This window comes from Mya arenaria, chromosome 10, assembly GCF_026914265.1.
Source record: "Mya arenaria isolate MELC-2E11 chromosome 10, ASM2691426v1".
NCBI lineage: Eukaryota > Metazoa > Mollusca > Bivalvia > Myida > Myidae > Mya > Mya arenaria.
Genome location: NC_069131.1, coordinates 66,129,365 through 66,259,167, shown reverse-complemented (window position 1 = coordinate 66,259,167; position 129,803 = coordinate 66,129,365). Strand labels below are relative to the sequence as shown.

The following is a 129,803-nucleotide window of genomic DNA, read 5'->3' as shown; positions in this document are numbered from 1 at the left end:
ATGGCGATAGGTATTCAATGGCTCAATGGCGATGGGTATTCAGTGGCTCAATGGCGATGGGTATTCAATGGCGATGGGTATTCAGTGGCTCATAGGCGATGGGTATTCAGTGGCTCAATGGCGATGGGTATTCAGGGGCTCGATGGCGATGGGTATTCAATGGCTCAATGGCGAGGGGTATTCAATGGCGATGGGTATTCAATGGCTCAATGGCGATGTGTATTCAATGGCGATGTGTATTCAATGGCGATGAGTATTTAATGGCGATGGGTATTCAGTGGCTCAATGGCGATGGTTATTCAGTGGCTCAATGGCAATGGGTGTTCAGTGGCTCAATGGCGATGGGTATTCAATGCCTCAATCGCGATGGATATGCAATGGCGATGGGTATTCAGTGGCTCAATGACGATGGGTATTTAATGGCTCAGTGGTGATGGGTATTCAATTGCGATGGGTATTCAATGGCTCAATGGCGATGGTTATTCAATGGCGATGTGTGTCATCGAAGATCAAACGAGAACGCGTATTCATTGACGGATTGTATTTACTATCCATGTATATTGAAAGAAGGTGTGTATTTACTAACGATGCGTTTTCAATTACGATAATGTGTATGCAACTACTTAAAGTATTTACTGATGAAGCGTGACCAATAACAATGTGTATTCAATGACGAAATACATTCAGTGACGAAATACATTCAGTGACGAAATACATTCAGTGACGAAATACATTCAGTGACGAAATGCATTCAATGAGAAAAATACATTCAATGAAGAAACACATTCAGTGACGAGATACATTAAATGAGGATATACATTCAATGAGGAACTACATTCAATGACGAAATACATTCAATGACGAATTGCATTCAATGACGAAATACATTCAGTGACGAAATACATTCAGTGACGAAATGCATTCAATGAGAAAAATACATTCAATGACGAAATACATTCAATGAAGAAACACATTCAGTGACGAGATACATTAAATGAGGATATACATTCAATGAGGAACTACATTCAATGACGAAATACATTCAGTGACGAAATACATTCAGTGACGAAATACATTCAGTGACGAAAAACATTCAGTGACGAAATGCATTCAATGAGAAAAATACATTCAATGAAGAAACACATTCAATGACGAGATACATTAAATGAGGATATACATTCAATGAGGAACTACATTCAATGACGAAATACATTCAATGACGAATTGCATTCAATGACGAAATACATTCAGTGACGAAATACATTCAGTGACGAAATGCATTCAATGAGAAAAATACATTCAATGACGAAATACATTCAATGACGAGATACATTAAATGAGGATATACATTCATTGAGGAACTACATTCAATGACGAAATACATTCAATGACGAATTGCATTCAATGACGAAATACTTTCAATGACGAGATACATTCAATGAGGAGTTGCATTCATTTACTATGCGCAATCACTTACGATGACTACACAATGAATAGTCAATCGGAACTCCTCGGCTAGTATCGAGATATGGCTATCTCGAAGCTTGCCGGAGATGGCCGAGTTGTTACGATTGAATGAATAGTGTACGCATTTATCAACGATGCGTATTCAATGACGATGAAAAACTTTTTAACGCTTATACGTCACGGTATTTTTTCAACTTAGTTTATTCTTAATGCCCATCTGTATTTGTTGTCATATAGTGACGATGCATCTTACCAGAAAATAAACACCTGGGTCCTTCTTTTCAAGATTTAATATAAACTAAACCTGGACCGTGCTGATCTCAATTGTGAGTGGTCAGTAGTGTGGTATTGTCAAATATTTGAGGATTTCATGAATGAAACATGGTCAATTCACTGCCGCTAAACTGATGTTTGTTTAAAGAACCCAATGAATCCAATGGCCCAATGGTCCACATACGATCACACAATCTTTGTAGACAAACTGTTTCCTTATTAAATACCACAATTGTGCGGCAATTTATTAAATATATTAGCGTTGGTAAATTAAATTACTACGCGATCTACTTGCAGCGGACTTAAAGACACGATTTCTGACATTGTAAACCGTCCATATACATCCGAGGTTGTTTTCGATAAAAAATGGCCGAGGATTTCCGTATGACAAACTCTCAGACATTAGTATAATATCGACGACTTCCTCTGGCAAAATATTTTCCTCGTTTAAAGCCTTTGTTGACGATCAAGTTACAGATAAGGTGCTATATATTCATGATTTCATGTTTTTTTGCAAAATTAATTTTGTCATGAGAATCGAGCTGTCATTGATGAGCAGTAGTTCCAAACATCGCGGGAGGTGCTAGTAGATGAGAAATCATTAACTGCACACTCTAATGTACTGATAAATCACTTAATTCACACTCTCATGTCATGATACTCCGGAGGTTCAGACAGCTATACTTTTTTACAACAGTTTTATACTTATTTATTTCATTTTAACTCATCCTCAAAGACAGTCATAAGCTGACATGAGTCACTGACATGTCTGTCTCTTAGGTAGAAACCAATATTTCTATTCCGTATCTAATTTTTTTTCTCGATTGTTTGGGACTGAATATATTTATGTCGCCATATTTTATTATCTTCATTCACGTTTTTATTCGAAACATCCATGTAGAAGCCGGCGATATGTCTGTTGAAGCAGTTTTATCAGAAAGAAATAACTCAGCTCGTTCACTAGTGGTATCATGTGACCATATTCAAAGCTGCACTCTCACAGAAAAAAGAGCTGAAGTTGGCATCGTTGCCTTCAATTCAGTCGAAACTTAAAATTCATTTTTCTTAAAGCGTTAGTAACGCTTTTGGTCATAAAATTTATGAACGCAAGTATGAAAATCTGCGATCTGCTCCTTTGTCAGCAGTCTAGTTTCACTGGTTTCCAGACTTTTACGCAAAAATCAATTCATTTCAAGACAAAAAATAAATTAAAAGAACGCTGTCAAAATGGTCAACCTGTCACGAGAGTGCAGCTTTAATAGAGAGGTTGCGAGACGCAACGTGTACGTGTACGTGTACTTATGTTTAAAGCGACTCATCCATGGTTTGTAAAATGCACTTTTTACGGTTTTCTTCTATTACGAAAATAAGTGTGGCAAATCATAAGGAGTGTTAAAACTATTGAAAAGATATTGACTGCTGGAGCCCGGTAACAAATGTTGATATAATTCTATGTTCAAATTTTAAAGCCCATAACGTTGAAAAGGATAAAACATATAATACATACTGGCTTTAGGTGTGGAGTGTTTAATGAAATATATGGACCAAATATTATACTTCAATATCGCAAACTAAGGCGTATCCCATGGTAAGAATAAGTCCCATTGTTAACGAGACACCATCAGCCAGAAATAAATACAAATATTGCCCAAACAAAATTACGAGAATTCGCTCAATTCAAAAAATGGGAAAAACATTGAATTTGACATTAAGTTTGATGAAGATAATACTATATATTCGAAGAATATTTTCAGTTGGATCCATTTTGTATCTGTAATTATAGCCGAATGGCGGTCATCTTGGAAAATTGCGGCCAAATTGCATATTACCTCCTCCTGGGTCGATTTTCCTTCTTTTAGGTCCAATTTTATGCATAGAAATGAGTTATACATTTAAACTTAATTTCGTTTGTATCATTTTGCCAAGTTAAATGCTTTCTTTATTTCCTGAAGTTTTTCTATGACGATTTGACTGTGATATATAGTGACTTCTACGACAAGTTGTGGAGGCTTATGTAAACTACCTAATACATGTACTAGTAAACTCAATAGCTTGCCCCCACACACTTAACTACAGCATTTCAAAAGTATAACTTTTATTATTTCCCAAATAAGCAACTTCAGGTCAGTCGCCTGAGTGTCATGTTTATGTACGAGAGCTATTTCATTGACGGCAAACCAATGTGAAAGACAAACACTTACTGCCATATGACCCTAAATTAACTCTACCATATTTACTATAAACGTAATTGGATTAGTTTGGAAATTTATTTTCTCAACTAACCATGGATACTGCATAACATTTTTCTATATGCAATACAAACAAGTTTAAACGCTCTCTTCTAGTTTTTATTCATAAGGTATCTTTGCATTATGTATGGCGGCTGATTTCTGCCCTTTCGTGTTTAAGCTTTTTTTTCGAGGAAAATATGCCGGGTGGTGGGGCATGCGGGGGTGGGGTGGCGATAGTTCAACAAACCTTGTCGACTTAATTGGTCTGAAGTCGACATAGCGTGTTTAATCGTTAGTGTCGACAAATCTAAGTTGCCATGTTTCATTAATAACTCAACAATTGGAGTCTACACAAAAATAACAAACTACATGTTCACATACGGTATACGCTTCCATGCTTTAATACCATCTGTAAAAACTTCAAAGGAACTCGCAGTGATATATCTACATAAACTATACTATCAAGTTAACAAAGTGTTCAAGATTTTAAAAATAAGATTTAATATACAATAAATCATGATAGCACTTTTTACGATAATTTTCCGATGTGTTTTTTTGCCAATGGCTTATCATGCCTCACTGCTTTGATACCAAACATATCAGGCCTTCGATCTGAAAATTAAAATTCCTTCGCTCTCAATATTTATCTAAGTTATTATCAGTTTGGATATATTGTAATATGTCTAACAAGATAGGGTCATACCTTCTGTTTGTTCCAAGGTCTACTTTTGTGGGCGCATGCATTCCAGTTTTGTATGTGGTGATAAGTAAGCGTTAATTAGGGGAGGAACTCTATACCATGTTTGCACATTAAAACACTTTCTTCTACAGGTGATCGTCACATAGCTTGGCCACTAAAATATGGCCCTTCAGTTCTTTGATTGCGTTCATTTTTTTTAAATGTGGCCCTTCAGCAGTCCATTAATATTGTTTAAATTAACAAACAAAAAAAAACCACTAAAATTGATATATATATATAATGATATTTTTTCGAGTTATATATATATATAAAACAGACGAGGTTCCCATTTCTCTACGAGTTTTTCATCACAGAGAAGTTTTTTATTCATATTCGCATGCATTCCAATTTGTATGTGGTGAGGTGCTATAAACCTTGTTTGGAATTAAAACGCTCTGTAGGACCTTATTATTCCCAGATCATATTCATCACAGGTCTGGGAAAAATAGGATCCTATTCTTCACAGTTTCAAACTGTGACATGATTGACCAAAATGGTGGTAAGCAAGAAAATCATACTCTTCATAGGTTTTGTCGATGACATTGCTGTTTTATAAATTTTATATTAATAATGTAATACTAAAAATAAATAAAAAAAGTAAATAATAATAATAATAACATTAACATGATAAAAGAAATAATAATAATAATAATAATAATAATAATAATAATAATAATAATAATAATAATAATAATAATAATAATAATTATAATAATAATAATAAGAAGAAGAAGAAGAAGAAGAAGAAGAAGAAGAAGAAGAAGAAGAAGAAGAAGAAGAAGAAGAAGAAGAAGAAGAACAGCAACAACAACAACAAATCATCAACAACAACAACAATGATGATAAGTAGTGGTGGTAGTAGTAGTAGTATGAGGAGGTTCAGCAGTAGATGGTGGTGGTGCTGGTGGCGGTGTGTCATTGACCTTTGACCTGGTGACCGAAAACCATGCCACTTTTGAGCATCATTAGCCCAAGCGTTCTTTAGTTATCAATCGGACAAGCTTTGGTATACCGACTGACCGACCGACGGGTAGACCTACCGACCGACTGATATGTACAAAACAATTAAAAACTATATGTACTTCTTTGAAAGGGGCGTACTTAATGTAATGAGTCATTTGACTTATATTTGTTATACGGTATAATTTGGCAATCCCCCAACGCCGAACACCTACAATAACCACTTCTACGCCATTGAAACAAACAACAACAACAACAACAATAACAGCAACAACAAAAACAACACATACTCTTAAAACTACGCCTATACAAAAAATATATATAACATATTCTTACAACAACAATAACAACAACACCACCTCCAATTCTTAAAACTAAAATTTTCTCTGTAGTTATCTTGGTCGGATTGTGTCCCCGATAGTGAATTGTTACACTATCGTAAATGCTCGACCGCGTATCAGATAAGCTCGGAACAGAACTATCTTCAAACCAAAGCTCTTCTAGCACTGGGTATTCACTGCTTGTTCGAAATTTAACCGTTGAAAGCGTTGGGAATACTTTTTCCAGTACATCTGTCTATGCCAACACAACTCATGACAACAAACACAATGCCATCTACCTTTATTAGACATTCACTAACTATTACGGTGCCAACTAGAATCAGTACTATTCCTACTTATACCACTAATACTCGTACAGCAACAACATAACACAATAAAAAGAATAACTCAACTATCTCTACAACAACCGCCACTGCGCCTACAACTGCAGCCAACTAACAGCATCAACAATGACAGAAACGACAACAACATAATCAACGTTTCTTTATGTCTGACTAGAATATATACGCCTACATGTATATCAACAAAATATATCTGCAATACTGAAAAAAGCAATCTGTGACAAATGTGACTCAACTGTAAAATTTACTTTTTTTTGTTGAAAATATGATGCAATTTTTGACCTGAGGAATGTGATTTACATAAAAACCGGCTTCGATCACAAATTTCCCAGAAGATGTGACATATAATTATGTTCGAAATGTGTGACAAATGAGATCTTATTTTTCCCAGCTGTGAAGAATAGGATCCTATTTTCCCAGGTGGGAAGAATATGATCTGGGGAAAATAAGGTCTTACAACGCTCTCTTCGAGTTTTTCCACAGAGAAGTTGTGTTTTTATTCAAATTCGGTTGCCTTCAACTATGAACGTTTAAAGAGGGGAGACACTCTATACAATGAATGCAAATTAAAACGCTCTCTACTTGTTTTTTTCATCACAGAGAAGTTTTTTATCCATGTTCGCTGCATTCCACTATGTTGGTGCTTATATGCTAGGTCACGATCGCTAGATTCGTCTGAAACTAAAGCGATAAAATAAGTTAAAACGTTCATAATCTCTGGGGCAAACGGACTGAGTGACGGGCGTTTGAACTGTCGAAAAATAAAGCGACGTGTAAACAGTTAATAATGGCGGACGGACGCACGAATGAACGGCCAAGAAGGTATGACACCTTATTAGGCTAAATCAAAATAATGTTTTGGTTAGGGTTACCATATTTTTCAGTCCTGGTCCTTATTTTTTGCTTGATAAAATATAGATGATTTTTTATTTTTTTATTTTTGGAAATGTAAACCTTGTGGCACTGTATGCTTTATATATTATGTATGCTAATGCTGTCCCTATGTGGTGACCTTATGCTTTTGTGAAAATAAAAGTTGTAATTTGTTAAAACGGATTCAGTTTACTAAATGTGAAAATCAGTGTATGTATTTTAACAAGACAACTTTACACATACTTTGTACACTAAAAAATAATTGTCCAAAATGAAAAGTTTTTCCTACCATCCAGCGTGTTACAGTAAACACAACATTTCTTTTTTGGCCTTATTAATGTAAATACTATCTTAGATTTTGAAACTAAATTAAAAAAAATCACTGGTAACAATTTCTTCTATAACTTTATGTACAACCATTATGTAGAGAATATTGATTTTTAGTGTATGCCTGAAATGGGCGTTAAAAGTCATTTACTTACATTGTTTAAGAAACATGTATCAATTTGTATGCGCATGTGACGTCATTTCCGAAATGACGTCGTTGAAATTGTGTCCCAGCCCTGTACGCACTGACATTTGATTTGGAACTAAGAGCGTGTTTGAATTTACTGCTAAATCTCTCTAAACCACCGGAAAGCATATACAGTCGAAACCGCGTTGGCTCGATATCCCAGGGACCGGCCAAAATACTTCGAGCCTCGCGAATATCGAGCCAAGCGGGAATGGTTATAAAGAGTACAAAAGAACGGTCCTTGACATCCAGTTCGAGCCAACGAGGAAATCGAGCCAAGCGATATCGAGCCAACGGGTTTCGACTGTAATATATAATAAATATAAGTTTTTTTGTTTGTTTTGAATCTGGAAGATTATTCTCTTCAATTTTATAAATCACGGCCAATTAAAAGATTAAATTATCCCAAATTTAAAACACTATCCGTTAATGGTGATTTTTGTGGCATAATGATATAGATTAAAGTAATGAATCGGTCAACCATTATAATGTATAAAGAAAGAAATGTAATTATATAAAAACTATCCGTGAATAGCAATTTTTGTGATATAATTAGATATATTCAAATAATGAAATGGCTAAGCCATCAGGTTTCAATTAAGATTTCTTTTTAAAAAGTTCAATGTTTTACTACTTATGCAAATTTTCGCATAATAATCATCACTGCCTTATAGACCAATGTGTTGTGCAGACAGATTTTATGGTTTGGATACTTATATGTATAATGAATTAAATTACTATTTCCTATAATGTTACAGATTTTCACTATAAGGGAAGCCGGATCAAAAACATTTGCAAACACCGCTACCGTATCTATGGCATAATCTGACCCCCGCGATTCATGAATCATTAACCATTAAATTGATTTTAAAATATCATTATAGACTATAGTTAAATGATTTTCACCATGTCTGTCTTCCAGTGTTGGAATTCTCTCTCAACAGTAATGATGGACAACTGTCGTGACACAAAATTATTGATTAAAAATACAAATAAATAAAAAAAATAGTCATTTTTATATGTGTATATTTATAGAGAGTTTTTAAATAAGAATGAATTGGGGTTGACCATGTATACAAGGTAAGTGAATAGATTTTATTTATCTAGAGAAACATACTATAATTTCTGTGTCATGCTGGTATTATCATTATCATTAGTATTATTATTATTATTATTATTATTATTATTATTATTATTATTATTATTATTATTATTATTATTATCATGATTATTATTATTATGATGATTTTTAATTATGTTTATTATTATTATTATTATTATTATTATTATTATTATTATGATGATTTTTAATTATGTTTATTATTATTATTATTATTATTATTTTTATCATTATTATTATTATTATTATTATTATTATTATTATTATTATTATTATTATTATTACTACTACTATTATACGTGTACATGTATTTTTGGTTCTCATTTGTTTAAAATATATGCTTTGTTTAAGTGTATCGTTTTTATAGTGTGTGCACCAATAAAAAAATAGAGTAAATGCAACACTTGGCTCTTATTGGCTTATTGTATCATAATCGTGATTAGGGTGTTTCTTTATTTTAAATATAGTTTTGAGCGGTAAGTAAAAGTTATTGGACCGACTGTTCAGAACTTTGTCCAAGTTAACCACGTTGTTAACGTTGTTAACGTCACCATTGTTAACTTTCAACTCTTTCAAATAATCATCAAATAAATCAAGCTAAAAAGTTAACAATGATCTCGTTTATCACGTTGTTAACTTTAAAAAAAGTTCTGAACAATCAGCCCATTGTTTATGTTATCTTTTCAATAATAAATGACAACTCACTTAGTTTGATCGCGAATGTCTCAATTATAGCCAGCGCGCATGCGCGAGCTTCGAATTACCCACTTAAATCAAACCGTAAAATTAATAATTAAAGCAAATGATGGTTGTTTTCGTCGAAGGATTTCTAAACGATTAGATGGAAATCAAATAGGCTGTGACATGAGCGTAAACACCACTCATATTTAGAGTGTTTAGTTTTTGAAATGCATTAATATCTTATTTTAACACTTAGAAGTTTTCATGGTTATTTTGTCATGTATACATTTGTTTGTAAAAAAATGTATTTAATGAAAAAATATACACTGGTATAACAATAAACTGAACGTTTGTTAGGCCACACATTTCACAAGAAAACGAGTGGGATGGTGAACCAAATAGTATCAATATGCCTAAAAAAAGTTTTCGTCCATTTCCGATCGATAGACCCGGGCCACCTATGGGTGTAGTGAGGTTGTTTAATGTAAAAAGAATTACATTTAATATAACAAAGTGATCTTTGTATGGCTTTTATTCGAGCTACAGGGGCAAGGTGCGTTATTATACAATACCCATATCACCATTACCGCTCTCCCCCTCCCAACTCTTGTTAGTTATTACGAGTAACAGTTCCCCCATCATTAGTAAAAAGTACGGATATATTAATTTATTTGTGTGTGTGTGTGTGTGTGTGTGTGTGTGTGTTTTGTTTTTTTGGGGGGTGGGGGGAGTACTGAACTGACTGCCCCTAGTCTCGCTCCCAAACATGCACGCCCTCTAACGCCAGATCCTGAAATCCACGCCGCCCAATGTACTCTACTGACTGCCCTTAGTCGCGCTCCCAAACGTGCACGCCCTCTAACGCCAGATCCTAGATCCGCGCCGCCAAATGTACTCTACTGACTGCCCTTAGTCTCGCTCCCAAACGAGCACACCCTCTAACGCCAGATCCTGGATCCGCACCGCCCAATGTACTCTACTGACTGCCCTTAGTCTCGCTCCCAAACATGCACGCCCTCTAACGCCAGATCCTGGATCCACACCGCCAAATGAACCCTACTGATTGCCCTTAGTTTCTCCCCCAAACATGCACGCCCTCTAACGCCAGATCCTGGATCCACACAGCCCAATGTACTCTACTGACTGCCCTTAGGCTCGCTCCCAAACGTGCACGCCCTCTAACGCCAGATCCTGGATCCGCGCCGCCAAATGTACTCTACTGACTGCCCTTAGTCTCGCTCCCAAACGAGCACGCTCTCTAACGCCAAATCCTGAATCCACGCCGCCAAATGTACTCTACTGACTGCCCTTAGTCGCGCTCACAAACGTGCACGCCCTCTAACGCCAGATCCTTGATCCTCACCGCCCAAAGTACTCTACTGACTGCCCTTAGTCGCTCTCCCAAACATGCACGCCCTCTAACGCCAGATTCTGGATCCACACCGCCAAATAAACCCTACTGATTGCCCTTAGTACGCCCTCTGACGCCAGATCCTGGATTCACACCGCCAAATGAACTCTACTGACTGCCTTTAGTCGCTCGCCCGAACATGCACGCCCTCTAACGCCAGATCCTGGACCCACACCGCCAAATGTACCCTACTGACTGCCCTTAGTCGCTCTCCCCAACATGCACGCCCTTTAACATCAGATCCTGGACCCACACCGCCAAATGTACCTTACTGACTGCCCTTAGTCGCTCCCCCAAACATGCACGCTCTCTAACACCAGATTCTGGACCCACACCGCCCAATTTACTCTACTGACTGCCCTTAGTCGCGCTCACAAACATGCACGCCCTTTAACACCAGATTCTGGACCCACACCGCCCAATGTACTCTACTGACTGCCCTTAGTCGCGCTCACAAACATGCACGCCCTTTAACGCCAGATCCTGGACCCACACCGCCCAATGTACTCTACTGACTGCCCTTAGTCGCGCTCACAAACATGCACACCCTCTAACACCAGATTCTGGACCCACACCGCCCAATGTACTCTACTGACTGCCCTTAGTCGCGCTCACAAACATGCACGCCCTCTAACACCAGATTCTGGACCCACACCGCCCAATGTACTCTACTGACTGCCCTTAGTCTCGCTCCCAAACATGCACGCCCTCTAACACCAGATTCTGGACCCACACCGCCCAATGTACTCTACTGACTGCCCTTAGTCGCGCTCACAAACATGCACGCCCTTTAACACCAGATCCTGGACCGACACCGCCCAATGTACTCTACTGACTGCCCTTAGTCTCGCTCCCAAACATGCACGCCCTCTAACACCAGATTCTGGACCCACACCGCCAAATGTACCTTACTGACTGCCCTTAGTCGCTCCCCCAAACATGCACGCTCTCTAACACCAGATTCTGGACCCACACCGCCCAATGTACTCTACTGACTGCCCTTAGTCGGGCTCACAAACATGCACGCCCTCTTACACCAGATTCTGGACCCACACCACCCAATGTACTCTACTGACTGCCCTTAGTCGCGCTCACAAACATGCACGCCCTCTGTCGCCAGATCCTGGACCCACACCGCTAAATGCACTTTACCGACTGACTGAACTTTGTCAAACATTGAGGTAGACTGTTTTTGTTTTGGCAAGATCAGCGAACAGAACAAATTGTGATACAAAAAACCCTCACACATTAATGTGTGTATAATGCATGTGTGTGTGTGGTAAGGACGTATTCAATCGAACTTCGCTTATCTGCGCTAGTCGGTTGTAAACTTCGCTTATAGAACTCCGAATGATAAATTAGGTTTAAACAAATACAGCCATGGCCACTGGAGAATTGTAATGTTTTTTCCTCATCTCAAGTAAATTTAAGGATTAAATAACACGACAAATGCAGTTTTTTGTCCGAATTAGCGAACACGCAAGACTTGATTTGCTTTGAATGTTTTTATTTATTCATTTAATTTATAGTTGGTTTTGTGAGAGAAGGTTTCAAACTGGAGATTTCTATCATGTATGTATTTTAACTTGTTATTTTATATATTAAGTTATTATAGTATAATACATTTGAAATTAGATTTTCTGATGAGGTAAGTTTGTTCCTTGAAAAGCAAATTGATTATAAATGAAGTAGCATCAAATTATCTTTAGCGGTGATACAGGCATATTATTTGTAAACATGAATCGCTTTTTATATTTAAAGGTGATAAATTATCAATTTAAAACTCATTAAAATGTGTAAGCTTATATTGGCGTTTTAGTACGCAGTGGAACTACCTGTTTCTTATTGGAAACTATAAATGAAAATAATTTCTATTTTTGCCCTCTTACATAGCCTTTCTTTCTTAATGTGACATATATATCTGGCGTTAATTTCGAAAAATGATAAAAGACTTGTGAGTCTAACAAATCTAATGTCAACAAAGATGCGCGCGAGTATTTGTCATCTTAAATTAATTTCGCCGTTGGTTTCATAACTATTGATTAATGATTTAACAGAATACGATTTTAATAGATCGAAATCTGTTCAAGCAATTTGATACTGTCATATTAAAATTGCAATGTTATCCACGGTATTATGTTTCTAAAATTTCCATAAACGGGAAAGTACCATGAATTTCTTATAATGATTAATATTCACATAATTTTTAACAGAAAACTATAAATAGAGTCCAGTGTCCCCCCCCCCAGGACTAAAAATATACTATTTATTACTTCATGATAATGAAAAGCGGAACTTATATTAAATCATCATGACATCAGTGTGCATAATTATATCACATTTCATTACATTTAGAACATATATCATTATTATTACAAAGCATATCAGTAGTTATTTTAGAACAAACATTATTCAAGGACCAACCTTAAATAATGTATAATTATTATTATCATAATAATCGTTAATTCAAATAGAGTAGAATAATCAAACAATACAAAATGTATGAGCTATCAAAATAAATATAGCAAATACGTAAGAACACTAACAGCTCACAGAAACTGTAATATTATAGTTAAGGTAAGGAAAACACTAGTTGAACATAGCGTGGATAATCCGCCACTGATTGATTATTATCTATCATCTTTAGCTACGGACGGATGTTAATGCGCTTCTGTAATAGTTTGCCCAACTGGATTGTGGTCGGGTTGGTAATCTCGTCGACGAAACGAGATGTATAACTAGACATTTCTTTAATTACATGTCTATTCGTTCACGTTTTAACTGAAAATGTCGGCTTGAGTTTATCATGGTGCATAATGGAATCGTACACAGAAATACTGGTGGTCTAATCAAGTAGTCGTGTCGACTGGTTTTATGTCCATATGACGATTAATAACACGACATTTTATAAAATCTATGATGGTAGAGATAAATATTTTTTATATATTTCTTTCTTCACTCCTTCCTTTCTCTCCTTTCTTTCTTCTCTCCTTCCTTTCTGCCATTTCTTTCACCACTCCTTCATTTCCCCCGTTCTTTTACCACATCTACCTTTGTCCCCTTTCTTTCACCACTCCTTCCTTTGTCCCCTTTCTTTCACCAATCCATCCTTTCTACCCTTTCTTTCACCACTCATTCCTTTGTCCCCTTTCTTTCACCACCCATTCCTTTGTCCCCTTTCTTTCACCACTTCTTCCTTTCTCCCCTTTCTTTCAGCACTCATTCCTTTTTCCCCATTCTTTCACCACTCATTCCTTTCTCCCCTTTTTTTCACCACTTTAACCTTTCTCCCCTTTCTTTCACCACTCATTCCTTTCTCCCCTTTCTATCACCACTCATTCCTTTCTCCCCTTTCTTTCACCACTGATTCCTTTCACCCCTTTCTTTCACCACTTCGACCTTCCCCCATTTCTTTCACCACTTCTTCCTTTCTCCCCATTTGTTCACCACTCCTTTCTTTCTCCCCTTTCTTTCTTAAATTCTTCCTTTCTCCACTTTCTTTCTTCACCCCTTCCTTTCTCCCCCTTCTTTTCTTCATTCCTTCCTTTCTCCCCATTGTCTTCACTCCTTCTTTTCTTCCCTTACTTCTTCTCCCTTCCGACTTCCTTTCCAACCTTTCCTTTTGGAGATGTGCCTTAAACGAGTAGCAATGTAGCAACATAAGGTCGATTTGTTATTTGGAATTGTTATTTCGTCACTGGCGTGTGTTCGTGTGAGTCAAGATTCTTACTCACTTTTAATGGTTAAGGTGGTGAACTCTTTAGCAGCTTTCAGACGGATCATTGCAAACATTCAAAGCTTTTATGCAATCAAAGTGGGGATTTTACGTTTGATATGAAGTTCATATATCAATTGAATGGTACAGGTGTGTGAAATCTGAAGTCGATTTTTCTCTTTTGTACATTCAATTATTTAACACTCATACATTAAAATAAGTACTTTCGTACTATGCACTTAAACTAGAGCCAAAATAGGAAACACAAGGGACAGGGTGCGGTGTATCAAAAGGGCACATTCTATCGAGCTGTGAATATTTATAAAATCACACATTTTACAGAATATGTTAGGAATTGTGCTTAAGTGAAGTAATACTAGTATTAGGTTTCAACTGCCAAATATGTAAAGTGTGTATAAGTTTATAATGCATTATTTACTTAAATTGAAAACAAAATGAACAGTTGATCACCAAGCAATTAATTATAAGCAGGCATGAGGGTGTACAAGCTGGTTTCATAAGGGCAGAAAGGTGCTACTAAAAGGAACAGAGTGCAGCACCCTTCCACAACTAAAACTTCTTAAACTGAGACCTATAAAGCGTGGGAAAATGAACAACACCAAGAAAATGTTGACAGGGAAATCTCGGTACGTAGGTTTCAATGCGGGCGACAAGTGGGATTCCTCCGAGTACTCCGGTTTTCCCACAAAATAAAACTACACTCTCGCGTAACATCGTGCCAACGAGAGTGGATAATATAATGTTGTAATAACTTGTTTGAACAATAAATACGTTTTAACTAATGTGATTAACAATTGAAATTTTTGCATTGTACATGATTTATATGACAATACTTCAGAACAAGTTTCGTCGCAAGTTGGTGTTTAAATTTTAAATCAAACAGATGGGTGTTTTAAGACGGTAGGATAATTAGCCACCAGCTGTCCGTTTATGTATATGTCCGTATGTAAGGTACCAGGGTATGGTTGAGACTCAAACTTCTTCTGTTGGCTAAGATTTTCAATTCATATTCGGTATCCATACTATTATAGTTGCGCTAGTAACATCATACGGAGTTGCACGTAATAATTCGATTACCTTGACCTTCCTAGATGAGATCATATTCATAATCTCTGTGCATGCCCACTTTGTGATCAGAACACTTGTAGACTATGTAATGTTGGCTTGGAGCTTCACGGAATGTTGTTACACGATTTGTAGCCGTGAATTTGTTTTCAATGACCTTGACCTTGTTTAAACCGAAAGAATTACCTTATGTTTGATAATTGTATATTTACTTATGTTTAAAGCAGTATTTTGATGTACTCTTGCCTATTCAACGAATATTTTTTCATTGTAATCGTTCAATAGATTTCATATAACATGAACAATTTAAATCGATTTTCACTGAATTAATTATCATTACAAGGCAGAAATACACAATGTGAAGCAATTAATGGAATTATATCTCTCCAGAATGCTGTGCATGAACTCAAGACTTAAGTACAATATCAACAGTGAACTCATCAAAAGAGGGCGTACCTATCTGTCGTACTTATGAGACACCTCAAATAAACAGGCGTAACCCATATATGTTTTTATAAGAACTCCAGGAGTACGTCCATAATGTGCAAATGAAACATGTTCCTATATTAAGCCTGAAAGACTCCGTCTCTTTTCGCGTTTTTTACATTGACGTCATCAAACTGTATTTTTGACAAGTTATATTTGAATGCATTAAAGAAAGTTTACAAATAGAGATGTTTGCACTAAGTGCATCTTTTATAAAATAGCTACGTTCAATACTGGCGCAATATTGAGAACTAAAGACGTGTGGGATCGAAACCGTCTGAAAACTTTCCGGATATTAATTGACTTTGCTACGCATGCGCACTCGGGCCTAAGTACAGTACAAAATGCGGCATAAACGGTATCCTTTAAATCAGCTATATACCGTAGCTGAAAGCATTTATTGTTGATTTGCTTATTTACTTACGACAGAAGCTAACAAGGCGAGAGACCCTTACTTGATACGAACGTCTCTGTATACAGGTTGTCTGAATATTCAATCGTTTCATCTTTTAAGGTCAAGATGCATTTTATTCGAAACTCAATTACTTACTTTTGATAACGAATCTCCTTGTACCTTATATATAGCATGCTGTGCACACACAGGTTTTTTCATCATTGATAGCCATAAATGGAAGAAGGAAGGCAAAAAATCTATAAAAATACCTTGTTTAGACCTTATTAGACGAGAGGTTCATGGTAATTAATTAATGTCAACCCATTGTTTCTGCGGCCAACGCTGGTGTTCATTCCCCACCACGTATAATTCGTGCTAAAAGTGACGGTATGGGATACAAAGTCAGACGTTAATTATAAGGAAAATCGTTTAATAACTTTGATTCTTTGTTTGTGTATTAGGGGAACGTTGTCGTTTTAAATTCAGACATACATAAACTGTCATACTCATGCAAGTCATATGTATGTGGACAGACACAACTTCCCAACTGTTACTGCTTAATACAACTACATGTATTTGAAATGTTACTTAACTTAATAATGCAGCTACTTTTAAGGCTGCATGCTTTGTGCTTAAGACAACTATTTGAATTGTTACTTAAGTTAAGGCAGCTGCTTTTAAGCTTGCATGTAGTCTGGGTTCCAAGGCTTAGTGCTTAAGACAGCAACTTGAAATGTTACTTAAGACAGCTATTTTTAAGACTGCTTGCTTAGTGCTTAAGACAGCAACTTGAAATGTTACTTAAGACAGCTTTTTTTAAGACTGATTGCTTAGTGTTTAAGACAGCAACTTAAAATGTTACTTAAGACAGCTTTTTTAAGACTGCTTGCTGAGTGCTTAAGACAGCTTCTCGGAATGTTACTTAAAACAGTTTTTTTTAAGACTGCTTGCTTAGTGCTTAAGACAGCTACTCGGAATGTTACTTAAGACAGCTTTTTTTAAGACTGCTTGCTTAGTGTTTAAGACAGCAACTTGAAATGTTACTTAAGACAGCTTTTTTAAGACTGCTTGCTTAGTGCTTAAGACAGCTACTCGGAATGTTACTTAAGACAGCTTTTTTTAAGACTGCTTGCTGAGTGATTAAGACAGCTACTCGGAATGTTACTTAAAACAGTTTGTTTTATGACTGCTTGCTTAGTGCATAAGACAGCTACTCGGAATGCTACTTAAAACAGTTTTTTTAAGACTGCTTGCTGAGTGCTTAAGACAGCTTCTCGGAATGTTACTTAAGACAGCGACTTGAATACTGTTTAGTACAATTAATTTAAAGGCTACCTAAGACAGCTTCTTGAAATGCTACTCTGGTCAGTTAAGGGCAGCTTAGGGCAGCTTCTTAAATGGCTGCTTAAGACAGCTACTTGAAATGGCTGCTTAATACACCCACATACGACAACTGCCTGAAAGGCATTTAAACAGCTACGATAAAAATCTTCTGAATACAGCTTCTTGAAAAATATAACCCGAACTGGGATGAAAATAAAACTTGAAACGGATACTTAAAACATTTTATAAGCGAAGGACCTACGCTACATTTATTATTAGTAATTTAAAATTGCTACATTTAGTGATTACTTAATAAAGAACAATTTTCTACAATGGAAATAATTTCCAAATATAGGCTACAGTAGGTCAAAAATGGATACTAAACTGAAGTGTTTACATTTAAATGGGCTTGTCAATAGATCGACGTTAGACACATTGCTCATTCAACGATTTTGGTATCAAAGAACTGTTTAAACACATGTCATGGCGATCACATATATAAATATATATTTACCAACGGACAAACACAAGCACACATCATATGAAATGATCATATTATACAAGCTCACATCATATGAAATGATCATATTATACAAGCTCACATCACATGAAATGATCATATTATACACGCTCACATCACATGAAATGATCATATTATGCACGCTCACATCACATGAAATGATCATTTTATGCACGCTCACATCACATGAAATGATCATAATATACAAGCTCACATCACATGAAATGATCATATTATACACGCTCACATCACATGAAATGATCATATTATACACGTTCACATCACATGAAATGATCATAATATACAAGCTCACATCACATGAAATGATCATTTTATACAAGCTCACATCACATGAAATGATCATATTATACAAGCTCACATCACATGAAATGATCATATTATACACGCTCACATCACATGAAATGATCATATTATACAAGCTCACATCACATGAAATGATCATTTTATACAAGCTCACATCACATGAAATGATCATATTATACAAGCTCACATCACATGAAATGATCATATTATACAAGCTCACGTCACATGAAATGATCATTTTATACAAGCTCACGTCACATGAAATGATCATATTATACAAGCTCACGTCATATGAAATGATCATTTTATCAAACCCAAAGGTGCATTGGTCATTATGTATTTTGTATACGTATTTAGAATTAAAGGGTGTCCGTTGTAGAAACAAATAGGGCATTTGGCCAACACACATACGAAAGACCCCATATTATTTCGGTATAATTTGAAGGGGTTTTGTAAGCAGAAAATGAAAATGTAAAGATTTTAACAGAGGATATGAAACAAGCCCTTCTTGCTCTTAAATATTGCATAGATCGTCAATTCCCGTAGGAGTTCAATTGAAATACAAAGCTTGCATACAAATGTAAGGACTTTTTGTTCGATGTTCTTTATGTAATTCAGTTTATATATAAGTAATCAGCCCTCAAATACCTTTCAAATAATACCAATATGATATTTGGACACCAGGCACCACAATTTAACATTTTCAGAGGGGGTCGGAAAATGGTTTAAGGTACTAAAGAAGCAATGCGCACAATTTGTAACCATAGAAGTTCGCGTGCAAGTGTGAAATGGTGTCAAGTTCTTCAGAGGGTATGCACAGAATTTTACTACAGAAGTTCGCATGCATTTATGAAATAATATTACCACAAAGCATAATGCACTCACGTTCGGTTGGAATCAAAGGATGTGTTGTAAAAACAAATAACTAAAGCAATTGACTTTACATATATTTTTACCAACGGACGTTCACACGCGCATTATGATCTGCCCACATAGTATAGGTGAATACGTAAAAGAGACTCGTTCACCTTTTATATGGTGAGAACTCGAAAAAAAATCTGTAACATGCAAAGGAAATTAGAGGTATATTGTTAAAATGGATGTAAATTGGCACGAAACGTTAAATATACAGGCGCGAAACGTTCACTATAAAGTCTTGAAACGTTAAACGTTAAATATACACGCGTGAAACTTTAAATATTCACGCGTGAAACGTTAAATATACGCGCGTGAAACGTTATATATGTGAAACGTTTAATATATGCGCGTGAAACGTTAAATGTACACTCGTGAAACGTTAAATATACACGCGTGAAACGTTAAATATACCCGCGTGAAACGTTAAAAATACACGCGTTAAACGTTAAATATACGTGAAACGTTAAATATACACGCGTGAAACGTTAAATATACCCGCGTGAAACGTTAAATATACCTGCGTGAAACGTTAAATATACCCGAGTGAAACGTTAAATATACACGCGTAAAACGTTAAATATACACGCGTGAAACGTTATATATACATTCTTGAAGTTTGTTGTACAACACTCACAGAACTTTGGTCGAAAAAAGGCACAAACCCATAACTCACTGTGGACGTTTGTGTGAATATACATAACATTTATATAATCGGCTTACCCACTGAGCACGTTACACTTCTAAGAAAAGCATTGATATAACAAACGTTTTACCTCAAAGACGTTCACAGGCGAGCGAGAAATAATATTACCACTGTATGCACGATAGTCATAACAGGGTCTTATTCAATATTGAATCTGTGAAAGAGACACTTTGTCAGTGGATATAACCTAAAGAATGCTTATTATCGCTAGCATTTACAAAGGAGTTGTTCAGTACTCGAAGACTGATTATAAGCACTAACATTATTTGCAAGTCTGTGTCGCCGAAGGTTAAAGGACTCTTATTAGAACTAACATTTGCCATGTCTAATGCTTCCAAATTTAGTTAATTTACCCCTTGAAGCGAAGTTCACAGAGAACTAAGAACAATTATTTCCGTGCATATAAACTTGCCTCTGCAATTACAGCTTTACCATTTTGCTATTTTGATTTAATGTTCCCACTTTAAAATAAAAATAACTGAGGCCAAGTAATTTTGACTGTCAATATTTCATGAAAGGATTATGATTTTTGTATCGACTTCGATGACTCTTCGATTAAGTTTAGGAATGTTTAATCAGACAGGTGCTCGGATACTACTAGTATAATGAAACCTCATTCAGGTCAGTGGCCACTAGTCTTTTGTAGGTGATCGATTTAATGATATAATCAAAATTAGTGAAGTCATTTCACTCAGTCAATGCATGTAACTGAATATGTAATAGTTAGAATATATTGCTTTAAATCATTAGCTGGTCTTCCCTCAAGAAAATGGATAATATTATTCTATGAAATAGTACATTCTATGCATGTGTTTTAAACTATATAGACATGAAACGTTATTTAGGCCATTTTAAGCTGCACTCTAATAAATTGTCACTTTTGACATTTTTTGTCTCAGAATCTGCTGATTTGGGCACCAATGCCTTCAATTCAGTCATATTAGATAATTCACAATGACACAAATCTCAAATGTTTGTTAAAAATGCCGAAAAGTTCATTTTTCTTAAAGCGTTAGAAACGCTTTTAGACGTAAAACATCAGTTTGAGAAAGTAAATATGCTCAGCTGCTATGTGGTTTTTATCAGCAGTCTGTATATCCAGACATTTACGTAAAAATCTACTCATTCAAAATACAAACAATAACAAAAATTGTCAAAACGATCAATTTTTGAGAGTGCAGCTTTAAGGAATGGGGAACGGGTACATCCCCACTCCATTGTGTCCGTAAGTGGACAGTGTAAAGCCACATAGCCACTGTCAAACAGCATGGACAGTGGTCAGAAAGAATGGTCAGTGGTCTAACAGTCCTCAACCTTGAGGTCATATGTAAAAGGCTTTATAACTCTTATAAACTCTTTATAACAATATTAGTTTACATGCGGTTCAAGCATTTTCAGTGTTTTGGGTAGAAACCTTGCTTTTTGAGGTCAAGTATTACAGCGGAATTCGGCCGTTTAAATATTTTCCTTTTTCTAAAAAAGAAGTAGCATTAATATATTATTACCCTGTTGGTCGGTTAGGTTCATTCTGAACCGGCGTGCCCCGCAATTCAATTATGATCATTACCGCCCGGTTGTACATAGTTACAGCGTAACAGCTATGTAAAAACAGTTATCATACTGAAACGATATAATTGCAACGATCACAAAATGCTCTTATACTATCAATGCCTTTGATGATCTGCTAAAGAATTGGATGTGAATAAACGTGCAGCGAAATATTTTGCACCGTAGTTTCCAACGCCTATTTTGGTAGCAACTAGTGTTAATAGTCACTTTGTCAATAATGATTCGAAGTGTCAACAAGAAATTTGTAGTAGAATGACCGACTGAATGAATGAGTGCATTTCTTATGGCGGTGAACTGACAAAATATATTGATAGTGACGTGCATGCATTTACAGTCGAAACCCGTTGGCTCGAATTCACGGGGACCGGCGAAAATACTTCGAGCCTCGAAAAATTCGAGCCACGCGAGAAGGCCTACCTTCAGTAAAAAGAAATCGGTCCTTTACATTCAGTTCGAGCCAACGAAGAATTCGAGCCAAGCGCGTTCGAGCCAACGGGGTTCGACTGTATTTGACTTCACCGAATGATGTAAACATACATGTTTTGTTTCTCTTAAAATTTCAGTAAAATAGCGGTCATTAATTTCTGGACAAATTGCATGTATACTATGAAATTTCTATTGCGCTCGCGAAAGGAAATAAGTTTTCGATTGGTGGACCATTACAAACCTGCTCTATCAATGAAAGATGTCCAAGCTTGCCCCAATATGGGATAAACCTCTAAATCTTCTATTCTCACATCTTGTAGAGTCATCCGAGGGGATTTACGGCTTATTTGTAATCCTTGTATCAGTAATAAAGGCCTGTGAATAAACAAAATAACGACTTTATTTGACCGAAAGGTGAAACACCGATGGTAGTGTCTTCTTTGGGCTCAAACGGTTCGTCCATACGTACCCACGACTGGCAACGGCCACACCATGCGGGGAACCACTCGAACTCCACGATAAATTCTCATTGAACCAACATGACATGAACACCCGGAGCAGGTTTTGTTTTACAGAGGTCAAGGATGAACTTGAAGGTCTTAATGTTCCAATTTAAAGCTATATAAACAAGAATGTTTCAAATTTGAATAGCCTTTTATGAGGAAAACGCAGACGCTTAGTTTAAGAAACAGACCGTCGGTGTGCAATGATTGGGCTCCTGAGCGTTGGTTGGTATGATTTTAAATAATTAAGAAGTTTCAAACAAAATCAAAGCATACACCATAAAATACGTTACTTAGTAAATATGTTGATATGAAGATTTCGAAGTTTCACTTTTGATAACATTTGCAGTTGGCTGGACGGCTTATAACAGACGGTTACAATGAAATTCTCCTTGGTCCTTATTCCATCAAACAAACACACAAACAAACAAACAAACAAGCAAAAAATAATTAAATAAGATAAAAAAAAATCGATAAACAAATCAATCAATCAATCAATCAATAAACAAATAAATAAATAAATAAATAAATAAATAAATAAATAAATAAATAAATAAATAAATAAATAAATAAATAAATAAATACAATAAATAAATAAATAAATACAATAAATAAATAAATAGATAAATTAATTAATTATACATAATAAGATTCTGAAGGAGGGATGTATTATACATCAACCAAAGATGCTCCCCCATTTCGCGCTCCCACACACAAACCCCCTCCCCCAAAGGCAAATCCTTGACAGTTGCTGGCACTATCAACTCAATATTGATATTTCATCTTGACCTATCGAGGACATTGATGAGTGCGTTATTTGATAGTTCAGAAAACTTATCAATAATACAACAGAAAAAATCCCCTACTTAAAAAATGAATAAAATAGTATTTCACTACTATAAGCGAAACTTGCGGTTGTAATATAAATGCGAAACTGGACTAACTCCGCATTCAAATAAAACTGTTTGAAACAGTTTAGTCAACAAACCAAAGTTCGCCACCTCATAAACCTATTCCGAGCCTTCTTACGTATCAACTATCAACAATCAGCCGGCCTGTAGAAATCTGAACTATCTCATTGTTAATGCATGGAAATGAATTGTTGATGATTGCTGATAATTAGACAGCCTTTTAAGGACTTTTTGTATTGACCGTAAGAGATAGCAATGGTTAAAATTGATCCAGAGGCTGCGGTAATTAGCAATTGTCAACATTTGCTTTGTGTGTAATTATATGGTAGCATTTTTAACAAAAAGTATGACGTGTTGGATAAATTAGCTGAACGAAACCGGTACTGTAATTTATTATATTCAATAATTTTAATTGTTATATTACGATTTCATGTTTTGATGATTTATAAACATTATACTATTATTATATACTCAATACAGTTTAAATCGCAAATATTTACATTGGAATAAAAGTTTCAAAGATGAAATACCAAAGTTTTGTAAAGTCTGGGGTTAGCAGTGTATACAAATCAATCTGACATAATTTTAGGTTCACTTATTACATTATGTCTGCAAAATTTCAACCTAGTGTTCGAAATTATATTTTGTCCAATGGGACGACAGTAATTTTCGAAACCGCTGTACATTTATTTGCTGAATCAACAAACAACCTTTACATAAATCAAGCAAAAACATTTCGATTTTTTTTAGATTTTTTACCAAAATCTCATTTTTCATTTCAATGAGAAAATTTACAATGTATATTTATCATTTAATAATTTCATCAATTCCTGTGATTGTTTCGAGCATTGAAAGCCTTGTTAATTGCAAAGTTGTTCTTCTTCTTCTTCTTCTTCTTCTTCTTCTTCTTCTTCTTCTTCTTCTTCTTCTTCTTCAGCTAAACATAGAAACGATAGATTTACGAGAACAATAGAACACATTGAGGTTCTTCAACTTCATTCATCCAGTTAAGACAACATAAAACAAGGCTTTTAGAATGACATGCATTCATTCTTTAATTAATTTGTTCAAAAGATTTTTTTTAGATAATTGTTAACATTTCCACTTTTTTTTAATATGACGTCAAGAACTTCAAGTTCGCCTGGTGCGTCAAAATGAATTTAAAAGTACAATTCATTATTGAAAAGTGCTAAAGAAAATATTTGACATGTCAAATTATTGTCTGAATACAGTTGTATGTGCAAAAATCGTCAACTTCTTGTGAAAGTGTTTCATTTGATATTTGGTCAGCATTTACAATGACTTATTATTCTTAATTTTCAAGTGCAAAACAATAAAATGACGCACTATTTCACAGAGGTGTTTACATCTCCATTTTTCTTTAGGTATAACGTCACAAAATTGAGGGTCGTCTGGTCTGTCAAAATGAATTCAAAAGTACAATTCATAAATGAATTGTGCGAATGAAAATATTTGAAATGTCCAGTTATTGCCTCGATTCATTAGTATGTACAAAAGTCACCAACATATTGTGAAAGTGTTTCATTTTATATTTGATCAGCTAATAAAATGGCTTCTTATTCCTTAAGTGCAAAACTATAAAATGACGCACTATTTTACAGACGCTATTTTTTTTCTAACAGTGGTACATTTAGATTATTCTTTTTCAAGTTTTGTTTTATCAATCAAAACAGCTTCATTGGAAATCAGAAAAAGTTCAATTAGCGTTTCATGCTTTGAGCATAATTGTGTTTATTTTGTCCGTTTATGTTTGAATTAATTTAATATACTTCAATATTGGCAGGTTTAATAATTTGGTTTATTTTTTGTAACTTATTATTCAATTTGCATGTCAAAGAAATTGTCATGTCTGCATTAACATATTATATTTCTATTTTTTCATGATGCTTTCTTCAGCTGCTAGTGTATTTGTTTATATTTCATAATATCTTAATGATGTTTGCACATTATTTATTTATTTGTATATACGTTAATCTCTTCATACGGAGGAATAAAAAAATCTGTCTATATTTCAGCTGTAAAGTGGATTTATCTTTTGATATTTGTTGTGGGGTTTTTTGACACAAAAAATCTTAGTGCGTCATTAGTCAGTGCTAAAAAAATCTGGCAAAACGAAGGTGAAAAGCCTTTTTCTTATTTTGTATATCTGACTTAGTAAACAAATGAATATATAATCTACCTTTTGGTAAAATATCAAATGAGTATCTAAATAATAATTTTCTCTAACTAGACCTTATTTTACTATGCAAGTGTCAACAACCACGGCCACCATTACACTTGCAACAACCGCCGCCGCCACCACCACCATCATCATCATCATCATCATCATCATCATCATCATCATCATCATCATCATCATCATCATCATCATCATCATCATCATCATCATCATCATCATCATCATCATCATCATCATCATATCATCATCATCATCATCATCAATATCATTATAATCTCCACCACCAGCATCGTCAACATCATCAACATCATCATCATCAATATCATTATAATCTCCACCACCAGCATCATCAACAGCATCATCATCATCACCATCAATATCATTGTAATCTCCACCACCAGCATCGTCAACATCATCAACATCATCATCATCAATATCATTATAATCTCCACCACCAGCATCATCAACAGCATCATCATCATCATCATCAATATCATTATAATCTCCACCACCAGCATCGTCAACATCATCAACATCATCATCATCAATATCATTATAATCTCCACCACCAGCATCGTCAACATCATCAACATCATCATCATCAATATCATTATAATCTCCACCACCAGCATCGTCAACATCATCAACATCATCATCATCAACATCATCATCATCTCCACCACCAGCATCATCAACAGCATCATCATCGTGGAAATAGGTTTCACGGATCTCTTTGTTCTAGTTCTGTGTTGGTTACTGACCAGTATAATAGAATTATAACACGGTCACTTGATAAGGTGAAGTAATGGAACTTGAAGTTAAACCCGACTTTCAAGGTTCGTAGAGAAGCAATGTCCTCTTAAAACTTAAATCTAACTTTAAAATCTGCAGTTTGACCTTAATTTCGATCATTAGAACAGTTAAATGGATCAATAGCCGTTAGCCCGATAATTATTTAAATGTCTTTAATTGCCTCGCTCAATAGTCGCCCTGAAAGCTGTATATGGACATTAGACTTCTATATTTACCATGTATTACTGAAAACCATATCGCTTATCACTGCGCTTATTTGCAGCTAGATACGGCAGGGGTTATTTCAGGAGGGAAATAAGTGCGCGGTCCTAAAATTCAACCACCATGCGTTGCAGCTATAGAAAGTAGGCCCTCTTTGATAAATTGATCGGAATCCGCTGATGTGGTGTTTACTTTTGTATGTTTTGTTTATTTTCAGGTGAAACAGTCCACAAAACGACCAAATTATCAACAGAAGCTTTATAAAGCGTTCATTGATTTTGAAGGGTGATCGAACAATCATCACAAACCCTCGTGCCTATCTGACGTCACTTCTTTTGAAAAGGACATAAAAGCAAAATTGCAACCATATTCATAACATTTTAAAAGATATAACTTTAAACATAAATGCCACAAATAATTGAACAATACGTGAGATCCAAGCTATTGGAAATCTCGCCGCTCTATAATTTAAACCGATTAGAGTTTAAGAATGAAAGAACCAATGAGCATGCGTAAAGCACTTGTAAAAGAGTCGTCTGCTTTTGAACTGGATTCGATCTTGTCAGACGATATTGAAGCGTTGAGAAGGCGACTACCGGGTAGTAGGATCTTGGTATCAGCAAAATACAACCGACGAACTAATGTCAAGAACCATTCAGTTAAATTTATCATACCTGAAACAAATAAGCAGACGACAAGTGCATTAGGCAGACGAGATTCTGGAAACTGGCTTACGAATAGTGACAATAGTGTGGAAGCGAATGGAACTGATTTTTACCGCCGGAACTCAGAATCTGGAAGTGCTGGAAACTCGAGTGGACCATCCGAAGATGTCCATGACAGGTGGCCGGACTATTTTTCCGGGTCAAGAAGAATGAGTGCGCCGGAACTGCCGCCAATCATTACTAACTCTGCGAGGAAAAACGGAATACTAATAAACGGAATTTCTCGCGCTGGTACTTTTCATAATTACAAATTTAATTCGGAATCACGGAATAAACGGAAGAGTATTCACAGTGATTCGTCTATACTTGGGTACGGACTAGCAGCCCCGAGTAGGACATCCTCCTCGTCGTCCCAAAAAAGTCGAGGCCGAGTTCTGTCGGCCGGTGCCCACCGACAAATCTCGGTAGATTTTCCCCGGGAACAGACATCCAGTAAGTACAAAAAGTAATTTAATGTTTTACCTATAGATTAAGTCTTCAGTCATAACTGAGTGGAACATTTCGTTATATATCAGATGCAAATCAGATATCATTCTTCCCGTGTATAAATTTCACATTAGTTCAGTTCATATTTGTGATAAATGAGCTTAAATTCAAACGAAAGGTTCTGTGTAGATTTGAAAATATGACTGTAGGTATGGGCAGATCTGACACTATGGCCGAATGTATGTGTATATTTGACAGTATGACTGTAGGTATGGGCAGATCTGACACTATGGCCGAATGTATGTGTATATTTGACAGTATGACTGTAGGTATGGGCAGATCTGACACTATGGCCGAATGTATGTGTATATTTGACAGTATGACTGTAGGTATGGGCAGATCTGACACTATGGCCGAATGTATGTGTATATTTGACAGTATGACTGTAGGTATATGGAGATATGACACTATGGCCGAATGTATGTGTATATTTGACAATATGACTGTAGGTATGTGGAGATATGGCAATATGGTCGTAGGTATGTGGAGATATGACAATGTGGCCGTAGGTATGTGTAGACATGAAACTTAACAATATGGCTGAATGGATTGTAGATATGACAATATGGTCGTAGGTATGTGTAAATATGACAGTATGGCCGAATGGATGTGTAGATGTGACAATATGGTCGTAGGTATGTGTAGATATGACAATATGGTCGTAGGTATGTGTAGATATGCCAATATGACTGTAGGTATGTGTAGATATGACAATGTGGTCGTATGTAAGTGTTGATAGGACAATATGGCCGTAGGTATGTGTTGATAATGACAATATGGCCGTAGGTATGTGTAGATATGTCAATATGGCCGTAGGTATGTGTAGATATGTCAATATGGCCGTAGGTATGTGTAGATATGTTAATATGGCCGTAGGTATGTGTAGATATGTCAATATGGCCGTAGGTATGTGTAGATATGTCAATATGGCCGTAGGTATGTGTAGATATGTCAATATGACTGTAGGTATGTGTAGATATGTCAATATGACCGTAGGTATGTGTAGATATGACAATGTGGTCGTATGTAAGTGTTGATAGGACAATATGGCCGTTGGTATGTGTTGATAATGACAATATGGCCGTAGGTATGTGTAGATATGACAATATGGTCGTAGGTATGTGAAGATATGACAATATGACTGTAGGTAAGTGAAGATATGGCTATATGGTATAAGCAGGTTTATGGAATTTTGGCCAAGTAAAACAACCTAATATACGTCAGGTCGAGGTAGCAATCAGATATGATGAAAAAAGGTTTTGATGTTATTTTACACATAATAAGCTTAGTACACGGTTGTATATAATTACATAAAAGAACACACATTCTCTGACTGGTACTGCTTCCTTTCACAAGTACCGGTCTGTTAGTTAAACCGTAAAATAAATCATTATGTTTCAGTACTGAAATAATTTGCTTGCTATTGTTTACTTGGAACAAAGGCGCATATATATATATATATATATATATATATATATATGTATCGGTGCCGACGCACCCTGATTGTATGGGACGGATTTGGGAGAGTAAAAACACACCTATATTGCTTTGTTTATTTGTTTATTTATTTATTCGTTTATGTATCAATTGAAAACAATTAATAACTTCACTATTATTTCATTATTTCACTCTAATTTCATTATTTCACTATAATTTCACAATTAAGATTTATGAGATCATCTGGATTAAATTAAGATAATCTTTATTGGGATTGTCGCTGGTCAAGATGACCATGACGTCATGTTATCTTATTAATGACGATTTAAGCGGTGGATAAACAGTATTAGTACTTGTAATAATAAAACAAATTATATCATTTATAAATATGTTTTTTTACTATTAATTTTTTACAATGACGATGATCATTACCCGATAAAGCTTACCATGAGCGGGGATTTTCTTTTTGTTCTTGGTGACATTTCTAAATACCATAAACAACAAAATAATAGGCGATTATAAATTAATTGCTAGATTTTCGTTAACACTGCTCTCTTGTTTTCCGCCGCCCCTTAAATCGTTTTTTTTCTCGAATAAAAAAGTTGAACTAGGGTCTGTATTTGCGTATCGGTCCGGGAATGTCCGGTACTGTCCGGGAATGTCCGGTACTGTCCGGGAATGTCCGGGAATGTCCGGTACTGTCCGTGAACGGCGTTTATTCATACCTTCGGTGTCGATGTATAACATTTACATGTAAGACAGAGATTTTTTACGATCGTATTCTTGGTTCGTCCCGAAACACATGTATATGGTACATTATGCAAGAAAGAGCATGAACTCATATTCGACGAAGAACAAGTCATCTACGAAAAAAAATAGAAAAAAGGATAAAATGTCACCCGCCGCCTCCCCACCCCCCTTTAGTAAAAAAAGAAAAAGAAAATCTAGCAATGAATTTATATCGGTCATAAAAACAAAATAGGACACTCAATGCCTTCCGTCATTTAATACAGTTATAACGCCCATATCACAAGGTGTACAAGACAAACTTTTCATTAGTGAGATATTGTCATTACAGTCGAAACTCGCTATGTCGAACTCTATTATCTCGATGTTAGAGTTATGTCGAACTTCTTTTGAGTATTTTGGGTTTAGTAATACATGGTTTGTGTTCCGGTTATTTCGAATGTTCGAAGTATTGACCGCGGCCCCAATGACGTCCATATAGCCAGTTTTGACTTTATATCATATTTTCGTCATTTATGGAATTATTTTCACAAAAGTGAGACAAATTCTGAAAATATGGCATGGAACAAACGTGTACAAATATCGAATCCTACTTTGTGCCATTAATACATTTATAGTTATCAAAGATGGAGGAGTACAATATGATAAGTGTTACTTTACGAGGCCTCTGATCCATTTAGAAGTATTTCTTTATTCTCTTGTATTGCATTCTGCGGCAATAAAATGTCTAGTGCACATCAAATGGCCAAAACCATTTCAAGAGATGGGAATTACAGCTGTTTCTTTTCTATAACTTAAAAGCACACAGATTTCCCAGCAAATAGGCGATTTTTTAATGACCGTAATGAACACATCGATTGACCAGTAAGATTAGCGCATAACACAATTGCAACATATTTTTTATCATTTATTTCAAGTCAGTATTAAACACAAGGATGTAATATACGACAGAAGCCACCTCTGCCCCTGCCCCTCCACCATCCCCTTGAAATGATCGGAATGTCCTTAGACACACTTAAAATCTAAAACGTTATTTATTATTTTATAGATTAGCATCGGGATGTTAGGTGCATTTCTTTTATAGTGCCACTAAAGTCTTCAATCCAGAGCTTATGTAAATGCTGTCGGTAACGTCATACCAGTAGCTGTAAAGGTCAAGTCCAAAAACGCAAATGTTTACCTTTTATTTATTATCAAAGCGTACCCGCCTAAGTTAAGTGATGCTTTAAATATTCCATTAAAAATACAATGTTGAATCTTCACCAGAATCCTCGTTCGCTTTGAGACCAGACCAAAGATCATTCTTTTTTAGCCATAGATTAAAAAAAAACAAGAAAAGAGTGCAGTATCCTGTTTAATTTTTTATCTATTTATTCGAATCCGGCAATGTTAAGATTTATAAAAGCTCTTGCAGGTTCATTTTTTAAAGCAAACTATTTTTATGGTAAGTTAATCACTTCGTAACTTTATCACCAATACAAACCTGCTTTATAAATGCAGTTTTGTAGCTTTATTTTGATTTTTGAGAACTGCTGTATTTTCGGTTTCCAATGCTCGACGATGACGCTAAACATAGAATGAACTTGATATAGCCTTATGGTCAAGGCCATTATCGGGGACAGCATGGTGGCCGCGGTTGTTTACCATATATTTATTTATTGCCGGTGTCTTCGATCTATTCCTGTACTAAACGAGTACGAATTTTATTAGTGTTTAATGTCAAAGCTATAATGGATGAACTGGTGACTTATTGGATCTGTCTTTTAATATCTGTTTTCTATCGTCTGATCGTCTTTTTTTAAGTTTTATTAGTTGCTGACAATGGTTTCATAAGCCGAGACGCTGTTGTCCTTACGGTGTTTTCACCTTTCGCTGTTTTACAAGGGCAGCCTCATTGTTCATGACTCCAAACAGTGACACTTTTGTCCATACGGTTTTCGTACTTTTCTCTGTTTTACAAAGATAACCTGAAAGGTCATGGCTTCAAACAGTGACACTTTTGTCCATACGGTGTTCGTACTTTTCGCTGTTTTACAAAGACAACCTGAAAGGTCATGGCTTCAAACAGTGACACTTTTGTCCATACGGTGTCCGTACTTTTCACTGTTTTACAAAGACAACCTCATAGGTCATGGCTTGAAGCAACGCCGCTATTTTCCATACGGTGTTCGTACTTTTCGCTGTTTTACAAAGACAACCTGAAAGGTCATGGCTTGAAGCAACGCCGCTATTGTCCATACGGTGTCCGTACTTTTCGCTGTTTTACAAAGACAACCTCATAGGTCATGGCTTGAAGCAACGTCGCTATTGTCCATACGGTGTCCGTACTTTTCTCTGTTTTACAAAGACAACCTCATAGGTCATGGCTTGAAGCAACGCCGCTATTGTCCATACGGTGTCCGTACTTTTCGCTGTTTTACAAAGACAACCTCATAGGTCATGGCTTGAAGCAACGCCGCTATTTTCCATACGGTGTTCGTACTTTTCGCTGTTTTACAAAGACGACCTGAAAGGTCATGGCTTCAAACAGTGACACTTTTGTCCATACGGTGTTCGTACTTTTCTCTGTTTTACAAAGACAACCTGAAAGGTCATGGCTTGAAGCAACGACGCTATTGTCCATACGGTGTCCGTACTTTTCGCTGTTTTACAAAGACAACCTGAAAGGTCATGGCTTCAAACAGTGACACTATTGTCCAAGGGCAACCTCATACGTCATGGCTTGAAGGAGCGCAGCTGTTGTCCATACGGTGTCCGTACCTTGTGTTGTTAAACGCGGGCATCCCCATAAATCATGGCTTCAAACAGCGATCCTGGTGTCCACACGGTGTCCGTACCTGTTTGACTAGAGCATACAGATTTGCTAAATTAGGTCATGAGTTCATACTTCAAGTCCATTTCCTTAAGTAAATGTTAATACTTCGATCGTTTTGTGCGTTTTGACCTCATCCTTTTTATTGTCAATTCATTCACATTCTGTTCATTTATACTTCTTTTTATTCCAAAAAATGTGTAGGCAGTTTGTATTAACATACTGGCTTTTTTAAAGGTGTTCTCAAAAGACTTCAGGTATTTGAAATAAGGATTATTTTCGTCTGAAAAGCTACTTTTAGCAATATAGGTTTCAATGAGTATATAACAAATGCCATGTTCCATTATGTAAAACAACATGAGGCTATTCAAAATAGGGTGTTATATTTGCAAGTCATTTAGTGATTCACTTTGCCTGTCCTATTTTAACAATGTTTTTTTTTTGTAAAAATATGTAACCCATAGTCCGTTTGACTGGTAATGGATTCTCTGTATTTTTAGTTCATGCTTTCATTATTCAAGTATTTGCAAAAATGATTATTTTCGCGGTTTAATCCAAAACGCTCTGCTATTTTCGTATTTATCGCATCGGAGCTAATCGCAACATCTCGGCATTTTCCGTATTGGTTCGGATTACTTCCGAGCTTGCCGGAGATGGCCAAGTTGTTACGATTATTTCCGTGTCATGTAGCGTAACATAGTATCCAAGAATATCCATTTGAACCGGCGTGTTTCGCAAACATGGAAGTATTTTAGGCTTACCAGACTTTAAAAAGCAAACACTGATAAACTAGGCTCTTGAAGAATCCGATAATACGGTTCAATGTCTGGTTCCGTCCTGAGAAAATAAATGAGGCATTGTCGATATTTGTTCAATGTTTAATCCACGCTTTTTGGAAATTGTGCACGCCATTAAGTATGTAACAATGTTTGTTTCTACGATATAATGTAAAATGCTTATCAGAAACACATCAATTTGAGACATGCTTGTTTGAAATTTGCCGTGTATAAAGAATTTCGTTTCTAATGACTAATAATGCACTTAAGTTTGGGTATTTTCTCCGTGAAATGTTTTACAGGTTCAAAAGGTGACACTCTTTGAGCATTATATTTCAATTTCTTTTGATGGATGCAAAATCTGATTAGAATTTTACTTAAAGTGTAACTAATTCTAACATTTCGGGTCACAAATGTCTGTATGAGCGGGGCGTTTTCCTGTTATTATTAGGCTTTTTATAATGCATGTCAATGCTATGATGTTGTCGGTTTTCATTGCATACAAAATAGTATTTCGTTAAAGAGACACTCTTATTCAAAATCAATACATACACTTGTATAACAAACATAAATTTTGAGTGACTGATAAACCTTTAATTGCTTATCGAATAATGCATTAATGGAAAATATTAATAACTGATAATACAATTGTAACAGTGAAAACACACACATATTAAATGACTGGTGAGTGGTAAAAGATTTACAGTGATCGACTATCATCCCATAAGGTAGAAATATCGTGTTTTCAGTACCTTCATTTCAAATGAAACAAGGTATCCTTTGATTTCGATATTTAATCATCTTATTCGATAAATTAAAACATTTGCCAGTATTAATTGTGGTACATCTTATTTGGGAGTAAGGCTGCACCTTTAAATGAATTCATACTTATATAATGGGTAACATAAATATGAATTTTTGGCAAGTATGAACTTTTGACATACTATTTAGTTTAATGTTTCGGTTAAAAAATGAGGAAGTGATGTAAAATGTTGACATGTTTTGCCATATATATGACATCTCATGATAGTAGCCAGCGCTATCTTTCAATATGCCTGGTCAAATGGTCCTCCACTGTAGTTCAAGAGTCGCTTGATAGGATATTCTCAAAACCGACTTTACCCCCCTGCAAGAAAACACTTCAGAGATTAGTGAATGAGATTATTGTTTTAGCTATCCTCAGATGATCACAGAAGCATACACATCGGTAAAATAATCAGTTTTATTTGTTGTATTTGATTGACCTCTGTGGAATGTTTATGGCTATAGTTTATAGCAAACCTTTTACCAAAATCATTGAACGTTTTCCAGCGATGATCGTGTTCTTCTTTTTTCATAAAACAGGAGTTTATTTGGTTTGAAACACTAAATCACTTGAAGATTTCAAGTGGATTTCGTAGCTACTTTCTTTTAAGTAACCCAGCTTTTCGATTAGATTTGGGAAATATATATGGTACTCAAACATTACAATTGAACACAACTTTAAAATGTAAAACAGTCGTGCTTTGTTTTACACCGACTGCCTTTTACTTTAAACCAGGAGAAGAGTTTTTATATCATTTCTAGGACCACTTCATCAATTTTTCTAGGGGCAATATTATACCAAAGATATATTTTAAGACACGGTGAAGTTAGTGTCGAAATATTTCGATTTGGGAAATTATTTATTGTTCTCAAACATTACAATTGAATACCACTTTGAACTGTAAAACAGTTGTACATGTTCTTGGTTTTGCACTGACTGCCTTTTAATAGATATATCAGGAGAAGATTATTAATAGTACTGTACTCATTGGGTCATTTCATGACTTATTATAGAAGTAATGTTGAAGGCGATATTTTAAAAGTGGAGTACTAATGTCGAAATCTTTCGGCCTATGGGTCTTGATGAAACGATTGTCTGGTGTTTTCAACTCACTGTGCTATTGTGATTTTCTTCCCCAAAAGATACAATCAAAATCGTCGGCCATGAATAATATAAAAAGTGATAACAATAGTTTACCTTTCGGTTAAAAAGATAGGACAAGAGATGTGGTATATGCTTTGAACCTCTTTTTTCACCAGATTTATTAATGAACGATCTCAAATCTTGGTGAGTTTTGACTATTATAAAGAGTCTTCTTTATAGCAGTAGGGCATACCTCTACAGTAAATTTCAATACTGACCATGAAACACATACGTCGGTATTACCTCTCAACATGCTCAATAGCGTGTACATCAGATATGTTTCGAAAATCCGAAACCGTGATAATCGAAACTCCATCACTATATTAGACAACAAGAGTTTTGTAAAAATGCCCTTGATTCATCCAACATTTAGCAATACAATATTGCTAACAATGCATTTCTAGAATCAAACCTGATTCTAAAATCTAAAACAGTGCTAACAGCCTTGATTTTTTTTTATTAAAGATACATCAGCACCTTCTTGTTCCGGAAGTACCTTTTCGGGTTACATTCAACCATTACTAATTATAATCGATGGTGAAATCTTTTCCTAATGCAGGGTTGTTCTGGAAATATATATATAAAGCTATAATTCTTACACTGTCACGTAAGTGTTAGATAGTACCTACATGGGAATGGGAATGGGACAGCCAGTCAATCAGAGTGAATACCCTGTACCCTGTACTGTATATCCAGTATGCACGGTCATGTCACGCGGTACAAACATGGTTTTAAGATTAACCTTTGTGGACATGACATATAAGTTCAGTATAATGAATAGATTGCATAAAATTGCATTGAAAATGCGAGAACATGGCTCGCCGGAGGTCACATGTACATATAACCAGTATTCGTGGGCATGTCACGTGATATAAACATGATATGAAATAAACTTCTTCGCAAATAAAACATTAGTCTATTATCAAGAATAGGGCAGTACATGGTCGGTGACTAGTGCATACGGGAATGAGTCAGAAAGTCACTCTGGTTAGATCTGAGTATTCATTGGAATATCACATGATGTAACCATGATTTATATCAACTTTACAATTGATACATAAGATCAGTATCATGAATGGCGAAATACATGGTCCCAAATAATGTATCACGGTATTGCGAATGGATAAAAATATCACACTTCTTAGATGATGACACGTCAGCTTTCGGTTCCCCCGCTTGCTGGAAACAAGTTACGATCTAAGACATTTAGAACAAATTGAATACAATCTTAATGATTAAGAAGGTCTCAACAGCTTCGCTCGCCCGTCCTTTTATAAGCATAAATATTGTACGTAATAATTATGTTCTTACTATTACTTAAACATGATGTTTAATAAACATTTCCACAACATATTTATTAGATCATATTCAGAATCCTTGCAGGAGTATACACCGTCTCTGTAATGCACATATTCATGCATCCAATAACTACCATGTCTTTAAAGACATGACGTAATTTGGTACCCTGCCTGCAGAAAAAAAACTGCAGAAAACACGTCACTCGCTCGACCCCCCTTATTCATTAAGATTTGCCAAAATATAATAAACAATTAACCAATGCATAAGTTAATTTACACATGACTGCACATAAACCATGGCACTGGAGTACACTGTGACATGAGCATGATACAAACTTTGTGACCCACTAACCACATCGCAAGGGCAAACAAATTGGTCCGTCTAAATCGCTTGTTTCATTGTTGGCAATGGCGCAGATTATAATAAGTATGTTAATACACTGTATTACATGTATTTAATGATATGGAAATATTTTGGGTATGGTTTAAGTATTCTAATCGCTTTGTATTAGCTTTGATTTTGACCCTCGCGACAATTTGACCACGAGCTACAACAATGACTCAATTTGCGAATTTCACAAGAGAGAATATATCAGTATTTTTTTAGGATAGTTTAAATTAACGTTAAATGCCTAAACTTTGACTAGCTGGTTTCGCAACTACAAACACGATTTATAAAATAAGAAAATCACAGGAAATAACTCAAAGTCATTCATAGTCCTCATGATTTCGTATGTACGGGAAATTTCCCCCAATAATTTTTTGAGTGCATGCCAAGTGGTTCAAAGTCAGACCACCTTATGGTATCTATTGTCTTTGGTAATTTAGTTGCAATGCGCCAATTAATGTCTTTTGACTTCTTACATTCTCCTAGTGGATGGCATAATGGCGTATCTTTGTGGGAATGAGATACGAGTTAGTTGAGTTTGCAGCGGGGTAGATATTTTTTGTTAAATACGGGTTTGGTCTTTTGAAATCACTCATCAAGACAGTGCGTTTGTTCTAGTTTTCAAACATAAACCTCAGTTCAGTATGACATTCGTGCAGATTGTGGTTTAAAAGTATCGATGACGCGGACTAGTCGGGACGCCCAAATCAGACAAAGATTTTTTTTCAAAAAATATTCCGAAACCTTACAAAGCTGGACTAAGGATGTAGAGGACTTAAAATAGAGCTGATTAATAAGTATCAATTTGTTAAAGTAAATGGAACTTTACTACACAGTGATAAGTTGTTTTGATATTCAATAAGGGTGATTATATTGAGGACATACTTATTACACAAAATAACATTGACGAGAACCTGCGAAATTCAAATGTCCGATGGTACGCTCGGTGCACTGTAAGTACATGTACTAAAGTCAAGAATTTAAACAAAACTGTTAATAATATATAATTATAATTTATGAAATTTGGCTTAACATAATATTATAATTCCTTCCATGGTTGATTTTCTTCTTGATTTATAAATGTGTTTACATAAAGCTCTCATCAAAGACAAAACACAATAGCATAGTCTATCAGATAGAAACAATACTTATAAATATATTATGTGTATCTGATGCACTGATGATTTTGTAGGAGTGGTCATTCTATACAGAATTTGTGAAACAAGTTGAATGAATTTGGTGTTGAATGACCACGAGTTTTATGCCATAAATACAAGATTGGTCACTTAACACGTCGCTATATAGCACGCACATTTTTCAAAGCTATTCATGTTTTTTTCTTATCAAACATATATAATGACGTCTCATATGATATAAAATATAAAACATATGCGAATTTTGTGAAATTACAGTTTGGTTCAATACTTTTCCAAGTGTTATAGAAATATCATTTTCGGTTCAATATTCTGACATTCTCCAGCTTAAGTCAAACTTTGTGTAATAGTTATTGTTTATGTTTGTCTAACTTAACTATTTAATCCGCTTAAGCCTGGGGTGTCTATTTAATTATTTCGTAAAACAACGATTAATAATAACAATAAAGCTTAGTGTTGGCGCGAATGTCACTGGGCTAGTCAGTCGCAGTAAACCCCGGTCCATAAAACCAGGTACTGACTGAATGAAACATTAGCGGTCATTTTCGTCAGAAGCTTTCTAGAATCTGTCCGCCTGTCCACTTGGCAGAAACATGAGCGTAAAAACTTATAGAAAAACTGGAAAATCATAAACTCATAACTTAAATTCAATATCATCTACATCGATGTAATAAATTCATAAGTGATATCTAGAGCATTCAACTGTCCAAATTCAGGTTCATATTTATGTTTACGTTTTCCAATTTAAATCTAAGACTAGTCTTTGATAACAGCGATGATATTCCCATGTCCTTGCTCCAAGACTTCAAAAAGCCTTTTCATCCTCTCACAATGCTCAAATAACACCCCCTGAATACATGCATAAAAACGCTATTTGCAGTTTTGCGGACATTACATTAGTAAATACCCACCCTCATTGTGTTAAATAGAAATGTACACAATTAAATAAAAAAAATGTAACTATTTTTTTGGAATTTAATATGATTTCATCGCAAGAAGATTACAGGGAACGAAACAATCGAATTTTCTAAATACGTGTGATCATGCGGGTTAAATATTACCCAAGGTCTATCAAAGAAGCATTAAAGTAGTAATAAAAATGTGACAATAGGATAGCATGTAAATGAAAGAGTCCTTTTATCGTTGATTGTATCCAAGGTCGGTCAAATCGGTTCAGAAGGACACAAAGACTCGAATAAGATAAATCAACATTAATATTTATTGAAATAAATCCCTTAACGAGGTTTTAATGACCTTTAATTAGTCGCACAGTGTTATAATCGTCTGCAGTCTCGTAATTGAAAAAAAGAAAAATAGTCCTGCAATGTTACAGTGTCCCTGCGTAACAGAGTCTTATGATGTAAGAGATATTACCCAGTATATGCAAGCAATTGTAAGACAGTGCGAAATATCAAAGAGCCAATAGTATATCGTAAGATTATGTGGATATAATTTACCCATCTCTGTCATAGTGTTAAGTCTAATTTTATTTTCACACACCATTGCATTTGATAACAATCATTTCCTTGTCTGCTTGCAGCGAAACAAGTCAAGACGGACCAACCCGCCATGAGAAACGGACCCACGATCCTCGCCACTCCTAGAACGAACGGCGGCCAACGGAAGTCGAACGATAAAGACGTCATGTCTACGCCGCGTAAAATACCAGCAAGCAAGAGCGATGCGCAGCTTACGTTACCTGCTGGTTTGACCTTCGGTCACATGCGGAGAAATAGCTCGGACAGAAGTTTTATAGACACTGCAAAGAAATTTTCAAAAGATGTTCAAAATAATAATTATAATATCAAGTCGAACTTGAATAACAACAACAATCATAAAACACCATCAAAAGCGAGAAGTCAAGTTAATACAGTGAATGGACTTCGGAAGTATTCGTCAACACTCGGACTTGACACGAAGGCTGACGTACGATCCGACGGAAGTGTTCCGGAAAATGCCGACGGCTATGATTCGGACAGTGACAATGATAAGAGTCATCGAGTGATTCAATGGATTATCGGCGTGAACGAGGTTGCCGAGCCTCCGGAAGAGCCGCTCATCGAGCACGTGGACGAGCCACCACAGAGGGACACGGCAATACGCATTGTGTACAGTGGGGACTCTTGAAACCAGGTCGTCCGTAGTAACCATGGTGAAGCGACAACTGTTTGCAGAGCGACTTTTGTTCGTTAAACCCCGTTCAACTGCAGTTCACGACGTGTATGGACGCCATATTTATTTAAAGTGCATTACGTCACATATTTTTTTAGTGACGCAATTGACTGAATGCCTCGATCAGAACTCTGACGTCATAATGAACGTCTCTACACAATTTGTCGAGCAGAGAGCTCTGCTCTAAAAATTAACTATGTTTTATTTGTATAAAAATGTTGTTCTTGCGATGTTTGTCAAGTGTGAGAGTTATTTAGACATTGATACAATTCAGTATTTATTAAACTAACCATAGTTCACATATTTTCTTTACAGAATATCGAGGGCTTAGTGCAAGACTGTTGAAATGACGTCAATATCTTTATTGAGGTAAAGCATCTTGCACTAAGCCCGCGACTGCTGTTATCACCGCAATTTTCAAAACAAATTATTTTTAGTTCCATATTATATAGATGCAAAACTTTCTTACAACTATTTACCTATTTAAACCCTACATCTTCAAGTATAAGGCTAGCTGTATCCGCGTTAACTTTTATCTTTAAGCATATAAACATGTCACTTTCAATATGCCTCATAATGTTTTAAACAGGAAATCGGCAATTTGTTCGGCCATTTTTTTTATTTTACATATTAGTAAAAAGAAAGAAATACGCTTTCTTGCGGTACTGACGCTATTATAAATAAGTTAGATGGGGTCACAATGCATTAGCATTTATCTAATTAGTAAGAAATAGCCTTTCAGGCCAACACTAAAAAAAAATATTATTTTTTATCGACACTCAAAGAATAAGGACGGATTTAGAACTTCTTTCTTTTAAAGATATATTTTTTTCCTATCAAAAGATTCGCAAGGGTATACAGTTTTAACAGTTTATTTCCAAATACATCTAGACAGAAATGCCCATGCGTATACATAATATATTAACATATGGTAACGTTTTTAGCTTTTTTCTAGCAGTGAAATGTTGAAATATTTAGCACAAGCGCGAAACTGGATTTTAAATATAGTGTATCGGAGAATTTCGAAAGTTTGTTAAATTCGCGGTGATGTTTACATGTTGTTACGAGCACAATATTACAAATATCTTCAACAAATATTGACCAAGGGAAGAAAAAGAATGTCAATCGACGTCAGCGACATGTATAATGGAAATTTGAGTGACTATTACTTTTTCAGTGTTGTGCAGTTTAAGGTCGCTTTATAGGTGACAACACTGGCGCAGCTTGCGTTTTCTTAACTTTATTTGTAATGTCAGTGTCACTGTGTCACACGTGAACACAAATAACGCACCGAACACAAAAAAAACCGTCCATTGTTCCTATGATAAGATGTTAAAAATAGACAGTACTTGACATTCGACCCGTAAATTGAGAACCGGGTGCATTATATTCATACATGGATCAGCAGTTAATTTCAATATTATTTTTATCAAAACCATTGAATTTTTTGGATAATGGTAATTTGGTTTTTTGTTCATGCCAACTTAACCATTCTAATTGCCGACAATGACCCGCAGACTGGGACTTTTCATGCCAGCGCAACCAAGGACATTCGAACCCTGAATCTTTTCAAAATTGTCTCGGTTATTTAGATCGGAACAATTTGAAGAGAAAAGCAATCAGTCGCCACTAATGAGGTGTCACACTCTGCTATATTTAAATATTTGTAAAAGTCATAAGGATACAATTACATTTTAAGGACACACCGTTCCAATATGTGGAAGGAATCGCGTGTTTAGAAGTTCTTAAGTCGAGGGTGAATTGAACACTTAAGAAATGGCACCACAAGTGCACGAGTTCTCAGAATCGCACTCAAAATCTTAATTAAAATCCCTCGCCCTTGTGTTTTCATTTTAAAAGCTTTACAAATCAAAATCTTTATCGATTGCTTGTTTCAATGACAGGTCACTGGTGCAGCTACTATCAAATAAATACATTTTTTGACAATATTTACATGTTATATTATACGTTTCTGAAACTGTTCTATTTATTTATCAATGATTATTAAATTTAACATGAACCAGCTCTATCGAAATGGGACGCTTACAACTTAAAAAAGTTACGCATTTTTCTACGGTGGTTTAAGACGCCCTTTGGTTTAAGACACAACACTTGTATTATTTTATAGAAATTAAACGAAAGTAAAAAAAGGTCAACGTATACTAATAGTTGCTTACATTATAGTTATTTAGAACTAACAATTAGAAAAACTTTTGCTAGAAATGATGATAGGGGTATCTTTTAAGAAAATTTATAAACTGTTTTCTTAATAAAGGCCCTTTGAATTAAATGATCTTATCTATCACAACTCTGAAAATTTTCTAAGATATCTTCAAAACTATGTTATGTTTTGTTGTAAACAATTCTTTGACACGTGTATGTGTTTATAATGTCACATGATAGATGGTTATTCTATGATTGTGATTCTTGTAGAACCATTTTCAGGATAACCAAGCCTTTTAGTATGGACAAACAATTTCAAATCGTATCCAAAATTTTACACATCTTATAGTATTAGCTTCACCATTTTCTACCTAACCATAAGATTATTCGACGTGCCAAGAGTGGGTATGAACTTAGATGTCTGTTCTGTTTATGTTTTTTCCTTATTGTTTCCATGCTTAGTTTATTCCATTGGTTTATTGACTATTTTTATTTCCATGCTATAAAATTTACAAACCATAGGCGATAGTATCTGTCTGAGATTATGAGAGTCTTGTTTTTATAGATTTGTATAGATATCGTAAGCTAATGCATTTCAATTAAATATATAGCGGGTCAGGGTCACAGAATGAATTAAAATGTTAACAAACAAATTCAAATAAACTTTGACTTAACTGACAAATCCCATAAAAGTTATAAGTTGCAAAATAGACTTTACATCTAATCAGAAATATCGCTTCCAAAAAGCGATCGTATAAAAGTGTGTTGGTGACATGACCTCATAAAATATTTAAGAATAATTAATTATGCAAACTTTTTTATACACCATCTCGGACCGATACTGCCATGTACGATAAAAACAAAATAAATACAAACTTTCAAATTGTCAATATATATCTGAGATATTTCAGATTAATCTTTGTTTGAACAAAACTCATTTGTTTTAAAGAAACGTATACAAAAAGCTGTACTTTAAGGATCATGGATAAGTTTAGTGACATACATGTATTATTTGTATAAGTGTAAATATTGGTTGAAAATGTCTGTACAAATACTGTTTTAAGCGATTTCAGCAGACAGCATGTGATTCATTTGTCTTTCAAACTCTTGTGTAAGTGTTTAGAAATCTGCAGGTGCAAATCTTCGAGTGGATTTTGCAGACATATTCGTAAAATTAAGCATCTCCCTTGAAGGCTCACTGGGGCTGTATTGTGTATATTATTGACAAACGGAACATCATAATGAGAAAATATAATTAAGTCAATACTCTATTTTCAAATGATGTTAATTTATTTAATCATTATTGGAATGTTACACGTTTTCCACATGCAAAGCTCGGGTCAATCTCGGACAGGTATTCATAAAAAATCTTATGCCATGTGATACAATTACACGATTATTTCTTAAAGCCTTTATTTGTATTGACTTTATTACAAACATACAATTTTATGTTAACAACACCGTATATTAATACACTTTTCAATACACTTTTCTTATTTGACGATATAAATTCAAATAATTGACTTAAATCAGTTCAGAAATGACTTACGATGTTTTATGAATACCGGCCACTGTTTTTTTACGTTTGATGAAGGCCGAATGTTGTTATTTATTTCTATATTTATTTTATCTGGTCAAATGCATGCTATTGTTGTTGAGATGCTATTATTGATGGAAGTAACTTTAATTGCAAACTCAAATTCTATTTATTGATGAATCTTCAATAAAGATTCTCAAATTATGTTTGTGTTATTGTTTTCTTTGACGACATTGGGGTGCGGAAGCTGCGACTTAAGATGTATTTAGTGTTTGCGCCAATGTCTAAGCGATTCAATTCAGCCTTTAACAAACACAACTGCCAACTTTCCAGTATACTTTAATGAGTACGGCCAATGAGCGCATTTACTCTGGCTAGTATAGAGACATTCGCGCCAAACACTAAGAAAAGATCTTGTGGATAGATGATAATGAACGAATTATATTGAATTATATTCTATTGAAGTGTTTCCATTTCCATGGTAATGCGAATGATAATACCATGTCATTAAAATAAGAATTCTAGTATATATCAAATACAATGGTAAAAAATCTGATAATATATTTTAGAATATAGATTAATAGATTATTAAAACATGTAATCAGTGAATTTGGCGAGCATTGTTAAGTACACAAGAGTTCAACAACACAATGGCGAACATTTTAATATGTATACGGTAAACATCTCCACATACTCTTATTTCTTAAATAGAACAAATCATGTTTGTCTTAAGTCTTTTACAGAGACTTCTGTGTTTACAAAGTCTTTTTTATAAGCCAAACGGTAACACTATATATCTAAATATAGTTAGTTGCCAATATCTCCACTTCTACAAAAATTGCCGGAGTGCCTGTCAGTCCTAGATACCAGACGCCGACTAGTATACATAGGAAATATCGACCCAGTGTAGCACCGAATATGGCTGACACAGTGCCAAAACACGAGGTTACCGGAACACTGGTGCAGCCTCGAATTAAAGGGTTAAACTGAGATTAAGACATTTAGTTAATGATTGCATTAACTTCGATAAGCGATAAGCTAATGAGAAAATTCCATATTTGCCGCACGTATAACATTTGAATGCAGTGTCCTATCTTCGCTGTTGCAAGAGAAATTGGCAAAATAAATTGAATGCATTTAATCTGTGATTTATTAAAAAAGATCTTTTGAATAATATCATGGTTTTTGCTTCTTAAATGATTACCTACAATTACAGCCAATTAATTCGTCTATTACCACGCGTAATGGTTAAGTATCGCAGTTTTACAAATTAACAGACATGACGTCATAATTTGGTTCCCCGCCTGCAAAAAGACACACTCTAAGTAAAAGTTGACATGATCTTAATTATTTTGAATGGGCAGAGTGAGCGTGAAATGACATCTTCTTAATCACTAAGATGATATTATTCAAAAGATTTTCTTTAACAAATCACAGATTAAATGCATTCAATTTATTTTGGCAATTTCTCTTCTCGGGTCACCTGACTGACTTAGAATACAGCCTCAGTAATATACTGTGTAAAATTTCCTAACTTCTAGTATTTCACAGCAGTGCATTTATTCCATATTAACCAGGGATGGCTTCCGGATTTTACGATAGAGGTGGCACAACTTATGGAGCTCAACATTGAACCTGCTCTTTCGCCCTACGAATCTGTGGTAAAGATGTTTGTATGGAGTTTGGGGGGTCCTCTCCCAAGAACATCAGAACATTAGGAGTATGTTTAGTCTAAAATTGTGCATTTTGATGTTGTTGATTTTTTTCTTTTGAAGTAAATTTTGACAATTGGTCTCTACTCGGTACGAAATTGTCACTAGGGTTCTTGATAAAACGGAACCCTGGGTACTCTTTCACCATTAATTCTAGGAGCGATTACATACCTAGGATATATTTCATCATTAATTATAGGAGCGGTTACATACCTAGGATATATTTCATCATTAATTCTAGGAGCGATTACATACCTAGGATATATTTCATCATTAATTCTAGGAGCGATTACATACCTAGGATATATTTCATCATTAATTCTAGGAGCGATTACATACCTAGGATATATTTCATCATTAATTCTAGGAGCGATTACATACCTAGGATATATTTCATCATTAATTCTAGGAGCGATTACATACCTAGGATATATTTCATCATTAATGAATTCTAAGAGCGATTGCATACCTAAAATATATTTCATTATGAATTCTAAGAGCGATTGCATACCTAAAATATATTTCATTATGAATTCTAGGAGCGATTGCATACCTAAAATATATTTCATTATGAATTCTAGGAGCGATTGCATACCTAAAATATATTTCATTATGAATTCTAGGAGCGATTGCATACCTAAAATATATTATATTATGAATTCTAGGAGCGATTGCATACCTAAAATATATTTCATTATGAATTCTAGGAGCGATTGCATACCTAAAATATATTATATTATGAATTCTAAGAGCGATTGCATACCTAAAATATATTTCATTATGAATTCTAGGAGCGATTGCATACCTAAAATATATTTCATTATGAATTCTAGGAGCGATTTCATACCTAAAATATATTTCATTATGAATTCTAGGAGCGATTACATACCTTAAATACGTTTCATCATGAATTCTAGGGGCGATTACATAACTAGGATATATTTCACCATTAATCCTAGGAGCGATAACATAACTATGATATATTTCATCAATAGTTCTAAGAGCGATTACATACCTAAGAAAAAAATCATGAATAATTCAAAATCTATCATTCATCATAGATACATAGTATTATAGCTGTATGCTTTAATCCTAGATCTATTATAAATATCAGGAGCGTTGAAAATGTATTTGTTTTCAAAGTTTGATATCGGAAATACATGTACAAGTATAAATGTCTTATAAGGCGTTTAAATTTACGCCCAAAATAAATTAATGAATTATTCCATAAAACTATCTAGGTATTTTAGAACGACCCCACCGTAGATATATCGTATGAACATTATATACAAAGAAGGGGTCGAATTATAGGGATTGATTTCCAATTTGGTGATATTTTAACTATTAAATGAGCAAAGAGCTTAATATCTATCAAAATCCAGACACTTTCATAAAGGAGGTTGAATACTCAGCATAAAGGGCAAGCTATAAGTTGGGGTATTTACATTTAAATTTATGTTTTGTCATTGTCATAATGAACGCTGTCAAATACTTTACATATATTAGCATGTTTGTAAAAATCGGCTGACTGAAAAACTATAATATTATATATATTAAAGACATCTAGGGTGAGAGACGACTGTGCTATTATGGACATTGCCCTGGTGGGGATCGAACCAATGACCTATAGGTATGAGACGACTGTGCTATTATGGACATTACCGTGTTGGGGAGCGAACCAATGACCTCTAGGGTGAGAGACGACTGTGCTATAATGGACATAACCCTGGTGGGGAGCGAACCAATGACCTATAGGTATGAGACGACTGTGCAATAATGGACATTGCCCTGGTGGGGATCGAACCAATGACCTATAGGTATGAGACGACTGTGCTATAATGGACATTGCCCTGGTGGGGATCGAACCAATGACCTATAGGTATGAGACGACTGTGCAATAATGGACATTACCCTGGTGGGGATCGAACCAATGACCTATAGGTATGAGACGACTGTGCTATAATGGACACTACCCTGGTGGGGATCGAACCAATGACCTATAGGTATGAGACGACTGTGCTATTATGGACATTGCCCTGGTGGGGATCGAACCAATGAACGATAGGTATGAGACGACTGTGCTATAATGGACATTGCCCTGGTGGGGATCGAACCAATGACCTCTAGGGTGAGAGACGACTGTGCTATTATGGACATTACCCTGGTGGGGAGCGAACCAATGACGTAAAGGGTGAGGGTGAGTGTGCTATAATGGACATTACCCTGGTGGGGATCGAACCAATGACCTATAGGTATGAGACGACTGTGCAATAATGGACATTACCCTGGTGGGGATCGAACCAATGACCTATAGGTATGAGACGACTGTGCTATAATGGACATTACCCTGGTGGGGATCGAACCAATGACCTATAGGTATGAGACGACTGTGCTATTATGGACATTGCCCTGGTGGGGATCGAACCAATGACCTATAGGTATGAGACGACTGTGCTATAATGGACATTGCCCTGGTGGGGATCGAACCAATGACCTCTAGGGTGAGAGACGACTGTGCTATTATGGACATTACCCTGGTGGGGAGCGAACCAATGACGTAAAGGGTGAGGGTGAGTGTGCTATAATGGACATTACCCTGGTGGGGATCGAACCAATGTCCTATAGGTATGAGGCGACTGTGCTATTATGGACATTCCCCTGGTGGGGATCGAACCAATGACCTATAGGTATGAGACGACTGTGCTATAATGGACATTACCCTGGTGTGGATCGAACCAATGACCTATAGGTATGAGACGACTGTGCTATTATGGACATTACCCTGGTGGGGAGCGAACCATTGACCTGTAGGGTGAGAGACGACTGTGCTATTATGGACATTACCCTGGTGGGGATCGAACCATTGACCTCTTGGGTGAGAGACGACTATGCTATTATGGACATTGCACTGGTGGGGATCGAACCAATGACCTATAGGTATGAGACGACTGTGCTTTAATGGACATTGCCCTGGTGGGGATCGAACCAATGACCTATAGGTATGAGACGACTGTGCTATTATGGACATTACACTGGTGGGGATCGAACCAATGGCCTATAGGTATGAGACGACTGTGCTATAATGGACATTACCCTGGTGGGGATCGAACCAATGACCTATAGGTATGAGACGACTGTGCTATTATGAACATTACCCTGGTGGGGAGCGAACCAATGACCTCTAGGGTGAGAGACGACTGTGCTATAATGGACATTACCCTGGTGGGGATCGAACCAATGACCTATAGGTATGAGACGACTGTGCTATTATGGACATTACCCTGGTGGGGAGCGAACCATTGACCTCTAGGGTGAGAGACGACTGTGCTATTATGGACATTACCCTGGTGGGGATCGAACCAATGACCTATAGGTATGAGACGACTGTGCTATTATGGACATTCCCCTGGTGGGGATCGAACCAATGACCTATAGGTATTAGACGACTGTGCTATTATGGACATTACCCTGGTGGGGATCGAACCAATGACCTCTAGGGTGAGAGGGGACTGTGCTATAATGGACATTACCCTGGTGGGGAGCGAACCATTGACCTATAGGTATGAGACGACTGTGCTATAATGGACAATACCCTGGCGGGGAGCGAACCATTGACCTATAGGTATGAGACGACTGTGCTATTATGGACATTACCCTGGTGGGGAGCGAACCATTGACCTCTAGGGTGAGAGACGACTGTGCTATAATGGACATTACCCTGGTGGGGATCGAACCAATGACCTATAGGTATGAGACGACTGTGCTATAATGGACATTACCCTGGTGGGGATCGAACCAATGATCAATAGGTATGAGACGACTGTGCTATAATGGACATTACCCTGGTGGGGATCGAACCAATGACCTATAGGTATGAGACGACTGTGCTATAATGGACATTACCCTGGTGGGGATCGAACCAATGATCAATAGGTATGAGACGACTGTGCTATAATGGACATTACCCTGGTGGGGATCGAACCAATGATCAATAGGTATGAGACGACTGTGCTATTATGGACATTACCCTGGTGGGGAGCGAACCATTGACCTCTAGGGTGAGAGACGACTGTGCTATAATGGACATTACCCTGGTGGGGATCGAACCAATGACCTATAGGTATGAGACGACTGTGCTATAATGGACATTACCCTGGTGGGGATCGAACCAATGACCTATATGTATGAGACGACTGTGCTATAATGGACATTACCCTGGTGGGGATCGAACCAATGACCTATAGGTATGAGACGACTGTGCAATAATGGACATCACCCTGGTGAGGAGCGAACCATTGACCTCTAGGGTGAGAGACGACTGTGCTATTATGGACATTACCCTGGTGGGGAGCGAACCATTGACCTCTAGGGTGAGAGACGACTGTGCCATTATGGACATTGCACTGGTGGGGATCGAACCAATGACCTATAGGTATGAGACGACTGTGCTTTAATGGACATTGCACTGGTGGGGATCGAACCAATGACCTATAGGTATGAGACGACTGTGCTATTATGAACATTACCCTGGTGGGGAGCGAACCAATGACCTCTAGGGTGAGAGACGACTGTGCTATAATGGACATTACCCTGGTGGGGATCGAACCAATGACTTATAGGTATGAGACGACTGTGCTATTATGGACATTACCCTGGTGGGGAGCGAACCATTGACCTCTAGGGTGAGAGACGACTGTGCTATAATGGACATTTCCCTGGTGGGGATCGAACCAATGACCTATAGGTATGAGACGACTGTGCTATTATGAACATTACCCTGATGGGGAGCGAACCAATGACCTCTAGGGTGAGAGACGACTGTGCTATAATGGACATTACCCTGGTGGGGATCGAACCAATGACCTATAGGTATGAGACGACTGTGCTATTATGGACATTACCCTGGTGGGGAGCGAACCAATGACCTGTAGGGTGAGAGGGGACTGTGCAATTATGGACATTACCCTGGTGGGGAGCGAACCATTGACCTCTAGGGTGAGAGACGACTGTGCTATAATGGACATTACCCTGGTGGGGATCGAACCAATGACCTATAGGTATGAGACGACTGTGCAATAATGGACATTACCCTGATGGGGATCGAACCAATGACCTATAGGTATGAGACGACTGTGCTATAATGGACATTGCCCTGGTGGGGATCGAACCAATGACCTATAGGTATGAGACGACTGTGCTATTATGGACATTGCCCTGGTGGGGATCGAACCAATGACCTATAGGTATGAGACGACTGTGCTATAATGGACATTGCCCTGGTGGGGATCGAACCAATGACCTCTAGGGTGAGAGACGACTGTGCTATTATGGACATTACCCTGGTGGGGAGCGAACCAATGACGTAAAGGGTGAGGGTGAGTGTGCTATAATGGACATTACCCTGGTGGGGATCGAACCAATGACCTATAGGTATGAGACGACTGTGCTATTATGAACATTCCCCTGGTGGGGATCGAACCAATGACCTATAGGTATGAGACGACTGTGCTATAATGGACATTACCCTGGTGGGGATCGAACCAATGACCTATAGGTATGAGACGACTGTGCTATAATGGACATTACCCTGGTGGGGAGTGAACCAATGGCCTATAGGTATGAGACGACTGTGCTATTATGGACATTACCCTGGTGGGGAGCGAACCATTGACCTCTAGGGTGAGAGACGACTGTGCTATAATGGACATTACCCTGGTGGGGAGCGAACCATTGACCTCTAGGGTGAGAGACGACTGTGCTATTATGGACATTACCCTGGTGGGGAGCGAACCATTGACCTCTAGGGTGAGAGACGACTGTGCTATTATGGACATTACCCTGGTGGGGAGCGAACCATTGGCCTCTAGGGTGAGAGACGACTGTGCTATTATGGACATTGCACTGGTGGGGATCGAACCAATGACCTATAGGTATGAGACGACAGTGCTTTAATGGACATTGCCCTGGTGGGGATCGAACCAATGACCTATAGGTATGAGACGACTGTGCTATTATGGACATTACCCTGGTGGGGATCGAACCAATGACCTATAGGTATGAGACGACTGTGCTATTATGGACATTACCCTGGTGGGGATCGAACCAATGACCTATAGTTATGAGACGACTGTGCTATTATGAACATTACCCTGGTGGGGAGCGAACCAATGACTTCTAGGGTGAGAGACGACTGTGCTATAATGGACATTACCCTGGTGGGGATCGAACCAATGACCAATAGGTATGAGACGACTGTGCTATTATGGACATTACCCTGGTGGGGAGCGAACCATTGCCCTCTAGGGTGAGAGACGACTGTGCTATAATGGACATTACCCTGGTGGGGATCGAACCAATGACCTATAGGTATGAGACGACTGTGCTATTATGGACATTACCCTGGTGGGGATCGAACCAATGACCTCTAGGGTGAGAGGGGACTGTTCTATTATGGACATTACCCTGGTGGGGATCGAACCAATGACCTGTAGGGTGAGAGGGGACTGTGCAATTATGGACATTACTCTGGTGGGGAGCGAACCATTGACCTGTAGGGTGAGAGACGACTGTGCTATAATGGACATTACCCTGGTGGGGATCGAACCAATGACCTATAGGTATGAGACTACTGTGCTATTATGGACATTCCCCTGGTGGGGATCGAACCAATGACCTATAGGTATGAGACGACTGTGCTATAATGGACATTACCCTGGTGGGGATCGAACCAATGACCTATAGGTATGAGACGACTGTGCTATAATGGACATTACCCTGGTGGGGATCGAACCAATGACCTCTAGGGTGAGAGGGGACTGTACTATAATGGACATTACCCTGGTGGGGATCGAACCAATGACCTATAGGTATGAGACGACTGTGCTATAATGGACATTCCCCTGGTGGGGATCGAACCAATGACCTATAGGTATGAGACGACTGTGCCATTATGGACATTACCCTGGTGGGGAGCGAACCAATGACCTCTAGGGTGAGAGACGACTGTGCTATAATGGACATTACCCTGGTGGGGATCGAACCAATGACCTATAGGTATGAGACGACTGTGCTATTATGGACATTGCCCTGGTTGGGAGCGAACCAATGACCTCTAGGGTGAGAGGGGACTGTACTATAATGGACATTACCCTGGTGGGGGATCGAACTAATGACCTATAGGTATGAGACGACTGTGCTATTATGGACATTACCCTAGTGGGGATCGAACCAATGACGTAAAGGGTGAGGGTGAGTGTGCTATTATGGATATTGCCCTGGTGGGGTTCGAACCAATGACCTCTTGGATGAGAGGCGATTGTGCTATAATGGACATTACCCTGGCGGGGTTCGAACCAATGACTTCTAGGGTGAGAGGCCACTGTGCTATTAAGGACATTACCCTGGCGGGGATCGAGCCAATGACCTCTAGGGTGAGAGACGACTGTGCTATAATGGACATTACCCTGGTGGGGATCGAACCAATGACCTCTAGGGTGAGAGACGACTGTGCTATTATGGACATTACCCTGGTGGGGATCGAACCAATGACCTCTAGGGTGAGAGACGACTGTGTTGTTATGGACATTACCCTTGTTGGGATCGAACCAATGACTTCTAGGGTGAGAGGGGACTGTGCAATAATGGGGCATTACCCTTCTTTGGATCGAACCAATAACATCTTGGGTGAGAGGCGACTGTGCTATAATGGAAATTACCCTTGTTGGGATCGAACCAATGACCTCTAGGGTGAGAGGGGACTGTGCAATAATGGGCATTACCCTTTTTGGATCGAACCAATGACCTCTTGGGTAAGGGCGACTGTGCTATTATGGACATTACTCTGGTGGGGTTCGAACCAATGACCTCTTGAGTGAGGGGCGACTGTGCTATTATGGACATTCCCTGGTTGTGATCGAACCATTGACCTCTTTAGTGAGAGGGGACTGTGCTATTATGGACATTACCCTGGTGTGGTTCGAACCAATGACCTCTTGGGTGAGGGGCGACTGTGCTATTATGTACATTACTCTGGTGGTGATCGAACCAATGCCCTCTTGGGTGAGGGGCGACTGTGCTATTATGGACATTGCCCTGTTGGGGATCGAACCAATGACCTCTTGGGTGAGAGACGACTGTGCTATAATGGACATTACCCTGGTGGGGATCGAACCAATGACCTATAGATATGAGACGACTGTGCTATTATGGACATTCCCCTGGTGGGGATCGAACCAATGACCTCTTGGGTGAGGGGCGACTGTGCTATTATGGACATTACTCTGGTGGGGATGGAACCAATGCCCTCTTGGGTGAGGCGCGACTGTGCTATTATGGACATTACCCTGGTGGTGATCGAACCAATGACCCCTAGGGTGAGAGGCGACTGTGCTATTATGGACATTACCCTGGTGGGGTTCGAACCAATGACCTCTTGAGTGAGGGGCGACTGTGCTATAATGGACATTACCCTGGTGGGGTTCGAACCAATGACCTCTTGAGTGAGAGACAATTGAGCTATTATGGAAGGCGACTGTGCTATTATGGACGTTACCTTGGTGGTGATCGAACCAATGGCCTCTAGAGTGGGAGTCGACTGTGCTATTATGGACGTTACCCTGGTGGGGTTCGAACCAATGACATCTTGAGTGAGGGGCGACTGTGCTATTATGGACATTACCCTGGTGGTGATCGAACCAATGACATCTTGAGTGAGAGGGGACTGTGCTATTATGGACATTGCCCTGGTGGGGATCGAACCAATGACCTCTTGAGTGAGGGGCGACTGTACTATTATGGACATTACCCTGGTGGGGTTCGAACCAATGACTTCTTGAGTGAGGGGCGACTGTACTATTATGTACATTACCCTGGTGGTGATCGAACCAATGGCCTCTAGAGTTAGTGGCTACTGTGCTATTATGGACGTTACCCTGGTGGGGATCGAACCAATGACCTCTTGAGTGAGGGGCGACTGTACTTTTATGGACATTACCCTGTTGGGTTCGAACCAATGACCTCTTGAGTGAGGGACGACTGTACTATTATGGACATTACCCTGGTGGGGTTCGAACCAATGACCTCTTGAGTGAAGGGCGACTGTGCTTTTATGGACATTACCCTGGTGGGGTTCGAACCAATGACCTCTTGGGTGAATGACGACTGTACTATTATGGACATTACCCTGGTGGGGATCGAACCAATGACCCCTAGGGTGGGAGTCGACTGTGCTATTATGGACGTTACCCTGGTGGGGTTCGAACCAATGACATCTTGAGTGAGGGGCGACTGTGCTATTATGGACATTACCCTGGTGGGGTTCGAACCAATGACCTCTTGAGTGAAGGGCGACTGTGCTTTTATGGACATTACCCTGGTGGGGTTCGAACCAATGACCTCTTGGGTGAATGACGACTGTACTATTATGGACATTACCCTGGTGGGGTTCGAACCAATGACTTCTTGAGTGAGGGGCGACTGTACTATTATGTACATTACCCTGGTGGTGATCGAACCAATGGCCTCTAGAGTTAGTGGCTACTGTGCTATTATGGACGTTACCCTGGTGGGGATCGAACCAATGACCTCTTGAGTGAGGGGCGACTGTACTATTATGGACATTACCCTGTTGGGTTCGAACCAATGACCTCTTGAGTGAGGGACGACTGTACTATTATGGACATTACCCTGGTGGGGTTCGAACCAATGACCTCTTGAGTGAAGGGCGACTGTGCTTTTATGGACATTACCCTGGTGGGGTTCGAACCAATGACCTCTTGGGTGAATGACGACTGTACTATTATGGACATTACCCTGGTGGGGATCGAACCAATGACCCCTAGGGTGGGAGTCGACTGTGCTATTATGGACGTTACCCTGGTGGGGTTCGAACCAATGACATCTTGAGTGAGGGGCGACTGTGCTATTATGGACATTACCCTGGTGGGGTTCGAACCAATGACCTCTTGTGTGAAGGGCGACTGTGCTTTTATGGACATTACCCTGGTGGGGTTCGAACCAATGACCTCTTGGGTGAATGACGACTGTACTATTATGGACATTACCCTGGTGGGGTTCGAACCAATGACTTCTTGAGTGAGGGGCGACTGTACTATTATGTACATTACCCTGGTGGTGATCGAACCAATGGCCTCTAGAGTTAGTGGCTACTGTGCTATTATGGACGTTACCCTGGTGAGGATCGAACCAATGACCTCTTGAGTGAGGGGCGACTGTACTATTATGGACATTACCCTGTTGGGTTCGAACCAATGACCTCTTGAGTGAGGGACGACTGTACTATTATGGACATTACCCTGGTGGGGTTCGAACCAATGACCTCTTGAGTGAAGGGCGACTGTGCTTTTATGGACATTACCCTGGTGGGGTTCGAACCAATGACCTCTTGGGTGAATGACGACTGTACTATTATGGACATTACCCTGGTGGGGATCGAACCAATGACCTCTTGAGTGAGGGGCGACTGTACTATTATGGACTTTACCCTGGTGAGGATCGAACCAATGATCTCTCGATTGAAAGGCGACTGTGTTATTATGGACAAGTGTTTAAAAATTCAACATACCTTTTTTTTTCTTTGAGGATATACTAGCCTAGTTATGCTATAAACATGGAGAAAGTTGCAGTGCATGGCCGGTAGTCATAAAATATCTTATATCAAGGTTACCTTTATAATTTAAGTATCTCACTGGTCATATGATATAATAACTTAATTATTTCTAGAATACTTTATCTGTGTTGACTTTATCGAAAATACATACCCTTTAACCCCTGATATGTTTCTTATAAGTTGACTTCGATAGTTTAATAATTGGCTAAAGATGTCACTGGCCCCAGTAATGTTGAACACCTCTTGTTTCGGAAACTGCTCACCGGGGTATATTTCTCGAATAAACTGAAATCCCCTTATTACAGGTAGTGCACCAGTCAATTGTAACCACGGCCCCCAGGTCCGGGGGTATACCGGGGATAGCCGGGGAAATGGGCCGTGTTTTTACCTTTCAGGTGGCCCTGCAGTTCCGGGTGAATGCGGTGGTTTTGTCTTCGCTTTAAATATGGCGGGGAATGGGCCTTACCTAGGGTCCCTGGGGTGCGGGGGTGTTTTGCGGGGATTTTACCATCTGTTCGTCCCAGCAGGGCGGGGATTTTAGCCGGGGTTGGCTAGACCGAAAGTCAAAGTCCCAGCTATTCCCCGGACCTGGGGGCCGTGGTTACAATTGACTGGTGCATAACAAGCTCCGCAAAACATGTTTTATTCAAATTGTCTATTTCTCTCCTATTGTAAAGACTTTAAACTGTTAATTATTTCTGATATAATTACCTTAAACTGTTTTTTTGAATTGTTAAATCAAGTGTATGTAATAAATTTGGCAAATTGAAATCAGATATTTAAACATTAAGGCAAAGCGTTTTTTTTTTTTGAGAAATTGGGGCCAGATTTAAGATGAAATTACTTTTGAATGTCAGATTTTTTATAAATGTTTCTGAAGATATTAAACAAGATTTTTCACTCTACCAAGACCTACTGTCAAAGATAAACATGATATTTACTTTACATCTACTTAATATCAAATATCTTTTCCAACTCATGTCACAAATTTATCATGTTATAATATCGATAGACATCGAACATTAACGCTGAATGCAAACTGGCTAATATTTATGACAAGCGCTTCTTGAAGATCAATTCATACCCATTAAAATGAAAGGTAAGATTTCATTTTTTTGCTAATTTTATCTTTTGATGTGTTAGGTTTCCAATGAAAATGCCAATAGAGATAAGAAAATTTCAAGATGCCTTGACAAATTTATGTCTCAATTTCACCCCCCGGTGTTAGGACTGAAATAGACATCCCCGGGCCATAGACACCATGACTTACCACTTTTTGACATTGATGTCAGAAGCATTATATTCTTTAGTTTTTTTGTAACTTAAATATCGAGCGGTTAGCGCCAGAAGGTTGTGACTCGGTAAAACTATATTGCAGGAGTTACGTTGTTTTACGGTCAGTCCCCGAAATGTTTTCGTTAGGTGTGATACAAGTCTCCCATTAAAATATGATGGTCATTAACACGAAACTTTCTTTTCATTCAAAGCAATTCAAATAATAATAAAAAAATGTTGTGTTTTTTTTTGTTTTTTTATAGCCACAGCAACCTTGACACAAGGGTATCCAAATACACGACAAAGCCTTATGCTCGAGTAACCTTCTTCAACAGTTGTTATCATTATCAACGTACATAAGTAAGAATAAGAGAGAAAAATGTGCCAGCTTTTGAAAAAATAACCTTGACCACAAAATTGCTTATGTATGATCATCATTAGCAAGGTACATGTAGCAACATATTGCGAAAATAAACCAATATATGCTGGAAAGTGTTTTATTTGTGTTCGTCTATACATTAACGCCCATATCGAAAAAGAAGGCGGAGCTTAGCCGTGCTATAACTGTCAAGTGGATACATTACAGCGCTTTATTTAGTTATACGCGGTACACTACCCTCGTGATAAAAATGAAACATTCGCTAGTTATTGAACGTTGCTATTGACACCACGGTACACTTTCCTCGTGATTAAAATGAAACATTCGCTAGTTATAGAACGCTGTCATTGACACCATATTACACTACCCTCGTGATCAAAACGAAACATTCGCTAGTTATTGAACGTTGTCATTGACACCATGGTACACTACCCTCGTGATAAAAATGAAACATTCGCTAGTTATTGGACGTTGTCATTGACACCATATTACACTACCCTCGTGATCAAAACGAAATATTCGCTAGGTATTGAACGTTGTCCTTGACACCATATTACACTTTCCTCGTGATCAAAACGAAACATTCGCTAGTTATTGAACGTTGTCCTTGACACCATATTACACTACCCTCGTGATCAAAACGAAACATTCGCTAGGTATTGAACGTTGTCCTTGACACCATATTATACTACCCTCGTGATCAAAACGAAACATTCGCTAGGTATTGAACGTTGTCCTTGACACCATATTACACTACCCTCGTGATCAAAACGAAACATTCGCTAGGTATTGAACGTTGTCCTTGACACCATATTACACTACCCTCGTGATCAAAACGAAACATTCGCTAGGTATTGAACGTTGTCCTTGACACCATATTACACTACCCTCGTGATCAAAACGAAACATTCGCTAGTTATTGAACGTTGTCCTTGACACCATATTACACTACCCTCGTGATCAAAACGAAACATTCGCTAGGTATTGAACGTTGTCATTGACACCATATTACACTACCCTCGTGATCAAAACGAAACATTCGCTAGGTATTGAACGTTGTCCTTGACACCATATTACACTACCCTCGTGATCAAAACGAAACATTCGCTAGGTATTGAACGTTGTCATTGACACCATATTACACTACCCTCGTGATCAAAACGAAACATTCGCTAGGTATTGAACGTTGTCCTTGACACCATATTACACTACCCTCGTGATCAAAACGAAACATTCGCTAGTTATTGAACGTTGTCCTTGACACCATATTACACTACCCTCGTGATCAAAACGAAACATTCGCTAGTTATTGAACATTGTCATTGACAACATATTACACTACCCTCGTGATCAAAACGAAACATTCGCTAGTTATTGAACGTTGTCCTTGACACCATATTACACTACCCTCGTGATCAAAACGAAACATTCGCTAGGTATTGAACGTTGTCATTGACACCATATTACACTTTCCTCGTGATCAAAACGAAACATTCGCTAGGTATTGAACATTGTCATTGACAACATATTACACTACCCTCGTGATCAAAACGAAACATTCGCTAGGTATTGAACGTTGTCATTGACAACATATTACACTTTCCTCGTGATCAAAACGAAACATTCGCTAGGTATTGAACATTGTCATTGACAACATATTACACTACCCTCGTGATCAAAACGAAACATTCGCTAGGTATTGAACATTGTCATTGACAACATATTACACTACCCTCGTGATCAAAACGAAACATTCGCTAGGTATTGAACGTTGTCATTGACACCATATTACACTTTCCTCGTGATCAAAACGAAACATTCGCTAGGTATTGAACATTGTCATTGACAACATATTACACTACCCTCGTGATCAAAACGAAACATTCGCTAGTTATTGAACGTTGTCCTTGACACCATATTACACTTTCCTCGTGATCAAAACGAAACATTCGCTAGTTATTGAACGTTGTCATTGACACCATATTACACTACCCTCGTGATCAAAACGAAACATTCGCTAGTTATTGAACGTTGTCCTTGACACCATATTACACTTTCCTCGTGATCAAAACGAAACATTCGCTAGTTATTGAACATTGTCATTGACAACATGGTACACTACCCTTCTGATAAAAACGAAACATTCGCACTGAAGCGCTCGTGTATAATTTCAATCACTCGGGCTGTGAATACAGTAACTATTACATATAACTATTCAAACTGGAAACAAGACATGGGTTGTAAGCGGCGTTGAGCTTGGTTCACGGGATCTCATGGAAAAACAAACAACAAGTCATTGACAACTAAGGGTTGTTTACCATGTACGTCAATGCAACAATGATTTGCCGTGGCTACGCTTATGCATGACATACAGCTTGAACTACGATAACAAGTAAATAAGTTGTTGTTATTGTTGTTTTTGCTGTTGTTGTTGTTGTTGCTCCTGCTACTGTTGTTGTTGTTGTTGTTGTTGTTGTCTCAAATGCAACACCATGTAAGATTAGCAGCAGGATAGCGACAACGTGCGTAGCAAGTGGAATTGTGCAAGAAATCCAGATATAGAATTGATAGCATTTCCATCTTATACATGTATGTCACTACAATAATAAATGACCTTCAATTAGGCCATAATAGAAACTATTAGTTTGGTGTTACCCGACCCATAATTCCATCTGTTGGTAGAAAGCATGCTATTGTTGTTTTTGGTTGTTGTATTTTTACTTACTTTATTACGTAATGAGAAAGGAAAACATAATATGACCATAAGCAAATTCTTGGGTTGCTGGTAAATTTGTGAATCGGTCGGGTAACGCTTAACAAACACTTTATTCGCTTTGGCCTCATTCAATAATGACCAGCATTTTAGGACAGTTGTCTATTCCCACACAGGAAAGTGGACCGGTAAGGGTTGAGCGGGGTGCATTATCATCTCGCAAAAATGCATGTCATAATCGAATATACCCTCGTTCGGCCTAGATCTCGCGATAAAACCAAAAGCATTTCAAATTAATACTAATTTAAGGCCGATAAAACAGGGATTATTGAATCATCTGGGCTTTTGGTGGCCTTCAATTGACAGTTCACACAAAAAACACCCCGCAAGATCGTATCACTAGGTAGGGGAACCCTTCACCGCTATTGAAAACATATTGACTCTTTTATTAATGCCCGGAGATCGAACGAGTAAAATTCTGGGCCAAGATTTCATAATAATCTTAAATTAAACATCCTTTGATATTTGTCAATACATTTATTCAATAAATTAGGCCCTATTAATCGACGTGAATTATATTTTAATAATAAAAACCTAGATCTATGAAATATGCAAATAATGAGATATGCCCCAGAAAACATTGAATCTAGACCTTTTCATAAGAGTTTATTATACCAGTATTATTCTTTTTTTATTGAATAGTCAGTAAATAATTACAGCCTGATTAACGTAATAATTGAAATATGCTCAAGCCTCAGGGAATTGTTAAACAATTTTCAACGGGAATTAGTCACAGATTTTTAGTTGGCAACGATTTTATGTAATTTATGAACAAACAACAACAGTTTTTCGGCAAAATAGAGCACTTTCTTTCACATTTTTAAATACTTAATATTAAAAGAAGCCTAAATTATGCACCATTCAATTGTAACCACGCCCCCCTCCCCCCCAGGTCCGGGGGTATACCGAGGATAGCCGGAGAAATGGGCCTTGTTTTTACCTTCAGGTGGCCCCGTAGTACTGGGTGAATGCGTTAGTTTTATTTTCACGCTAAAACTAGCTGGGAATGGGCCTTACCTAGGGTGCCTGGTGTGTGGGGGCATTTGACGGTGATTTTACTATCAGTTCGTCCCCGCAGGGCGGGAATTTTACCCGGGCTTGGCCGGACCGAAAGTCAAAGTCCCCGCTATTCCCCGGACCTGGCGGCGGCGTGGTTGCAATTGACTGGTGCATTATGATGTTTTACCATTAAAACAAGCATTTTGTCAACATTTCACACGAATGGAAACATCGTTTTCAAAACGTTTAAAACATGAATTAGTCCCTTTAAAGCTTAGTCGTATCACCATGCCCGCTGAATTCCATTTTCACTGGTTCATTTTATTTCTATCAGTTTCACACATATGGAATGTGGTTAATTATTTGAGACGTAACCGCGTCCATCTCCTGGGTGGAACGTTAAACGGGGGTCACCTGTGACAGTGTTATTCGCTGGCGCACTGTTCTGAACTATGGTAGCTTTCTATCTGTGCATTATACCCAACAACCTAAGACGACCTAAACGCTCACGAGGGCCGACGCCTATTGATAGTCCGCTGGCGACGTTGAATACAAATATCCCCCAAACTCCTCCCCCTAACAAGCGCGTGTATTTCTGTATTCACTGTATGGACACATAGTGTCTAACATGGCAACGCACATGGAACTATTACACATTCTGTAGGATGATTTGATGAAAGCAGTCTCGGATCGGCAGTCCTGATATGAAGCAATGTTTCATAATAAACATGCTTAGATCTAGAAAATGTCCAATAACAGTCAGAACATGACCGCTATTGTTCCTATGTCTATTTATATTGTAATGCAGAGTGTTGTGTAAAATAAATACAAATGTAATAAGAAGAAAAGGGGTATTTAATGCTTATCTAATTGATTCGTTGTGGGAAGGTTGTGTTTAGGTTGTGTTAACGTTGTGAAAACAGCGTTGTCGCAACAATAAGAAAACCATACATTTTAACATTGTAACAACGTTGTACACAACGATATGGCAACGCTGTAACAAGGTTGTTGCGTTGTTGTCAGAACGTTATTGAATGGTGTCTTCGCAGAGTTGTTATTACATGTTCATTAATTTAAATATTGTAAATAACTGCTCAGGAGCAAACTTAGCAACGAGTACGTTTTAAACTGTTCAAATGACGTCAATGTTTTTTGACGAATTGATCCGGAGCGGTAAAAGTCAAAACGCTTCAAGTCATATTTATGATCACTTAAAGGGAATGATCATGCTGAGAGAGCATATATGAAAAACAACAACAGGAACACGGACGTGCATTTACAGAAAATATATTAAAGGGAAATGGGCCATTCCTTGTGCTTCAACAAATACACTCATATTGACGGTAGCCGGAAACTTCTAGACACAATCTATATTTCTGAATGAAGATTATTGAGTGAAAGTTGTGCCATTCATTCCAGTTATTACAACAGTGTACATAAAGGACATTGTTTACATAACTGTAGCCTTGGACGATAACGGAAAATGGCAGGGGACCCAGATGCGAGACATAAACGAGCATTCTGATGTTCTCAGCACGATTTTTCTTTCAGACAGATAATACGGTTTTTTTCCATAAATATCTTGGATAAAACAACATGAGCATGTAGATTGCCATCTTTTACACATATAAGAAAAACAGCTACAGTAACTATTGTTTTATTTTACATTTTTTCTGGAAGTAAACCGAAGTATTTCGTAGAACGCCGCTCCAAATTGACGGTTTTAAAGATAACCGTAGTCAAAATTTGACAAAAAAGTGAAAACATATTTAAAAATCCTGCAATATGAAATGAATAGTTTGTATTAGCTACCTATAAGTGCAGGCTCGAGTGAAGGATTAGTTTCTAAAAAATGCTGAGGGCCACTTTAGTTCACCCCTGAGTACTTAAAGTTTTATTGAAGTAGTCAGTTGACACTCCTACATCGTGACGTCAGTGCAACACAAACTTAACTCAATATAGGAATAGAACGGGCTACGTCTGCTTTGCAAGATGGCCTCGACATGTCAAATATGTCCACGGTTTTTGTTTCAATAATATAATGGAAACTACCCTGTTCCAAGTTTGATTTTCTATCAGCCCAGTTTATAACTCCATTAATGTAAAACAATATACAAAAAGTTACATGGATATTAACAAGAAACCAGGTCTTATCTGTTTAATGGGTTCTTCCTTGATGTTAGATAACAGTCTGTGAATTCCAATGGGAAAGTGCAATATCTTCGCAACTAACAAACAAGTGCAAACACATTTCACGGGCGATTATTAGAAACCTGCCCATGGTGTGGTTTACACGGTCTTAATATGATCATTTGTACAAACTTGCCACTTTACCAAGCCGTAATGTAAGAGAACATGACGAATTTAACAAATTGGCTAAAGATAGTTAATAATAAATTCAAGTAGGAATATTTTGTCTAGACCATCGCCTACAATTGATATAAACGTCAGACTTCCGTTTCCGTTTCCTCCTCCTTCGCTTCCCCTTCCCCTCCTCCACCTCTCCTTCACCTCCACCGCCTCCTCCTCCCCACTTCTCCTTCTCCACCTCCTCATCCACCTTCTCCTTCTCCCGTTCCTCTCCACCTCTTCTATTCCTCCTCCACCTCCTCTTCCCACCTCCACCGCTTGATCCTCCCCACCTCACCTCCCCCTCTTCTTCCCCTCCCCCTTCACCCCCACCACCTCTTCCTCCTCCTCCACCTCTCCTTTACCTCTTCCTCCACCTTCCCTTTTTCCTTCATCTCTTCCCCTCCATCTCCTCTTCACCCTCCACCTCCTCCTCCACTCCCCTTCCCCCTATACATCGTATTCCTCCTCCTCCTCCTTCTCCACATCCCCTCCACCTCCTCCTCCACATCCACATCCCCTTCCTCCTCCACCTCTTCCTCCTCATCCACCATCTCTCCTTCCCCATTTACCCCTTCCTTCACATCCCCTCCACCTCCTTCTCCACATCCCCTTCCCCCTCCTCCTCCTTTACCCCCCCCCCTTCACCTTTATCCTCCTCCACCCCAGTTGACATCATCACCATCGCCATGTATTGATGAAGTACCTTATTATTATTATTATTCAAATTTCATTTATTTATTTTTGATTTGACGCCCATTTTTGAGGAGCTTGAATTCATGTTCCCTAACGTTACCACTAAACGAATGTAAATGCACCTATGTGTTTTGTTTTTATTTAATTGTAAATAAAAGAGTGATAATGCGACTTATGATTGTTTCTTTTCATTGATATCAGTTATTACAATGTCTTTTATGGGGATTTTGATATTAATGTGTTTTTTTTTTTCAAAACTAACAGACGCACCCATACTGTCGGCACGACGCAGCAATACTGGACCTCGATGTGTTTGACGACATCGTCAGCATCGTCGGATATTCACCTGCCATCAACACCTGCCACCCACACGTGTCACCCATTCCGATACTCTTCATTTGAGGGTTACTGTATGGGTCAGTCGTGGGTATCTATCAATGACTTCACCGCAAATTTCGTCCAGCTGTCTGTACGCCTGTACGCCCATGCAGTTTTGTTTGACAACGAATGTCATACATTATATTTTCAGTGATTGATTATGCGAATCCATTTTTCACAAATTCCTGTGGTCGAAGCACGGATGTTTAGTCTCTAAAAATAAATGTCTTTGGAGCACGTCCGTGGCGTGTGCTGCTATAATGGCATCGGCGTGTACAGTGCACAAGTATCATGTTACAAATGGTTACCTAATCCATGTGGGCGGTAAAATAATCAACGCATGAAAGGCATTCAAACTGATATACATATATATATAAACAGTTTTTTTTCAGTTTATCAATACTATATTGTGAGTTTATCGTTTGCTATTTTTTTATTCTATTTTGATCCTTTGCAGGTGTACTTTCGTCATCATTTTTGTAACCGTCACAATTTTTGCACCGCAATTAAAACATTTCAATTTATATAATACAATTATAGACTAATTCAAATATTTAGAAACCCATCACGGTATTACCCGCACTCTACAGGGTTAAACACACGTGACTACCCACAGCATAACGCATGCAATGTTCCGACGCGATGAAGGTCAGGCCATAGTCAACCACTCCGTACCAGATAAAAGTATACTATTCATTAATCTCCAATCAATACATTGTATAGTTGTGTTGATCAATACCAAACTTTTGAGCATTGATCATTACTGTAAACCATTTATATTAGAAGTACAGTTACTTTCGAGTTTATAGTTTTATGCCGTTCAGTCTATTAAACAAGTACTACCACAACTACTATCGGTCAATAGCCGTATATTGGTAACTACTACTTATATTACTACTACTACTTCTGCTGCTACTGTTGCTGCTGCCGCCGCAGCCACCAATTACAACGCCACCATCGCAACTGCCAATACCACCGCAACCACAACCGCCACTACCACCACAACCCCAACCGCTAAAACCACAATTACAACCACCGTCGACACCGCCGCCACCACCACCAAAACCACAACCGCCACTACCACCACCACCACCGCCGCCGCCACCACCACAACAATAGCCACAACCACCGCCACTACCACTAACACCACAGCCACTACCACCATCACAACAACCACTGCCACTACCACCACCACCACCGCCGCCGTCGCCACTCCCGACACTGCCGCTGCCACTGCATAACGCTTCCACTACGACTACCGCTACCACAACGACAACCACACCACCACAATCACCAGCACCACAACAACCAAAACCACAACAATCTGATGTTGGCTCTCTCAAAGTTGAAGCAATTGGAAGTTAATATGAATTGAAATCTGCTGGCCCCAATTTCTCGAAACTTCTTAAGCTTAACAGGCTTAAGTCGCTTATTTCAATTAGCCAAAATACATACTTAAAATCGATTTTGGTAAATGAAAAATAGTTAATTGTGATTATTATACAAATATTTACTTCATAACGTATAAAAACTCTCGCAGGAGTAAATGTTACGCATAATATAGAAAAACAAAAATAGTGAGATTAGCTTAATCCTGTTATAAGGGACTTAAAAAGTTTCGAGAAATTGGAGCCACAGATGCAATCTTTTTCTACTTAACTGTATCACTAACGCTGCTCGAAATAATCGTACACGCTAAATATCAGTTTTACGGTATAAAAATTCCCCTGATTTAAATTATGTCAGAAAACAGTGTCGGTATTAAGTATTTAAGCTACTGACCTACTCATGTTTAAGGTGGCGTGTCTCTGTACAATATCTTGCATAATAAGGCATTAAGTTTGTAGTAGTATCAAACAGATTATTCCGGCTTTACGATGTATTTCGACACACATTTATACATTCACTTAATAACATTTCAATTAAAGAATTTGCATTCTATTATCATGCACATTAAAGATTATCTCAAAGTTATTGCATCACCGAAAAAACAAGTAATGCAAAGTTATATTTTGGCTAAAGTTACTGAAACATACATTTCAGTATCACCATGTCTGTCTGTCTGTCTGTCTGTCTGCCCTGCCCTGCCCTGCCCTGCCCTGCCCTGCCCTGCCCTGCCCTGCCCTGCCCTGCCCTGCCCTGCCCTGCCCTGCCCTGCCCTGCCCTGCCCTGCCCTGCCCTGCCCTGCCCTGCCCTGCCCTGCCCTGCCCTGCCCTGCCCTGCCCTGCCCGCTCGACGACAGCCCACTTTCCTGCCTGCCTGCCTGTCTGCCTGCCTGTCTGTATATCTTACACGTAAAACCTAAAGATATTTTCCAAATGGCATTATCCTACATTTTTGTTCTGTGCATGCAATACATACCAGTATATATACTTAACGGACCGGCACAATCTTCACCTTTTTGAGATATATACATATATAAACTATAACTGCTACTACGGGACTTCTACCTCGGCTGCCGCTGCTACCGCTGCTGCCGCTGCTGCCGCTGCTACTATATACATGTACGCAGAGTCATTGTTCCCATAGGTTATGATTCACCCAGGGCATAAGGTTTCGAAGTGTCAATCGTTCTATACGAGGAGTATATTGAACTTATAATTAATGAAGATTAAAAAATCTAATAGAATTATAAGGTGTTAATTAGTGGTTAAATATAGCTTAAAAATGTCTATATATGGAACATTAATCCACTTGTATGCCTATTTTTGGCAAATGATTAAAAGAAAATGGTTACATATTAAGGTACCAGTCACGTGTGATTTTTCTAATGCATTGATGATATTATAATCCTACCTTTTTGTCGTATAAATGGAACACTTTCAATATATCAAATACAAATGTAGTTCTAAAAATATAAAAGGCATAAACTGATCGTTTATTTTTTATATTTTTAACAATATGGGCGTATTTTAAAAAGTCTTCTTTTAAGTGGTTTTCTATTTGTTTACTTTTATTTATTTTCTTCTTTATTTAAATGTCGCCAATGATATTGTGATTGATTTAAAAAAAAAACTAAAATTTCTTTCCAAATCCAGCTGGCCTTTATGATTCATTAAATGAAATCCCGTCAAAGTTTTATTCAAACAAACGAGAATCTTATCACTATAAATTGTTGGTAAGAAATTCCCCTAATGTTATTAATATGTTTATTTTACAATTACGAATACCACTCAAAAAATGAATCAGTTGATCAATTAAAATATTTGTATAAAAAGAAAACTTGTCCTCCTTAGTTATGCTAATAACTGATGAATCAATGTAAGAAAAAACAGAAAAGAAAAATATTTTTGTAAACAACACTTTAAAGCTAAAAATGTTTAATTTTCATTATTTCTTATTCTTGTATTCATTTTACTTCGCAAAATTATGGTTAATAAATAATAAGTCATTTTAACGGTAGCATGGAATGTCGAGCTTAGTGACGAGCCAACTTTACAACGAGGCATTTTAATACAGAATTGAACGTTGAGCTGAACAATCAATTAGCTCAACATTTTTATGCAGAATCGAACGTTGAGCTGAGCAATGAGCAAGATCGACATTTTAATGCACACTTGAACGTTGAGTTAAACAAGTAGCAAGCTCGACATTTCTAATGCAGAATTGAACGTTTAGCTGAGCAATGAGCAAGCTCGACATTTTTTATACATAATTGAACGTTGAGCTGAGCAATGAGCAAGATCGACATTTTAATGCACACTTGAACGTTGAGTTAAACAAGTAGCAAGCTCGACATTTCTAATGCAGAATTGAACGTTCAGCTGAGCAATGAGCAAGCTCGACATTTTTAATGCAGAATTGAACGTTGAGCTTAACAAGGAGCAAGCTCGACATTACTAATGCAGAATTTCCGGTTCAGCTGAGCAATGAGCAAGCTCGACATTTTTAATGCAAAATTGAACGTTGAGCTGAACGAGGAGCAAGCTCGACATTTTTAAAGCTGAATAGAGCGTTGTTCTGAACAAAGAGCAAGCTCGACATTTTTAATGCAGAATTGAACGTTGTTCTGAACAATGAGCAAGCTCGACATTTTTAATGCAGAATTGAACGTTGAGGTGAATGAGGAGCAAGCTCGTCATTTTAATGCATAAATGAAGGTTGAGGTGAATGAGGAGCAAGCTCGACATTTTTAATGCAGAATTGGACTTTGAGCTGAACGATGCGCAAGCTCGTCATTTTTAATGTAGAATTGGACTTTGAGCTGAACGATGAGCAAGCTCGACATTTTAAATGTATAATTAAACGTTGAGCTGATCAAGGAGCATGCTCGACATTTTTTAATGAATAATTGAGCGTTGAGCTGAAAAAGGAGCAAGCTCGACATTTTAAAATGCATAATTGAGTGTTGAGCTGAACGATGAGCAAGCTCGCCGTTTTATTGCGATCTGTATTTAAACTTGGCCAAGGGCTTGAGTGAATATGTGCACCACATCAGAATAAGACCTATTACACATCTTAAGTTCATGATTTCAATCATATGAGTGACAACGGTGAAACGATGAGGTCAAAAAAGTTACTAATAAGTTGTTTTAATATGCATGTTTGCCAGGATGTAATACCTAAAAACTGCGATGAAAACTTACGTATAATAACATACCCTTATGTATTTTTGTCAGGGTGGAACCTCTTAAAGCAGCGATGGAAACTTACGTATCATTATATACCCTTATGCATTTTTGTCAGGATGTAATACCTTAAAGCAGCAATGGAAACTTACGTATCATTTAATACATACCCTCATGCATGTTTGTCAGGGTGGAACACCTTAGAGCAGCGATGGAAACTTACGTTTCATAATATACCCTCATGCATGTTTGTCAGGGTGGAACCTCTTAAAGCAGCGATGGAAACTTACGTTTCATTATATACACCCATGCATTTTTGTCAGGGTGGAGCACCTTAAAGCAGCGATGGAAACTAACGTATCATTACATACTCGTCAAGGTGGAATACTTTAATGCGGCGTATCATTACATATACCCTAATGCATTTTTGTCAATATAAATGCACTGGAAATGCGATAAGAGAGGTGGTTTTATCCTCCAAGATTAAGGCCAAATCAGCCCACAAGTGAGTCATTGAAATGCAATGCTAATATTGCTGAAGTTATCCTTATTATCTTACGCTTGCGGTAAGCGGCCTTTCGGTGTGAAGTTGGAGGCCTTGGAACTTAGCAGCCTAGAGGCCTAAATTTCTGTTCTATTTTAAAGCATTGTATGTGTTTTCTTAGAAAACCTTAATAAATTAACGTTTTTACGTGCTGCTATTCAAACAAAAAATTCCTAACGAAGGTTTCAAATTGTGGTACGCATTCATAGACTACCAAAAAGCTTTTGACAACGTTAAAAAAATGTATTTTGGGTGAAATTTGTGAGAAATTGATTCAATCGGGTATCAACTGAATGAGGATCAACATGATAAAGTGTTTATAATATGTTATAGTGATATCCAATCTTGTATAAAGATCGCTAGAGATAACAGCTATTTGCAAATGTTTGATGTAACCGTCGGTCTGAAACTGGGGGAGCCATTATCCCCTTTTTTGTTTATATTATTTATAAATGACATATATGCAAATATTGACTTCAACTCGTTATGTACTAAAGACCTTGAATTTTATTTTTATTTATGATTTTATTTGCTGATGATATTGCGTTATTTTACTACAGATGCAGCCAGTCTGCAATCAAGGTTGATTCTATTTATCATTATTCTATTAAATGGGGTCTGAAAATTAATGTTTTCAAGACTAAAGTTTGAGTATTTGAAAAGAGGAAGCAAAAACGAAATGTTGAGGTCTATATAAATAATGAACTTATTGAAACTGTTGACATTTATACATACTTAGGTGTTAATTGTGTGTACTCAGGCAATATATCTAGTCAAATGAGATGTTAAGACCAAAGTATCGCTGGTCAATTCTATGATTGTACCGGTTCGTTGGAATTATGTGAGCAAAAGAACAATTAAGACAGCACACTACCCGCGATTAAAGAAGTCATGGATTTCAGAAATACTTTGCTTAAAATACAATATTTACACCTCAACTTCTATTCTATAAATGAACTGCCTTTCGGCAATTGCGCCCATCAATCGATGAACGCAACATCTTCGGATATGTTCGGATCGCAATTCATCGCATAACAATATACATGAAAACTATTGATTTTGTTATTATTTGTATTGTGTCAGCAGGTCCCGTAAAATATAAATCAACATTTTAGAAAGTGCTAAGTTAATATATTTTAAACGTTTTGTTCCTAAAAAGTGTTTCAATTTTACGTTTAAAAGTGATTTCAAGTGGTTGATCTTTGCCCGCGTTATTGTGACGGCATTTGAAAAAACGTTTCCGGTAACAGTCGGGTCGTCCTATTTACAGAATGGGAAAGAAAGGATTACTGAAAGGTAATCCGAAATGAAATTAAGTAGTTTTTTAACGTTTCTTGAATAAAATAATGAACTATTGGTGTAAATATAAAGAATGAATTCGGACTCCACATACTTAGACCAGCCCAATTGCGTTCATACCCCGATAATGACATCAGCCCCGCAATTCATTCCTTAAATACATATATGCTCTCTTTCATAACAATGTGAATCTTTGTTTATTTTTTTCTATTTGTTTACACTGACTTAATTGTTATTTATAATTATTCTTAAATTCTTTATAGATATTATTATGTCTTTGCCATATGTCTGTTGTTAATGGCCAAAGGCTATTTAATGCTGATTTGCCATACACTTGGATTGATTGATTGGTTGATTGAACGTTTTTCATGCACAAATTAACACCCCTGTAGCATTATAAGCATTTCCCCAAATAGTCGATCTAGCAGCCTAGTGGCGTTCAGGTAGCGGCCTGGCGGCCTAGAAACAATCATGCTTGCAAAAAGATTTAGGCCGCTAACTCCACGTCGCTAGGCCGCCAGGCCGCTTGATTGCTAGCAATTTTTTTCTTGCAAAATTTTGAAATGAAAATATATAATTCCCGCTAACTTTACTCCGCTAGGCCGCTAACTTCACACCGCTAGGATGCCAGACCCTTTACTTCACGTCGCTAGGATGCTAGGCCCCTTACTTCACACCGCTAGGACGCTAGGCCCCTTACTTCACACCACAAGGGCACTAGGCCCCTTACTTCACGCCGCTCGACCACCAGACCGCTATCTTCACTCCTGTCTACTTGGCGATGTATAACATATGGAAGCGTATATCGTTTATGCTGATGCTGTGATCAATTAGTCGAGATTAACAGGAAGCGTATATGTGATCATGCGACGACGTGATGTATATATGCTGATATTAGGTAGTACCTCTCTGAAGAATATTTGATGCAAAGAAGGCTGATACATATTCATGTCATACAAAAATAGTATGCGAAATTGCTCCAGAATGACGGAATTACATGCTGATATATAGTTTGGTCAGATCTTTATAATTCATGATGTCAGATGAGTAAAATCATGATGATCCCAGAGGCTTAACGATTATTTATGGTAAACTATTTCATCATGTTATACAAAAAATATTTTACGAAATTGTTTCAGAATGACGGAATTACATGCTGATATATAGTTTGGTCAGATCTTTATGATTTATGATATCGGATGAGTAAAATCGTATGATCCTAGGGGCTTCAATGATTGTTTATGGTGAACCAAGTACTGGTGATGGAAGCTTTTTGTGCCATCGGCGGTGGATAAACCCCGTCCAAAACTTCTTTAGCCCGCATTTCCACGCATACCCCCAAAACATTAACCCCAGATAAGCAAGAAACCATTTATATCACCTATCACTCACACATTGAGAACATACAATGAAGACGCGTGTCGAATGTTTGATACAGCGAGATAGGCAGGACGGTTTTGGCACCTTTTTGGACGCTAGAACGCAGGACGGACACCCCACGATGATCGTTAGGTGATAGCCCATGTAACCGGACGGCCGTTTATGGGCACACTTTGTACATGTACATCATTAATTAAGTGTGTAATCGTTGACAAGCTTGCATAGTTGGAATAGACCTTGAAATTCCACCCTCAGCTTAAGCTTGTGTTTTTATGAAGAACTTATATATAGACAGTTTAGACAGTTTATTAACAATGCATTTAGACATTATGTCCATGAGTACACATATATCAAAGTTTATATACATTTATATATTAAACATTCACAAGTGGACGAGAAATCAAACCAAAAATCATAATACATAAATAAGAGAAAAACTATTGGACAGATTACAAAATATTTGTAAAGACAGATAAATATACTTATCAATAATAATAAAGTTTGCGATAACGAGAAGACAGTGTGTTTAAAATTTTCTTTTGTGGGTGTACATATTTTAGTTTATTCATAATAGTAATTGAAATATTAGTAACTTTATTGAACAATATTGTCAAGGACAGCGTTCAATGTGTAACTTTATTGAACCATGTTGCCAAGGACAGCGTTCAATGTGTAACTTTATTGAACAATATTGTCAAGGACAGCGTTCAACGTGTAACTTTATTGAACCATGTTGCCAAGGACAGCGTTCAATGTGTAACTTTATTGAACAATATTGTCAAGGACAGCGTTCAATGTGTAACTTTATTGAACAATATTGTCAAGGACAGCGTTCAATGTGTAACTTTATTGAACAATATTGTCAAGGACAGCGTTCGTATTTTGCGTGTAAGTGAATATCGTTATATTTTTTCTTTTCCTACTGATTGCATCGAAAGAGCTATGTCCATTTAAATACTGTTATTCTATGCAAATTAATGAATACACGAAAACAATGAAAACGCTTTAAATGGACTCTCTCATGTATTTGGTACCATTTTCATTTCACAGGTTATGCATCTGAAAACACTTATATTATAACTATTTTATTCTTTGATACCAAAGTTGCATAAAAAAAACATACACTTGAAGTATAAAAAGTAGTCTGGGTTTAGTTGGGTGCGAACCTATGCTGGTACATTCAAGCCCGTAAACATAGAAAAATGACAACAAAAACTCATACCCACAAGGACCCATACATAACATTATAAATAATTTAACTTTAAGCCCTTTGTTTAGTCGCGTTTCTAACGCTGTTCAAAATCGAGGACTTCAAAGACAATATTTGAGCATATATCAAAAGTTGTTTTAACACTCTTAATGATTTGTCAGAGTTTATTTCGTCATACAAAAAAGTGCATTTAACAAAAAAACACAAGCGAGTTTAAAATATGGGTCTGGACGATACCTTTTTCACAATATTTGAAATGATATTATAAGTTACAGTGCTAGTAGACCGACCTACCCCCCCCCCCCCGCCTCTCCCAAAAAACAACAACAAAAACAAACACGAAAATACGCACACAATACGTACACGCGCGCGCACACGCAGGGTTGGCTCTGGGCTGGAGAGATATCTTCAATTGCAAGACAGAAACAATACGGGTCTTAGTTTTTAACTTAAGCCCATAAGTTTAGTTTATTCTAATGTCTTTAAGCCAGATTATGACCCAAGCTTGATATAGAATAACAAGCTCAAGGCTGTTTCGTAATTAAAGATCATTTTAAGGCTGGTGGGCATTGAATCAATTACCTTTCTAGTGAGAGGCGGACAAGTTTGCCACTTGAGGTTTCAGTCGTACAGTCTCACTGTTAATTCTGTTAGACAGCATGGCGATTCCACTTTGTATAAAGGAATACACTGAACCACTGTTTCAAGTCACCTTAACCAAGTTTGGGGACTCGAGGCGGTGGTTTGGTGGTTTTGAGTGACGGCTGCCGGCGCCCATTATCTGCTTTATGTGGTTGACCCATTGCACCCAAGTGAGATGGCTTATCAGTGGGTACCACGAAGAAAATAATTTAGGGCCGAAGTTTTAAAAGTAACACGCCAAAAAGGGAATAGCCTCGAATAAATAGAGACCGCCAAGGCTCCGTATACGCCACCTTCGTGCCTTCCAATCGATATAACTGATCGGAGCATACGGTTAGGCTTGAAATGATTGTATAAATATTGTTTTACATATAAGGGGAAGTAATCGAACAATATCGTTAGTAATGTATTTGCCGATTTCCCTCCCGTTCCACGTTACTTCAACCCAAATTCACACACTAAATAATGCTTTTAACACGCGTGCTTCAAACACGCGTGATAACCACATCAGCTAGAAACATGCGACCTTAAGGTCAGATATTTCCTACATCAAAAGGTTTTCCTAATACATTCACGAAACAATGCCCAAAATAATATTAACCATAAACATAACTCCACCATCTGCATGACTAGTTTCTTGTAAGTTGTAAAAATGGTTTGTTAACTGAAAAGAAGTAAAATCAAGAATGTACTATTATACGACTAATGACCAGACAGAAATGTCCGGTTTGTGCAGTGTTTAGCGCACACGCCTCCCACAAAGGCGACCCGGACGCCGTGTTCGATTCTCGACCATGTCGCGGCGTTTGGTTTGTGTTAACCAAGCCGGATAAGTGGGTTTCCTCTGGATACCCCAGTTTCCCCACACCGTTGGACACAAGACCATTCTCTCGTGTAACATCATGATTAATATAATGTTAGCGATTTAGCATGTTAAAAAGGACAAGGTGATGTCGAAAGGGTGCTATGAAAGAAAAGGGCACTGAGACATTGCATCAGTCCGTGTTGAGGATGGGGAGTTTGTATGTCATATTATAACTTTTAATCACAACATAATAAATATCGATTATGTCTAGCATTTAATTCTAAGAAATAGCAGAAATCTCGATGAGGCCATAATGGTAACAAAAAAAGCTACCAAAAGACATGTGCAGAACCCTTTAGCTTAAACTCTAAATGTAGTAAAAACTTGTTTCACAATCGCTACCACTAAACAAACTGATGTGTAAGGGTAAAAATAGGTTGTTTGTTCAAAATCGTGCCTTTGACATAATGTTAAATATTGATCCATTGTGACTCAATTTAAATCTGGTATCGGCAAATTTCGTCTATCCGCCATTTTTTGTTTCATTGGAAGACACTGCACAATGGCACGTGATTATTTGCATAATCAAAATAAGGGCAACACCGAAAAGCTAGCTTAGCGAAAAGGCGGCATCGGCAACCTCCGTTACACTCCATAACCGTGGAAAAATAACTGAGAAAATCTTGTTTTAATGAATATGCATGATACAGGGAAGACAACTCATCTCATGAAATCGCATGTTACAAATAAATACTCACCCCTTTATGTGTTAATTGTCTCCACATGCGAGTGGTCTTAGTCGCCGTTTTATATTTTGGATGTGACTAGGCGGACCGAGTTCAATTCGAACTTTCACCAGAATACTTTTTATACGGAAACACGTGTATCTATCTCTATTTCCGCTTTTGGTAGCTTGCGGAGCCAATGAAAATGCCTCATTAATTATTCATAATTACAGTATGTTCCTAGCCAAATCACCTACGGTAGTAACCACCCAGAATGTTCTCCAACTAACTGGCGCTATCTACAAGCCTTACAGTGGCATAGCGTCGCATATGGCGCTACTTTCAAACCTTACAGTGGCATAGCATGGAATATCGCACTGACACTCAAAGTGGCATATCGTGTAAACTGAGCCTTACAGTGGCATATCGTGTGAACTGAGCCTCACAGTGGCATATCGTGTGAACTGAGCCTCACAGTGGCATATCGTGTGAACTGACCCTTACAGTGGCATATCGTGTGAACTGAGCCTTACAGTGGCATATCGTGTGAACTGAGCCTCACAGTGGCATGTCATGTAAATGAGCATTACAGTGGCATATCGTGTGAACTGAGACTCACAGTGGCATATCGTGTGAACTAAGCCTCACAGTGGCATATCATGTAAACTGAGCCTTACAGTGGCATATCGTGTGAACTGAGCCTCACAGTGGCATATCGTGAGAACAGACTTTCACAGAGGCATATCGTATGAACTGAACCTCACAGCGGCATATCGAGTGAACTGAGTCTCGCAGTGGAATATCGTGTGAAATGAGCCCCACAGTGGCTTATCGTGTGTAATGAGCCTCAGAGTGGCTTATCGTGTGAACTGAGCCTCACAGTAGCTTATCCTTTGAACTGAGCCTCACAGTGGCTTATCGTGTAAATTGAGCCTCACAATGGCATACCGTGTGAACTGAGACTCACAATGGCATACCGTGTGAATTGAACCTCACTGTGGCATATCGTGTGAACTGAGCCTCACAGTGTCACATCGTGTGAACTGAGCCTCACTGTGGCATATCATGTGAATTGAGCCTCACAGTGGCATATCGTATTAATTGACCTTCAGGTTGGCATATCGTGTGAACTGAGCCTTACAGTGGCATATCGTTTGAATTGAGCCTCACAGTGGCATATCGTGTGAATTGAGCCTCACAATGGCATACCGTGTGAACTGAACCTCACAATGGCATACCGTGTGAATTGAACCTCACTGTGGCATATCGTGTGAACTGAGCCTCACAGTGTCACATCGTGTGAACTGAGCCTCACAGTGGCATACCGTGTGAATTGAACCTCACTGTGGCATATCGTGTGAAATGAACCTCACTGTGGCATATCGTGTGAACTGAGCCTCACAGTGTCACATCGTGTGAACTGAGCCTCACAGTGGCATATCGTGTGAACTGAGCCTTACAGTGGCATATCGTTTGAACTGAGCCTCACAGTGGCATATCGTGTGAATTGAGTCTCACAATGGCATACCGTGTGAACTGTGCCTCACAATGGCATACCGTGTGAATTGAACCTCACTGTGGCATAGCGTGTGAACTGAGCCTCACAGTGTCACATCGTGTGAACTGAGCCTCACGGTGGCATATCGTGTGAACTGAGCCTCACAGTGGCATATCGTGTGAACTGAGACTCACATAGACATATCGTGTGAACTGAGCCTTACAGTGGCATATCGTGTGAACTGAGCCTCACAGTGGCATACCGTGTGAACTGAGCCTCACAGTGTCAAAACGTGTAAATTGAGCCTCACATTGGCATACCGTGTGAACTGAGCCTCACAGTGGCATACCGTGTGAACTGAACCTCACAATGGTATACCGTGTGAATTGAACCTCACTGTGGCATATCGTGTGATTTGAGCCTCACAGTGGCAAACCGTGTGAACTGAGCCTCACAGTGGCATATCGTGTGAATTGAGCTTCACTGTGGCATATCGTGCGAATTGAACCTCACAGTGGCATATCGTGTGAACTGAGACTCACAGTGCCATATCGTGTGAACTGAGCCTCACAGTGGCATATCGTGTGAACTTAGCCTCACAATGGCATATCGTGTGAACTGAGCCTCAAAGTGGCATATCGTGTGAATTGAGCTTCACAGTGGCATATCGTGTGAACTGAGGCTCACTATGGCATATCGTGCGAATTGAGCTTCACAGTGGCATATCGTGTGAACTGAGCCTCACAGTGGCATATCGTGTTTATTGAGCCTCACAGTGGCATATCGTGTGAACTGAGGCTCACTGTGGCATATCGTGCGAATTGAGCCTCACAGTGGCATATCGTGTGAACTGAGACTCACAGTGGCATATCGTGTGAACTGAGCCTCACAGTGGCATATCGTGTGAACTGAGCCTCACAGTGGCATAGCGTGTGAACTGAGCCTCACAGTGGCATATCGTGTGAACTGAGCCTCACAGTGGCATATCGTGTGAACTGAGCCTCACAGTGGCATAGCGTGTGAACTGAGCCTCACAGTGGCATATCGTGTGAACTGAGCCTCACAGTGGCATATCGTGTGAACTGAGCCTCACAGTGGCATATCGTGTGAACTGAGCCTCACAGTGGCATATCGTGTGAACTGAGCCTCACAGTGGCATAGCGTGTGAACTGAGCCTCAAAGTGGCGTATCGTGTGAACTGAGCCTCACAGTGGCGTATCGTGTGAACTGAGCCTCACAGTGGCGTAACGTGTGAATTGAGCCTCACTCTGGCATATCATGTGAACTGAAACTGACAGTGGCATTGGTTAACTGACACTCTTACAGAGGCATATCGTGTGAACTGAGCCTTACAGTGGCATATCGTTTAAATTGAGCCTCACAGTGGCATATCGTGTGAATTGAGTCTCACAATGGCATACCGTGTGAATTGAACCTCACAGTGTCAAAACGTGTAAATTGAGCCTCACATTGGCATACCGTGTGAACTGAGCCTCACAGTGGCATACCGTGTGAACTGAACCTCACAATGGTATACCGTGTGAATTGCACCTCACAGTGGCATATCGTGCGATTTGAGCCTCACAGTGGCATACCGTGTGAACTGAGGCTCACTGTGGCATATCGTGCGAATTGAGCCTCACAGTGGCATATCGTGTGAACTGAGGCTCACAGTGGCATATCGTGTTTATTGAGCCTCACAGTGGCATATCGTGTGAACTGAGGCTCACAGTGGCATATCGTGCGAATTGAGCCTCACAGTGGCATATCGTGTGAACTGAGCCTCACAGTGGCATATCGTGTGAACTGAGCCTCACAGTGGCATATCGTGTGAACTGAGCCTCACAGTGGCATATCGTGTGAACTGAGCCTCACAGTGGCATAGCGTGTGAACTGAGCCTCACAGTGGCATATCGTGTGAACTGAGCCTCACAGTGGCATATCGTGTGAACTGAGCCTCACAGTGGCATATCGTGTGAACTGAGCCTCACAGTGGCATATCGTGTGAACTGAGCCTCACAGTGGCATAGCGTGTGAACTGAGCATCAAAGTGGCATATCGTGTGAACTGAGCCTCACAGTGGCGTATCGTGTGAACTGAGCCTCACAGTGGCGTAACGTGTGAATTGAGCCTCACTCTGGCATATCATGTGAACTGAAACTGACAGTGGCATTGGTTAACTGACACTCTTACAGAGGCATATCGTGTGAACTGAGCCTTACAGTGGCATATCGTTTAAATTGAGCCTCACAGTGGCATATCGTGTGAATTGAGTCTCACAATGGCATACCGTGTGAATTGAACCTCACAGTGTCAAAACGTGTAAATCGAGCCTCACATTGGCATACCGTGTGAACTGAGCCTCACAGTGGCATACCGTGTGAACTGAACCTCACAATGGTATACCGTGTGAATTGCACCTCACAGTGGCATATCGTGCGATTTGAGCCTCACAGTGGCATACCGTGTGAACTGAGGCTCACTGTGGCATATCGTGCGAATTGAGCCTCACAGTGGCATATCGTGTGAACTGAGGCTCACAGTGGCATATCGTGTTTATTGAGCCTCACAGTGGCATATCGTGTGAACTGAGGCTCACTGTGGCATATCGTGCGAATTGAGCCTCACAGTGGCATATCGTGTGAACTGAGCCTCACAGTGGCATATCGTGTGAACTGAGCCTCACAGTGGCATATCGTGTGAACTGAGCCTCACAGTGGCATAGCGTGTGAACTGAGCCTCACAGTGACATATCGTGTGAACTGAGCCTCACAGTGGCATATCGTGTGAACTGAGCCTCACAGTGGCATATCGTGTGAACTGAGCCTCACAGTGGCATATCGTGTGAACTGAGCCTCACAGTGGCATAGCATGTGAACTGAGCCTCAAAGTGGCATATCGTGTGAACTGAGCCTCACAGTGGCGTATCGTGTGAACTGAGCCTCACAGTGGCGTAACGTGTGAATTGAGCCTCACTCTGGCATATCATGTGAACTGAAACTGACAGTGGCATTGGTTAACTGACACTCTTACAGAGGCATATCGTGTGAACTGAGCCTTACAGTGGCATATCGTTTAAATTGAGCCTCACAGTGGCATATCGTGTGAATTGAGTCTCACAATGGCATACCGTGTGAATTGAACCTCACAGTGTCAAAACGTGTAAATTGAGCCTCACATTGGCATACCGTGTGAACTGAGCCTCACAGTGGCATACCGTGTGAACTGAACCTCACAATGGTATACCGTGTGAATTGCACCTCACAGTGGCATATCGTGCGATTTGAGCCTCACAGTGGCATACCGTGTGAACTGAGGCTCACTGTGGCATATCGTGCGAATTGAGCCTCACAGTGGCATATCGTGTGAACTGAGACTCACAGTGGCATATCGTGTGAACTGAGCCTCACAGTTGCATATCGTGTGAACTTAGCCTCACAATGGCATATCGTGTGAACTGAGCCTCACAGTGGCATATCGTGTGAATTGAGCTTCACAGTGGCATATCGTGTGAACTGAGGCTCACTGTGGCATGTCGTGCGAATTGAGCTTCACAGTGGCATATCGTGTGAACTGAGCCTCACAGTGGCATATCGTGTTCATTGAGCCTCACAATGGCATATCGTGTGAACTGAGGCTCACTGTGGCATATCGTGCGAATTGAGCCTTACAGTGGCATATCGTGTGAACTGAACCTCACAGTGGCATATCGTGTGAACTGAACCTCACAGTGGCATATCGTGTGAACTGAGCCTCACAGTGGCATAGCGTGTGAACTGAGCCTCACAGTGGCATATCGAGTGAATTGAGCCTCACAATGGCATATCGTGTGAACTGAGGCTCACTGTGGCATGTCGTGCGAATTGAGCTTCACAGTGGCATATCGTGTGAACTGAGCCTCACAGTGGCATATCGTGTTAATTGAGCCTCACAATGGCATATCGTGTGAACTGAGGCTCACTGTGGCATATCGTGCGAATTGAGCCTTACAGTGGCATATCGTGTGAACTGAACCTCACAGTGGCATATCGTGTGAACTGAGCCTCACAGTGGCATAGCGTGTGAACTGAGCCTCACAGTGGCATATCGAGTGAATTGAGCCTCACAATGGTATATCGTGTGAACTGAGCCTCACAGTGGCATATCGTGTGAACTGAGCCTCACAGTGGCATATCGTGTGAACTGAGCCTCACAGTGGCATAGCGTGTGAACTGAGCCTCAAAGTGGCATATCGTGTGAACTGAGCTTCACAGTGGCGTATCGTGTGAACTGAGCCTCACAGTGGCGTAACGTGTGAATTGAGCCTCACTCTGGCATATCATGTGAACTGAAACTGACAGTGGCATTGGTTAACTGACACTCTTACAGAGGCATATCGTGTGAACTGAGCCTTACAGTGGCATATCGTTTAAATTGAGCCTCACAGTGGCATATCGTGTGAATTGAGTCTCACAATGGCATACCGTGTGAATTGAACCTCACAGTGTCAAAACGTGTAAATTGAGCCTCACATTGGCATACCGTGTGAACTGAGCCTCACAGTGGCATACCGTGTGAACTGAACCTCACAATGGTATACCGTGTGAATTGCACCTCACAGTGGCATATCGTGCGATTTGAGCCTCACAGTGGCATACCGTGTGAACTGAGGCTCACTGTGGCATATCGTGCGAATTGAGCCTCACAGTGGCATATCGTGTGAACTGAGGCTCACAGTGGCATATCGTGTTTATTGAGCCTCACAGTGGCATATCGTGTGAACTGAGGCTCACTGTGGCATATCGTGCGAATTGAGCCTCACAGTGGCATATCGTGTGAACTGAGCCTCACAGTGGCATATCGTGTGAACTGAGCCTCACAGTGGCATATCGTGTGAACTGAGCCTCACAGTGGCATAGCGTGTGAACTGAGCCTCACAGTGGCATATCGTGTGAACTGAGCCTCACAGTGGCATAGCATGTGAACTGAGCCTCAAAGTGGCATATCGTGTGAACTGAGCCTCACAGTGGCGTATCGTGTGAACTGAGCCTCACAGTGGCGTAACGTGTGAATTGAGCCTCACTCTGGCATATCATGTGAACTGAAACTGACAGTGGCATTGGTTAACTGACACTCTTACAGAGGCATATCGTGTGAACTGAGCCTTACAGTGGCATATCGTTTAAATTGAGCCTCACAGTGGCATATCGTGTGAATTGAGTCTCACAATGGCATACCGTGTGAATTGAACCTCACAGTGTCAAAACGTGTAAATTGAGCCTCACATTGGCATACCGTGTGAACTGAGCCTCACAGTGGCATACCGTGTGAACTGAACCTCACAATGGTATACCGTGTGAATTGCACCTCACAGTGGCATATCGTGCGATTTGAGCCTCACAGTGGCATACCGTGTGAACTGAGGCTCACTGTGGCATATCGTGCGAATTGAGCCTCACAGTGGCATATCGTGTGAACTGAGACTCACAGTGGCATATCGTGTGAACTGAGCCTCACAGTTGCATATCGTGTGAACTTAGCCTCACAATGGCATATCGTGTGAACTGAGCCTCACAGTGGCATATCGTGTGAATTGAGCTTCACAGTGGCATATCGTGTGAACTGAGGCTCACTGTGGCATGTCGTGCGAATTGAGCTTCACAGTGGCATATCGTGTGAACTGAGCCTCACAGTGGCATATCGTGTTAATTGAGCCTCACAATGGCATATCGTGTGAACTGAGGCTCACTGTGGCATATCGTGCGAATTGAGCCTTACAGTGGCATATCGTGTGAACTGAACCTCACAGTGGCATATCGTGTGAACTGAGCCTCACAGTGGCATAGCGTGTGAACTGAGCCTCACAGTGGCATATCGAGTGAATTGAGCCTCACAATGGCATATCGTGTGAACTGAGCCTCACAGTGGCATATCGTGTGAACTGAGCCTCACAGTGGCATATCGTGTGAACTGAGCCTCACAGTGGCATATCATGTGAACTGAGCCTCAAAGTGGCATATCGTGTGAACTGAGCCTCACAGTGGCGTATCGTGTGAACTGAGCCTCACAGTGGCGTAACGTGTGAATTGAGCCTCACTCTGGCATATCATGTGAACTGAAACTGACAGTGGCATTGGTTAACTGACACTCTAACAGAGGCATATCGTGTGAACTGAGCCTCACAGTGGCACATCGTGTGAACTGAGCCTCACAGTGGCATATCGTGTGAAGTGACACTCACAGTGGCATATCGTCGCTATTGGGGCACCGTAAATATGGTTACGGATGCAACCAAATATTAGGGGTGCCATCAAATATGGTTGCAACCATTATTATTTTAGGAAATCATGGATGCATCAATATATATATATATTAGTGAAACTATAGGTGCACCCATTGTTTTTTTCAAATAACGAATTTTTAAGCCAATAATAATAAAAATTAAAAAATGATTTAAACACATTTTACAAAATGACATTATTGCATTGAGTACTTGATTGTTCGGCGAAACGTACGTAGTCATCAATACAACATGAACACAACAACAAGTTTGTCTGCAGGTTTTAAAACAAACATCAACAACAGCAAGTTCTAGATACACAAGAACTGATGAAGTACATGAAATACTCTAGTTTAAGCTACAAACGAAACTTGGTAAGGGTTTGCCATGGTTTTACAGGATGATTTAGGCGATTGTATACTTTAATTGTAAAGGGTATCCATGTGTGTATTACAATAAGCTCCCAATTGTTTACGGAGAATATTTCAGTATTGTTTTATCTTTATTTTTTGAGACAGGTAATTTTCATCAAAGGAGTAACATGCCAAGTAATAAGATAAATGAGTCTTAATTTATTGGATTTTATTTTAGCAGAAAAAGTTTTATCGAGACGAATCGAGTATATTGCGAAACGAGTTGTTCAAATTCCAATTGGAAATAAAGTTTTATTTTTGTAGTCTCGGATCTCCTGCATACAATAACAGACCATGAAGTCAGTTGCAAGTAAGACAACTCTTGTCGCTTAAACTAAGTACGCATATTTCATTCGCTCCCTTGATATACAGTCTCCCGGGCTCTGTGTAACACATACGTTGTGGCCATACGGTAACACGTAGCAAAATGCAATTGAGATTCATATGTTTGTCCATGCGTCGCCAAGTCGTGACAATGAGGTACACCGTCTTAGCCATGAGGTACACAGTCGTGACTATGAGGTACACAGTCGTGACTATGAGGTACACAGTCTTGGCCATGAGGTACACAATCGTGGCCATGAGCTTCAAAGTCGTGGTCATGAGGTAAAAGGTCGTAGCCATATGGAACAAAGTCGTGGCCATAAGGAACTAAGCCGAGGCCATGAGGTACAAAGTCGTGGTCATGAGGTACAAAGTTGTGACAATGAGGTACACATTCGTGAAAATGAGGTACAATACGGGGTCATGATGTACAAAGTCATGACAATAAGGTACAAAGTCGTGACAATGAGGTACAAAGTCGTGGCGATGAGGTATAAAGTCGTGACCATGAGGTACAAAATTGTAACATTGAGGTATAAGGTTGTGGCGATGGGTACAAAGTCGTGGCGATGAGGTACAAAGTCGTGACAATGAGGTACGAAATCGTGGCCATGAGGTACAAAGTCGTGGCCATGAGGTACAAAGTCATGACAATGAGGTACACAGTTGTGACAATGAGGTACAAAGTCGTGGTAATGAGGTACAAAGTCGTGGCGATGAGGTACAAATTCGTGGCCATGAGGTATTAGGGCATGGCCATGAGGTACAAAGTCGTGACAATGAGGTACACAGTCGTGACAATGAGGTACTAAGTCGTTCTCATGAGGTACAAAGTCCTGATCGTGGGGTACACTGTCGTTGCGATGAGGTACAAAGTCGTGGCGATGAGGTACAAAGTCGTGGCGATGAGGTACAAATTCGTGGCCATGAGGTATAAGGTCGTGGCCATGAGGTACAAAGTCGTGAAAATGAGGTACACAGTCGTGACAATGAGGTACTAAGTCGTTCTCATGAGGTACAAAGTCCTGATCGTGGGGTACACTGTCGTTGCGATGAGGTACAAAGTCGTGACGATGAGGTACAAAGTCGTGGCCATGACGTATAAGGTCGTGACCATGAGGTACAAAGTCGTGACAATGAGGTACACAGTCGTGACAATGAGGTACACAGTCGTGACAATGAGGTACACAGTCGTGGCGATGAGGTACAAAGTCGTGGCGATGAGGTACAAAGTCGTGGCGATGAGGTACAAAGTCGTGGCGATGAGGTACAAAGTCGTGACAATGAGGAACAAAGTCGTGACACTAAGGTACAAAGTCGTGGCGATGAGGTACAAAGTCGTGGCAATGAGGTACAAAGTCGTGACAATGAGGTACACAGTTGTGACAATGAGGTACACAGTCGTGGTGATGAGGTACAAAGTCGTGGCGATGAGTTACAAAGTCGTGGTGATGAGGTACAAAATAGTGACAATGAGGTACACAGTTGTGGCGATGAGGTACAAAGTCGTGACAATGAGGTACACAGTCGTGACAATGAGGTACAACGTCGTGGAAATGAGGTACAAAGTCGTGACAATGAGGTACAAAGTCGTATTCATGAGGTACAAAGTCGTATACATGAGGTACAAAGTCGTGGCCATGAGGTACAGTGGCCGTGAGGAATAAAACCGTAGACATTTTGTTATGTGACCCAGATTAAACGAAGTATGGCAATAAAGGCGTGGTTCTGGGTTGTGAACTCATTGGCAATGGATCGTTAGCCCAATACTATCTAAGGCTACCTATATGCCACATTGTATTTGCCTATTTATTGTTTTGCTTTGGAACTCTGTACAGAAAACATTGTTTGTAGAAAACGAACAGCGTTTACTTGAGTTACGATATTCAAATACGGTTAATAAAAGAAGATACATGTATGTTGTTTATGTTCAGTAAAATACAACAAATATATTGTTCATAAACATACATTTATATATTTATTGCTAATTAAAACAAACGTCTGAGACAATCATACACTTTTTGGGGGCATTTCAAACACAAAAATCTACATTCATTGACATTTTGAGGCCGCGTTCGTGCCGAAACTTAGATTTTTTATTATTATTTCATTTTAACATATGTCGAGTGTATGGTTTAGTAAATCAAAACTAAACAATACATATAACGTAATCTGTGAATAATGTTTGATCTCATGAACAAACTACATCATTGTGCTAAGGTTTTGTTTGATTACAAATACACGACCAATGATTTAATCGCATCCAGGAGAGCAATTTGTTGCATGTTTTAATGATTACAGATTTGATTCGATTGTCCCCGTGGTCCATCCTCCACAGATTCACTTATTATGGAAATGCAGCACGGTCATTTTACCCTAAAGGAGTTTATCTGTCATTGTTATTTATCTAAATGACCAAATACCAATTCCCATTAATTATGATCCGTGCTTATAAAGCAAATTACCGATGCCGTAACGAATTCATATGAATTTTTTATTCGTTTAGATTTTATACCGTCCTCCGGAGGGAATGACGAGCGAATTTCCGTGAACTTTTTATTCCGTTGCTTTGTCAAAATGTCATAATGGCGCATGTAATCAATGTTTATCTCTCCAGTCAAAAGTTCATGGTTATATCACATGTAATTCCTGATAGAGAGTACCTAAATGGAATACATTATTATAAAGAGTGTTTCCAGCAAAATGATCAAAGACCAATATCGAAATGGGAGAAATAAACGAAAAAATCTCTCGTGGGTATACGGTGCCCTCTTTGCTTCATTTGAGCCATTATCTTACTTACAAATGCATTAGATAATATCAATTTATATCATACATATGAAACATGTAGCAAAATGGGACCGCTTGCAATGGAATTGTTTCTTTTACTGCTAATGTAAATGAATCGCTATGGTATTACAAATTTAATTTAAACAAAAAATACTTCTGACAGATCAGCGGCGTAGATGGAATGATGTTTGCAATTACAATGATGTTGAATAGAAAGAACATTTCTTAATTCAAGTAGATGTAGTCTAAAATCCAAGGCGTGTTTAAATTACGTTTGTTTCCAATATCCGGACCGACCCTATTTTTACCTCCCGACCATACACAATATTGCCGTAGAGAGGGATTTTTTTATCGTAATTGACTAAAAATGTTCATTTACTAGTCATCATGTTAAAATTGGACCAAATTTTTTACAAAAACAGCGAGATATACTGAAATATGCCGGTTTTGGGTACAGAAATCCGGGTTATCAAAAAGGGGCAAAAAAGAAATAATGCCTGCTTTCTGACCTAATAACGCCGAAATGAAATTCGCCTTATAACAGTAAAGCATACGTATAAAGCCACTATCGGCATTGTAAACGATAAAGGAATATATGTTCTATAACTTTAATCAGACCTAAGAAACAGTTCTTGAATTCATCAACATTTACCTGCACTCTCACAGATTAACCGTTTAAACAACTTTTTTTCTTGGGATTAATCAATTTTTGCGTAAATGTCTGGAAAACAGTGATACAGGACTGCTGACAAAAGATCGGATTTTTATATTTACGTTCGTTAATTGATTCTTTATGGATAAAGCGTTTCTAACGCTTTAATAAAAGGGGAATTTTCGGCAGTTTTTAAAACGTTTGAAGTATGTTCATCTTCTATTGCGAGTTATCTTATAAGATTGAATTGAAGGCATTGTTACCAAAATAATCTGATTCTGCGACAAACTCTAAAATATGTCCAAACTGTCAATCTGTGTGAGCGCAGCTTTAATGACTCTAGAATCTATAGAGACAAGTCAAGTTCAGCCATTTCTAAATAGGTCTTCAACCAAAATGACACACAAAACGGACAAGCGTTATTCATGTGGACACGTGGCCATTACTTAGTCACTAGATATGTATTCTAAGAAATCTACACAAGCGTTCGAAGATGCTGGACATAACCGAAGAATTGAGCAAAAGATATGTCATTTTTTTCTATTAATGTTTTTTTCTCTGTGTGAACATTTTAAAGCTGCACACTCACAGATGGACAGTTTTGACATATTTTAAAACATTTGTTTCAGAGTCAGCATAATTTGGCATAAATGCCTTCAATTCAATCACATAAGATAATTTACAATATCACATATCTCAATTAATTGATTGAAAAACGACCAAACAAATTATGTTTCTTCTTTTGTTTTCAGCAGTCTTTAATCACTTGTTACCACACTCTTACGCGAAAAGGCTCGTTTCCAGTAAAAAAAAGTTGCCAAAACGGTCAATCTGTGAAAGTGAAGCTTTAATATGGTATTACCGCGATGAATGTAATAGAAAAAAACATTTTTGAGAGTTCTTTGTTTGTTGACAGTATCGGCTCACAGACAGCCATAAATAACTGTTGCACGAGGGATTTATCACACGCGCATCCTTGGTACATTTTCCCGCTAACCTCAAACAATGGCATGGTCTAGCACTAAACGTGAATAAATTGACCATAAATTAATTACATGCAGACCAAAGCGTGCAATAGAATAATGTTCTCGCCAAGAAAATAGATCGTTATATTCATTATTAACTGTTTGAACTGTAGAGAATGTGTTATTCAATCATTTTACATTAATTCCATGGTCATTAGTGTCAGGCAGGAGAATGGGGCACATGTTTGAAGTATATCATTTTCCTCATTTATTCACTGGTCAGTCCGGTTAATGCCGCTTATATAACATTTCTGACAGGGCCCCATGATTCATGGGCTTTTTGTAGATAATTTTGGAACTCATTTGATGATTAATATGCAATTCGGCATCGAGGTACAAAACCTTGGTTCGTGTTTCTGTAATCAGGATAGTTAGCTCATTTTTGCCTCAAGGTCCGTGTTTCTGTGTTAAGAAGAATTGTGTATGTGGTTTGAATTATAACGATAGTTAGCAAACTGAACCATTGTTTGTTGAATGATGAAAAACAAGGGAGATATGTATCTCTAAAATGTTTTTAAATGTTGTTCTAAAAAGTTATACTCTCCAAATAGTCTAAATAATTGGAAGTGATGGTTTTTGTACGATTTTTTTATTTGGCAAATCTTTTAGGGATTAGAAGAATCCTATTATGTCAGACTTGCTCTCCGATATGAAAAGAAATCATTTGAGGATCACCTATTTCAAGATGAAGAAAAAATAAACACCTCTTCTGATATAATATTATAAACATCTCAATCCAAGGTTTTATTAATTTGACCATACAAATGGTCAAATTAACGACATTTGAGGATCACCTATTTCAAGATGAAAAAATGAGAAAAAATAGACACATCTTCTGATATAATATTATAAATGAGTTCCATCTGACGCCAAGGTGCTATTTTTACCATCAAAATGGTAAAAATAGATGATTGTTGTCGATCGTAACGCCACAATATGTAACAAAGAGGTCTGATCCAGTCTGATGTTCCCGATAGGGCGAGTTTTGTGTCGTTGTATGAAATGAAAAAGATAATCATTTTTCGAATGGTGTGCTTTTGTGTGGCCTGCAGATTTAAAATAAAACAAAAACTTAGTACAACTCCCCATTTCAAGATCAGAAAACTGTTCCAACTTCCAATATTAGCGAACAAATTTACAAACAATCGAACTCAATTCAAAATAGCTGGTAGACGTGTTTTCTAAAAAAATAAAATTCCGTATTATTCATAAATGTTGGGCTTGCGTCTGTTAAACTGTTCAACAGAATCAACTTATTTTCGCTTAATACTATCACCCCTAGTATTTTACGGTATACTGCCGCTTTAAAGCACAAAAAAAGAAGAGGAAAAAAGCAGTTACAGATCGTTTATATGGAGGTCGACCTTCGATCGGTTAATTAACAAAGATAAGAAAAAAACGACCAAAATACTAGAAACATGCCGAAGAAAGAAATTATAATCCATATTCATTAACAGAAGGATATTTCCCCTCCAACAAAACATGTAGCGATTAGTTGTGTGGTTCCCGGAGGTCCGGAATGAACAACGCACAAGTTGCCTTTAGCTATGAAAATTTGATGTTAATTCGTTGTTTTCGTGATGGTGTTTTGTTATTTTTCTGCTTCTTATGAATTTGTAATGCCTTGGTGCCGACACAAAGTGTTTGTTGACCCACTGGTGTTGTCATGAAAGTGTAATTGCATACTGTTTCTACAGTCAAGGCTTGCCCATGGTTGTCCTAAGAAATTATAAAATAATTATACCTGATACTTTCATCAATGTATAGGACGTAATGAAGATTTCGACAATGATGATGATGATGATGACGACGACGTATTACACTTGTGTTGTTGCTGACGGTGATGGAACTTTAGCTGCTGTTCGTTTTCTGCTGCTGCTGTAGTTAGTGCTGCTGATTATGAAGACGACGTATTGTGCTGGTTCTGCTTTTGATGGTGGTGGTACTTATGCTACTGCTCGTGCTCTGCTGCTGATGATGACGACCATCACCATCACGACGATGATAATGACGATGTTGACGACGGCAACGATGACGACGATGATGTCGATGACGATAGCTTTAATCATTATTAAAAGGATAATCTATTCTGATCTCTCAAAGTTTTGTTTCCAATAGTCTGTAATAAAGAAAACAAAGCAAAGTGCTTATCAGATAGGCTAATCTAAACCTCGGGCACCGGGATAATGCGATTCATGTCCAGTTTTTGTAGTGCGTGACGCATCCATTATTTATTCATTTTAATTGCATAATTTGGTCATTTGGTCATTTAGGAATAATTGACCAGCGAGATTGGATTGCAATGTACTTTCCTGTCCTCAGTACAGCTTTATTGCGATTTGCTATCCTTTTCGTCTGGGGAATTACAGGTTAAATGATAAAAATAATGGCAATAAATTACGAGTAAATTACGGGCAATTATCTGGACTTTGATTGTTTGATCTCCGTCTGATTACTTCAATAAAGTTTATTTAGATACAAACAGCAAAATTCGTGTTAATAAAATAGGTAAATTAGTTAAGCGCATCAACAATGAAATGATACATTCGAACCCCGTTGGCTGGGAATGCTTACATTAAGTTTAGAAAAAAAATGTTCTAAACATCCAGTTCGAACCAACGAAGAATTCGAACCAAACGAGTTCGAGCCAACGGGGTTCGACTGTATTATGGATTGAATGTTTTAGTATTGCGGTGTATAATATCAGTCAGTTTTACCTGTGAACATTTGTTTTAACAAGAAAAGAAAGTTCAATTTTAACTTTTGACGGACACGGTGACCGTCATCCCCGGCAGATTAGCGATTTCATGACACATTCTATTATATACCGTATTCATATCCTATATCGTATTCATACCATAATCATATATCGTATTTATAACTTTTATGATATATGTTATAAGATCAATGGGGTGCCGATGACTTTTCATGTAAACAAAAAAGCATGTAATTTATCTTTTTCTACTTCATAGGCTATATCTCATTCTTATATTATAATCGTTTTTAAAACAAGCAACTGATAAATAAAACGAAAAATGCAACGTTTTAACTTCCTTTATTTCGATTAATTTCATCGCGCAAATAGTGTTAAATGTTAATTTCAGTGGATTTTTGTTAGCCCCGCCTCCGGTTTTGAACCAAGCAATAAACGTCAAGCGCGGCGGAGGAATATTCTTTTTGCGACGACGCCAGCTGTTTTCCGGAGATAGTGCGCCATATGGCTGGTGTTTTAAAACTGGCAGCCAAAGTATAACTAACATTCAATAAAGATGAGTTGAACTTTTGGCCCTGGGGTCAGAAAACATTGTGACCTTTGTAAAATATTAATAACAGCTCTTTTTCTTGTAATTTGAATCGCGTTGTCTGGTCACCTCGACCTTGCGCAGAAAATGAAACAGATTTGTGAGCGTTTTATGTTTTAGCAAAATACCACAGGCGCTGGAAAGATATTAGAAGTTCCATGGACGTTGTTATTTATTGATGTGTTAAAACGATAAAAATATGCCTTAAGCCATCAAGGAATCAATTCAATAAACATATTACTTATTAGAAACAGGAACATATAGTAACACTGAAGGGAAACGCTCATGTTTTTTCAAATGCACTTTATACGGAAAAATGTATTACAAAATAAAGTTTCGCAAATCATGAGGAATTTTAAAACTGATACTGACAGCTGGAACTCTTCAGCAAATGTTGATAATTGCTCAAATATCGTCTTTAAAGACTACAATTTTGAATATTGTTAGTAACAATGTGTACCCGCACTTGCCTTTCCCGAAAACCATTTCAAGTTATCCGAGTAATCGAGTACTCGATCGAAAGATTGCCCGAGTACTCGAGTAACAATTATACTACTCGTTGCCATCCCTATTTGTTACTAACGGGATTCTGCGATTCGTAGTAGCGTGATTGGCTGACTGACATTATCACGTGATGTTATCAACGTAGTCTTAAAAGGTAAAAATATCCATATTTTAATGTATAAGAGTTTGTGACCTCAAAGGGCCAAGCGTTGGTTTACTATTTTTTCTTGACTTAACCTGCGTGGATTCGCACCCCACTAAAACCAAAATATTGTTTATATTTTCATTGTATTTCTTTGTGCCATTTCGGTGTCACAGAGTAAAATAATGATAAAATAAGTTTTTTTTCAGATGCATTGCCGGGGAAACTATTTTTATCCAGAAACATGATCGAATCCCTTTAAGGCCACAACTAATAAAAATAGTTTGTTGACATTACCCGACCGACTCACTAAAATACCCGCGAATCGAACGTCTCTAAGCCTCGTCGGCTGTCATATTATTCCCGTTAACATTACGGAATCAACGGGCTATGAAGTAAAGAACACACCAAAACATAACCACTTACATAACAGGCCAAAACAGTTGCTGGTCAGATAAGGCGAAACAATTTTTTTTTTAATATTGACCTAAAATTGTTATTATAAGTTTGTGTTAGAAACTTGTTTGCAACTGTACCATTTGTTATAGTTTTTATGTTTAATTAAAGTCCGTCCGTATGTATTAAGTTTATCCACATATTTCTATAGAGAAGTACCATTTCTCCGAAATATAGTACAGTCGAAGTAGTCGGGACCTCGGGAATTACTTCGAGGTAACGGACATTCGATATAACCGATTGAAAAAAAATGTATAACAAGACTCAACTCAATTTAGTCCGAATTCGAGATAAATGGACATCAGCAAAATGGTTTTATATATAAACAGTAGGAATAAATTCAGGAAAGGGGACATTCAATTCAATTCAGTTAAATTCAATTTAGGACAGGAAATTATCGATATAACCACAAACTCGAGATACCGAGAGTTCGAAAAGCGAGTTCCGAATATACATTGAAAAACTCGAGGCCTGATGATTATTATTTTGTCGAGATTTCATAATTATATACGTTCCTTGTTGGTATAAAACTGTCACAATGCAACACGTAATACACGTACTTTGAAAACAATGGACCAATATTTTCCTAGAAAACAGTTTTTCTTCTCATAATAAAGAAGGAAGTGCGGTGACCCATGGGGGCCATGCCCCTGTGGGATTTATTAAGAAAACATATTCCAGGCTTCAGACAACAGAATCAGGGCGCGCATAACTGCAGTGGGAGAGTAGTATTAGATTTTAATGATTTCTGACCGTCTTACTCAGAAAATCCTTTAACAGATGTTGGCGATTGCATAACAAGGGTCTGGGGTTAATAATATGCGTCATCCCAGGGTGAGCCTTTCTTCACAAGTTTATTTTTGGTCAATTACTTGGAAAATCAAATACATTAGCCAGTCAGTTTTGATTTCTTTATGAGTGAAATGGGTGATTGTGGAAGTGGTGGTGCTAATGTTGATAACAATGTTGCTGCTGCTGCTGCTGCTGCGGTTGCTGCTGCTTCCGACGACGACGGTGACGATGACGGATGATGATGAGGGATGACGGATGATGGTGATGATGATGATGATGATGACGACGACGATGATGATGATGATGATGATGATGATTCTTCGGTTGCTGCTGCTGGTGAAGACGAGTCTATATTTAGACGAGTCTCCTCTGATACTGATGATGAGGCTAATACGAGTTTTTTCTACAAAAAGTCAGATAAAAATGAACTGTTATGATTTAATTTACTGGAAAACAACCCAGCTAACAAAGCAAGCTTTGATTATAAAGGAAATATAGCTATGTTTTGATTGAATTAGTATCAAATGAAGTATTTCTTTACAAACTCGTTAGTGAACAATCCAAGAGAAGTGATTTCATTATATTTCCGCTATAAACAAGAAGCAGACGACAGTTCCAAACACCCTGTATGACATTTAGCGGCCGTTTTTCCGTCCGTAAATAATTGCGTAGAAAAACTCTATAATTTGCGAAAAGATTGTAAATAATGAAGCCCTCTGTTTAGCAAATGAGTAGCCATGGGCGAAAAATAAGAAGAAACGATTCTTTATTTTATTTTTCCTGGTTTGTTACGGACTAATGTAATTATTGAGCCGGATAACAAACGACGATAGACCGGAGCTAGAACCTCTCAACCTAGGCTAGCACTGGAAATAGTTCTGTGATGGTTTGTTTTCATTTCCAGGTACTTCAAAGACCGATGGCGATGCACTCGCAGATTTGGAGGGGGGGGCACACCCGGCGCGCGCCCCCTCTAAAATCGTCCAAGTTTACTTTTTATATCAAAATGGGAGAGAAATAGGTAATAAAGTATGCTCAAAATGCACCATGTTTTACTACAACTTGTTACAATGGTCGAAAGGAAGTAACCCCAAACCTACAGGCAAATAGTTTTCGCCATATATGTTCGGTTCTTATGGAGGGGCGCATGTCAAAAGGTTGCGGCCCTAAGTTACGCTCCCTCCAACGTCAATTCCTAGAGCCGCCCATGCGATGGTCAGTGTATCAGATTCTGGACCATAGCGTCCCAGGTTCGATCCATGCTTTGTCAATGATGAGCGTTGTTGACACCGAGGAATGGCAAATGGTTGTTAATCACATTAAAGGAAAATATGCGATCAGTTTAAATTCCGCGCGTCTATTTTATATAAATTTGGCATGGGATGTAGACACAAGTCAGCAAAAAATAAAAATAAAAAATAAAATCTATCTTTTTTAATGGATTATAAGGAGCAAAGTGAATAGTAGAATGTATATTCGAACATCGCGTTTTTTGAAGTAATGCCTGAAACCTTGCGTCCGCTTATGGAATTTGAGGAGCAGACTGATAATATTTCCAGAATATTAATGGAATCTCACCTTTTTTTTTAAAGAACAAAGAAACCTCGGGTCCTTGGAGCGGCCTGATAATATGTCAAACCTCTCAACCAAGGCTAGCACTGGAAATAGTTCTGTGATGGTTTCTTTTCATTTTCATGGACTTTAAAGACCGATGGCGATGCACAAGCGGGTTTAGAGGGGGGGGAGGCACACCCGGCGCGCGCCCCCTCTAAAATCGTCTAAGTTTACTTTTTATATCAATATGGGAGAGAAAAAAGTAACAAAACATGCCCAAAATGCACCATTTTTTACTACAAATTGTTACATTGGTCGAAAGGAAGTAACCCCACACCTACATACAAATAGTTTACGCCATATATGTTCAGTTCTGATGGAGGGGCGCATGTCGAAAGGTTGCGGTCCTAAGTTCCGCCCCCTCTAACGTCAATTCCTAGAGCCGCCCCTGAGATGGTCAGTGTATCGGATTCTGGACCAAGAGCGTCCCAAGTTCGATCCTTGTTTTATCAATGATTAGTGCTGTTGACATCGAGGAATGGCAAATGGTTTTTAATGACATTAAAGAAAAATATGCGATCATTTATTTTCACTTCCGTGCGTCTATTTTACATTAATTTGGCCAGGGATGTAGACGCAAGTCAGTAAAAAAGAAAACTTAAATAAAATCTATCTTTTTTAATGGATTTTAAGGAGCAAACTATATAGTAGTCAAGAATGTATAATCGAACATCGCGTATTTTAAAAGAATGAAACCTTGCGCCCGTTTATGGAATTTGAGGAGCAGACTGATAATATGTCCAGAATTTTTAATGGAATCTCACGTTTTTTTTTTTTTTTGGTTTTATTTTTAAAGAACAAAGAAACCTCGCGTCCTTGGAGCGGCCTGATAATATGTCAAACCTCTCAACCAAGGCTATAAATAGTTCTGTGATGGTTTTTCATTTTCAGGTACTTTAAAGATCCATGGCGATGCCATGACTAGCAGATTAAGGGGGGGGCACATCCGGCGCGCGCCCCCTCTAAAATCGTGCGGGTTTACTTTTAATATCAATATGGGAGAGAAAAATTAATAAAACATGCTCAAAATGCACCATATTTTACTATAAATTGTTACATTGGTCGAAAGGAAGTAACCCCAAACCCACATGCAAATAGTTTACGCCATATATTTTCGGTTCTTGGGGTGGGGCGCATGTCAAAAGGTTGCGCCCCAAAGTTACGCTCCCTCAAACGTCAATTCCTAGACCCGCCCCTGATGGTCAGTGTATCAGATTCTTGACCAGGGCGCCCCAGGTTCGATCCATGCTTTGTCAATGATTAGCGTTGTTGACACCGAGGAATGGCAAATGGTTGTTAATCACATTAAAGAAGTTGCGATATTTCATTCTAATTTCCGCGCGTCTATTTTATATAAATTAAGCCTGGGATGTAGACGCAAGTCAGCAAAAATGAAAACTTAAATAAAAACTATATAGTATTCAAGAATGTATAATCGAACATCGCGTTTTTTGAATGAATGAAACCTTGCGCCCGTTTATGGAATTTGAGGAGCAGACTGATAATATTGCCAGAATTTTATATGGAATCTCACGTTGTTGTTTTAAAAAAAAAAGAACAAAGAAATCTCGCCTCCTTGGAGCGGACTGATAATATGTCAACTACGTGAACTCGAATTATCGCGTCTTTTTATGTAATTAAAGGATGTCACACGCTTCACCGCGTGAGCATAAATTCAGCCACGAGGGTAATTGGTGACTGTTTTGTACCATGTTGTCAATAACAACGTTCAATAACTGTATAGCGTATAAGTGAATATTGTTGTAATTCATCCGCATGCTAGTTACTGATACCGATATGGGAGTTATTGTGTATACAAATCAAAGAAAACATTCCCAAACACGGTGAAAGAACACACTCTTTTAAGCACACACCGCAATACAAGGTTTCAATGGACGCTGGAAGACAGTTATTCATTCATATACACAAGCTCTCAATTTATAGAAATATATGTCGTTTTGTGTCGGTAAAATGCACCAGTTCCCGTATTGATGTATAGGGACATTTTCCTGAAGGGTTCATGCAATTGCCGCTTAATTAATACATAAGTCGTTGCGTGTATGCAATGCACCAGTATCTATTGATATCTAAAGCTATTTTCACGAAGGGTTCTTGAAATTGCCGCTTCCAGCCCGGACCAAATATTTGTTCGACCATACGTGACCATATTTTGAACAAATACGGTATTCCTATCTCGAATCCAAAAACGAACTTTGATAAAAACGTGGGTAATGTGCACTCGTTTCTGCCCTTATCGCATCAAAAAGGCAGCTTAAATATTTTTGTCATGGTCAGTTAAAGCAAATACCCAAGCAGTGACCACATTGATTAGATGTCAGAGTAAATTGACTTAACGGCCAGGCTTATCAAACAAAAACACAACAACCGGTATGTTTTAAGTAATTTTCGACCCATTGAACTCTGGGCATTGTTTACTGAGCTAATGGTGAAAAAGATAAAACCTATACCAGACTGTAATTAAAACCACTGGGCTTGGTTCTCGCCATAAGAAGGGAAAAAACACCAGGTCATGATATACCAGAATGCGACTGATCTTGAATGGTAAAAAATTGTAAGGGTGTAACCCCCGCCCCTCCAGCCCTCTACTCCCCTTCCTTGCGTACAGTATACTAGTACTCAATAACTGGTCTGATTCGGGCCGCGGAATGTCCGTGTGTATTTCTCCCGCCCATGCAAAGCCCATTGAAGTAAATGTATGAAAATACAAGCTTTAACCGTATTTTAGAGACGCGGCTATAATTATATAATAATTAAATCGGAATAGACTAACAATCCGGCCAATACATTTGATAATATACCATATAAATACATGTGGAGTGATGACAAAAAGAATGATTATGTTAACACATTAAATAATGAAGAGACTACACATATGCTTGAAACACTGTGTGATGACATTGAAAATTCACATAGTAATGATGATATTGATTCCAATTTGAAATCATTCTGTAATATTATAGAAGATATATGTTCACCTTTGTTTAAAAAATATTGTGATAATAATGTTGCACATGTATGTAGAGCAAATGATGGCTTATATTTTGATGATGGTTGTAAAAATTTAAAACACTGTTATTATAAAAATTTAAACATGTATATAAATTATCCATGTGATGTAAATAGAAAGAATATGGTAGAATCCAGAAGCTTGTATAAGAGTACTGTGAGAAAAAAGAAATGTATGTATGATAAAATGCAGACTAAGAAATTAGAAAGTGTTAGATTATCAAATGCTAAGATGTATTGGAAAATGTTAAAAGGGTCAGTTGTTAAGGAAGAATGTGGTAATTTGTCAAATGCAGATTTTCTACAATATTTTAAGGCTATTAATGACCCAGATTCAACATTTTATCAACCTGATGAAGATATTTTGTATTTTCATGATAGATATATGAATGAAGAATTGAATATTATGTTTGAAGAATTGAATGTACCATTTTCACATGAGGATATTGTTAAGGCATGTAACCAGTTAACTAATGGTAAAGCTGCTGGGCCTGATTATCTGTTAAATGAGTTTTTTAAACATGGTATTAATAGTAATAATTTCTTTATTGTTGTATGTACTTTGTTTAATAAGTTGTTGAGTTGTGGATATTTTCCAGAGGCTTGGTCTGAAGGGTTTATTGTACCTTTGCATAAGAAGGGTGATAAGAATGATACAAATAATTATAGAGGTATTACATTATTAAGTACATTTGGTAAATTGTTTACTAAAGTAATAAATAATAGATTAAATTGTTGGGCTGAAAAATATCATGTATATATTGAGGCACAGGCTGGTTTCAGAAAAAATATGGGCACAGTTGATAATATTTTTGTACTACATGGTGTTATAAATTATTTGTTAGAAAATAATAAGAGACTTTATGCAGTTTTTGTAGACTTTACTAAGGCCTTTGATTTTTTAGTGAGAGATGTCATTTGGTATAAACTTTTGAAGTTAGGAATTAGAGGAAATATGTTTAATGTTATTAAATCTATGTATGCCACTGTTAAGTCTAGAATTAAAATGCATAATACTATTAGTAAAGATGACTTTACATGTATGCTTGGTGTTAGACAAGGAGAAAGCTTATCTCCATTCTTATTTTCTATGTATTTAAATGATATTGAAGAGTATTACATGTTAAATGGTTTTGATGGTATTGATATAGGTATGCTGAAACTGTTTCTGTTATTATATGCAGATGATATTGTTATTATGGCTGACTCTGAAGACCAGTTAAAAAAGGGTTTGTTGTTACTAGAGCAGTATTGTGATAGATGGAAATTAAGTGTTAATTCTACCAAGACTAAAGTTATGATTTTTAAAAAGGGAGGCAGGTTAAGGAAAAATATTGTTTTTTCTTATAAGGGGGTCAATTTAGAAATAGTTAAACATTTTACATATTTAGGTATTATTTTTACCTGTGGTGGTTCCTTCACCACCACCTTTGATACTTTAGCAGGACAGGCATCCAAGGCTATTTTCAAGTTAAACTCATATTTAGCTAAATTTCCATATATGTCTATTAGTAATAAGTTAGATTTGTTTGATAAATTAATCTTACCAATTTTAAATTATGGATCAGAAGTATGGGGATTAAAGGATTCTATTGTTTTAGAAAGAGTACATTTAAATTTTTGCAAAAGATTATTAGGTGTTAAAATTCAAACTCAGAATAACTTTATATATGGCGAACTTGGTAGAACTACATTGTACACTAGGAGAGTTGTTAATGTTATAAGATATTGGTTGAAAGTTATAAAATTAGATGCTCATAAATATGTTAAAGGTATGTATTCTCATATGTGTAGTTATATTGAAACAAGACCTAATTGTAAATCTTGGGCAAATGATGTGTGTTCTTTATTGCAATCTCTAGGCTTTCATTATGTATGGTTAAACCAAGGAGTTGGTGATGAAAATATGTTTATATCATTGTTAAAAACAAGACTAAATGATATGTTTATTCAGAATTGGATGTCAGAATTAAATAACTCATCTCGTGCAAGATCGTATACAATGTTTAGTAATTTTATGTTACAACCTTATCTGACAAATGTTAATATGTACAAATTTAGAAAAGACATGTGTAGATTGAGAGTTTCTTCACATAGACTGTCAATAGAGTCAGGCAGATGGCACAAACCTGACCCAATACCATATATTGATAGAAAATGTTTGTGTTGTTATGTATTAGAAGATGAATTTCATTTTATTTTAGAATGCTCATTGTATAGTGATTTAAGAAAAACTTATATTAGTAAATATTATTGGACTAGACCAAATGTACCAAAGTTTGTTGAGTTAATGCAATCGGACAATGTTAAAGTGAATAGAAATTTAGCTATGTATATACATAAGGCATTTAATGTTAGAAACCAATACCATTATTACTATGAATAATATGTGTTTTTCATGTACACAATGATCTCTCGCTGTCATATACATGTACATAATGCTATATTGTGTCTCTATTATGACATGAAACATGAATATTTATTTATATGATCATTGGTGATTTATTTGACCATTTGATTACTTACATGCATATAATTCTCTATTTGTAAATGTATACTCATGGACATATTGTCTATTGTATTTGTTAATAAAACTAAAACTAAACATTTATTAGACCGACTCCGTTTTTGATCTCACGTGAATGCTTTGAAACAATATCATTGATACCATACTCTGTGTAATTTTCAAAGCCATTATCTCATGCTATTATTAAAATGAATCGACGTATCTTAACCAGGTTTTAACTCTGATATACATGCTAACTTATTATGCAGGCTGACCGTAACATAAACCAAATATATAATATAAACTATATGCAAAAACATACTAAATTGACAAGTCAACGATATGAACTGATGCGTTTTAATTTGAAATGTATGGGGACGCATATATTAGCATGAAACTTAGACAGATAGGTAGTTTATAATGCCCACATGACAATTCTTCCTCATGGAATTTATTTTTCACTCCACCGGTCATTGTGGCCCTCCGAGGCCAAACAATAAAACAGTTGGTGGTATTGACTAGTTGGTTGAGATATACACACGGTCCTCAAATCAGAAAGCTCTGTATTTCGATTGCTTTAAGTTTTCTTGTTTGAGCAAACAGGGTTCGACTATAGTCTCAAAACAGACTCAGACGTAACGCGTGCGACTGACGGTTCAACAGAGAGACAGATATACCGACTATGAGACACATGGTCCAACAGACCGGTAGGTAGGAAGTCAGACCAGATCGACGGACAGATCAAGAGACCAACCAACCTACAGACAGACAACCGACCGGCAGACTGCGGACCGACCGACCGATCAATTGACCCGATTACAAACAGACAGACACAGGCAGACCTATTGAGAGAATGGCCGACGGACGGATAAATAGGCAGAAAGGCAGACCTATTGACAGAAAGGCCGACATACAGAAGGATAGGCAGAAAGGCAGACCTATTGACAGAAAGGCCGACATACAGAAGGATAGGCAGAAAAGCAGACCGATTGACAGAAAGGCCGACAGACAGACGGATAGGCAGAAAAGCAGACCTATTTACAGAAAGGCCGATATACAGAATGATAGGCAGAAAGGCAGACCGATTGACAGAAAGGCCGACAGACAAAAGGATAAGCAGAAAGGCAGACCGAATGACAGAAAGGCCGACAGAGAGAAGGATAGGCAGAAAGGCAGACCGATTGACAGAAAGGCCGACATACCGATGGATAGGCAGATAGGCAGACCGATTGACAGAAAGGCCGACATACAAAAGGAAAAGCAGAAAGGCAGACCGATTGACAGAAAGGCCGACAGACAGAAGGATAGGCAGAAAGGCAGACCGATTGACAGAAAGGCCGACATACACATGGATAGGCAGATAGGCAGACCGATTGACAGAAAGGCCGACAGACAGATGGATGGGCAGATAGGCAGACCGATTGACAGAAAGGCCGACAGACAGATGGATAGGCAGAAAGGCAGACCGATTGACAGAAAGGCCGACATACAGATGGATAGGCAGAATTGCGGACTGATTGACAGAAAGGCCGACAGACAGACGGATAGGCAGAAAGGCAGACCTGTTGACAGAGACAGACAGAAAGGCGGATAGGCAGAAAGGCAGACCTGTTGACAGAAAGGCCGACAGACAGACGGATAGGCAGAAAGGCAGACCTGTTGACAGAGACAGACAGAAAGGCGGATAGGCGGAAAGGCAGACCTGTTGACAGAGACAGACAGAAAGGCGGATAGGCAGAAAGGCAGACCTGTTGACAGAAAGGCCGACAGACAGACGGATAGGCAGAAAGGCAGACCTGTTGACAGAGATAGGCAGAAAGGCAGACCTGTTGACAGAAAGACAGACAGAAGGAATGTGCCATCTACACCTTTACGAATATGTTCCCATCTTGGAAAACCTTCAAGTAACACCGAACAATACGTTTGGCCTGAAGTCATCAAGTGTAAAAATTAAACAAGTGCTCTGGCAGAAAGAAGCCAGTATTATTGGCAAAAACAAAGCGAATGAAAATGGTAATAAGGTAATTAATAATCACGGCCTGCACTTTTCAACTTTTGTTTTTACCAAATCTCCAATTCAAACGAGACGATAACGCTAAAAATATTCGACAATGACCCCAGGCCGACCCGCCTTTAATTTCTTGAACAAAAAGTAACCTGTTTAAATTTTATCCTTCATTGTACACGCATTAATGCAATTCCTTTAAAGAGACATATAAATGAAGAGTTATATACAAGAGTATTTATTTTTTCCTTAACGATTTGACATTCTAAATGTTTTTGGTGTGACAAACTACTAACAACCCGAGATTATTCTACCGATTAAAGTTTTGAAGCCAAAATACCAACCCACGTATCGACTCATCAACCGACTGACAATAAGACTGGTCGACCCACCGACTACAGATTCGACAAACGGACCGACCGAGGTAAAGACTTATCCACCGACCGAAAATTCAACTGATCGACCTTTCGACTACAGATTCGAAAAACGCACCGACCGACGTATTCACTCATCAGCCGACCGACAATTCGACTGACCGACCCACCGACTACAGATCCGCTAACGGAACGACCGACATGTAGACTCATCAACCGACCGACACTTCGATTGACCGAACCACCGACTACGGATTCCAGAAGCAGACCGACCGACGTAAGACTCTCTCCGACTGACTTCGCTGATCCACCAACCGACGATTCGTCAAACCGACCACAGGCGACCGACCAACGTATAAACTAACCGTCCGACACTTCGACTAATCGACCGACGACTTCCCGATCATCTGCATCCACGAATCATTCAGACAACAAAGGTTGATAGACGAACACCATGAAAACTTATTTGGGGGTAGGGTGGTGGGAGCATTCTCGTACATCTGAGAGATGGTGCTACGCGTACCACACGTTAGATTTATCTTTATCAAACCTTTGATGAATAAGAATTGGGGGGATTTTAAAAACTTGCGCATGTAAGTGAGATATAAAGTCAAATGTCTAGAAGTGGCAATTCAAGTTTTGTTAAATGCATCGATCGATCAATCGGTGGTCACATCAATATTTCATGTACAAGTATTTTGGTTTTGTCACAAAAAAAATGGCCACAGTGACAATAAAGATGTTTGAATTTCAAAGAACAAGTGTCAACCTTCGTTAATTCATCTCCTATCCCCATCGACAACTAGACACCCACAATTTTTGGCCAATATGTCTTTTTTCGCTACAAAGCGTGAATCGCACCCGCCTGTTAACAAAATAATGAGTTCTTAATTTCCAGAGGTGATAAGGGGTCACTCGCGGCCCTTTTTGCGCTTCTCTGTCAATACAGGGCAGGTGTATGCGCATTTTGTCAGTTTTATGTCACTAGGAGTCGGGGTCACGGAAGGGCAGAGGTCAACCCGTTCTAACAGCTTTTTCGCACAAAACGCCACGCGACTTTTTTGAAATCTGAGCGATCTAATTGGTTGCTAAAACACCATCTCAGAGACCACTCGCTGTGACACAGGTCAAATCAATAAAAACGGTCGGCGTGGCCCTCTTTGAGGCAATGTGGGTGGGGCAAAAAAGAAGGGATCTGTGCATGAGAAATGGCGAGTTGCTCCAACAACGGTCTGTTCAGGAATATAATTATCATATCAATTTCAAACTGGAGGTTGAAAGTTACTCAAAGGCTTTCAAATAAGGGTGGTTTGAAAATTGATACGTGTATATTTCTTAGTACATTACACGTTGCAGTACGTATTTGTATCAGTGCATGTATGTATATATACATTATTTTTAGATGTATCTTTTATACACCAATTAATTGTTCTCCCGGGGGTGGGTGGGTGGGGGGCCGGTGGCACATAAGTGAGACCACTACCCGGAAAATAGACTTCGTTGGACATTTTTTAACGCTGGAACACGTTCGCACCAAATATTTTGACAACATTCTTATTATATATTTAGTTTGTGTTAACGTCCATGTCCCTGTGATTAGAATCGCAGGACAGATGCTGATTTAATCAATGAAAAACGCATCTGACAACAACAACAACAACAACAACAACAACAACCGTCGAATGAGTATCGGGAAATTCGCGCTAACACTAACATGGTTAATAAGCTCGTTTCCAATAAAGAGATTAGCATGATAATTGGATGTGGATCCAGTATTTGGTTTCAAAGGTGGTGCAACTTAGGGGCAAAACTCTGGATGTGCCTCACAACCCCGACCAAAAAATATATGGTTTAAATGTTGTTACGGGTTTGTTTGATTTTTGTGTTACTTTCTTGGGTGTGATGAGGGGATGTCTCCGTCACCAAAGAAAAACATGGGTTATTTTAAGTCTTGAATGATGCACTCAAGTGCAATCAGTACATACTTTTTTCTTCAACACACACGTAGTGACACACAAATGTTCACTGGACTAATATAGGGGTGTCTTGCTTTTTTACATATATACTTGCTGTGCGTGTGTTGCTAACGTATAACAAAACTGAGACAGATACGTTGACGGGAGGGAAGATACAACAAACTAAACTTATATGGCAAAAAAAAAACCTGCAAAATAACACCCTGGGCAAACTGTTAGTTAGGTTTGGCACGCAGTTTTCAATAAAGTCAAACACTAACGCTCGGTAGGAACGTGCCAGAACGAAATACAAGACAGTACAAGATACAAGTATATATGCACTAGGTCAATGCGTTAAACGCAATTTACGTAATGTAGAAGCGACTTCCGTGCATTATATTAGTTACTCGTTTAAACGACTTGCGTTTCTTGTTAAAACGTTTAAACAACTAAGTTACTCGTTTAAGAGACTTACGTTTCTCGTTAAAAATACCAATTCTCTCGTTAAAACGTTTAAACAACTAAGTTACTCGTTTAAGAGACTTACGTTTCTAGTTAAAAATACCAAGTCTCTCGTTAAAACGTTTAAACGACTAAGTTACTCGTTTACGCGACTTTCTCGTTAAAAACATAGTATCTCGTTTTTAACAACTTGTTATGTATTTCGTTAAAACAACATATTAGCCAATTAGGAGAGCGTAATAATCTATTTAACGAGATAAAAAAATAACGTATGTCACCCCTTTGCAAAGGTTTCGAAGAAAGAATAGAGATATTGATAAAACACTTCACATTGACCGCATTCTACGTAAAAATAAATATTAAGTACATGAGCTCTTAATTTAACTTATTTATCCTTTTCTCTTTTCGTTGTATATATGCCATGCATCGTTGTGACCATGCTGACCATTTATATATACGCTAAGGCCTAAAAAAATATGTCTGTTTCGGGTAACCCGGCCCTACCTATAAAAATGCGCCGACCCTAACTATTTTTTTCCGTTTCTGAGCAAAAAAATATTCGTTAGCAAATAGAGAGTTACGGAGGGCGGATAAATGCGAATTGGACAATCAGAATTATTGTTTATACGATAAAACAAAGTCAGGCAATGACAGTAATGTAGGAAAGACTGACATGTGCAAGGAAACACTCTGAACTTACGACAGATTTTGAAAAAAAAAATAAAAAATAAAAAATCCCTACCTACCCTACCTAAAAATTTTGGGAAGGTTACCCCAAACAAACATTTTTTTTGGCCTAATAGCTATTATTTTTGTCAAGAAACTCATATATAACATGTTTACGATACTAAACAGTTCTGTCTGTCTGTCTGTCTGATAAGGAAAATAATGTAATATAGTGACCTTATCATACGAAAAAAACGGACAATTCTTCCATGTAAGTAAACCGTTAGCACACGTAATAATTAAGTATAAGTTTATAACTTTGAAGCAATAAATGATTCAACTTGGTTGTCAACGCAGGGACCCATGCGACAAGTGGCGCTACTTGGAGTCAATCAAAAGTAATTAAAATGCGGAATATTAAAGTTTTAACTGGTAGTATATATCTATGCAAAATGTATGCCACAGCTTCTGTTAAATAAGTTCTATATTGTTGTTTTAGTTCTATGTTTTTTTTCTTCTTTTAAATGAAAAATACTTTTTTAGCTTTAATAATTGATATGAATAGATTGTCTAGGGAACCCTGTTATGAGTTTTTCACTGTCTGGCGAATTCCCGAGATGAAAGCTGGGCGTCTGATTGCAGGCACGCTTACGTGTCGCCCTCTGACCCCTAGACTGACCCCTAACTGGACAACACTGACCGACGGGGCCGCATATATCCGCCTATGAGTGGTCACTGGAAATCTCTACTTCACATAAACCTTACAGGTCCGTGATAATATAAACAAGCTTTCGCTGTTTAGTTTAAAGATTTAAGGTGACATTGTTATTCACAATTAATACATATACACATGTATAACAAACATAAATTTTGAGTGATAAACCTTAACTAACTTACCAAAATGCATTTATCATTCATATAAATGAAAGTTTCATTTACTGATAACAAGATTGTAACCGTATATTTATTAGCTAAGAATGCAAAAATATTAAATGATTGGTGAGTGCTATAAGATTTACAGTGATGTAGAAATACCGTGTTTTTTGCACCTTTCTTTCAAATTAAACTCGGTATCCTTCATACGAACCATTGTTTTCGACATTTATTCATCCTTTTTAGCATTTTAAAACCACTGTTGTACATGTTATTTGGGAGTAAGAGTGTATCTTTAATTAATGAAGACCAGATAAGGCATGCATTGTCTTGTTACAGTTTTAATTAATTTGATAAGTGCTTATTATTAATCCATTGTTTTATTTCCTAAGATGGTATGGTACTGGGTCAAGTTTTAAGTAAATTAATATCTTAAAGCCCATCATTGATAATGGGTTTACATAAACAATAGCCAACAAAACTAGTGCATGGTAAATACCAGAAAGGCTAAATGAAAAAGTATACTGCAGGGGCGTTGCTAGCCAACTATACATGTGGATTCATAATTGTGCTAGGGGTTCCGGGGGCATGCCCCTCGGATTTAAAAAACAACAACAAAACATGGTGCAATCTGGTGCAACTGAGGTGCTTTATTTAGTACTGTAGAATGGCCAGTTTTCGCATCATGTAGTCAAGTATGCATATTGCAACTTTGGCTGATATTTTTTATTTATTCTTTGTCAAAATTATGTGGAATCAGCCGCGAACTCGCGCCAGTATAGGCAGCTACGCGCCTGTACTGTAATGCAGAATTCTTACAGAATCTAAATAAAGAATGCTGCAGTACAGTACTATGCTTCAATATAAAGTATTTTATTATTTTATACTCTGTAAATCACTCATTGTAGGAGTATTACAAGTCAAAGACTTAAACGTAAATAAAACATTCATCATTAATTATTAAAAACGTTAGCCTAAGCGTTTGATTTTTCGCACATTTATATTTATATTCACGAGGTCTGTAAGAAAATAAAGTTGTATGTAACCGTAAAAAACGCTGGTAGTTCGTAGGAGTTACTTCGCATGTGTTTATCTTCGCCACGTGCATTTCGTGCTAATTCTGGAAGAATAAATGGTTTGTATTGTGCTATTAGTCTTTTTACTGTATTCTTGAGTGCTTTATTTATTGTTTTTTTTTTTTTATAATATGCCTCAGTTCCATTTTATCTAAGATTTCTTCAGTTTAAAATGTTTAACTCAAAACATTTATATTTTCTAAAACTGAACTATTAAACAAATTAGACCCCCGTTTAAAAGGATTCGCCAAATGAAAATCGTTAGCAAATCGATTTTACGTACAATAAATAGGGCTTTTGACCAAGATGCTTTATAAAATTTAATACAAAATCAAAATCAATAAAAAAAATGATTTGGCGAAAGGGTCAAACTGTTTAGCACAATATGATGAAATCCGGTTTAAAGATGCTCTAGACTGGTCGGACGGTAGCTACGGTAACTCGGGAGTCTGGCTATCAGAATCCTCAAACTGACCAGTGTCCAGTCCATATCTAATCACTTCTTGCACCTCTTCATGCATTTAGGCATTATTCACACTGCCTTGTGCTAAAATAGGGATAGTTGAAGGATAAACATGTATGTTTTATGTGCTAACTAATAAAATATAAGTTTAAGAAGATGGTATATATCTTTCTTTTTATCAATGTTTCAATTGTTTGAAAATATGAATATGACTCGCATATCAGTAAAGCATTACAAAAATTTTGCAGAATTGTGAATTTAAAAGTTATCTAAAGGAAATAAAAAGGTAAGAGAGTGAGGCTTATATGGAATAAAACCTTATTGACAGTCTGTGAAAAATAAGTATATTATTTTATCAAAATGTTTTAAAATTCCCAAAATATTGATATGTTTTAAAGAGTTTTAGAAAGCTAATTTTTTGTTTAATCAAGTTGATGCTAAATTCTTAAATTTTTAAATGCTTTGTGTTATTTTTATCCAGTGTTTTTACTGGTTTAAAAGAATGCTGATAAGGGTATGGAAGAATAATTAATAATTTAAGTATTTCTTAGAAGATTTGACTACAATGTCCTTTATAAGAGACCATTAAAAAGAATAAGGACAATACCCACTAAAATCGGTAGTCAGCAAAAATTAGACTTAATTTACAAGAAGCAATAAGGAAGCTATATGAAAGCTATCAGAAGCTGCTTAAGAAGCTATTTATTATTTAGTAATACTGAAATTGCTCCATTGAAGTCGCAGCTGAGGCATTTTCAGTATTGTATATTATAAGCTTAAGGTGAGTAGATGATTATAAAGTTGGTCAAAAATTATTTGTAACTTCTTGGACAAGTTTTGTATATTATATATGCTTCAGGTGAGTTAGTTAAATATTATTTATAATTACTTGAAATTTATTTTTTTGTTATATATCTTGATTATAACCTATCTGTGATTATATCTCAATTATTAATTATAATTATTATAAATTCTAAACATTGCCAGGAATTGTTCACCTTTAGCAGAGGCCTAATATCGGCTAATTCCAAATTGAATAGAATATATATATATTTTTTTGCAATTTTTAGACAATTTTGCCCCAAAATTTAAAAGAAGATAGAAATAATTATATATAATCATTAAAGCTTAATGTATGTAATAATGTTATACATGTCTAGCTGTTAATTAATACAAAGTATTATGAAACTGTTACAGAAAAGGAATAGAGCTTGCCAAATTAAGGAATCTAATTTCAATTGGAAATTTATGCATGTAGAATATAATTATTGTCAAGTTGGTATATCTTAAAAAAAATAATTAAAACATGACAAAAAGTTACCGACATACAAAAACCAGTAAAAAAAATGCTTACCTAGCCAATGCCCGTGCTAATTTTTTTTTAAATTTCATCCAATATTTGTGAATTATTTTTTTTTTAAGCTTATTTTTACATTAACAAAATGGAGTGTTTTTTTTTAGCTGAAAAATGGTTAGAAAAACAGCCCTAAGTTTGCTCGGATAAGAAAATAACCAGTACATTTATTTAATAAGCATTAACTAAGAGGCAAGTTTGGTAAAACCCATTATTTTACTTCATCGCCTTTGATATTATTTGTTTATAACCAACTTTATTCAGAACTTGTATGTTTCTGGTTTTTCCATTGTTATAGTCATATGCACAGAATAAAATAACAACTTACCACAAGTTCAAATTGCAGGAAAGTGTTTATGAAATAATGTTTAAAAATACATTTTTTCTAATACTTCTTTCCAATTTACACAATTAAAGTTTCAATTGCAATATATCATTTTATATTCAATAAAAGGGTCATAATGTAAAATGTTAAAATCAATAAATACATAATTTTGTTTGCGCATGCTCAGGTCCTGAAAAATAAAACTTATACTTTAACAATTCAAACAAAAAGAGAAAAATTCAAATATTTCTAAAAATATTGGCTTTTCAAAAACAGGTAGGGTAGGTAGATTTTTTTTTCTTAATTGTCATCATTAGGGAATTGTGATAAAGTAATATTCTGTTTAAAGCTTTAAAGGTTTTATCCTACAACTTGAAACACACACTTAAAAAAAAAAAAAAAAGACTATGAAAACTGTAGGATTGGCGCCTTATTCATAGGTATAGCAGGTTAACCCAAACCAAATGTAATTATTTAGGCCTAAACATTATCAATATAAGTATAATCTACATATATAATTGAAAAGTACAAAATTAAAAAAAGAAAATGTCTATAAAAACAGGAAGATTGGCACCTTATTCATAGGTACAGTTGGGTAACCCGAACCAAATGTAATTTTTTTTAGGCCTTAACATTATCAATATAAGTATAATCTACATATATAATTGAAAAATTAAAAAAAATTAAAAAAGAAAAAGGACTATAAAAACAGTACAATTTGGCGCCTTTTTCTGTAGGTAGGGTTGGGTAACCCAAATAAAATGTAATTTTTTGGGGCCTAAACATTATCAATGTAAGTTAACCCTTAGGCTGCTGATGGCAATTTTAAAGGCTTTGCAAACAGCTTGGAACCAGACCAGACACCGAGTAACTCGGCGCCTGGTCAGGTTCCAAGCTGTTTGCCACTCAGTCAATATATCCCCAAAGTTTTAAGTAAATTGAAAGAAATTTAGAATAAACCAGACGACATTTTTGAGCAGACGACAATTTACCCAGCATGCAAGGGGTTAAATCTACAATAATATTTGAAAAAGTATAGATCAAGGTCTTTGACATAACATTCAAAATTCTATTTCAGGCCAATTCGCGTAGGATGGTGCTATCAACAATATAAAAGACGTGGGGTAAAAAAGCTTGTACTGTGATAATCACAGTGTGTAAATGTATCACAGGTTTTTTAGCAAAGTGAAAGGTCAACAGTTAACAGATCTATCCAAGATCTAAAATTATATAAAAGAAAGACTCATAAGGCAAGAACATATTCGTTATTAAGCATTAGAGGAGCAACAGTCGTTTGCTTGAGGATCGAAGAATTCGTGCAAAACTCCTAAGTGAAGAGCAGATGCCATTATTGAGCCTAAGAAGAGCTTCGATGTGTTCCATAGTGTCACCGCAGCTTTACCAGCCATACTATGTACCAAGGTAAGTCATTTTTAGTTTAAATAAAAACATTAGTTATATAATCTTTGATGTATTTCCAGGCATAAATAAATGAGATATGAACTGAGGCTGTTTCTACTGTAATAGTTGAAATGTTAGTTGGCTTTTGTCATCCTCTAGGAATTTTTGGAAATTTTAGTTTAAACTGGCGCATTTTGTTGTATTGGATTATGGATTTCAGCTAGCTAGTATTTTTTGTGCTTTTTTTTAAAATTTGGTTAATACTGGGAAAGAGCATGTAAAACATACTTTATTTTTTACATACTATACCCAGTAATTATAAGTAAATCAGTAAACAAATACTTCAAATAATACCAAAAGTACATGGAATATTATATAACTATTGAAAGTAAATATTATGGATTATAATGGAGAAGAACTATATGATTTGTTGGTTAATTTCGATTTTATTTTCTCAAATAAGACTTTCTTGGTATTGATTTAATTTACTTATGCATCCGTCTATTGTAACTACACCCCCACCCCTCATGTCCGAGGAATAGCGGAAACTTTGACTTTCAGTCTAGGCAAATGCCCCCGCACACCTCAGGGACCCTAGGTAAGGCCCATTCCTCGCTATAATTGGCATGAAGAGGAAACCACCACATGGAAGGAAAAAACACGGCCCATTTCCCCGCCTATCCCCAGTATACAATTTTAAAACTGGTGCATTACTGTTATAGACAAACAGCAGATACTCACATTTGAGCAGAATTTTATAAATCCAAGACTAAGATGATTCAATTTCAATAGTGTTGTCATCAAAGTTTTAGGATGAATTATCATTGAAAGAAGTGTTTTGTTCACAAATACATTTCACACATTTTTTTCGATGTCCAACCAGGCCTTAACCGTTTGTTAAGTAGGGATTTTTATTTTATTTTTCCCAAATAGTCTTTGTTAAGATCATTTTCTTGCAAATAGCACTATTCATTGCAGATGTCACTCATAAATTGCTGTTGTTATGGAGCTTTATTTTCTGTCAAAAATTAATGCAAGTTTATGTTTTAACAAAATTGTGTTTTGGGTGGTAGGATCACTCTTTTTTTATGTTACTTGAAACAAACCTTTTTTTTGTTAGGCCTCATATGACATCAGTTAGCAGATTTCTTAATATCATGCACCAGTCAATTGGAACCAGGCTCCCCCCCCCCCCCCTCCCCAATCTCCACCCTGTGCTGAGGAACTACTAGTAGAGAATCCGAGCGGAATGCCCCCACACCCCAGGGACCCTAGGTAAGACCCAATCCCCGCTATTTTTGTCGCCAAGACAAAACCACCGCTTTCACCCAGTACTGCAGGGCAACCTGGAAGGTTAAACAATAAAACATAGCTTTCCGACCGGGGGGGGGGGGGGGGGGGGGGGGGGTTGGTTTGGGTTACAATTGACTGCTGCATTAGTTCTTAAGGATAGGTAGCATGCAGTCAACTAGTGTTTCAGGATTCCTTTTGGACCAGAGTTTCTAGAAACATGTTTAGTAGACATGTGTTAAGTGCTAGGTATGGCTTTATTATTATATGCTAAATATATAGGAGGGAGGCAAACCCATGACCTTGGGAGGGAGGGAGGGAGGCAAACCCATGACCTTGAGAGGGAGGGAGGGAGGGAGGCAAACCCATGACCTTGGGAGGGAGGGAGGGAGGCAAACCCATGATCTTGAGAGGGAGGGAGGGAGGGAGGCAAACCCATGACCTTGAGAGGGAGGGAGGGAGGGAGGCAAACCCATGACCTTGAGAGGGAGGGAGGGAGGCAAACCCATGACCTTGAGAGGGAGGGAGGGAGGGAGGCAAACCCATGACCTTGGGAGGGAGGGAGGGAGGCAAACCCATGACCTTGAGAGGGAGGGAGGGAGGCAAACCCATGACCTTGAGAGGGAGGGAGGGAGGGAGGCAAACCCATGACCTTGGGAGGGAGGGAGGCAAACCCATGACCTTGGGAGGGAGGGAGGGAGGGAGGCAAACCCATGACCTTGAGAGGGAGGGAGGCAAACCCATGACCTTGAGAGGGAGGGAGGGAGGGAGGGAGGGAGAGAGAGAGAGAGAGAGAGAGAGAGAGAGAGGGAGGGAGGGGGGGAAGGGGGGAGGGACGGAGACACCAACTGAGTAGAGGGCTTCATTCCAATTAGTTGAATCAAACTAGTTTCCCGACCTCTTTTTTTCTGCCCAACTCTTAAAACATTTGATGCCATTCAGACATTTTTATGACTTTTGCCTTTTGGATACAAGTTCTTGCTAGTTTGATGCTTCGGAAAGACATGTAAAAGTTTCGTTTTTATTGAGTGCTTTAGTTGTCGTTCAAACCATGACCAAATGGAGCAGCTTTCATGTCAGACATAACTTTACTTAAATTTTAAAAAAAGCATTCAAAAAATCTCGTCCAACCTACCCCATTAATTATAAGTTGTCCAGTTAGCGCACTCGCTTCTCATCAAGGTGACCCAGGTTCAATTCCCAGCCTGGGCGCATGTGAGTTTGGTTTGTGGTCACCAAGCCGAACAAGTGGATTTCCTCCATGTACTCTGCTTTCCCCCACAACACAACACTACACTCCCGCGTAACTCGTGCCAACGAGAATGATTGATAAAATGTTGTGATAACTTATTTCACAATCTTTGTGAAATAAATAAGTTTAAACTAACTAATAAGATGAGGGGAAGGCATGGGTTAAACCTTGTTTTTCTCTTTAGACCTTGGATGTTAATCATAAAATATCTTGAGTCATTTCCTTAACTGTATCTCCCTTAAAATGATGGTTCCAATGGCAATTGGGCCAGTTATAATTTGAAAAAATAAGTTAATTTTTTAGTAGTATCAGCAGAATCTCCAAGGTTGGTTACTTTACCATTAGAGACAGGTCAGCCAAAACTTATTGAGAACCCTGATAATGATATCAAAACTACTTTAATTTCATTAATTTTATGTAATATAAATACTTTAATATTAAAATCACTTGTACTGTTGTGTAAATTTGACTATTTAAATTTGATTATGAACATAGAAAGAAATGAACTTAAGCTGAGGAATGACTTAAGATGTTACATGAATACTGGCTCAGTTCTTCAACTTAAAGCAAATACTTTTTTTCAATTTTGCAACTAATGTTACGCACATGGGTAAAACACTAGCACAGACCTATAAAACCACGCCCCATGGATTAGAGGTCTGTGTCACTAGCTAGGCCGCAAACATCTTAGAAGTTACTGTGCCCTGTTCACAAGTGTTTTTTCTCTCTTAAATTTGTTAGGACAGAAAATGAAGACGAGCGCCCCAGTAATCAGAGACCCTAATCAAAAACTCTGGCAACAAAAATCAATCAGAACTCATTTTTTTCTGGTGTGCATCTTCAATCAAGAAAACTAATTTCGTTTAATTGCCAGCGCTCCATCAGTCAGGCCAATGCAGTGTCCAGTACAGCGGTCAAAGTGACCCCATGACCCGGAGATAATAAAGAAGGGACCACTAAAAATTAATATCTGGCCCTTTCTTTTCCACAGCATCAATGCCAGATGACATGTGTGCTGTTTTGGGGTTGTCTTGTCCTTCTGTTCAGAAAGCTTTGAGGCAGTTAAATGAAACTATTGATTGATATGTTTAGCTCCATTAGCATTGCATGGTCTTTTTATTATTGAGATGTTTTGCTGTGGGACTTGGAGATGGACTGGGTCTACAAAATACATATTAATTCTATTTCCTTTGCCAGTAGGTTGTCCATAAGTTATCTTTATACCTAAGTTGTCTCATTAAAACAATTTGATTGGTTATTAGATATTATGGGATAAATATTGACCAATGAATACATACAGTATGGATAACTTTGACTAAACAAAAAAACTTAACCAGTTTTATTCAATAGGCTGTGAGTGCAGTGAGTCATACTTATGATGAATTAAGTCCATTTTGAATTATGATATGGGAAAAAAGTGTACTTTCAAAAATATCCTCATTTATATGGAAATAATAGTTAATTGTTTTTTAAAACAATAACAAAATCATTTTAAGATATTGATGAAAATAGCCAGTTTTATGAAAATAAATAATTTAAAATATTGATGAAACTAGCCATTTTTATGAAAATAAATAATTTAAAATATTGATGAAACTAGCCAGTTTTATGAAAATAAATAATCTAAAATATTGATGAAAATAGCCATTTTATGAAAATAAATAATTTAAAATATTGATTAAAATAGCCATTTTTATGGAAATAGATAATTTAAAATATTGATGAAACTAGCCATTTTTATGGTTTTCACACTATCAATGCTATATATATATATATATAGTTGGTAAAAATGATTTCATTGACACGTCTACGTCAGAAGCATTGTCATACAATTATTAATTGTCACGCATCTGTAAGCATCGACAAACAATATCTACAATAGTTAATGATTGGGTATCAGATCTCTCTATTGAACTGTTAAGTGAAATTAATCAATGAAAATTAGCCCTGCAGAAAAACATTGCATGATTTTTGGACAATGCAACACTTCTATAATCACTTTTTCATGTCCGCAGATACTTGACCATATTCACTGGTCAGACGTCCCTTTGTCTTGCCATTGCATTTTTTGTCCCATTATAAAACTGGACACAGGATAGTGGTGGCACAGCTGTCCGTGTTATAATTTGTTCTACCCTTGGGTCAAATAACCAGTTACGCTGGTCAATATGTTTTCATAGCGCAATTCAAAAAACCAGTATCATTTGATAACTAGTATTATTTGTTCACCGACTTCAAAGGGCGCAGATCTATTTTCATCAAATGGCGTAGATAAATGTTGAAAACTGGACATTCTTTCCCTGAGGTGTTTTTTGAAATCAATACTCTGTATACAAATATGTTACGTACATTTAATTACATAGCAGCTGTTTTTTGGTCAATGTTGGGACCTTTTTGGTCAATATGTTTGCATTTTTTAATAGTGTTTGCTTTTTGGAGAAAGGACATTTTCTATGATTTAACCGGTCAGAGGGCTTTTTATTTGCTCAGGGATGGAGAATAGTGATTCATCTGTTGAAAGCATTCTATTGTCAATAATTGATTTAATTTTGTGTTTTATTTTGCTATTTATTGCAAAAAGTACATACAAACCTTATCTTGATATAGTTAACTTGCCTTTATTTGTCATAAATATCTTAGGACTGTTTATAATGCTCTTATAAAGGCCACGAATATTATTTGTTTGATAGGGAAAAAAATGTGTAATAATAACTTCAGACCGAATTCGTGCTTCCCCCCTTCTCCTCCCCCACCCCTAATTCCGCAAGTTAGAAAATGAATATCAAACCCATGTAGACCCTCTCCTAAAATTCTGAATTTGCTTTATTGTCAACATTTGCCTGGTGTATCACATGGAAAAAGCATGGCTTAAGCCAGAGGTCAGTCTTGAAGAAAACATCAGACAATCCAGTGCAAAAACTTCAGATTCATCTGATATGAGTATGATTCATAACGTGGACAAACATGCATGCTCAGAACTAATTGAGGCCCCCCAAAAAAGACACGTCCATCGGTCAATCATAATTAATTACACTGGACATTGTGTCCAGTGGGGCAGTGGGCCCTCACAGAGTGACCACTGCTGTCTTTAGAAAAACTTCCAGAAATCTTGTTGCTAAGATTAGTGAGACCTCTTAAAAGTTCAAAATAGGAATGCTAATTTAGTAATCAATGATAAATGTTTATTGTAGAGTGCGTTGGCTTTGTCATCAAGTTTAAGCTTTTTCTGCGTCATTAGCAGAGCTTAAATTTGGCTACCATCCAATTAAAAAAAAGTATACTCTTTCTAAATTTGTCTCTAAAAAATTATAAAAATCAAGGAGTCATTAATTTTGCTGAGGTCAAAGTAATATGTAAGATACTTGTATGTCAATCTTTCATCAACTTTAATGAATAATCTAGAAGAACTTTGTGTTAGATTTTCCCGATTACTGGTAAAGCGTTACACACATTAGAATTTCCAAACAGGAAAAGGCCTTTTCCAACTTTTGGTTGTTACAAATTCATAGAGTGCTTTTAGTTTAAATCTGTTTGGTTGCCATGGATACCAGACTGACCGTTGTCCACTATAATCAGCAAGTTTTCTACGAGGGTCATTCTGCTGTTTTGGGATGCCAACATAAATGCCCCCTCTGTCTAAAAAAATGTATTATCCACAGTCTTTTCTAACATTGATTAGTGCGTATAATTGCAAACTATTGTTCTTCGTAGGACTGTGATTGGTTATTTAGACAACTGGCTATAAATAGTATCACCATATATGGTCGAGTATGTTGGCCTTGTCTTGCATATACAATGAATTGAGAATATTAGATATAAATGTAAAAATATTTACACAATATTATTGCTTATACTTCGATAACAAGTTTGTATCTCATAACCTTAAATATATTCTTAATAAAGTTGAGTAATCAATATTTTTGAAGGGGAATGTTCTTATGACTTAAATACCTCATTAAGAAAACTTGATTGTTAGCTGTTTTCCATTGTTTGTGTGATTTACATTTGCCTCGTTTTCCCTTCCTGTGTTCCCAGCATTGCCAAGCTAGCTGTGCTTTTAATTGAGTAAAAGTTAAATGTTTAACATGCTATATATAACAGTAATTTCAACTGGCAGAAAAAGCTTTAATTTCTTGATATTCAGCAATAAATCTGAACAAAAAGTAGTTCCAGAAGTATTAATCTTGCTATCCAATCAAAAACAAGCATTCTGTAATATTGGGTAACCATTGGCTGCAAGTTGTGTTTTATTGTCACATCTCTAGAACAGCTCATTTACTATTGGTAAAAAAGATGTCTGCTCTGAATATGTTCCGCTCATCAAATAAATCTTTGCTGGAGATATATTCAAGCATTCTAGACTAGATACAACCTTGAAACTCTGAAAAGTGTGTGTTTGAAAATGTTAATAATATAATTATATCAATGCATGAAATTATACAAGAAAAAAAATATGTTTGAAAAGTTGACATATTGTTTCAATTTTTTTTTACTGAAAATGGAGGATGAATGACATTTGACCCTGATTCACACCCAAAAAAAGAACACATGTTTCACAAAAAATACCTCAAAATTCACATTATTGACCGAGACAGTACAGGGAGCTTTCAATGCCCCCTGAGACAAGCACACCCCCCCCCCTCAACTGATATGCCAGGTAAATTCTCAATGAAAGGCATTTTGTCCCTTTATCTCACAATTTTATGGGCCCAGGCCAAATTCACAAAATGGTGGAAAAAAAACACTGCGCTTGTTTAAATGTCCCCAGGGGAAGCCTTCCCCCTCCCCTGGTAATGCAAGTGTGCAAGGGTCTTGGAGGGCGGCTGGCTTGCTGGGGGATTTAAATATCTTCATTTTGGTCTCAAAAGGAAAAAAAAGTAACTTACCGGTATTTATAAACAAACCCAGCTTGTACTTAGCTGCGGTATACCTGGTAGTTGTGATAATTATTAACTGATATGTATGTTAGAATTAATTAAGAGGCCACACCAAATCGAATTTTCATTCCACAGATTTACCTTACCATTGCACCCCAGGGGCCCATAAAGGTACTATTATGCTGGATTAATATTCTTAATGATAAATTATTTAGGAAAGAATTTGTTTAAATTACTTTTTTGGGGTCAAAATCGGAGAACAAAAGAATAAATTGGTGTGGTCTCAGGTGATGATCATAATAAAAAAAAAAATGGAAAATTTATTTAAAAAAAAGCACATAGTTATTTACTGTATTAAATATTTTACATGATGAAAGAAGCCATGTATATTTTAAATCAAAGTTTCAAACTAACTTAGTCATGTTTTTGATGACCTTGTTTTTCAAATTCATTCGCTGTCAATGATTAAACTTTAAGGTGTGGACCGAGAGTCATTAAAAAGTTTAACCATTTGACCTTTCAAATGTGTACTTACAAAATACCTTTAAGTCAAATGAGTAAAAAAACATCACCACAAAAATTGACTGTCATTTGAAGGCTCGGTCAGATAAAATCATAAAATACAAGGAAATCATGTCTATATTAGAGTTTTGAGCTGTAATTACTTTGTGACTTAGCCAGAGGGTGAGGCTGAAATACTTGTAGATTGGAAGGCAAGAAAACACTGGACTCAGGTTACTAAATAAATGACCACTGGCCAGGCTGGTATAATTACGGTTTGATAAGGAAATTGGGCATATTATCTGGGTGGAGAATTGATACAAAAAGCAGATATTGTTACAAGTGGAGTTATGTAAGATTTGATAAAATACATGCATGTCGAAACATTAGATACATTGAATAGTCATTGATTTGACAGCTCAGCTTTTGCAAAAGATGTAACTATCATAAATGTTGATCTTTATCAATGAAATGATAATTGAATATTGTCTGGCTAGCATATTCTTAATTGCAGCTGAAGACCATTGTGAAAAGTATTAACTATTTTATTAAAAAGTTTGATCGTTGCAAAAGTTGTAGCAACCAAAAGCAATGGCCTTAACATCTATATCAACTATATGTTGATTGAATGTTAAGCTATAATTAAGTGCCAGCATCCTTATATTTTTATTCAAACAATTGATGTTCATTGAATAATTTGAAAACTGTGGTCATCATCGACATCATCGCCAGTGTTGTTGAGCAGAATGATTCTTCTTCCCCTAGATGTTGGGCCGTTTCCTGCATGGTAAATATGATTTGCCATATTTGGTCTCGTCTGATACATACTCTATCGTTATATTCCTTGGAAGGTCTGCAATTACTTTTTTTCCAGTATATATATTAATATATATATAAGAATATAGAATGTGTAATTGACATGTTGCCAAACCACCCAAATATAAATATTCATAAGGATGGAGTGATTAATTAGTCACATGATAATCCAAAGACATATAATAGCATGGGACTTTGATTCAATGTAATGTTTTGTTAACCAAAGTAGGTATTACTAATGAAGACATGGTATAAATTCTATTGCGATAGGATTAGTATAAACAAAAGATCATATTAACTGTTGTCAACTAACTCCAAGTCTATAACTATTTTGAAATTCCAAAACAAAAAGTTATTTTTTTTTATTTAAAATAACATCCCGTGACTGCACTATTTCACTTCGATTCTATTATTTGACAACCAGTTTTGTACAAAAAATGTTTATGATCCTTAACTAATCCGGCTTATCTTCTTTGACATCAGATAGGGATCACTTGGGACCATCTGGGTCAAAAGTCACCTTCTACAGTTGTTATATATGTATAAAAAGAGGAGCACCTCTACCTCATATATATAGGTGCACCTCTATTTAAATGCCCATGTTGGCTCTAAATTCAGAGTTTCCTCTGTTTCTGCTCAAGTTTCAGCTTGCTATAGTATACAGCTATTAAACAAATTTTGTAGATATGTTTTGTTTTTAAGGTAAATTGATGCTGAATTTGCTAAATTCAACAATCCATCAATGGTATATTAGTTTGTATATTCATTTTTGAAAGAGATTAGACAGAATTGAAGAGCAGGCCTGGACACTAGGATGGGGGAGTGGAGTGGTCATTTGATGGGGCAAGTGCTCTGTTGCACTTTTTTTAATGGTCTTTGTCCTTTTTCAGGATATCTTTGAATAAAATGAAGGAAGAAAAATTAAATGATAAATAGTTTTTAATGCATTTCTTTTTGCACTTTTTTTACAAATTACGATTTTCAAAAACCATGTGCAGACCCGGCCCTGTATAAGTGCCTTTGTGGAGCTTCACCAATGTTTGTGTATACAGTTTGGAAAATGTTTTGTAGATGTTTAGTATTAAAATCAATAGGATCAATTTGTTGGCTTTTATTGATGAGAGTATTTTATCAGTTGTTTGACCATTTTCCGTTACGTAATGACCAATAATATGAAATGAGTTGCAATCTACTTTAAGCTAATTATCTTCAAAATATCCTTCGGAATACCAACTTCAAAGGATTGTCAACAAATTCTTTATCTCGCTCTGCAGAAATGGTCATGCAATAAACGAAGGGACGAGTTTTGACCGTTTTTGTCTCTTATCTAAAAATGTGAGTGATATATTAATAAATCATGGTGTTACGTAATGTCCTAGTGGTCAAAATTGGAGTCTAAAGTGAAGTTTTATGACACATATTTTAGTTGAGCAAAACTGACTGATAATAAATTCATTGAAAGAGCTTATTTAAAATCTTTGTTGCAAAGGAGCAAACATCGGGTTATGCAACATTTGTTTGGGTAGTGTCTTGTTACTATGTTGTAAAAATGTACCCCGTAAACATGTCATCATTCAACCCAATCATTGGCCTTTCACAGAGTACTTATGAACAATTTTTATGAGGGAATCCTTAAAAAAAATTGTTTGTAGAGGTCAGACAGGTTTTTCCTCTTTGTCAAGAAAGGCATTTTTTTCCTCAGTGACTGAGTGATATAGCAAGCTACAATTAAACATAATTGTCTTCGCAAGGGATAGAAAAAAATTGAGTAACAAAATTTTCAAATGCGGCCTTGCGAACAGAATATGAAAGAATATGCATTCATCAATTCTAAGCCCTTAAACGTTAGCATAAAAATGGCCAGAATGAATATATATTTTATATATCACTCAAAAATGATAGGGTTTATAGGTCTAGATATTTAAAAAAAAATTATGTTAAATAGTTTCTGAATATTATTGTCACGCTTAAAAACATCGCCATTTGGTCTAGATTAACATTATGAAGAAACCGCAATAAAAATACATTGAAGCCTCTTTCTGAATCAAGAAACCTAATAAAAGAAAAGAAGTTCCCAAAAGGTAAAATAAAATAAGGGTTACTACAAATATTGTTGGGTTGGAATAATTAATTAGGGTCTGGCGTAGGGTAGTTTGGGAACCGAAGACTTAAAATTCTCTTGTGATGCCTAACCGAAGGTAAGAACAAAATTAAGAGTTGGCTAATAATTGATATGAGCATTTTATTATGCTGGCAATGGAAGCCATACAGCAATCCTGTCATTTATAGGAATTCTCCCAGTTTTCCTGGTGTTAATTTTGCAAATCATTGGCTTCAAACTGGAACATTGCTGTTTGTCAACATTACTGTGGCGAAGGCCCATGTCATCAAGATGCCTAGCCTCCAGAGACATTTTTCAATAGTAACAAAGTACTGCAATGTTCAGAAGTTCTTCTAGGTACAGCAGCCATACAATTACAACCATTTATATAATATTTTTGAGCATTTTAATAATTGTTTATAGTAATCATCTGAATAACCGTGTCTCCTTCCATGAGTAAAATGAAAAAGAAATAAAAAAAAGTGTTGCTGCCTTCTGGCCAGCTGGCAACTAATAATTAGTTATATATACATCATGTCAAAAGGAGTACCACTTTCGATTATTCTGGTGCTTTATTTAAAGTCTTACCCATTTATAGGTTTTACGGAAAAAAGGGACTGGCATGGGCATCTACATCAAGGATTGATGTCTTTTAATTTTCAAAATGAAAAAAATGATATTGTGTTTCTTGGTTCTATAATTGCACATTTTAGGTCTTTAAGTGTGTGTTTTTTTGGACAATGATTACTGACAAGAATAGTTTCTGGCATTTATATTTCAATCGTGCTTGCATAAAGTGGGACATTCTAATTTCAATATGGTCAGTCTTGACCTCTGACCACATTCATCAAGTTCTTTTAATGTTTTCAGAAATGTCAAAAATAGTTGTGTCACCCACAGAGTTAAAAGTGGTATTAATTTATCATAGTGACTCCGACATGAAAACAAGATCTATAAAAATTCATCATAAAACTTATCTCCTGCTAGAAGAGTTGCGTCTATTTAAATTGCGTAACAGTCGAGATAGCAAATTGACTAAAAACACTGACCAAACAAAAAGGGCTAAAGTGACCAACAAAGAGATCACAAAACCTAATATACTTGGACGCTCTTATGCAAGAACTGATAAACTGACCAGTATTTTATCAGCACTCCAGTCTACCTGGTTTTATTTTTATGGTCGTGTTTTCATATACTTTAAGTGCTTACAAGTTTAGGCATGGTCGTATATAGAAGAACAAATATTACACACCTTGTACTAGATGGATGAGTCATTTGTACAGAGAAACTTACTCACTTTTTTTTAACTGAAATCCTTGGGGTTCAATTTAATTTATTTTTCTAAAAATGTTACTACATATCTATAAGTTATTTATATAAACTAATTCATTTTTTTTACTGAAATCTGTGATTCAGAAAATCATTAACAAATATAGAATTTTCGCAGTCTGTTAAAAAAGATATGTTTTTGCAAAAAAAACAAAAACATAATTTCAACAGCTAACAATGATGTGTTGCCGATGTCAAGAAGCTCGCTGCAAATTTGGGTGCCACAGGTGGGTATATAATCAATAAGATCCAAAGGGATCTGCTATGTGCGAAGCAGTACCTAGCAGTCAGGCACCCAACAAATTCGCACGACTTTGCCCCATCTGAGAATTTTACGGATTTTATGTTAGTTTCATAATCGTAAGTCAAATATCATGAATTCTACACTTTTTTCAAAATTACACTTACAATTGCTATGAAAACTATATATGAAAGGAGGCAATAACAATTGCCTGCAACTGCTAGACCTGCTTTCGACTGCTCTCAAGTACAAAGTAAAATAATGTCTTAAGATGTGTAACGGTCCGCTGTAGGCGGCGGATGTGCGTTCATAATAATGTATAGGTCCGCTGTAGGCTGGGGATGTGCATTCATAGTGTTACGGTCCACTGTAGGCGGTGGATAAGAGTAACGGTCCCCTGTAGGCTGGGGATGTGCGTTCATAGTGTTACGGTCCGCTGTAGGCGGTGGATAAGAGTAACGGTCCCCTGTAGCAACGGATGTGCTTTCATAGTATAACATTCCATTATAGACGGAAGTATGTTCATAGTACGTATGTTTACTTGGTTGGTAATATGCAAATTAGCAAAGTCTAGGTTCTGTGTGGATTGAGAATTTACTGTATATAAAGACCAGCGGAGCCCTTCAGGGTCAAGCATGCTTTTCTCTGAAGGGATCTGTTGGCCTACTTAGACGTTGCACATTACAGATGTAAAAGTTAAGGAATTAGTCATTCTTTTGTTACCCTCAATAACTTCTTTCAACATTCTTAAGTGTATAATTATTTTATTTCAATGTTTCCATTTAATGTCAGAATTTTTTTGGACCATTGAATTTTAGTTTATTTCAAAATATTGCTCCATTGATTTCTTAATTTTATACATTTATGATTGAAACAAACTGTATATAAGAGTAAAATAACAGGGGAAGGTCAAAATGTTAAGTGGACTTTTAATTGATGCATATTATACAAAACACTTAATTGGAGTGAAAAAAGTTTTTGCGTTCTTTATTTGTTGTTTTTTAGCCTGAGGAATAGTGGTTTACTTTTATAACAATTTAAGTCCATTACATTTATTTCATTTTGGTATTATTGTTAACAAAACACTCTTTTTATTTGACTATTAAAAACTTAGATTATATAATCCTGTAAAAAATTAGAGTGACTTCTGGGCATTAAATACTTTTTAATGAGAAATAAATTAAAAACAAAAAATATTCATAAATTTGCTTATGTTTGAACTGACGAATTAAATTTTACAATTTTGAACCTGTTTTAATTATTTTGTGATACTTTATCGGGCCAAAGTACAACAAAGGGCCAATTGTTCCGAACTTCGTAAAAGTTAACAATATCGATAATAAAAGTTGTAAATAATGAAATAGTTTATGAACTTCTCCTTTATTTAGATAAAATACATTCGGCTGAAACAGTTGTCTGAAACCTCATTAGACTGCAGATCAAAAAAAGTACCCATAGAAAGTCAACAGCAAAAAAAGATTTGAAAGTTAATAATAATGATGTTAACAACATTGTAAACTTATTTTTTTTCTGAACCCAAGGTGTTGTTCGATCAAAAGATCCCCCCCTCCCCTTAAATCAAGTTTTCTCTTACTTTCCATATAGGAGAAAAAAGTAATAAAATACACCCAAATTGCACCATTTGGCATTAGAAACTGCTTAATTTTCTTGAGGCAGTGCCCCAAAACCTCCCCACCAATACTTTCAACCAAAAAAATTACGGTACTGAGGGAGGGACCCAAGTCAAAAGCTTACACCCTTAAGTTACCCCCCTTCTAACATCAAATCCTGGATACGCCCCTGCAATTTCATGGTTAGTTTTCTTTAAATTCAACAGTTTTCACTAAGACACTTTATGATAAAGGCACAAGACCCTGAAATGACATTGTCAATCTTATCAGGATGCAAAATTAAATGTGATTTGCCAAATTTCAAGTGAGAACCAAGAAAATGCTGGTGAAAGCAATATTTACCTTAATTCACATATAGAGATATTATGGCAAATGTGTAACAAGGGGAGGCAACTGTATCATATGCTTTCAATAAACTGGCCAATGCATTAAAGTGGGACAATTGAGTTTGACACAAGATATAATTGAGTTTGACACAAGATATAATGCACAAAAGAAACATATTCATGTTTATGCATGATTATGTTTGACTCATATGACTTAAATGATAAAAAGCACATTCAGGTCCATGATCCTCTCAATGAGGCCCTGATTTAAAAGCTATAATGGCCATTGATTAATAAAACAAAATCTGAATAAATCAGTTATATAGGGCCTATAATCTGAATAAATCAGCTAGTATATCTAAGGGGCCTCAAATCTGAATAAATCAGCTATAATTAAGGGCCTCAAATCTGAATATATCAGCTATAAGCCTCAAATATTTTTGTATCAATGATGGGTGAAAAAAGCTTATCTTTGATAATTCCTTTTAAACACAAGATGGCTTACAAATTCCTTTATCATGAAAGATGTTTCCACAGTGATACCATTACATAAATATGTGCAATTTGAAGCAGTCTTATCATTAATTATTTCTAGAAATTTTAAACTGAAAAAAAGAGAAAAATTCAGAAGCAAAGGAAAAAAAATGCACTTCTGTCAGTAGGCAGAGTGAATCTTTCCGTCCCACAGTTGCAGTTGCCCATACGGTATTAAGCTGTTATCCCTTGCAAAAAGAGTCCATTTCCCCACAATTCATTTGTTTTCCCCAATTTGTTCATTCAACACAGATTCCTGAAATGATCATAAAAACAATTTATTTCTTGAAAACAAACTAGACCTTACAAGAATAGCCCTAATAATGTATAGTAAACATGCAAACAAAAGTCAACAACATATATATTTGCTATTATATCAGCTACTTTGGCATGATTATGTATTTTCTCAAAGTTCGTTTTTTCCAATTTAAAAGTTTAAGGCTATGAGAGACAATTAAAAAAAACACTGATATAATTATGCTTTTATTTTGATGATGTATATTTGTATTTGACATTCAACCATTTTGTATTGTTAGCCTTTCTGATTATGCCCAGTGGTCATCACAGCTGCTAAATAGCCATTACATCTCTGGACACAGGCCTAGGTAAAGTCACTGACCAATGGGAAGTTAGATAACATGAGTGGTCAGTCTCTCACTAGTATTGGCTAACTAATGGTCAGCTCCTATCAATGGTCAGTGAGGTTCAGAAACTTCAACATCTAGAATAATTATTATGGTATCCTTGTACCTTTGGCTTTTTTGACAGCTTGGACAATGCAGATATTGGAGTTTAATTGCAAAGAGTGACTATTGGAACTTTTATGTGTTTATTTTGCTTGCATTCAAACCTTTGGATAAAAAGATTGATATTGAAGTTTTTCATTAAAGTAAACATTGGATGTCAAGTTGACACTGTGGTCAAGAAGTGGACATAAGTTTTAAATCTATGTCCTGTGGGCTCTTAGTCCATTTTGGTCTAAGGTACTTCAAGTGCAAGTTTAACACTCAGATTTAGTGCTTAGAACTGTAAAGGATGAATTATTAATAACTGTTTTCTAAAGTGATTGATGTTTGAGAATTATTATAATTGATGCATACAACACTTCTTAATTGTTAGCCTGAATTTATTATTTAAACTGTTGAACAAAAAATAGCAGGGAAGTAAAATTAAATGGTGCATAGACAAAAACAAAAACAACTCACTTACATACCTTGCAGTATTACCAGCTGCAAAATATGACTCTGTTATAAGGAGAGGAAAGTTTGGACAAGATTAAGGAGCATTTTTTATACAGAGAAAGAGCATGATGTTGCTTCAACCTCCAAGCGGGCCAGCCATGGATCTAAGGTATATATCCCCCACCCCCTCTCTCTGACGCTGCCCTATCCCCCACCCCCTCTCTCTGACGCTGCCCTATCCCCCACCCCCTCTCTCTGACGCTGCCCTATCGCTCTATCTTACTCCCTCTGCCTTTCACCCCGACCCCTGGACATCGCTCTATTTTACTCCCTCTGCCTTTCACCCCGACCCCTGGACATTTCATTTGTATGTCCTTGGTCTACTGTAGGTATAGTTTCAAAAACAACCTCAAAATTGA

The 129,803-nt window shown here is 37.5% G+C and overlaps 5 protein-coding genes across 6 annotated transcripts; 3 read left to right on the top strand and 2 right to left on the bottom strand.

Annotated features, from left to right (window-relative positions):
• Positions 1-8,658: 8,658 nt before the first annotated feature.
• Positions 8,659-44,884, top strand: LOC128206585 (homeobox protein 4-like). Of its 2 annotated transcripts, none has more exons than XM_052909163.1 (3): positions 8,659-8,819; positions 27,261-28,200; positions 40,355-44,884. In XM_052909163.1, exons 2-3 carry the CDS (start codon positions 27,534-27,536, stop codon positions 40,939-40,941), a joined length of 1,254 nt encoding a protein of 417 aa, XP_052765123.1. In that variant the 5' UTR covers positions 8,659-8,819; positions 27,261-27,533; the 3' UTR covers positions 40,942-44,884. The 2 variants fall into 2 exon arrangements, with proteins under 2 accessions (XP_052765123.1, XP_052765124.1); XM_052909164.1 differs by lacking the exon at positions 8,659-8,819 and adding an exon at positions 12,417-12,523.
• A 19,965-nt stretch (positions 44,885-64,849) lies between these two features.
• On the bottom strand, positions 64,850-65,354 carry LOC128204934 (heterogeneous nuclear ribonucleoprotein A1, A2/B1 homolog). The gene is made up of 2 exons (XM_052906335.1): positions 65,287-65,354; positions 64,850-65,159 (listed from the first exon to the last, which is right to left on the bottom strand). Exons 1-2 carry the CDS (start codon positions 65,352-65,354, stop codon positions 64,850-64,852), a joined length of 378 nt encoding a protein of 125 aa, XP_052762295.1.
• Positions 65,355-65,803: 449 nt separating this feature from the next.
• On the top strand, positions 65,804-67,115 carry LOC128204933 (integumentary mucin C.1-like). The gene is made up of 2 exons (XM_052906334.1): positions 65,804-65,912; positions 66,811-67,115. The coding sequence occupies exons 1-2, from the start codon at positions 65,804-65,806 to the stop codon at positions 67,113-67,115; spliced, it is 414 nt and encodes a 137-aa protein (XP_052762294.1).
• A 36,089-nt stretch (positions 67,116-103,204) lies between these two features.
• On the top strand, positions 103,205-103,945 carry LOC128204932 (octapeptide-repeat protein T2-like). Its single transcript, XM_052906333.1, has one exon. It carries the CDS (start codon positions 103,205-103,207, stop codon positions 103,943-103,945), a length of 741 nt encoding a protein of 246 aa, XP_052762293.1.
• Positions 103,946-114,865: 10,920 nt separating this feature from the next.
• On the bottom strand, positions 114,866-115,339 carry LOC128204931 (formin-2-like). Its single transcript, XM_052906331.1, has one exon. The coding sequence runs from the start codon at positions 115,337-115,339 to the stop codon at positions 114,866-114,868; it is 474 nt and encodes a 157-aa protein (XP_052762291.1).
• Positions 115,340-129,803: the final 14,464 nt, after the last annotated feature.

What these genes read in the sequence shown, in the direction of transcription:
- LOC128206585 (XM_052909163.1), top strand. Translation starts at nt 27,534, where the DNA reads ATGAAAGAACCAATGAGCATGCGTAAAGCACTTGTAAAAGAGTCGTCT. An exon ending in TCCCCGGGAACAGACATCCA is followed by an intron (nt 28,201 to 40,354) that starts GTAAGTACAAAA and finishes GTCTGCTTGCAG; the next exon opens with CGAAACAAGTCAAGACGGAC.
- LOC128204934 (XM_052906335.1), bottom strand. Translation starts at nt 65,354, where the DNA reads ATGGTGGATGAGGAGGAAGAGGTGGAGGAGGAAGGGGATGTGGATGTG. An exon ending in GAGGAGGAGGTGGAGGGGAT is followed by an intron (nt 65,160 to 65,286) that starts GTGGAGAAGGAG and finishes GAAGAGGTAAAG; the next exon opens with GAGAGGTGGAGGAGGAGGAA.
- LOC128204933 (XM_052906334.1), top strand. Translation starts at nt 65,804, where the DNA reads ATGTGTTTGACGACATCGTCAGCATCGTCGGATATTCACCTGCCATCA. An exon ending in ATTTGAGGGTTACTGTATGG is followed by an intron (nt 65,913 to 66,810) that starts GTCAGTCGTGGG and finishes CTGCCGCCGCAG; the next exon opens with CCACCAATTACAACGCCACC.
- LOC128204932 (XM_052906333.1), top strand. Translation starts at nt 103,205, where the DNA reads ATGGCCGACGGACGGATAAATAGGCAGAAAGGCAGACCTATTGACAGA.
- LOC128204931 (XM_052906331.1), bottom strand. Translation starts at nt 115,339, where the DNA reads ATGGGTTTGCCTCCCTCCCTCTCAAGGTCATGGGTTTGCCTCCCTCCC.